Below are 144,179 nucleotides of genomic sequence, written 5' to 3' on the forward strand. Positions count from 1 at the left end.
CCACAAGGCCATTGACTGGGCCACCTTCCTCTTTGACACCCTGGCCTTCCAATGTGACCTCCTAGGAAGACAGAGCACTCGGCATAGAAGACGAGACTCCTTCGAGACACCTTATCAAAGGCTATTTTTCTAGCTAAAAATTAATGTACCAGGACCTGGTTTTCTAAACAGAAGTAACCACTGAAGGTTAAAATGATGGTGGAGTAAGCTTAAAGTCTCTGCAAGAACAAACATGATATTGGTTTTTGGAAGCTTTCTAAGAAAATGCCAGCCATGTTCCCCTTTTGCGTCTGGCACCACCTACGTATGTCAAGATGGGCAGTTACCCTGAACAGTTGGCCTAAATGTTACAAACACAATTCTTTTCTCCTTAAAGAACTCTTTTTGTGTGTGTGTGTGTGTGTATGAGAAACATTATAGCAAAGAACTTAAATACACGATTTTTCTCCCCCATTTCCACCAAATCTATTTTTAGTTAATTTTTTAAAAAATCCTTTTAGCTTCCCTTCCCTGGAAACCACTATCACCTAGTTTAACGTTTCTCCCAAATTTGGAAACCTTGAGTGGCCCTCTAGATCCCAGCCTCTTTAAGAAGCAAAATCTTTACGTCACCCTGCCCCACAGCTCTGCTGATGAGGAGCCTATTAGTTCCTGCAACTGCTTCTCTCAGCTTATAACACAATTGAGGGGAGCTGCATACTAGCAAATGGTACCAAAACAGTCATGATGCATCTGCCCTCCCACTGTGTTTATTATGAAACACTGGCTAAGTATCTTGATACACACTATTCCCCATCTGCTTCTTAAAACCCTGTTAATAACTTGCCTTCAAAACTAACATTTTTCCAAAAACAGTCCTGCAGTCGAGCCACGCTGGTCTATTTCAGTTTGCTCACTCCTGCTTACACCTCTCACAGCACACACAACATTCCCAGAGCAAGCCTGTTCCTGACACTTACACATTGGTCTTAAACTTATGAGGAGGGGGCACGGGGTTTTTGGCTCGCATTTCTAGCACTTCCATGTAATGAGGCCTCTTAGGAGTCTCACTATGGAGCCCTGGCACGTTCTCAGTGCTGGTGTTTTCTTCTGAGGGCTCACTCTGGTCTGCAATTGTGATCTTTTGCAACTTAGAGAGAAACAGACTGTCAATGCCACTGGAAATGTCTTCCGCTTGACTTGAAACAGGGCGTTGGGGGAGATGTTCGTTAACTTCAAATGAGGGTACCCTGGCTTTGCTGCCAGGAGCTGTACCCGGGTTCACTGTGCAGCCAGCCTCCAAAGTCTCTTCATTGCCTCTGGGAGTGAGATGCGCAGGTCCTTGTGTTTCTGAGGTTGTTCTGGATGATTTGTCTACAGAGGAACAGTCAGGAACTAATGATGAAGTATCAAGCATCAGGTCAGAATTCTGGGCCTTGTCTACGTCGGTATCAACTCTTGTGGCTGCTTTTTGCCTTAGCTTACAGTCTACACTAACAGGATGAAACAGTTCACTTCTCGCTCTAACCTCTTCATGTTCTGCAATGGCAGCTTTCAGTTTGGCGATGGTGTCCGAGATCTTTTTACCTTTGTCGGGCAATTTGCAAATGAATTTTCTGTCAAATGCAAAAAAAAGAAACCAACATGTACGCATTAGAGTCATGTTTTTAAACATGAAAACACAGTATTTAAAAGACAAAATGCAATCCTCGAAGAAAAGACAGAAGGGACCAAACAAATAAAATTATTCTTATGCTCCCCCAATCAAGGGAGTGCTTTGAATGGGTAATTATTTCAGAAATAAAAGTTGTATCTTCCTAAGCTAAAATCTGAAATTCTTCAAGCCCAATCATCGACTGCCCCATGGAAAGTTATACACCTGACCATATGATGAGATGCAGTCAAAACCCAAGCTATAAAGAACACAGTACAAAATTACTTGAAGGCACATAAGAAACAACTGAAATTCATCTCTGCACACGCACACATTTATTCTGAGCCCCCTAAAAATATGAAATTCTGTTCTTAAGCATTTAGGAAAACAGATAGTCAACCAGTAGAATAAAAATAAAGACCAGTGATTTAAAAAAAAAAAAAATCTCTGAATGAGGCTGCTCTTTTGGGTCAAAGGCACTGTTTGCCATTTCTGTGGGGAAAGGTGAGTACATCAGGTTTCCCAGAGGTCACATAATGGGATGACATCACTATCTTACAAAGGAAGATGGATTTGCGTGTCTTTGTGTTTGAAAGACTGCTTAGTTGTTTCTGATAAATCGGTAATGTTCTAGATTCAGTATACAAAAACAGGAGCTCTTAGGGATGCCCAGTAATTCATAAAGAATCTAAGAGTGAGCCAGCCTTTAATCCCAGCAATCCCAGAACTCAGGAGGCAGAGGCAGGCAAATCTCTGTGAGTTCAAGGCCAGGCTGGGCCAGAGTGAGTTCAAAGACAGGTTCCAAAGCTACACAGAGAAACACTGTCTCAAAAACACAAAACACACACACAAAAACAACAAACAAACAAGAAGAATTTAAAATGTCCCACGATCAGCAAGGGCAGTGGTGGCACAAGCCTTTAATCCCAGCACTCTGGAGACAGAGGCAGGCGGATCTTTGTGAGTTCGAGGTCAGCCTGGTTTATAAGAGACAGCCTCCAAAGCTACAGAGAAACCCTGTGTTGAAAAACCACACACACACACACACAGAGGTCCCATGATCAAAAGGTAAATTTATTGCTAATATTAACAACCCATCTACCTGTCTCGAATAGGAACCCATCCTGCAAAGTGATCATTGGGTCCTTGTGCTCAGTGAAATTCCCTTTCTGGTTCTTTTCTTTGGTTACGTAACAAATGGAGCCCTCTTAGGTCCTCTATTCATCGGCATACCACACACATTCATTCGGACGTTTTCAACGGTATTAATGCCTCTCGGCATCTCAGCGTCCTCTGCTTTTCCAGCCTTCTCCCCTTCGAGCCCGGCACCCATTTGTCAGGATTCCATCAATTGGCTTTTAACTAACTAAACGTCTGCCATTATTCCCCTCAACTAAATAGACCCGAAATAAAAAAAAAAAAAAAATTAACCTTGAATCCATTCCTCTCTCCCAATTTTCTCATTATCCTTTGTGGCTCCCCAGAAACTTAAGCCACCTGTTAACTATGAATACATATTTATCTCCAAATTATTCCACCAGTACTTATTCTTCCCAGTCCCTCGGCTGCCTTCATAGTTCCCTTTCCCCCTTGCTGAAAATCTCTAGAAAATTATCCTTTTGGTATCTTTTGCCTCTTATTACTTCAATTCCTTTCCTGAACAAAGCTGCCTTTCAAAAAAAAAAAAAAAAAAAAAAAAGCTATCGTCATCTACCCGTTTACAGGGGAAACTTTCCAGGCCTAACTGGCCACTCTTTACAGCTCGTTCTCCCATCTCCTTTGGTTTGGGAAAATGTGGGGCTCTAGATGCAGAAGGGGAAATCAACACGTTCTGCTCAAGAGGATTTGGTACCCAGACTCTCTCAAAGCCGTTGTGGGAACACGGAATCAAGCAGGCACTGCTGCCTAGTGAGGGCCAGGCAGCATGGAAGGCGCGCTGCGCGCAGCACGGGCCTGGCCAGGAGGCCTGAGCACGCAAGGTCACCTTCGCCCGAAAGGCCGCAGTGGGGAGCGAGGGGCTGGTCCTGGATCCCGACCCCCGAGGGCCTAGTCCTTGATCCCTATCCCGATCGCCGGCATCCGCGACCCCCCCGCCCCTCCGAGCCACCGCTTACTCGTTGCGCAAAAGTCTCTCCTGGCGCCTCAACCTCTCCCGCAGCTCCGCCGAACTCCGCTGCCCCAAGTCCTCGGGAGCTGGGGGCTCGAAGCCGCGGGGCAGCGAGAACATTGTGCACGGGCTGCGGCTGGCGCGGCGGGCAGGGTTCCGCGGCGGGGCCCACAGCGGGCGCTGGCTCCGCGGCCGGCGGCGACTCTGGTGCGGGAGCGGGAGTCGCCATTTTCCCGGAAGAGCGCGGCTTCTTCCAGCCGAACGGAGTTTTCTGGAAATGCCGGAAACGGACAGAGCCAGGAGCAGGGTCGCCCGGGGAAGCGCGCAGGGGCGGAAGTTACATCACCGCAGACGCGGGTTTGGCGGGCTTTTGCTGGGTGTGTGTCTTCTGCTTTCCTGGCTTTTCGCCTGCGCTTTGAGAAAGTATGGGACTCCCACTCTAAAGACCCACTGACTCACTTCTAGTAAGTAAAATATGGCAGAAGTAATAGAGTGTCTCATCTAAAATTAAGCAATACAATTTTTGGACGAACATTTCGCAGGGATTCCTGAATGAACAATAACCACAGTAAAAATAAATGACAGGGGGTTGTAGAGACGGCTCGGTAGTTAAGAGTGCAAAGTGTTCTTTCAGAGGACCAGAACTTGGATACCAGCACCCCTGTTGAGTAGCTCACAATTGCCTTTAACTGCTCAGCGGAGCATCTCACAACCTTCTCTGACTTCTGCAGGCACCTGGTTCGCATGCACACACATCCCCACACATGCACACACACAATCTAAACTTAATAAAATAAATCTTTAAAAAGTAGTGAATGACCAATATAACTAGCCATAATAAAGTGCATATTATAAACACAATATAGCTAGGCGTGGTGGTACACGCCTATAATCCCAGATTTAGGAGGCAGAGGCAGGGTTATCTCTGTGAGTTCAAGACCAGCCTGATCTACACAGTGAGTTCAAAGCTACATAATGAGACCCTGTTTCAAACAAAACAAGATTTGGCTATTTGACCAAGTCAGACTATCAGAAATTAGAAAGATTGACCGTGTCAACTGTTAGAAAAAAAATGAAGAACAAGTGAGATTCTTATAGACTGCTAATGTTCGGAAGGGGCTTGCAAAGAGCCTTTCTGGAAAATAGTTTGATAATTTCTGAGTCTGGATTTATTAATGTTTAGTGTAATGGTCTTGAGGTTCATCTATGCCAATGCTTTTTATATTGCTAAGTAGTACTGCACTGTGTGAGTTTGTTTATGCTGAAGGATATTTGAGTTGTTTTCAGTTATTAATGGTCATAAATCACTGTCAGTATTTTTGTATAGGTGTTCATGTCAACATAAACTTTCATTTTTCATAAGCACAGGCTTCTTAGACCATATTATCAAAGGGGACAGCATGGAAGAACAGCTCCATTCTGTTGCCCTCCACAGCCTGAGAAGTTCCTCTAATCTTTTAAGGACTTCAACTCAGGCCAAACCAGGGTTTGTAGCTTTAATGCAGAAAATATTCAGGACTAGCAGAGTAGGAGTCTAATAAAAATATTTTAATATAGGCTTAATTAGGAGTGTTAAGAGAGGTGCTCAGACAGAATGTATAACATTCCCAGATGTGGACATGGGCTTCTCGAGAGAGAGTTGCCATTTGTTGTTTTTACAGTACTTATACTTGATGGGTTTTGAAGCTATTATCTTTGTAGCATTGCTAAGAAATCTAAAAGAGACCACAAGCTGTGGTTCCTGACTGTAAGCTCTCAGGAAGTCCATATATCCAGAAATGAACTCAAAATGGACTATAGAAGGATTTCTGGTGGTTAGATAAAAGCCAGCATTTTTCAAGAACTTGTGAAAACGTTCCCAGAAGGAGTACACACACACACACACACACACACACACCTACTTGCCCTATTTATAATCTGCATGATTTATTCACCCCAGGCTTCTCTCACTATGATCTATCTGTTGCTATTTCCATTATTCTGCACCGCCCACCCCGCTACATCCCTAACCCTGGACATGTTCAGTCTGCTTTTTCTCTCCGCTCTAGACTCTCTCCCTCCCCCCAATAAAAACCTTCCCTCTAATAATGGAGCAGTAATATTGGAAGTTTCTTTACTGTGCCCCCCTCACATGCACTGACAAGATTACAATTGATTTTGTAAAAATATAGACCAGAGAGATGCAGGAAGGTAGGACACCTTCACTATAAACAGAGTTAGCAGTCTTGTTTGAGATTCGCAGAAAATGTAAGGACCTGCTCAAAGTCAAACATGTTCAGAGCTTAAGCCTGGTTCATGGCTATTTTAGCATAAAGTCTCTCCCAATGAAAGGGATATTATCTCTCTGGCACAGCCTTTGTAGCAAGTGTGCTAGAGTGCTTGCTTCTGAGCTGGCAAGAGACTTTAACAGGCTCCAGGGTGAGAGGATCCCTTCCCTTCCTGTGTCCCCATATCTTCCCCTATCTTTCTATACTGCCTCAACATGGGGTAAATGAATGTTTAGCCTCTTAAGAAGCCATGGGGTAGTGAATGTTTAACTTCTAAGAAGCCGCCAAACTGTTTCCAAAGTGTCCCTATCAGTTTTCACTCCACAGGCAATGTATATAAGCACCAGTTTTCCCACCTCTCCCTCATCAATTGGTTTTTGTTTCAGTTTGCTTTTAAGATTTTAGCCTCTAGCCCTTTGCCCAAGTGCCCTGGCTTAGATACACTTAAGAAATTGCACAGAACTTGCAGTAAACATTTTTATGGTGTTGTTTTAGTTAATATTGTCAACTTGACAGGTTTGACACAAACTTCTGAGCATGTTTGTGAGGGAGTTTCTAGACTGGGTTAAACGAAGCGGGAGGATCCATATTAACTGTGGGCAGCACCATTGCATAGGATGGGGTTTAGGGCTGAATGAAAAAGAGAAATGGAACTAGGTACCAGCAGTCATTTCTCTCTGCTTCTGGATTTCAATACAAAGCGAGTGACTGCCTCACACTCACGACACGCCTGCTACCATGACTTCTCAAAGTGTGAGCCTAAGTAAACCTTTCCTTGCAAGGGCCCGGACCTTCCTCCAGCACCCCCCCCCCCCACAGCCCTGCACCCAACCATAGCAGGCTGCAGACCCAGCAAGAGGTAGGGCCCTGATTCAGCAGGATGAGCCTATGACCTTGTCCTAATTAATTACTGGGAAGAAACTACCAGGTATCCTCCATGTGGTAAGGAACCAATCAGAAGTTAGCTGGCAGACTCTGGCCTTGCTTTACTGATAATGGTGGAATGCAGTAACCACCGCCCCCACGACCTCCAGGTATAGTAACCTATTCACAGCTGCTGCTGACCAATCACCTCAGGACAGATTTCTCCAGCTCGGAGGAGCACCAGTCCTGAGACAATACTATGCAGCTAGCAAATCCCCAGATGCCCCCCCCTCCCCCCCCCCCCCCGCCCCTTGCTTTACTTCCAATATGTGCCCTGCCCCACTGCCTCTCTTTGGTCCCTCCTACTCCACTGTGGCTGTGTCCAAAAGAGGATCTGAGTTGACTGGCAATTAAAAAAGATTCTTTGCTTTTGCATCCAATCTGGTCTCTTGGTGGGTTTTGGGGTCCAGACTCTGGGCACAACATGTGAATTTACTGTTGTCAGGTATTTTGTTACAACCAGACAAGTAATTCTCTCCAGGAACAACTGACATAATCCATGAAGACTGAGGGAATAGTGGAGGTAGAGGATGGACCCAAAGTTCCCAAAATTCCAAAATTCATTAACAAGCATGAAGCAAATTCAGGTTTTTTTTTTTTTTTTTTTTTTTTTTTGTCTGTGATTGACTTGATTCTCTCCCCTCAAAGTTTCTACTTGGAACAGAACATACTGAATTGTCAAGCAAGCCCAACCAGCAGCTGGACATAATGAATATCAACTAACAGTGTCACCACAGTGACTTTTGAACAATAATAGCTGTTGTCCATACACCACTTTAACCAGACCTCCTTTGTCAGTCGGTCCGTCCCCCAAGATGCCCCCTCCACATCTGCAGGGGCCAAGACCTTCCTGACTCCTCTGTCTATCGGCCACTCTCACCCTCTTCCCTGTCACAGCCTCACACATTTAGGTAGGAGAGAGAGAGTAAGAGAGGAAACGGGGAACTAGAATGGAGGTATGAGGAAAACAGTGGAGAAAAGGAAAAAGAATCAGAGAGAAAGATGTAAGGAAAGAAAGACAAGGGGATGAGTGAACAGGAATGTATGCTGTATTTCAGAAAAACCTCCCAGGGGCATCTCTAGTGAGAGCTCCAGAGAGGCCAGTGTCTACTTATAGGCTGGGACAGATATTGTCTCGGGACAAAAGGTAAAGAGTTTGGGGAAAAATTTGGGGTGTATATTTGAAACTTTCGTGTCTACAGTCCTACTAGTTAGGAGAGAGAAGTCCCAAGACCAGGGAAGAGAGATCCCTCCCTCAGGAATAGGCAGCTGGGGAAACTTAGCAGTACTTATCTGAGTTTGTTTGACCTACAAAAGATGGATCCAAGTTGACTTCATGGAGCTTACATGATTTTTTTAAGTTTACAGAAAGAGATAAAAATTTTAGATATATTAGTATTACCATTATTTGTAATCTGCACTGAAATCCACATTGTACAAAAAGCAGTGAACTCAAGTCTTTGAGTCATAGTAAAAGCTTGGGGACTCAAAAATGATCCTGGGTTAAAACATTAACACTCTTTCTGGAAAGTTAAATATATTATAAATTATAATATACATAATAAATTGCATACAATTATATAATACTATGGTAATATTATAGTATACCCAATTATATATATGTGTGTGTGTGTGTGTGTGTGTGTGTGTGTGTAATATAAATTTCTGTTGTTGGGCAGTTACCCTAGGCTTCTGTGGTCGCTATGGTTTCACTGGGAGCAGTGGTCATCTTTGGCTGTCATTCACGACAACACTAAATCTTTAGCTGTTGCACAGGACAGCATTGACCTTCAGCTGCCAGACTCAGAAGGTTTAAGAGACTTTCCTGTGAAGAAGCAATCAGGGGAGACTGTCCTTACGTTGACAAGGCAGAGTATGGCAGTCAACCCAACAGTGTCCACAGATTGGGCAGAGCCCTGGTGGCGGGTGAGGCATGAGGCAGTTTTTCTCAGTGGTTAGCATCATACAATCCAGGTGGAGTCTCTGTGCCCCATCATCTTCTTTGGAGACCTTAGGATTGCTGTTAGGAGCTGGCATTCCTGTTTATCATTGAAAGCTTTTTTTCATAAACAGTTTAAAGGCCATATTCAGCAGATCGCTGAAGAGTTTGAGGACCATAATCTACTAGGTGCACCTGAGTTAAATAAGCTTCGTTTTTAGTTACTTGTTTTAGACTTAACCTTGAAAACACATACAGGAGGCTAACTAAAGCTTGTCTTCAAATGAATCATGTAATAGTTTATAAGTTAGTAGTTTTTATAAGATTAGGATTTTATGGCTTTATCCCTACTGCCTTTAAAATTGTTAAGTTGAAGATTTACTTGAAGATCCTTTAGTATCAAAATCAAGCTTTAAACCATAAATTCAGTTCATAGGGAGATTAGAAACTTTACTTTTCTGATTCTAATGTTGTTTCTTATCTACAATTTCTAGAAACCTGGTGTTGAACACAGCAAAGATATAAGTAGTTAGATGTGCAGCTTTAATTTGGCTTTTGTTAATTTGAGTAGACCTTGATAACCTTAGTAATTTATAAACCTTGATTATATTTAATCCAAGATAGTTTGGAGACTTGCTGCTGTCTCCTCAGTCTAAAATGGAAATACAACAATAAGCAGAGAGCTAGCTCACTGGGACTAAGATGTTTTAGTTGCTTTATGCCATGTGGTCACCTTAATCAAGATGGTCATACAGTCACATGGCATGTACCCTTTAACCTTAGTAAATATGACTGCCAGCCACATGGTTTCTTTTATCCTGATGAAGTTATCAGGTGAGATGGAGATAAGTCACATGGTTGCTATTTTAAAGCATCTATTTTCCTAAATAAGAGTTGAATCCAAGTTACATATATAGTATATTCTAAACAGAAGTTGAATCACATATAGAGTATATTGTAGCAAATTAAAATTACCTATGGGGGCTGGAGAGATGGCTCAGAGGTTAAGAGCATTGCCTGCTCTTCCAAAGGTCCTGAGTTCAATTCCCAGCAACCACGTGGTGGCTCACAACCATCTCTAATGGGGTCTGGTGCCCTCTTCTGGCCTGCAGGCATACACACAGACCGAATATTGTATACATAATAAATAAATAAATAAATAAATAAATAAATAAATAAATAAATATTTAAAAAAAAAAAAATAAAAAAAAAAAAAATAAAATAAAATTACCTATGTATGCCAGGCGGTGGTGGCACACACCTTTAATCCCAGCACTCGGGAGGCAGAGGCAGGCAGATCTCTGTGAGTTTGAGCCCAGCCTGGTCTACAAGAGCTAGTTCCAGGATAGGTTCCAAAGCAACACAGAGAAACCCTGTCTCAAAAAACCAAAAAAAAAAAAAAAATTACCTATGTATATAAAGATCTCGAACTCACAGAGATTCACCTGCCTCTGCCTCCCGAGTGCTGGGATTAAAGGCGTGTACCACCACCGCCTGGCTGAGGTTTTTAATTATAAGCTTTTTTGTTATAAGTTTTAAGCCAATTTTCATTACAGATTTTACAGATTATTTAGCCACACCCACTGAATTTACAAATCTTATACAATAGTCATAAAAGATTTCTTGAGAGCAGAGTAGAAAGAAATCATAGATAAAAAAAAAATTTCAAGAGTGGAAAGTTGAAAACCCTTAGAGATAGGAGACTTTAGGGTCATTTGCTTGTGCGGTGACAGAAGTTGTTACAATCTGCAAGAATTTGGAACTCGAATATGGCATCTTTGGCCCGTTGAGTTTTACTTAAGCCAAGCCATTTGCAGTAAGACAGCAAGACTTTTAATAAAATCTCTGAGTCTGAAGAAGGAATTGAGTCCAAGAAGAAAGGAGGAAGGGTCGTAGAAGCAAACTCTGCCATGGAGAGAGTTCCAATAGCTCCAGAGGAGCTGAATGTCAATGAGCAGTGTGAACATGAGCGGTAAGTGAGGATAAGCAAGCATCCTGCCCAAGAGAGGCTTCCAATACTGTAGAGGCCAGGAGGGCATGGAGACGCTACAGGCTTAGTAAATAGAGAGTTGCCCAAGTGGTGAGGCCCTGGAGGGTATGGTAGGGGCTGGAAGCCAGAGAGAGAGAGAGAACCCAGTGATGGGTGCCCCAGAGGGCATAGCAGGGTCCAGGAGTCAGGGACACAGAGAGGTGCCCAGGTGATGGACATCCCAGAGGGTGTAGCAGGCTCTAGCAGCCAGAGAAAGGACACTTACCAAGTAGGCAAAGAGAGACAGATAGTTAGAGTGGGTAGAGGCAAGAAGGCACTGAAGAGGTAGACTCTAGAATTTGGAATCAAATGTGGGGGTGGCAGAAGCCAGCAGAAACAAATGATTTACACATACCTTAGAAGAGTTAAATCCGCAGCGCGGTTTGGAGAGGAAGCGCATTTATTACCCCCCCACACAACCCTGCCCCATGGTTTCAGCACCAGATAAATTTTAAAAAATGAAATAAAAGAAGGAAGACATAGCTACTCCTAAAGCCTGGAGATTTTCATTGTTGATATAAGGGAGAAACAGGCAGAAGGGAGAATCCAGGCTAAACTGACCTTGAGGGGGCCGGGGGGGGGGGGGGGGAGGAAGAACAAGAGAGATATCACTGACCAAGGGAGATAGCCAAGGCCGAGAGACCAGGAGAGCAGTGTAGGCAAAATGGCTGAGCTCTACAGACATCAGTGAAATTAATTACCTGGCTAGAGTGAGAAGGAAACAGAACACGCAACAAACCCACTTAGGAGTTTATTAAGGGTGTGTGTGTGTGTGTGTGTGTGTGCAGGCCTAGTGAGGTCAGTGGGAGGGGGAGGGGAGATGATGCAAACATGCCCCACGTGGGTCATGACTGAGGGCTTGTCCGAACGAGTTGCCCTGGAACCCGGAAGTGTGGTTGGAATCATAACAATCAGACTGAGGGAAGCAAATGCCCAGCTCCTGGGAGGGAGAGGTTTAGGGTACTGGTCAGTCAGGTGAGGAATGCTGAGGGAGACTTCTCCTGGGTTTGAGACCTAACAAGGAGAGAGAAGGAAGCAGGTTTTTTGTTTTGTTTTAGCCTGGGAGGTCACTGCTAGAAATAACTAGGGAAAGAAGGTGAACTGAAGAATGTCAGGTGACTGGTGTGAGACCCTCACCCCTTATTCTCAAAGGAACGAGAAGGAATTTTCTAGCAGGGTGTTTTAAAATCAAAAACCCAGACTAACTTCATGTTCCCAGACGAGAAACAGAGACATGGATAGGCACGCCATGCAGACTGAGGTCAGATATTTATTTAGTGTTAATGGAAGGGAAAGGGAGAAGGGGAGAAGAGCAGAGAGACAGGCAGAGAGAGAGAGAGGGAGGGAGGGAGGGAGGGAGGGAGGGAGGGAGGGAGGGAGGGAGGGAGGGAGGGAGAAAAACAGAAAGAGAAGGGGTAAGGGGAGAAGTGGGAAGACACAGAAGCTGCCTCTTCGAGAGGGAGATGGAAAAGGAAGAGACTCGGGCTACAAGCAGGAAGATCTGCCTGCCTCAGCGGACAGGGGAGGGAGAGGGTGGGGCTTGTCTCTTAAAGGGACAGGACAGATCATTCCAGAAATTGTTATTGTTTAACCAAAATAGAAGAGCTTTATAAAATGGCATGGCCATGGCTAACTGGGGACAAAGGCATAGGAAAGGAAGTAAGAACACCAAAGAGCTCTGAAACATAGAGGACCCTAGGTCGATAGGAATTAGGGTAGAGTCCTTTCTGGTGCAGCTCTAAAGTTGAGAACTTCTATAAAATGTCACATTTCCTCCCAGCTAATTTCCCTGAGATTAGGACACTGGGCTGCTTTCCTCAGCTGCCCCAGGGTTTGGGTTGTAAAGCAGAGGCGATCCAGTAGGAAAGTAAATCCTAGCATTAGTTATCCAAACCGAGATGCCGGCCTGAATGCTCGCCTCCTATCTCCCTTTTTATCAGCAAATAGTAATTTAAAGTCATTTGCTGGGTTATGGTTCCTGGGCAGCAGCCTGCAGTCTATTAAAATTAATCCTGACAGAGGTCCCTAGTTGCCTGCTTTCTCCAGGCCCATCCAGGCCCCTGTTTATGGACAAGATGAACAGCCCACCCATCCCAGAGGGTCTGGGAGAGGAAGCACATTAAAATGGCCGCCTGCATCTTTGTTTGCTCAGCTGCTTGGACAAGCTAGAACTAGGGGAAATGGGATTAATTAAGGGGCAGTTGCCCATGGGGAAAAAAAATACAAGGACTCTGGTGAGAAAAATCTCAACTAAGTAAGTTTCAAGTCAGAGGAAAGAACTCTTTTTCTCTTCAGACATTTGTATGGTTGAGTGCTGGTCAGTGAGGAATTGCTCATTCCAGGTCACCGGTGTGTTTTATGAGCTGGACAGTGTCAGGAGAGCTAGTCTGGGGTGAGGAAGGATTGCCAAATATATGGTTCTTTGAATCTTCATCTATCTTCATCTAATTTTCCTTTTTATGAGAAAGTTAAAGGATGATTCTTAGTTAAATATCATGGCCATTTACAGATACTAAGCATTGGTAAGATTTTTTTCTATGAATAAATTCATAAACCAGAAATAAAAATATCCTTGAACATGTCCAAGCCTCTTTAGTACAGATCACAGAGGCACTTAGGCTCCAACACCCTACGTCCTCTTCAGGTCAGAAAGTCTTAAGGAAGAGTTCAAATGCTTTTTCCCTCCTTTGTCCTGTTTTACTTCCCTTTGACACATGGGCTGAAATTCCATCTCTAAAAAGACAATTTGGTTAACAAAGATTTTCCTTTGAGGCCTTAAAGCCTTCTGGAAGGGCTGTGGACTGTCAGTCATCTGCAGAGGACCTTGTCTTAGTTCCAAATGATCCTGCTCATAAAAACTCAGCTGAGATAATGACCTACAGTTTAAAAAAAAAAGAGTAGAATTTAATGGGGAAGGACAGAAAATGGAGATGACTTTGAGCCCTCTGAGAAGGACAAACCAGAGAGCATCACTGAGCAGAGTTTCGGGGGTAGTAGGGATGACCCTGGGAGTTCTTACCCTAAGGACTGGGGAGCAGGCAGGTAATACTTAAGAGTTTGTTTAGAAGTCATTCAAGCTGCTTACTGGAGTGCAGAGTCCTTATACGTAAGGACTTCATTAAGTGTTGTTTTCTCATAAAATATCTAGTACATTTTGTATCATAATTCTGGCTATAAAAATTATTTTAGGACTGGAGAGATGACTCAGTATTTAAGAGCACTGGTCACTCCTCCTGATGACCCAGTTTGCTTTCCAATGCCCATATGGCAACCAGCAACAATTTATAATTCCAGTTCCAAGGGATCCAATGCCATCTTCTGGTCACTTAGTGTGCCAAGCATGCACATACACATACAAATATACATACAGGGAAAATACTCATACACATAAAATAAAAATAAATAAATCTTTAAAAATTATTTAAGTAATAAAATGGGGTCAAGTGAACTATGCTGGCAGTTCTTTTCTGCTGCAGGAAATACAGCTTGTACACACAGAAAAGGGGAAGGGTGGTAATTAACAAAGTTTCTAGGGCAAGACATTTCAGCCTTCCTCCCAGGCTCAGGGGCAGACTGTGGCCTCTGTAGCGACTGGAAACAAGTGAGTCTTCATTGTAGTCACATCTATCACTCTTTTAAACAATATTTATTTTGCTGGGGAGTGATGGCACACACCTTTAATTCCAGCACTTGCTAGGCAGAGGCAATTGGATCTCTGTGAGTTTGAGGCCAGATTGGTCTAATGAGTTCCAAGACAGCCAGAGCTGTTAAACAGAGAAACCCTGTTTTTGAATATATATATTTGAATATATATATATATATTAAAAATCAAATACCTATAGGTGTACATATATGGCATATGCATGTGTCAGGGTGTGGCTGGGGAATCTAGAAGAGGCTGTTGGATCCCCTGGAGCCAGAGTTAACCAGTTTTTGTGATTCCCCTACATGGATGCTGAGACTCAGTCCTGAGTCCTCTGCAAAGGCAGCACACATTCCTAGGCACGAAGCCACTGTTCTCGTCCACATATTATTCTTTGGAAGGCGATCAGAAGCCAGTGAGATAAAGAAAGTGGTAATCCACAGCCTAAAGCAGGGAAAGCTGACTACCCCATCCTCTCACTATCCCTGACCAGAATCCTATCTGGTCACCTTACATGAAAGAGAAAAGCTCTGAACCATACCAACCAAGAGTTGAAAAAGAGGAGGCGTATGATATGCCTACAAAGTGTACAGTCAGAACTGCTCAGGACAAAACAAAACAAAACAAAAAACCAGAAAACAGAAAATCCCCCAAATGGGAGAGACATGGCACAAGATAATCCAGATAGCATTGAACACAGTCTTGAGAAATTAGTCCATTTCAGGCCAACAAGATGGCTCAGTGGGTTAGGGCACTTGTGATGTGGAAGTGATTTCTTTCTATCTGTTGCTTTCATTGGTTAATTAATAAAGAAACTGCTTGGCCTGATAGGTCAGAACATAGGTGGGTGGAGTAGACAGAATAGAATGCTGGGAAGAAGGGAAGTGAGCCAGACGCCATGCCTCTCCTCTCTGGTCAGACGCCATGGAGCCAGCCGCCAGGTCAGACATGCTGAATCTTTCCCGGTAAGCCACCACTTCGTGGTGCTACACACATTATTAGAAATGGGTGAGTCAAGATGTGAGAATTAGCCATTAAGAGGCTAGAACTAACGGGCCTCTTAAAAAGAACGTGTTTAAAAGAATACAATTTGTGTGTTGTTATTTCGGGTGGAAAGCTAGCCATGCGGGAGCCGGGTGGAACGAAAAGCAGGCCTGCCGGCAGCTCCTCACTACACACTTGGGTACAAGCCTGGAGACTTGAGTTTAATCTGTGGGACCCATATATAGGTGTAATGAGGGAATCAATTCCACAGTAGTCCTCTGACACCCATTCTCAGACAGACAGACACATATACACACCCACACATTCACACACACACACACACACACACACAGAATACCAGGACAAAGGCAATCTGCAACTAAGCCTTCAGGGGTAAGCTCTGCATACAAGTCCATGGACTTCTCTGAGCCTCAGTTTCCTCCCATTTAAAAGGAGGATGCGGAGCTATCCTCAACAAGCCTCTCAGCGCACAAACGGCACGATTCTAAGATGGCTAATCTTACAACACATTCTTTGGCAACATCTGCATCTATTTAAGCTCATAAATGTTGAGAAGAAATACTTGGTATGTTGTAAAGCAGGAAGCAGGTATCTCCTTTAAATAAACACCCCTCCAGTGCTGATGAAGTTCCAGGCTTATCAGCTATGCCACTCTCCCATGCTCATCTGTATCGTATGGGGCTGGCTAATGTTTTCCGTCACCTAGAATTCTTGAGCGTAATTTGATTTTCATATCTAGGGGATGACAGCTTTGAGTAGTTTAAGATTATTTATAGGGTTAAAAATTCAAAATTTGTCAAAATAGTAGAAGACAAGCAAATTATAATAAATGGTGTGGGAAGGATGCCGTTTGGAATGGGCTGAAGAGAGAGGTCATTTTCAAGAAATAACCCTCTCTCCTCTCTCTCTCCAAAATCCAAAGCTTTTTTTTTTATTTAAAAAAAAAAAACAGTAAGATCAGATTCAGAGGTAGTTTTTGTAGCTGCGATGGCCCATCTGCCTCTGGCACATTTGAACTTGCGGTCCCTGGGACGAATATAAGGTTTAGTGTGGTTGGTGTGGTTGTGTGGGGTTCCCGGGGCCTTGTTAAAATGCCAGTACCTCTTGGCCTTTCTGAGGACCAGACAAGAGCATGGTGCCACCACCATTGGGAGACTCCAGGGCCAGGGTGTTGGAGGTGAGGATCTTACCCCCAGCCTTGAGGATGCGACCTCCTGCCTGGCTCACCCTCAGTGTACACACCTTTAGCTTGGGTACTTCCAGAATCTGCACATCATCTGTGACTGTCCCCACGGCCACAGTTGTTTTGATCTCTCAGCCAGGAAGCTCCATCTTTCGGATTATCCGGGACAGGGACAGAAGTGGCCGGTTAGTGCAACTCATAAATCACTTTCAGGACAACCTGATTGGAGGTAGAGTTGGTTTGTCTGGCCAGAAACCTGAACAGCTTGACTAGCAATCACGGGTGGATGTCCTGGCTCTTGGGCTCCTTGTACCAAACATTTTGGTCCTTTTGGCGAATGTCAACACCCATGATGGTGCCTCCTGTTTGGCCAGGTCCAGAAAGCAACAGTTTCTTGATAACATAAGACAGGAAACAGTTCATGTGAACTGGGGGTTATAAATTGTGGTTTTTCTGGACACATTCAGTCTCCAAATGGATGTACAGTGTTTCGAAAGTTAAGAGTAGGTGAGATTGCTTAGTGGTTATTGAGTGTGCACAGCTCTTCCAAAGGACCTGAGTTCTGTCCTCAGTACCCATATCAGCATTTGATAACTGCCTGTGTTCTAGATCCAGGGGACCTGATACCCTCATCCTGCCTACACAGGTACCTGAATTCACGTGCACACACATACACGCAGATGTGCACATAAGACACACAAAGAAAAATAAAATAAATCTTAAGGAAAAAAAAGAGTTGGATTTAGGATGAACATGTCCTTTACAATCTGGGAACTCATCCTTCCAGACTCCACCAGCCACTCACCCTATTGTCCTGCCCTTTCCTTCCTTGTGTGTGGGTCCCTGAATGAGAAGCATCTATACTGGGACATGTGTAAACTGTCTTCTGTTCTGAGAGGCTGTACCAGGATAGAAATGTCTAGAGTATCAATACAATATCTATACTTGTTACAGGAAAATGATCTTTGCCTCAAGTATCGCAACGTTTTATAAAGCTTCTGCATTTCCAGAACTATCACAGGGCCGGTAGGAGCTCAGCAGGTAAAGGCGCAAACCCAACAACCCGAATTCCATCCCAGAACCACGTAAAGGTTGAAGGAAAGAACTTACACCACACTGTTGTCTTCTGACCTCCACACATCACCGCGGCACATATCCCTCAATAAATAAATGATCTAATTTGTAAAGGAATGATGCAAATGTAGACCAGTCTCACCACTTCAAACAATCACTGTGTTTGCGACCAGCTCAACTACATATTAATACCATTTACAAATTTGCTTCCACACTCTTAGTGACAAAAGCTGTTTTTAAAACTTCAAAGAAAGGGGCTGGTGAGATTGCTCAGCAGTTAAGAGCACTGGCTGTACTTCAAGTGGTTCTGAGTTCAATTCCCAGTAACCACATGGTGGCTTACAACCATCTATAATGGAATCTGATGCCCTCTTCTGGTGTGCAGTTGTACATGCAGAACAGAGCACTCAATTAAAAAAAAAAAAAAACTTCAAAGAAAATAGAAATCTTTATGATTACTGTGAAAACAGTATCTTTAATGCCAGGTCTAATACTTCAAATTTCATATTGAGAATTTTGTAAAAAAGAAATACAAAACACAACAATAACAACAATAAATGGTCAACTTGAGACAATCCTAGTTTTTCGTCCCCAGGTCTACAAAAGTTTTAAAATAAATCTGTGGGTACTATAAAGATCTTTTATTTTAGGGTAGGGCTACAAAATGATCAGCTAAGTTGTTTTCAGCCTGAGTATGTTTTGTTTAAGAGGTGGCAAAGTTAAGAGGAAGAGAGAGCATTAATATTTGCAAGATGTCATTAATCTCCAGAAAGAGCCCAGGACAGTCCGCCCCGCCCCCACCCCAGCTCCAATTTCAGAACTAACCCAGTTTTCTGTTATTTGGCTCTGAAAAGTCTTAAATCTGTAACAAGAGACTGACTTCCTGTTCTCAAGAGTGTGCCTGCCAACAAAAACATTTACAAGAAAAGCCCCAGGGCCAAAAAATTGCCTACTAATTATTTCTCAGCACCCCCCACCCCTAATTCAGGAAGGTGAATGCTGTAAACGCTGCATCTTAAAACTCTGAAGTATGTGTTGAAAAATTAAGAGAAAGCCCACAAGAACTGTTTGCTGCTTGGTTATATTTTATTGCATTCAAATTACATCAGTTTTATGGCCCTTGGGCACAAATGATGGGTTTTTTATATAATATTTTATTTAGAATTCCACAAAGATTATACTATATAGTTAACAAAAGTGCCCACTGGACGTTGAATTCCCATTACCTTCCCAAGCGAGGAAGCAGCAGCCTTGACACCTGAAGCTGCCTTGAGCTCTTCCAGATGGCAGAGTGTGCCCTAGCTGGACTGACAAGGCTAGGGCTGGGTGTTCTTGGTGGTCCATCCATCCAGGGTGAACCCTGTAAGCATCTTGTCAGCCCCCATGTACGAATGCACAGACTTGGTAATCGGTGTGAGCATGGAGAAGACTAGAATAGGGACAATTGTGAAAAGGACTGGAGAGTAGACACCACCTGATCCCATGGCCTGTGGTGTCCTCAGGTGTCAATCCAGGCAACTGGGTCACAATAACAGGACCAAGAGCATAGAAATGAACCCAGGCCTCTTTAGCCAGTTGACATTCAAGAATTGTGCAAGGGAAAGACAATAGTAAATGAGTTATGTTCTCAACAACTGTGCTAGACAATCAGATACCTACATCCAAAAGAAGAGAGGGATGGAGGGAGGGCAGGAGGGGAAAGAGGAGAAGGAGAAAGAGGCTGCAGGAAAGAAAGAAAAGAGAATAACACCCCTTGCTTTAACACATACTTTACACCAGGTTTTAGAGAATTTGCCCCTGAATCACCCCAAGGCTTCAGCATTCATCCCTTTCGGATTCCCTTGTTTTTGACCTCTCCTTCTAGAAACACATCAGTCTCCTCTTTTCCCTAACAGGACCCACTCTTTGGGATTCTCATCCTTGGGGCTGAGGAAAAGAAGGCATGCTTTTTAATCACCTGCTTACCAGACCACATCTCTTCTCACTGGGGGTTGGATGTGGCTTGTTCCCTGAAAGTCCATTTGCTAGAATCTCGGTCCCCATGGTGGTGATGTAGAGAGAGCTGGGATACTTGGCGGAGGGAAGCCTGAGGGAAGGTGGATACATCACTAAGGATACCATCTGTAGAAGCAATTGACATAGTCTTGTAGGACCCTTTAAGTGCTAGGAGAGCAGATTGCTACAGAATGAGTGAGGCTGTCTTCAGAATCTTCCCCAACTTCCTGTTGCATCTTGCTGTATCTTCCTCTCCCACATGCCCCCACTATGAAAGACTCCAACAAAGTGCCACCTCACTGAGCAGCAGGTCCTGGATTCCAGGGGATACTGGTTCCTTCTGAGTCCCCTCTTAGTTCCCATCAGCTTCTGAGACCCTCTCTGGGCCCTGAGAGAACACAACTCACAAGTGAAGTTCTTGAACTTAGCTATCCAGGGGCAATATATCCTGCAGGAAATGTTCTTACTGCTTTCAGAAGGACGGGTCTCCCGAAAACGATAGATTCCTCATGTTCTCCATTTCTCATTGCTAATGTTGGCTGAAAGGTCAGAGAGTCACTTTCTTATAGTATTGGTGAATTTCAGTGCACACAAATGTCCACAGAACAAATGAGACTTTGCGCACTGAAAGATTTAATGCTTGTACACTGTCGGGTCTGGCAATTCTTCTTCGAGGAATTTAACCTGAGAAAACAATTAGGAGAATGTCCACAGACGTGTGCAGAAGATGGATTGCTTAAAAAAGAGTAAAGACAACCTTTGAAATACCAGTGTGACAGGCTAGGTTAATTGAATCACAGTGCTTGAATGAAATAGAATCCAATTCATTATATACTTTTATTTTTTAAGGTAGAGCTGGAGAGAGGGCTCAGCAGTTAAGAGCACTTGCTGCTCACTTGTGAGCAGCTGAGTCCAGCACCCATATCAGGTAACTCACAACTAATTTTAGGGAACCTGATGCCCTCTTGTGGCCTCTGCAGGCACCTGTGTCTGTATATGTGCATATACTAACACAGATGCACACACACACACACATCCTTTTACAAAGATGCAGTGGTGCAAGGGTTATGGATGTGGGTCAGTTGGCAGACAATTGCCTAGCAGGCACAAAGGCCTAGGCTCCATCCCTAGCATTGCATAACTGGGCATGGGCATGGAGGTGCATACCTGTAATCTCAGCACTGAGAGGCAGAAGCAGGAGAATCAGAAGTTTAAGGTCATCTGTGGCTACACAAGAGTTTAAGGCCACATTAGGATACATGGGATTTTTGTCTCAAAGAAGAATAAGAAATAAATAATGGTGCAGCTTCTATAATATGTACACATAAACTTTAACTGCATTAAGTCAAATTGCTTATGAAAGATGTAATGACACTGGGTGGCATCGAGTAAGGGCTTGCTGTGTACCAACTACTATTCTAAGACCTGCCCAAGGACTAGTTCAGCCATTCTTTACGTCAACCCCACCAGGAAAAAACTGCCACTGTCCTGTTGCAGGGGCTCTGGCAGGTCACATGACTTACATAGGCACACACAAGGGAGTACACTCAGGCAGTTGAATCCCAGAGCCTATATTCTTAAAAACCACATGATTCTACTTTTCTATGGAAGGTCATATGTCTCTTGAAAATGGAACAAATAAATGTTATATATGCTTGTGTGTTATTGACAACCCTAAGGAGGACTGAAATGTGGTGCAGGACAATTGTCTATATTTTGTCAATTATGTTTTAAATAAATGCTGATTGGCCAGTAGCCAGGAAGGAAGTATAGGCAGGATAACCAGACAGGAAGTAGAGGCGGGTCAGTGAGAACAGGAGAATTCTGGGAAGAAGGAAGCCCATTCCTCCCAAGTCCTGTCCCAACCACAAAAGAAGGAAGATGTGATTGCCCCTTTGACAAAGGTACTGAGCTATGTGGCTAACATAGATAAGAATAATGGGTTAATATAAGTTATAAGAGTTAATAAGAAGCCCAAGCTAATGGGCCAATCAGATTATCATTAATATAGACCTCTGTGTGATTTCTTTGGGGCTAAATGGTTGTGCGACCTGGTAGGAGAACAGAAACCAGGCAGGTCATAAATTCCAACAACAGAAATGAAAATATTAACTTGAAGCACCATAATAAAATTGATTCATTTTCTTTTTTTGAGATAGAGTTTCTTTGTAGCTTTGAAGCCTGCCCTGAAACTAGCTCTTGTAGACCAGGCTGTCCTCGAACTCACAGAGATCCATCTGCCTCTGACTCCTGAGTGCTGGGATTAAAGGCATGCACCACATGTTTAAAAACATGATTCATGTTTTTAAAAAAGCCCTCCTATAAATTGTGGTTCTTTACTCTGGTGAGGTAAATTCACTGTGTTAGTATTAGAATCCTGCACCCCCGTTCTACACAATACTCATGTTCCTGGTGGGAATATGGGCCCATGCCTGCCACCGTGTCTGTGGAGGTCAGAGACAACTTTCTGGAGTTAGCTCTCTCCTTCCACCTTGTTTTAAGGTACAGTCTCTTTCTCTTCCTCTTTCTGCTTACTGTATACTCCAGATTGTCTGGCCTGGAACCTTCCACATTTCTCCCATCTCTCTGCCTCACGCAAGCCACTGGGGATCAGACTCGGGTCGTCAGGTTTACGGACACAGCAAGTGCCTTTACAGACCAAGCTGTTCCACTGGGCCTCCCTGGATGTGATATCAACCAAGGATCTAAAAGACTTTTCTCAGTTTTTCAGTCTGTGCAATGCAGCAACTTTCCGTAATAGTCTTCCTGGATAGTTCAGTCATCAGAGTTCACTACATGTTATATGAAAAACACAAAGGCCCTGTCAGCAGAAAGACCCCTTAAACATATCTGTCTGTCGGTCTGCCTGCCTGCCTATCTTTGTCATGCTCGTTTTAAAAGAGGGACAAGGTTGTGCTTTTGTGGTGGTACTAGTGACTTTTTTTTTTTTTATTCTTTTTTAATTAAAATTTCCAACTGCTCCCCGTTTCCCATTTCCCTCCCCTCCTCCCACACATTGCCCCCTCCCCCCTCTCCCCTCCCCCATCCCCACTCCTCTTCTCCTCCCCCCAGTCCATTCCCCCTCCCTCTCGATACTGAAGAGCAGTCCAAATTCCCTGCCCTACAGGAAGACCAAGGTCCTCCCACTTCCATCCAGGCCCAGGAAGGTGAGCATCAAAACAGGCTAAGCTCCCACAAAGCCAGTTCATGTATTAGGATCGAAACCTAGTGCCATTGTCCTTGGCTTCTCATCAGCCTTCATTGTCCGCCATGTTCAGAGAGTCCAGTTTCAACCCATGCTTATTCAGTCCCAGTCCAGCTGGCCTTGAAGAGCTCCCAATAGATCAGTTCCACTGTCACAGTGGGTGGGTGCACGCCTCGTGGTCCTGATTTCCTTGCTCATGTCACTAGTACCACCACAAAAGCACAACCTCTTGATGTACCACTTCAGAGGTTGGAGTTTAATATATACTGTTTGGAGATATGCGATACGAAAGTTTAGTTCATAACACATGGGAATTTTCTCATAAGTGTCAGAGTTAAGCCAAGTTTCAGTATTTAGCCTATGTTGACCTGCAAAATCTTGCCTGAGTTTCTGGAACTATAGGTGTGTCAATATTTTCAGTCTAAAGTATGTTGTAAGCCTGGCGGTGGTGGCACACGCCTTTAATCCCAGCACTTGGGAGGCAGAGGCAGGCGGATCTCTGTGAGTTCGAGACCAGCCTGGTCTACAAGAGCAAGTTCCAGGACAGGCTCCAAAACCACAGAGAAACCCTGTCTCGAAAAACCAAAATAAATAAATAAATAAATAAATAAATAAATAAATAAAAATAAAGTATGTTGTATTGGAAAAAAAAAAAAAAGAGGGACAAGGGACTACGGAGTTGTTTGCAGATGATTTCCACTGCCACCTTTGGTCACATTAAAACCGCTTTCTTTGAATCATTGTCTTTCACTTTGAAATCTCTTCCAGACTAGTTTCTCCAGGGACACTGACTTCTGAGGATGGCCAGCTCCTCCCTGAGGGTGCAGCTTCCCCATCTGCTGTCGTGATGGCCTCTGCCATGGCCACTCCTTGTTGTCCAGAAGGAGGGTTCCTCGTTACCCCTGGGGACCACACAGGAGCCAACAATGCTTTAAAACAAACCTGGCTTGTGACAGCAGCTGTGAACTTCACTCCCACTTCCATCCACCTGGCAAGTTGCTGTGACCATCACATTAGAGGAGGAGCTGACCTCCACAGAGCTCTTACCACTCATCTAAGGTCCTTTAGCCAGAGTTGAAACATAAATTTGACTACAAAAAAATGCACATTTTGGGTAATATCTCAGGTGGTATTTTCTGTGCGACCGTGAGGATCTGAGGTTGATCTCCTGGAATCCATGTAAAAAACAAAAACAAATAAAACCAGTTAGGCCCAGTTTCATGCACTTGTTATTCCAGCACTGGGGCTGGGGAGAGGTGGAGAGAGGATCTCTGAGGCTCTCTGGGAGCAGGTTTGGCCTACTAGGCATGGTTCAAGCCAAGGAGAGATTCTGTCCCACAAAATAATAAAGCAGGTGGTACCTGAGGAAGAATACTTGACATTGTTCTCTGCTTTAAGTGTGTGCACCACACACACACACACACACACACACACACAAACTTGATTTATTCAATGGAACTACTTTGTTCACTTGCTTTTTCCAAACTAGATGACGTAAGCCTGTGAAGGGAGGGAGATTTCAAATTTTTATTTCTTTATTTTTATACGTATATTTGTGTGCATCAGATTCCTCAAAACTGGGATTGCAGGCAGTTGTGAGCTGTCATGCAGATGCTGGGAACCGAACCCTGATCCTCTGCAAGAATAACAGTTGCTCTTAACAGCTCTGCAGGCCTGGAGGGTTATTTTTTAAAGGAAGATTTAATTCTTTGTGATCATGAATATATCTTAGTCTTTTCAGGAAGTGTGTTAGTAAAATGTATTTCAGGATTTGAAAACAAATACAATCTTAGACCTCACCACTCTTTTGTGGATTAACTGAAGAAAGATCATTGGTATCTGACCTTGACACCATTCCAGAGCCTGGTCTGCTAAGTATCTATTCCTCCTACATAGTCACGGACGAAACAGAACAGAGACAATGTTAGAACAAAATAGAAGGCATTTATTAAATATATGTGATGTGGGTTTTAATATCAAAGTAGAGCGTGCGTGAATAGACTCCTTGTCCACTTAACAAAAATATCAATTGTTACTTAAACACAAAATGACTAAATGCCACAACATACAAAATTCTTCTTTAAGTGAAAAGGAAAGAATCACAGCTTGCATAAATACAGTGATCTCAGGTGGTCCAATCATGGCATAAGGCACACATTAAAACAGGAATCAGTGAATCAGAATGCAGTTACTCTGGCACACCCAAGTCTCTAAACGCGGCACCCACAACCAGGCCCACATCCTCCCGACCAGAGGAGAGGGCACTGGATGCCAGGAATCTTCCCCTCCAGGTTCAAGTTTTTCCAAGTGCCCATGCTCCTTGGGCACAGGCTTCTCCATGCGGGAGAAATACTGCTGCTAATACTTTATGGGTAAACAAAGCCTTTATGCTGTAACAAACACGAAATTTTTAATTAATGCCCCTTTCTCTCCAAACCGAGTAAAACAACATAGACTGTAAAGCCAGGACTTCAACATCCACGTGGAAAGCAAATGAGGATTCTGTATAGCAGGGTTGGGCGGGTGTCCGAAAGAAGACCTCATGTCTACATCCTGGCTTGTTCTCTCTGCCTCCACTGGCCTGAGATTCCCATTCTGGCTTACACCGTGTCTATGGGGAAGCAATCACCACCCTCTCCAGACCTTTAAGTCGCAGGGTTGCAGGGCTTTTCAACGCCTGCAAGAAGCACGTGTCTCTGAGTGCCTAAGTCAGCGTTTTCTTTGAGGTTAACTCCAGGACTCGCGTGTATGGGGTGTAACTCCTGGAAGGCATCGTGAATTCGCGGGTCCTGCCTGTTGGGCTGAGAAATGAGAAAAGAAAGAAGAGGAAAATGAGACAAAACCCTCTATGTGCTTCACGTAGTAAGAACTCAACACTGAAAGATAAAAATGTGATGATTTAATAATGCAACTGAGTATTGCACAGAAACGCTATAAAAGGGATTGGTCATGGACTGAACATCATTTCCCTGCAAATTCAGAGCTAAAATCCTAACCCTGGGAAGGATGGCAGCAACAGGTGAAAAGGCCATGAGGGTGGTGCCCTCCTGAGTAGGATTAGGTCTCAGGGAGCTTCAAGTGAAGACATGGGAAAAGCATTGTGAACCAGAAAGCATATTCTAACCAGATACTGGGTCTGTTGGTGCATTGGTCTTGGACTTCCTGACCTCTGGGATAAGAAGTAAATTTGCCTGCCCTTTAGCTTCTAGTTCATTTTGACCAAATATGAAACTACATTTCCCAGCCTCCTTTGCAATTAGGTGGACCATGTTACTGAATGGGTCCTCTCACTTGAGGTTGAAATGGTCCATCCCTATGCATTATCTTGCATGTTCACCTTCTTTTCTCTTTTATGTAGAGGTTTGGGTCGGGGAGTGAAGGGACATTAGCCCACTTGAGCACGTAGCTCTGGTGGACTTTACCCTTCTCCCCATGCCCTCTGCCTTGCTCAAAACCATTAGATGACATTCCTAAAGCTAACCACCAAGGTCTATTCCCTTATTTGGTTACCTCCTCTTCCCCAGGCTGACTTTCAAAGTCCAGCAATCAAAAGCTTCCTTTCACCTAATTAACATGTCCAATAAAAATTAAACACCTCACCCTATCACAAGGTTTCCCATTTTATCTCTATAAACCGCCATTTTCCCATGTGTCTTGTCTATCTCCTTTCTATCCCTTGGGGACAAATACCTTTTCCCTCTTTCCCTTGTTCCCTTCCCCTTCTTCTTACACCCCCTCTCCTGTACCACCACATCCTAGCCCATGCTAACACAGACCTCCCCTTTCCTTCCTCTTAAAAATTACACCCGCAAGGTCATTTGCTGCTGTTTTCCTTCCTGAGTCAGAAAGCAGCCACTTTATCTTCTCTTCCCCACTTAATAAAGGATCTCTCTGTGAAACAGGTGTTTAGGTGTGGATTGTGCCTAACCCAGGGTCTAGGAGGGAGTCCTCAACGTTAGGGTGTTCCCTTTATGGAGGGTGGGTCCAAGGAAGTCATTGGTGGAAGAATCCTAGAACCCTGGATGACATTTCTACCTGCCTTGATCTGTGACATGGAGGTGACAGTTACATCCTTGACCCCAATAGCACAATAACCAAATGCACAGGAAGCATAGCAGTTAACGTCCTCGTCACTAACTTTCCATGTCCAGTCATTCACAGTGGGACAGGCTGTATCAGGAGTATGAGGGGCAGGGATGTCAGAGCTTACACATTTCATGTCTCCCTAGGACATAGTTGTGTAGTAGTTTATTTCAAAATTAAAACTTTCCTTCTTGGAGGGAAACTCATTAAGACATAGGATGTTAGGAAGGAGGTCAAACAACATGATGTGAGATTCCCCTCTGTATGTTGTGAATACATTTTATTACCATTGGTTAATAAAGAAGCTGCTTTGGCCTATGTCGGGGCAGAATATAGTTAGGCTGGAAGATATATATATATATATATATATATATATATATATATATATATAGAGAGAGAGAGAGAGAGAGAGAGAGAGAGAGAGAGAGGGAGGGAGGGAGGGAGAGAGAGAGAGTAGACAGAGTCTGGGAGATGCCAATTAACTGCTTAAGGAGAAGGACACTAGAACCTTACTGGTCTGAGCAGCCGGTATACCAATGAGCAATCTCCTTTTACAAATGGCACCAATGTGGGCCAACTACATCCACATAAAACCTGAGAGAGCTTGGGAAGGAATTCTAGTCACAAAAGAACAGAGTTAAGCATGGTTTCTTGTAGCAGCATTTTCTTGGTAGGGCTCTGTTTGTTAGGTGTAAGCAGAGGTGTGAATCCTTTAAGAGAAGGCTCCAGGACTCAGCATTAGCAGCAAAAACTGTGTGGCTCCTTTAAGAGTTGGCTTCCTGCTTCATGCTGGTCCTGTTATGGAGCACTTCAATGGGGTCTGTGAGCAGTGTGTTACAGATTGATTAATGGCAACATAGACCTGCTGTGTCCCTGGAGCTGGGGCAGTGAGCATGACTCACAGAAGCAGCGAATATACCTCTGCCATGTTGGACTGGGCAGAGCCAAAAGGCAAAACTGCAGCAATTAGTCCTGGCCATGATGTTTAGCATTTAAAAAAGCGCTCCTGGTCAGAAAAGCATTACAGATGCACAGTAAAGGCAGATTCAGACAAAAGAAAAAAAGACCTCTAAGTGGGTCACAATGTTAGATAAATGTACATGGGCTTCAGAGAGAGAAGAAAGTACAGACAGTCATAGATTAAAGGAGTAAAGATAATAAAATAAATATTAAAAAGTAATGAGTAAAAAAAGCCATGTAAAGATGGAATATACATAGAGAGTCTGGATTATGTATATTATTGTGTTTTCTTTGAATTTTTTGACTGTTAATGAAATAACTGCAGAGAGACATTTGATTGTGGGAGCTGCTAAGCTAAATTAACATAAAGGTATCTTGACTTCAGGATTTGAGTCTAAGGTTATGTTGCTTTGGACAAGAAGTTCTGCTTTTGTTTCCACAGAAAATGAGAACCTGTAGATTCCTTCCAGGCTAGCGTGGTCTGATGGAACAAGACCTCCTGAAAGGTCTTCATGAACCCTAAGAATACTTTGCCCAACAAACAGCAGAAAGCAGTCTAGAGAAAACAACACCCAAATTTCCAAAATGAATGCTTAAAAATGTTTGTTTTCATTTAAAGGAGATGAATATTTTGCATTGGTCTGGATCTTAGTCTATTAATAAAAATTTAAGGTCAATTTTGTTACATTGTGTATATGTATTTCTGCTCTTGTTTAAGGTATTGTGTTTGTGCAGCTGATTTTAAAATGTAATGTGTAGTTAAAAAAAGAAATATAGATTAATAGATAATCCTTTATAATAGTCAAACTTGTGGTCACGTTAGTTAGGTTTTCTAGATATATAGAGATATATTTCAGTTAGATCTTCAACACTTTAAAGACCTACAGAATATAGTATCTAAAATGTTTTAAGAACTTAGACTTTTCTCGACAGTGAGACATGTCTGCTTCTGGCAGAACCAATTACTTTAGAGAGGCTGATGGGCATTGAAGAAACTCATTATGAAATTTGCCTTCAATTTGACAAGGCTAGTCATTTGGGCAACAAACTGCTCTTGCCTGGACTGCTTGGTGGTATGCTGTATAAACTGGATATGCAGGACCCACAGAAAAATGACTGTTGAACTTGCCTAAAGAAGGTGAGATAATCCTTCAGCGTTCCTGATTTATAGAAGAAACTGCTAGACATTCTGCAGAACACAGAAGAAAGTTACTGAACAGTTTTCCAAATTTCCTGTTTCATGGAAAAGTCTGCCAGATACTATGGGCCTGTAGGCTGAAGATGGATGTCCCAATGTTACAGAAGAACTTTGGGTGACTGTCCAGGCAATTAGACATCTCTGTCAATTCTAGAGTTTTGAAAGTTGCTTGCAATTCACTTCCTGTTTACTTGTGTAATATTATAACCTTCTGGGGTCTTTGAAGAAGTTGAAGACACATAGTTATAGTTTTCCTTAGTTATGATAAAAGACAAATTAGATATGAAACTTTAGATTCATAAAAAATACTGTAATTCTTGCTTGATACCTATTTTGTTATATGTAATTTTACTATGTTAAAGTTAAAAAAAAACTTTTTTTATTTAGACAGAAAAGAGGAGATTATGTAGGATTCCCCTCTGTATGCTGTGAATGTTTTATTACCATTGGCTAATAAAGAAGGTACTTTGGCCTATGGCAGGGCAGAATATAGCCAGGCTGGAAGAGATATAGAGAGAGTAGGCAGAGTCAGGGAGACACCATATAACTGCTGAAGGAAAAGGATCCCAGAACCTTACCAGTCTGGGCAGCCAGGAAAGGAACAACCAGTCTCCTTTTACAACAACAGGATGTTCTAAGGATAGTGAAACATTCCATCCTGCAGGGTAGCTCCTTAATCTTAGGAAGTGAACACTGCCAAGGCTTCAGGAAGTTCCTGAAACTGACCAGATCCAGGCCTTCCCCAAGCATATGCAGACAAAGAGTAAAAATTACTGAGAGATCCTTGCAGATCAGTTGGACTTCCTTTGAGAAGCAGAGAGTAAAGGCAGGAGTGGTGGTGCATATCTTTAATCTCAGCAGATCTCTGCAAGTTCAAGGCCAGTCTAGTCTACATAGCAAGTTCCAGGTCAGCCAGAGATATACAATAAGATCCTGTTTCAAAATTAATTAAATAAAATAAACAAAAACAAAAATGGAGGAGGTAGTGGAGGAGGAGGAAGAGGAGACATGAAAAAGGCTCAAGAAACTGAGCTACCTGGAAAGGACACTCTTCAACCTGCTGAGCTACCTGCAGACTGTGCAGTGTGCTCCAACTACTTGGAGGCTGTGCAGTGTGCTCCAGCTACTTGGAGGCTGTGCAGTGTGCTCCAGCTACCCGCAGGCTGTGCAGTGTGCTCCAGCTACCCGCAGGCTGTGCAGTGTGCTCCAGCTACCCGCAGGCTGTGCAGTGTGCTCCAGCTACTTGGAGGCTGTGCAGTGTGTTCCAGCTACCTGCAGGCTGTTCAGTGTGCTCCAGCTACTTGGAGGCTGTGCAGTGTGCTCCAGCTACCTGCAGGCTGTGCAGTGTGCTCCAGTTTTCCAGCTGGCATGAGCTGTCACCCGTACTGGAGTGGGTTTTTGGTGACATAGCTGTCCTCAAATCATTTCTGGTCCGGTAAGTAACCCCAATAAAACTCTTCGGCTCACCATGTTTAAGTTTGATGGTATCCTTACTTTGTCTGGCATTGTGTCCCTATCTGGGTAAGCAGACACTTGTTCACATCTCCCCAGGGCCACACAACAGAGATCCGATATGTCTTTTCCATGCATTCCATTCCCCAGACACACTGAAAATGACTTTTGCCTGGGCTGTGACACACCAGTGGCGGCGTCCCCTATCACACTGATTCGCATCTGGGTCCATTGCTAGGCCTGATTTCTCTGAGAGTGAAAACCATGTCTCACTCATCTCTGTGACCTCCGCCCGTCAGGCTGAGCATGGAACTTTCAGCCCACACAGACATGAGGACGGAAACCAGAGGGAGTTTATGGAGGGGGCAGTCACAGTGTCACTGCCCACAGACAGGAATCTCTGGGGTGTGGCACTTCAAGAAGACCCTGGTGACCCGGCAAGGCAGATTAGAGGGACAGCAGGGGCGGAAACCAGATGGGCCTTGTGTGCCAGCTCCTGTGAAAATTCCATGCAACAGAAACAGTCTCCTGTGACAATACCCTAAAAGCTCATAAAACCCAGAAATATTTATAAAGGTGAACCTCCTGCGTTTCAAAAACAGGCACTCACATCCCAACCTTTCAAAAATGTAAAGTGGCAGGCGGGGGGTGGGGGGGCTCTTTATGAAGCTGATCACTAGGAAACAATAGGACTTCAAGAGCATAAGCCATTTCAATCACAGAACTGAAATTTGCTTGTTTGAGAGCAGATTCCCTGGAGGCAGGCAGCACTTGCAGAACCAAAAAAATTGTATTTTGACCTCTACAACAAAAACATAAAAATAAAAACCTTTAAAGCACTTATTACGTGCAGGGCACCAGTGGCCATGGGGAATATCTGCCCCAAACTGCACCAACTCAGATATAACTGAGGAGCTTGGAGAGATGGCTCAGCAGTTAAGAGCACTTGCTGCTTTATAGAAGGTCCAGGCTCAGTTCACAGTTCCTACACGGTGACTTACAGCTAGTAAGTCCAGTTCTGGGGGATCCGATGCCCTCCTCTGGCCTCCACAGACACCAAGCATGCACGTGGTACACATACATGCAGGCAAAACACTCAAACACATGAAATAAATTAAATATATCCAAAAAATTAAAAGTAAAATCTAATTTTTTAAAAAGTAACTAAGTTTACTGGAAACTATGTTTCAATACATTAAGGAACCGAAGAAAGAAAAGTCTCATTGTTCATTCTTCTTTTTTCTCTGTATTCAGAGGCCAGATGACCTTAAGTAATTCTCAGTGACTAATTAATATGTATCATGCTTTTCAAACTGAATTCATTCTTAAAAACCAAAACTGGGTGTTTAAGACTCTTGAACTCACAGTGAGTCACGCTTCATATTTTCATTCCACGATGAGATCCTCACCCACTAGAAATAAATGCAACCCAAGGATGAGACAGAGGAGGAGCAGCAGGCCAGGAAACTAGAGACAAGGAGGAAAGATGGCTGTCAGGCAGGCTGGAGAGAGGAAGGAAAGGGTCTTTCTGAGGTCATCCAGAAGGAAAGTGATGGCACAGGCAAGTAAGTGAGCCCACGGGCAAGGCAATCACGGCTGAGATACAGCTCAACTGTGGATCACTGGAAAACGGTGGAACCATCCGCAGATGATGGACATGCAAGTGCTTGGGCTGGCTGCCCTGAGTTTCTTAGCTGTCCACTTGGAAGCCAGCTTTCGGGGTGCTGCACAGGAATGCTCTCAGCCGAACAGCCACCATCTGTGGGGGTTCCGCTGTGCCTGTCAGCACCTGACCATCACAACTGGGCTGGCTGACTACTGGTCTTCCTTACAGGAGGGGATGGCAGAAGGGTCACAGCCCTTCTCCTGAGTATCCAAACATTTTCCTAACCAGCTGTATTCGGCTTTTCCTAGTTGATAGTGTCCTCAGGGTCTTGGGGTGGGGCTGGAGTACACAGGCTCGGGAGAACTAGGAGAAGGTGACTCCATCTGTGTGGCTATGGGGAACCCTCACACATGCTAGGTGAGGACTTTCTACTGTTGCTACCTGCGGTCACCCATGTTCCTATGAGAAATACTTCCCCATCTCTGTAAAGAGGCCCAATAGACTCACTGGTTCCTTGGGGGAAACTCTGGAGGGTCAGAGCTTTGGATTGTCATTGGGACCTTATGAAGAGGGACCTAGTGCTCCACCCCAGCAGAGAAAATTCTCGACACAGCACCACCACCAAATCTCCCCTTCTTCCTTTCTTTACTTTTGTTTTTGGTTTTAAAAACAGGTTTTACTATGTGGCCTTACTATAATCCTCCTGCCTCAGCCTCCCTCATCAAATTTCCCTTCCAAGGCAAGGAAACAGAAACTCAAAGAATTAAGAATTTTCCTCAAAGTCACACAAAAGGCAAGTGGCAAATCCGAGATACAGATCCAGGTCTAACACACAGGCAGGCATCTTAACCACTTGTAAGAACTGACTTTGGAGAAAAGGCCGATACACTTAGCTTGGAAACGGTCTGTAGAGGACCAGCCACCAGCTGGAGGATTCCAGGAGCTGTACAGATTAAGGGCTTGTGTTCCAGAAAGGCTCAGCCACAGGGAGGGAAGGCAACACTATGGCCTGGTGCAGTCTTGGCAGAAATGGCTGAAACCAAGGCAGAATCATGAGGTGCGCTGAGGAGAATGAGGCACACGCCGTGGAGGAAGATGGAGGACAGGCGGGGAGGGCAGGGAGAGCTGCTTTTCTCCTGTTGAGTGAGAGGCCAGCATCGTTCTGACTAGGAACAGTGTTGAAGCTGTTCAAACAAATGTTCAGAGCTGTTGAACGCTCTAGGGAGACGGTGCTGCATGAGGATGGACTGAATGGCTATTCCACGGGACCGTTCTGAGCATGTCTCAGGGAGACCATGACTAGGAAAAGGAACAAACCTTCCGCTCGCACACCTGATGACAAATACAAGCAGCAAAGCATGAGCCGGAGCTGCTGCTTCTAAGCCCAATACTAAATAAACAAACCAACCACATTTTAACACCACGAGCTGCCTAAATCCCCACTTGGTGCAGACTTCACTTATTCATCCCCAAGATGTTTACTGAACTCAAACTAAATACACGATCCTACCATCTGAATGCTTGCTTTCCAAAGACGTCCAGGAATCAAAAGCCCAGGCCCTGTTGGGGAACTACTAGAAGGTGACAGGACCCATAGGAGGGTGGCCTCACAGGAAAGTCCTGGGTAACAGGGGTGTATCTTTCAAGGGGGTTGTGGACCCCTAGTCTCAGCTCTTTTATTTCTGTCTCCTGGATCATGGTGTAAAGAGCTTTGCTCCACCATGCATGCCTTCACAGAAAGACTCTGGAATAAACTGAGTCAACACAGCTCTCTTTCTAATTTGCCTCAGGTATTTCACCACAGCAGCCGTCAGGTGACTAATACCCCAGACCGGGGAGTGGCACGCTGGATCCCCATTCCTAGGCATTCACCATGCTGGCAGGAAAGGGGGCAGCGCGAAGGGGTGCTTCAGAAAGGGGTTAGTGCTGCTATGAGGTCATCGCAATTTTGTTCTTCAGTGTGACAAAATTCCAGAAGAGTCCTAGTTGTGAGCTATGCTCTGAGAGCAGTAGCAAGCATCCCGGCACCTACAGGTGTGAGCAGAGAGTGAGCGAGGGAGCGGAAGGCTCCTGCTCCCCACAGGGAGCGCCTGCAGTGCCCGGAACACACAGGGACCACTTTTGTGTCTCAGCTGGCATAGTGTTTATTATCCCAGGCCCTTCGCCCTTTGACACAGTGTCTAGAGGGTTTACTGAAGAGGCCCATGCATACTAAAGCTCTGTATCCTTGACTAGGCTTCTGACCAATGATAGCTACCTATAAAATTAACAAAATCGCTTTAGCAAACCCAAATTCACTTACGTAGGATACAGTGTTTTACATCTCAAAATCAGAATTTTGGTTTAGTTAATAGTAGCAGTAACTACTTAAAGCACTGTGTGTGTATGTGTGTCTGTGTGTCTCTGTGTATCTCTTTCTGTGTTTGTACACATGAGTACAGTACTTGCAGAAGCCAGATGAGGGCATTGGAACCCCTGGAGCTGGAGTTAGAGGTGGCTGTGAGTCACCCAACATGGGTGCGAGGAACTCAAACTGCGGCTCTAACTGGCCGCACACAGCCTCAGAAGCCTCTTCACTCTGGCTGTGCAGCTTCTGGTGAGCTGCTTTTTTTCTCTAGACTTCCAATTTGTTTCCTTTGAAATGTAGGGATCCATCTAGACTATGGGGTTCAGATCTATTTTCACCCATAGGCCTCTATTTAAGACAGTCTTCCTGAGAATCTAACATTTAGAAATAAGAGCTGGGTGTAGTTCATTGGTGCTAAGAAGGTTGTGGGGAGTGAAGATGTTCCCCAGCTAGCACCTCAATAATCCTTGTCACCCACCATCCCCAAGGTCTCCTAAGAAGCCCCAGCAACAGGGCAAATCCTTTCTAAGCCAGGTGGAAACCCTGCCTCGGGACAGCTCAGAAGCTCTTGTCCTCACCCCTGTGACCTGGGGGCAGGAAACCCTACCTCGGGATAGCTCAGAAGCTCTTGTCCTCACCCCTGTGACCTGGGGGCAGAAAACCCTGCCTTGGGACAGCTCAAAAGCTCTGTCTCCTCACACCTATGATCTGGGGGGAACCCTGTCTTGAGATAGCACAAAATCTCTGTCTCCTCACCCCTATAATCTGGGGGGAACCCTGCCTAGGGACAGCTCAGAAGCTCTGTCTCCTCACCCCTGTGACCTGGGGTCAGGAAACCCTGCCTTGAGATATCTCAGAAGCTATGTCTCCTCATCCCTGTGACCTGGGCGTGCTTTTCACATAGTAGGCACTTCATAAATATTTGAGAGGAAACGGGTGAAATATTATTCTGCCCTTTCGGAAATGTGGTTATGTCGTTTTCATTTCCTCCGCTGACTGACCTAAGCAGTTAAACCGCAGCAATGGATCCTGAGGGAAACCCAAATGTTACATTTATGGAAAAGCTGCCTTTCTATGCTGACGTGCCTTCCAGGTTCACCGTGGCCATAAGTTAAGGGTCTGTCAGCACTTCCATTATGAAAACTGTTTTGTGGTTTCATAACGTAGCCATAAAAGTGCGCCTCCGGCCATCCTTGGGTGTACAAATTGAAAAGCTTGTTTTAAGCCAAAATGTGGGGAATCAGAAAACAAACAATTTATTGGTTTCAGACATGGTTTTGTGCCCGTCTCGGCCAAACAAGATTTATGATGTGGGGAATTAGAGTGATCTGAGACACTTGGTCTCTGAAAAGCCTGAGAAAGAGGGAAATGGCCAAATTACTCATATTTCAAAAAGAGTCCCTGAGTGTTATCACTCATTCTTTCGGTTATATTTTCATCAAATAAATTGTGTCATGTGTTGGTGAGATGCCGAGCCTACTTTATGTACCCTTATCTTTTTAGAAAGGCATTTTCTGTTAATTACATTAGAATAGTAAAACTGCCTTGTTTACCTGGAAACCAGGAAATTGGCAAAGAAGGTTCAGCGGTGCTGCTCCTAAGTTCTTTGGCAATGGCAAAAGGCAGGATTTAATCAACAAGAGCCCGTCAGTCACAGTTGGGGAAATGAGGTCTCACTGTGCCACATTGGTGATGCTGGAGACTTGGTCAAGCCACTTGCTGACTTTACAGACTTGGAGGCCAAGGCCTCATCCAAGAAAGAACTCCTCAATGCCAGGTTACAGATGGGCAACAGGACCAGACCTGGGCATCCCACATCCCAGATAGGCAATCGGCTGACCACTCTTCCCATCAGATGTCACTATTAAAGGTCCTAAATTCTGATGTATTTTCTGGATCACTGTTTTTTAGCATAGCACATGCCCACACTTGAGTCCTTTCTTTCTCTCATGACACCAGAACTTGCCACTTCATGATCTTGATGACCTAAATTATTAGCCACAGGGCATTAATAACCATGTTATATACACAGTCACATCCTCTCGGCTGAGCACAATTGAACACCCAGCCATGGTAAGTTTGTGTCAGTCAAGCGGGCCTCTAAATCAACTGTGACTAAGTAGAACACAGACCTGGCGGAGGAAAAGGGTTTATTTGGATTATACTTCCACATCACTGTTCATCATTAAAAGAAGTCAGGACAGGAACTCAAACTACATAGTAATGTAGGGGTAGGAGCTGGGGCAGAAGCCACAGAGCAGTGCTGCTTACTGGCTTGCTCAGCCTGTTTCCTTAAAGAACTCAGGACCACCAGCCCTGAGGTGGCTCCATCCACAATGGGCTGGGCCTGTCCCCCTCAATCACTAATTAAGAAAATGTCTTACAGGCTTGCCTAAGCCAGATCTTCTGGAGGCTTTTTCTCAGTTGAGGCTCTTTCCTCTCAGATGACCCTAGCTTGAGTCAAGTTGAAGTAAAACTAGCCAGCACACAGTCTAAGATCATTATGTTGAAGCAGATTCAAACCAGACGTCTGGATATATCAGCTATGGTACTAAAGGATGGGTGAATTTTGGTTCTCATTTGGATGCTCCCTCTGAAGGTACCCAGCACATCCCTCTAACATGGTAATTAAGGCCTTCCTATAGCCTGTCCCTTCTCCATCTGCTACTCTGGGGCAGAAACCAATCTCATTTCTCTCTGCAACCTGTTTGCTACAGTTTGCTGAATGAAGAATGAAAGAGAGAGAGAGAGAGAGAGAGAGAGAGAGTGCAAAGGCCAGCGGTAACTGATGGTCATGGCTTCCTCAGTCTCTCCTTCACTTTCTCCTCCACCCCACAATTCCTCTGCCTACTCAGAAGTCACCACTTAGCTCTAGAGCTGTGTTTTTCAGAGGAAGAATTCAACGCTCTTCATCACAGCGCAGTGAAATAGTTTTCTTAAGTCAAAGACAGAAGAACAGGAAATTCCCAGCTACCTGGGTAGAAGATCGCAGCCCACTCCAACTTCCCTGGTCTCCACTTCAGTCTTGGGCTGAGTTTCTGTCAAATAGTCCAACCGGCTTTGTAGTTCATTATTCTAGAAATGAGAGGAAGGCAGCTTTAGTCAATCAAGCATACAGCACTGACATGCATCTCAAAGCGTGACTTCCAGAGTCGGTGCCGAAGAGCGACACCGATTCCATCATTGTACAAACCACGTGTGCACACACGCACGTCAGCTGTGCATACATGAGCATAACACGTGCTGGTCTAGAGAAGAATCTGCTTTTTTCATTGTCAGGATGGTGAGATGGCTCAGTGGGTAAAGGTGATGGCCGCCAAGGCTGGTGACCTGAGTTTGAACCCCAGGGCCCGCACGGTAGAAGAGAACAGACCCCTCCATGCTGTCTTCTGACCTCTACACAAGCTCTATTGCATGTGTGTGGACACCCCCCCCCCGATGTGTTGTAGCTCTCTCTCCCAAATTCACTAGTTTTCTGTTTGTGTCAACAAACTACATAAACCGAGTCACAGTCTCCTAGTGGAGGGATGTGCAGCATTTATTTAACTGGTTGCACACAGTGGGCAGTTACCGGCACTTAGCACATTTTTGGCATCATAAGTACAGTGCAACTCAACTTTTTAACACTCCCTTACTAAGCTGTAAAATGAGTAAGTCTATTAATTTAATTTAGTGGGAAAAGCCTCTATAACTGGATAATTAGTATTTCATAGGTGTAGAAAAATTCAGAATCTCAAACATATAAACTAGAACGAGCTCCTTGGGATTAAAATTAGCATTCTGTATGCTTTTCATGGCTTTTTTTTTTTTAAAAAAAAAAAAAAAAGATGGAGCCAAACATTGCATAAACTGATGATTAGATGCCCAGGAATTGGAAATGTGCCCCATGGGGAAAATGAAGGACAGAGGGCAACAAAGGTGAGGATGGGGCTAGCTCAGCTCATTCCAGATCCAGGGGACCCAGCATCCTCTTCTGGCTGCACTGGAGCCAAAGGTGAGGATGGGGCTAGCTCAGCTCATTCCAGATCCAGGGGACCCAGCATCCTCTTCTGGCTGCCCTGGAGCCAAAGGTGAGGATGGGGCTAGCTCAGTTCATTCCAGATCCAGGGGACCCAGTATCCTCTTCTGGCTACCCTGGAGCTGAAGGTGAGGATGGGGCTAGCTCAGTTCATTCCAGATCCAGGGGACCCAGCACCCTCTTCTGGCCACCCTGGAGCTGACGTTACAGGCAGTGGTGAACTGTCTGACATAGGTGCTAGGAACTGAACCTGAGCCCTCTGCAAGAGCAGCAAGTGTTCTTAACTGCGGAGCTGTCTCTCCAGCTCCTTAACTGATTTTTAACAAGTTTGTTTTGCATTGTTTTAACTATTTTAGTGGGAGGTAATGACAGATTCAATTTTAAAACCATAACGGACCTATTTTCTTGGCTGGAGTCTTTAAACTTGATGTGTAACACATACAAGATAAAACTTACTGAATAAATGTATAAATCACTTATACACATAAAAACAAATACTTTTTTTTAAAGGAAAGGGTTAAAAAAAAGTCCCAGGAAACAGAAGCTGCCTTCAGTTTGAAGAGATGTGGGCTGTCACTCAGCAGCTCCCCTCTGAATGAGCAATGCCAAGGGGCTGTTGTGTAAAACCTTGTTCTGCACACGGTCCTGAAACACGGACATGGTATAAAGAAAGAGAATGCGCTCATGCTGCCCTGGAAACTGATGAGCTATGACAGACCTCCAGTCACACTCTGTCACCCAATCTTCAGAATGAAAGAAAGGTGCTGGCTTACGGGGGGCAGGGCATACTCTCCTGGGTTTTCCTATTTATACGAAAAAAGAAAAGCCAAAGAGGTCTTTCTTGCTGGCAACTCCAGCCCCCATAGCGTGTTCCTCTCCAGTGCAGACTTAAATCCTGAAGGTGAGGATATGCCATCAGGAGGCATAAGAGATGGAGCTAGCAAATTTGCCTAGACTGGTATACAGGGAAGAGTGAACAGGTGGCCCCAAAATATTTTGTTTAATTTCATAGGGATTCTGTGTATATTGTCAAATACCCTCAGAAATACAGAAACTAAAAATTAATACTTATGAAATTGGATGAAATTGGTAAAAAAAAAAATAAATAATGTGTATTTTCTGTATATCAGACAGCCTAAAGGAAGCCAGTGATCAGTTAAATACAGCACAGTGTGCGTTCCTGTGGATCTTGGTCTTGCTGGGGAACAGATACCTGAGCAGAACAGAACAATGTGATAGCATTACAAAAACATCCATGAAGTGATTAGAGTGAACCCAGAGGGGATGTATCAGAGTGGCGAGAGGGAATGAAGTCACTAGAGGGCTGGGAAAAGCTAAAGAGGTGAGCACCCATGCTGGGCAGCTCACAACCACCTGTAGGTTCATCTCCAGGATACCTGGCGCCCTCTTCTGGCCCAGAAAGGGAGCCTTAGCTCACCAAGACTGTGAGACAGAAGGGAGGTGAGAATCAGAGTAGCAGGAAGCCCACTCTGTTCTGGCTTCAGCGAGAGCGCTAGCAGACCTTGAGCTAAAAGAAGTTTGAATCTGAGTGGTAAAGAAGTGAACTGAGCCATTACCCATGACAGGCACAGCAGGAAGTAGCTGGGTCTAAACACACTCATTTGCTTTGAAGGGGAAAATCTTCACTGCTCTTTAAAACAAGGAGACAGAAGCTAAAGCAGTGGCTCTCAACCTGTGGGTCACAGCCCCTGGGTCACACAACCCTCTCACAGAGGTCATCTAAGACCATTGGAAAACACAGATATTTGCACTATAATTCATAACAGTAGCAAAATTACAGGTATGAAGAAACAAGGAAAATCATTTTATGATTGGGGGTCACCACAACATGAGGAACTGTATTAAGGGGCGCAGCATTAGGTTGAGAACAACTAATCTAAAGTCTCTACATTAAAGGGTTCACAATGCCTGTCTTAGAATCCAAAGTCACATGACCTATGAAAAGTCAGGAAGATGTGACCTGTTGTTGGGGAAACGGATGGACAGACAACGGTCCTGATGTGACTGTGATACTAGACTTTGCAGGTGAGGATTTGATGTATCCATCGAACCATAATAACCAAGGGATAACGGAAAATATGTTCATAGACATGAACTAGTAAAGACAAAATAAGAAGAGAGCCATGAAAGATTCAACTGGGAATTTTAAAATAGAGAAGTACAACATTTACAATTATTGTTGTTTTCTTTCTTAGGGAAAGCAGGGAGACGGTAAAGGAAAGAACCCATACATTTAAAGGTACATTAATAGAAAGCATCCAGTTAGAAGAAGTTAGAGCTGGGAGATGGCTCAGTGGGTGAAGTGCTTGCCTTATAAGCAAGAAGACCTGAGTTTGGTTCCCAGAACCCACATTAAAAAGGTCAGTGCCAGGAAGAAGAAAAGGGAGAAGCTTGGGGACTCAGCAGCCAGATACTCTCATCAAAGCAGTGAGATCCAGGGTCAATGAAAATCCCTGCCTTAAAAAGTAAAATAAGGTGGAGGGAGCTGAAGAAAAACATCCAACATAGGCATCTGGCCTTTACATCCACGTAGGCATGTGTGTGCATGTGCATGCATGCATACACACACTCACGCACGCATGCATGCACACACATATGCATACAAGAATTAAAGACAGATCAGTTAGCAGAGCTTCATGGAACTGTGCTGCAGTTTAAAGGCCTAATGGTGCTGCTTCTGGAACCACAGAAAAGAAGGCGGGGGGGGGGAGGCAACAAAATTAAAACCCAGCAAGGCAGAACAAACTTCCAATCCCAGCACATGGGGGCAGAGACAGGGCATCAGTAGTTCAAGATCACCCTTAGCTATGAGTTTGAAGCCATCCTGGGCTACATGAGACCCTGCCTCGAAGAGAAAAGAGTAGGAAATAGCCCCCAATCATCTTATAATAGAAAAGTAGAATTCTGTAAGCTCCGCTAACATTGTATTGATTATGAAGCGAGGAAGCATTTATAAGGCTGTGTAGCTTATTGTGTATGAACTGCACACGGTTTGGAACATTGCTGGACTAAGTTGGAAAGACTAATAAAAAGAAGTAAGCCAGCTGAAGTGAAACGACTGGGCTCTGCAGAAGCGTCTAGGGCTGAGGGACCATGGACTGGCTTTCCCGCTTTCCAACACCACCACCTTGTGTTTGCATGTGTAATGAGTACCTTTGTATGCACAGGGAGGTTCACATGCACTCCAGGAAGAGAAGAAGCTGGTTGGTCCCTCTAGGCATATGGGGAAAATACCACACACACATACACCACACATACACACCACACCACACACACATACCACATACACACACATCACACACCACACACACATACACACCACACACACACACCATACACACACCACATAACACACACACACACACACACACACACACGCAGCAGTCACCTCCCCTCCCAGCTCCCTTCAGGCCAGTGGTCAGGAGCCACTCAGACACCTAGACAAGAACACGTCCAATAACATGCATGTGGGGAACAAGGTGCTGGGTGCCGCAGCTACAGTGCCACCCAGGAAACTTCCTGAGAGTCCTAGTAGAGTTCCCCAGACCCACAGGGAGGCATGTGCCCTGCACTGTGTATGTTAAGGATGGGTGGACACAAGCTAGACTTTGGAATCATTTCCTGTGGCTCATCAATGTCACCACAAGTTCAAGATTTTCAGAAAAAAAACAAAAAAACAAAAAACCCAGTCCAGAAGGAATAGACACTCTGAAGACCAGGGCGCTGATGTTACTTTAGAGCGTTCTTTATGAGATTTGTTCTCTTTCATTTTATGTGTGTGAGTGTTTTCCTGCATGTCTGTGCATTCATGGAGTGTGTGCCTGGTGCCCAAGGAGGCCAGAAAAAGCATCAAATGCCCTGGAATCAGAGTTATGGACCATTGTAGCCACCATGTAGGTTCAAGGAATTGAACCTGTGTCCTCTGCAAGAGCAGTGACTGCTCTTAACCACTACAGCCCCATTATTTTGAGACTATTTTTTTAAACTGTGGGTTTATTTTCATTACATTTCTCTCTCTTTACCTATTGAGCCTTCTTGCTGATTCAGAACATTTAAATTTTTTAAATTTTTATTTATGAACATTGTATGTGTCTACACACACACACACTCACACACACATGCATGTACATGTGGGTGGCCCAAGAAGACATCAGATCCCCTGGAGCTGGAGTTACTGATACCTGTGAGTCACCTGATACAGGTGCTGGGAACTGAACTCCAGTCCTCTGCAAGTGTAGCAAGTTTTCTGAACCACTGAGCCATCTATCCAGCCCCAAAACATTTTCTTAAATGTCAGAAATAGGGAATGGAATATCTCTTCTCCAGAAGATGGGTAAACAAAAAATTGTTTGGGGAGGAAAAAAAGAACATGCTAAAGCCAGGCAAAAAGGAAATTTGAGAATCTGGTATGTATTTTTGAGGTATGTGTGCACATAAAAGCTAATAACTTTAAACTTCAATTAAGAGTGAATGATAAAAGCAAGGAGTAACTGATATTCTCTATTTGGAAGGGAAAGAAGACTTCAGACCACCACACACGAGGCACCGAATGCTGCTCTGGGCTACTTGTCTGTTGTCTTGCAGGGGTAGGAGAGGGACAACATTGAAAATCAAAGCAGTCTCAGAGGTGACATGGGTTCGCTCTCCCTCCTCTTGCCTTTTAAAAGATGGAGTCACTGAGCCTAGGCATGGATGGAACGATCTACCCATGCTCGTGCACAGACAGTGATGAAACATGGATCAGAATCTAGCCTCCCATCAGATACACGCAACTTAAGACTGCAACCCAACACTGTCATCTGCAAAGTTCAAGCTAGAGAACCATGCCGTTGAGTGAAAAAATCACAAAACCTCAATCTTGTATATTTGTGTATGTACAGTTGCGCGTGTGTAGACACAGAGGTGAGAGGTCAACAACTTCAACTATCATTCCCCAGGCACTATCAACCTTGTTTTAGGAGATACAGTCTCTCACGGGCCTGGAGCTCACTGAGGAACATAAGCTGGCTGCACAGAAAGCCTTAGGAATCACCTGCCTCGGAGTGTGTCATCACTCCCTGCCTACTATGTGGGTTCTGGGGATTGAGTCAGGTCCTCCTGCTCACAAGGCAACTACTTTCCCAAGTGAGCTTTCTCCCCCAGAATGCTTTAAGGAAACATCTGATCATTCATAGGGCTCCTTGGCTCCGCACAACAGCAGGTTGAGCCTGCCCTGGTCCTGAGCCTGCCCGAGACCTATGTGGTACCACGGTGTGAAGAACTAAGATGTATGTGGGTGCATACAGCTAACTTTTGTGAGTCAGCTCTGGTTCATGAGTATACCCTCCCCACAGACCTCAGGACATTTGTGGGACTAAGCAAAGGCACATGTAAGAACCAAGGCTCTTCAGCCATTTCCCTACCTTAGGCATTTTCTTATAGCAACAGAAAACTGCTTGAAAGTAGAGGATGTAAAATCATTATGATATGGTGGCAAGCTGAATCTGAGAAATGGCTTTTGTTCATCATGTCAAAGGCAAAATTAATATACAATGTATAAGGAAAATTACTAGATGTTGTCTTTATATCAGCATCTAAGTTAATTTTACAATAGAAAATTGAGGTGATTATAAGCTATGTAAGAAATGTAATAGATATTTTTTAACCTAGGAAGGTTTTCTAAAGCCATGTAGTTTATTGTGTGATACTTATATGCCTGTCTGTAACCCTCTGTGCAAAGAATAATAGAGTGAAGTGAGAGTCAGGTACCCAGGCCACAGCCCACAGAAGAACAGCTTAGAATCACTAACAGGTTAGATACGGGGTTCTCACTGGTGTCAGTAATCACACAGAGCCACCAAGAAACAGATCAGTAGAATACACACACATACACACACACACACGCACACACACACATATACATACACACACACGCACACACACACACATATATATATACACACACACACACTCACACACATGTATTTCAAAATAGTGACTCATGGGCAATTGCGTTTGCCCAGTTTCAAGGTCAGATTAATAATCTTTTCCCAGCTGACCAGTTACTGCGGTTTACACAACAGCATTCATTCATTTTTCCTAAAATAGTAGCAAAGAATCCCTTAAAGGATGCTTTGTTGATTTTCACTGATGGCTCATCTAATGGAAAAGCTGCTTATGTTGTCAATGGCAAAGGACACGTGGTACAGACAGAACCAGCTTCAGCTCAAATAGTTGAACTGCGGGCTGTAGCTCTGGTATTCAAGAATTTTGATAATAAGGCTTTTAATTTATATACTGATAGCTGGTATATTTATGAAGCGTTAAAGATCCTGGAAACAGTGTCATATATAGGAACTAGCAATGAACAAGTTAAAATATTGTGTCAGCAGATTCAGAAAGCCATACAATGTAGAAAGTTACCATGTTTTGTGGGACATATCAGAGCGCATTCAAGTCTTCCTGGTCCATTAGCTGAAGGCAATGCTCTAGCTGACGAACTTACAAAAATAATTGCTATATCTCAGGTTGAACTTGCACATTAATCACATGCTTTGCATCATCAAAACAGCTTAAGTTTAAGAAAACAATTTAAGCTGACCAGAGAAGCTGCTCGACAAATTGTTAAACAATGTGAAAGATGCCCACAATATCTACCTGTGCCTCATTTGGGAGTAAATCCCCAAGGACTTCTTCCCAACCATATATGGCAAATGGATGTAACTCACATTACTGAGTTTGGAAAATTGAGATATGTGCATGTGACAATTGATACCTACTCAGGATTTATAATGGCCACAGCACAAACTGGGGAAGCTGCCAAGCATGTAATAACTCATTGCTTAAAATGCTTTTCATGCATGGGAACCCCAAAGGTAATAAAGACGGACAATGGATCCAGATATGTCAACAAAGCTTTTCAAAGATTTTGTACTCAATGGAAAATCATTCATAAGACTGGTATTCCATATAATCCTCAAGGACAAGGAATTGTGGAGCGTGCACATAGCTCCTTGAAAACACAACTCCAAAAAATAAAGACAGGGGAGTTGTATCCTCAGACGCCACACAACGCCTTAAATCATGCTTTGTTAACGCTAAACTTTCTAAATACAGATGTCCATGAGCGATCAGCCACGGACAGATTGTGGCATAGCGGTACAAAAACCACAATTGCTAAAGTCAAATGGAAAGATCCGTGCACCCACTGGGATTTGGAAGGGACCCGACCCCATCCTAATATGGGGTCCAGGGCATGTCTGTGTTTTCTCACAGGACGAAAACCAAGCAAGATGGCTTCCAGAGCAGCTAATTTGATGCACTCAGCAGAAGGACAACGGACCTGAGGACAGCGTGACTGACAACCGCACCACAGAAGGAACAGAAAGAAAACGGCCCCAGGAGGAATCCAGTAACCCAGCCCACAGAGAGGAGCCTGATCCAGACCCGCAATTCGCAGCGCTGCCAGGAGACTTCGGACAGAGAGATCCTGCTGAGAGGAGCCGACTGCGGTGTCTGCTGCTGGCTGTGGTGTGAAACCTGTTGCTTCAGAACTAAGACACAAACTGAACATTTGAGTGTTCTCAGTTTATGGGACAGCACTCATTTTGAACAAAATATTAAACCTAAGAACTAAGACCTAAGCTTTCCCCTCAAGGAAAGAAAGATGCAAAATAAAGTATGACTAAAATCCCTCTTCACTTAACAAGGGGGCAGACTAAGGGTTTAACAGCTACACAGAGACTGAAAATGAGATTTAATAACAACAAATGGTATTATATTCTTAACAGTAATGACCTGATATTTACAGCTGCATATAAGGTGATGAGAGAAATCTGGTAATGACCAATGGTGCTAAATACATCGGTAATGACCGAAAAGAATATGAAATTATGGTAAAGAAAGAATATGAGAGAGTTGGTAATGACCAACTAGATAGGAAATTATTAATAATTGAAGAGTTGGTACTGACCAACTAAATATGAAGTAATGAATAATCGAAGAGCTGGTTTTGACCTGCTAAATATAAAATAAATAATTTGGAGAGCTGGTACTGACCGGCTAAATATGAAATTATGAAGAATTGGAGAGCTGGTTTTGACCGGCTAAACATGAGATTATGAATAATTTGGAGAGCTGGTACTGACCGGCTAAATATGAAATTATGAAGAATTGGAGAGCTGGTTTTGACCGGCTAAACATGAGATTATGAATAATTTGGAGAGCTGGTACTGACCAGCTAAATATGAAATTATGAAGAATTGGAGAGCTGGTTTTGATCGGCTAAACACAAAATTACGGTATTAGAAATTTAAAGATCGGTATTGACCGATGATGTGGAAAAATCATGATTGTGAATTGCTGCGATTGACAGTTGGCTGAAAGAGAGGTTGTGACGATGAATGTTGAGAGTTGATACGTATGCTGAGAAAGTAAACTCTGAATGATGTTCTGTACCAGCGGAAGAAACATCTTCAACTCAGGTGATTCTACTCTCCTTTAAGATAGGAGAATATAGTCTTCGGGGGCATAATTATTCATAAAGCATTGTGATACATCCTGACAAGATATGGCTGATACACAGGGCCTGAAAAGTATATTTCTCTCCACTAATCTCTTCTCTTTACAGAGGTCGGCAGTCAATGACGGGTTTGAAGCTTCTTCTCCCCAGATGCCTAAGACAGGGGCTTGCATAAATGATGCCTGTTCCAATGACGGGAAAATTTGGGTAAATGAAGAGGACTTTGCCCAAATCAGGCACAACTTATCTGTCCTGTTGCAGAAGCACAGGGGTTATTAAAATTAAATTAATAAGAGAGAGTGGATTGTAGGCCCACATTTTCAGTTTGGCACAAGAGCCATTAGCCCGGTCTGGACTGATCACATAACTCTGCAGACAAACTGTCTCTGTTTAACTATAGCCAGGATGTGCTGCTCCTAGTTTCTTTTGTTAGAATATGGATTACCTGAGAAGAGATGTTGGCTAATGCTGATGACTTAAGAGTTTAGAGGTCCGGTGCTTCCCTTCCTTTGTAATTTGGAGGATGTCTTATAGAGATGCTAATTAATGGCCTACCTGACTGCTAGATGCGGATGTGATTTGACCCGAGGCACCTGGTTGCCTAGGTAACAGCCTTTGTGTGTTCCCACTCAATTGGTGTGGATATATAAGATGTTTGGAGAATAAAGGGTGAGCTGGCTTTTTCCATGATGACCGTGTAAGCTGTGTCAGTTTTATTCCTCGCGACTCCTTTCCAGCCGGGTTAGGGAATCTGTGTTGGACCCACATGGGCTCCGACAAGGTGGAGACAGAAAAGCATGTGCCAAGGTCACCCTTGGCTACATACAGTGTTTGGGGCCAGTCTAGGCTACTGGAGATACTGTCTTTAAAAAATAAAAAAATAAAAGTTGATGCTGGAACCAGTGACCAAGGAAGAGAAGACATGAGCAGAAACAGAAAAAATATCCATTTACTCAGCTCTAAGACACTGAGACTTGATGTAGATGGGTCTGTTTTGTGTTGATTTCATTGGTTAATAAAGAAACTGCCTTGACCCTTTGATAGGCCAGCCCTTAGGTGGGTGGAGTAGACAGAACAGAATGCTGGGAGGAAGAGGAAAGTGAGGCAATCGCCAAGCCTCTCCTCTCTGGGACAGACGTGATGGAGCCAGTCACCAGGTCAAACATGCTGAATCTTTCCCGGTAAGCCACTACCTCGTGGTGCTATACAGATTATTAGAAATGGGTTAATCAAGATGTGAGAATTAGCCAATAAGAGGCTATAACCGATGGGTCAGGCAGTGTTTAAAAGAATACAATTTGTGTGTTGTTATTTCAGGTGTAATGCTAGTCATGCGGGAGCCAGGCAGGACAAAAAGCAGGTCTGCCCGCAGCTCCTTCTACAGAGACTTATGAATCTCCAGGTCCCTAGAGGCCATTGAGACTCCTGGTTACGGCAGCCATAGGCAGTCCCGCCATCAAAATAAATGATAACCTGGCTCACCATGCGTGCAAACATGCAGCAAGGAGCTAAGTTCTAGATTCAGACACACAATCTCTATTGTAAATGTTGGCAGAAAAAGATTTTCCTGAAACTCGGTTCCTTATCTTTAAAACAGGGGATATATAATTTATCCAGAGGACAGCTTTCAATAATCTAAGAGCAGACTTCTCACTCAGTATGCCAGCCATTTCCGTATAGTTTTGGTTGTGATCCTAGCCTTTAACTGCTGATCCATTTCTTCAGGCATTTTCTACATTCTCTTGTGGGACTGTCCCACACTGTCCCACACAGGCACAGTTATGATTCCTTCGTGGAGATAAGCTACCTTCCTGGTCACTCAGTCAATAAGCAGTCGAGTGCTTCACCAGGATAGATTTGATTCCATTCTTTGTGCCTATGTGGAAAGGAACCAGCAAACACCCAGCACACACTAGGCACCCAAGAAATGCCTACTTTTCTTCTGGCTTCACTGTTGTGTCCTGGACTGTCTCGTGGGGGAAGGGCCACAGAGAGGGGCAGTGACAAGGACGGGTGCTTGGCAAACCAGCTCTTCATGGAGTCGAAGGAGACAAGGCTCAATGCCAAGTTCTTAATAAAGAGCCTACAGAGAAAATGGATTTCGGCTCCTTCTATTAATACCCAGCCTCCTAAGATTCTTCCAGCTCATAATTTCTTTCCCTGGAACTGCCACAAAATCCCCCAAATGCCTTTCAAAAGGCCAGAAGCAAGACTATGAAGCAACTTCAAGTTGCAGGTGGAGCTAAGTCACTCTAAAACATGTTCACGCGAAGTAACAGAAGACGAGTGTTGGATTGGGAGTCTGTTCTCCACCCGGGTTTCCATAGGCTGGGTGATGCTGCCTTCCTTTCTGCTGCTTTTTTTTTTTTTTTTTTTTTTTTTTTTTTTTTTTTTTTTTTTTTTTTTTTTTACATTTCACATAGAAATCACAATCCTTCTCTAGATGTTTTAAAAGTTGCCAAGAAAATCGTGGGAGGGACGTTGTGTGTAGATCATTCACAAATTATAAAAACCCTATACCCTCGTCAGTACTGACAGCTTATCTGACTTGGCTAGAGAATTCTTAAAGAAGATACACTATTTGAAAACGCAGCCACAAGTAGCAGGTTGAGGCGTGGGGAGGGCAAGGGTAGAGAAAAAAGAGCTGTCAGAGCTCCTTCGCAGAGCTGGCAGTTAACCTTCAATCCATTTTATAAGGCCAGGAAGTAGCCATATTTTTAATTAAGTGTCCACAGCAGGATCAGCAACATAAAATTTAATGGCAGGGAAGACACCAATTTGAAAGAGCCGCAGCCTCTTACCTCGCCTTCCAGGAAAGAGATTTTTTCTAGAAGCTGCAGTATGAGGAGCTGCTTCTGCTGCACCTTTTTCTTTAATGATTCAATCTAGAAAGAGACAAGAGGAAAACTGTCAGATGAGGCTGCAGAACCGTACGACTGCAAGGCAGAAATACTTCGCTTGCTCACATAGAACCTATGTGCAGATTCCTTTTAGATTTATTTATTTTTCATTTTGAGGCAGGGTGGGTCTCACATATCTCAGGCTGGTCTCTAATTGCTATATAGCTGGACATGACCTTGAACCTCTGATCTTCTTACCTCCACCTCCTGGGTGCTGGGATTTTAGGTGTGTACCACCACATCTGTTTTATGGGGTGCTGGGATTGAACTTGGGGCTTTGTGCACATTCAGGTAAGCATTCTACCCACTGAGCTATATCCTGGCCCTTCTATATGGATTCTCTGTTTCCTGGGTCACAGCTGACCTGAGAATCTCTGGCAACAGGGGATTCTGAGACCCAGGGATGTCCCGTTAGGTTTGTGTAGCCAACCCCTCCACACAGACTGTGTTGTTTGGATAACACCCCCGTACAGTTCAGGGAGTCTTCTTCAGGACGGACACAAACAAGTCAACAGAGATGATCTAGGTTAGACTGATGAAGCACCTGAATTTCAAACATTTGGTTACTTCTCTTAATACGTTTGTACCTGACCAACCAGGTGTCAAATGTTTGTTCAGGGCTACGGACAACTAAAGTTATTCTGGAATTCAGAGGGCTAAGGACTCATGAGGACTACAGTAGACAGGACCGGCTCCATGAGCAGACCTGGGCTGCCCTGTCACCTTTATAACACATATTGCACCTATAACATCATGTGACACACCATGGACTCCTCTTGGCTTTTCATTTGGGCATCTTATTTCCTGGGACAGAGCAGAGGGTCTCCAAAAGCAAGAAACGGGGTACTCTGTGCCAGGTCGTGTCTTGAACAAAAATGAGAGTGGTATGCAGACTCAACAAGCTTCCAACAAGCTTATGTGTTTGGGCATTCGGACATTCATTTACTAAAATCCCAGTGCAAAGTGATAGGGCTCCCGTGGAAGGGAACCAAAGGACACCTGAAAGAGCGTAAGCATGCTGATCGCTCGACTCAGAAAGACTGTCTCTAGGCATAGCTCCCAAAGACACATGGGACAATAAATGACTTGGATGTATGACTTTTGATTTTCGAAAACACAAAACCAACTCCATCAATAGGTGACTGGTTGAACAATCTACCCTATACCCTGCCAGTGAAGGTCTAGGCAACCTTCAAAAATAAGGATCTCTTATACACTGATATGAGAAACTTATTTTACTTAGTTAATTTTATGTTGTATGGGTGTTTTGCCTGAAATGTATGTATGTGCACCATATCTGTGGATTCTCTAAAGAAGCCAGAAGAGGGTGTCAGATCTTCTGGGGCTCGAGTTACAAAGGTCACATGGAAGCTGAGACTCAAACCTGGGTCCTCTACAAGAAAAGCCAGTGCTCCTAACTGCTGAGCCGTCTGTCCAGCCCCAACTTTAGAAGTGTAAGACTGTGTGTGGTAGCTGGAATAAAACAGCAGGAAAAAGACTCTGGAAAACTGTATCGCACCCTGTCACTGTGTTCGGCGTGGTGGCAGCGTTATGACTATCTTAGAACAAGTGCACACTTTAGACATGCACTGCGCATCGTGCAGGGAACTTACATACATGAGCTAGGATTTGCTTTAACATGGGAGACAGGAGAATGAAAAAAGAGGAGTAAAGAAAACCAATGTGGCCAAATGGGTCATGTGTTGAACCTGGAATGAGCCCAGTGGGCTTCACTGATACTCTCTTTGTGCTGGGTGAACTGAACGCTATTTTCTTCATTTTGAGACTGGGCCTCTAACCAGGCTGGCCTCAAACTCTCTATGCAGCTTATAACCTCAAACACTTGACCCTCCTGCTAGACTTACGGGTTGCACCATCACACTTAGTTTTATGTTGTGCTGGGGATCAAACCCAGGCTCACCTGCATACCAGGTGGTCATTCTGTCAACTGACATTTTTATTGTAAGTTATTTTCAATCTCATGTGATATCAAGATGCACCACCCTATGGAAAGAAAAGTTGGCCATAGAAAATAGAACCAGATAAACACACTTAAGGTTTTTAATTACTAAAGAAACTAAAGAGAGTAGCAAGTTGCCTTAATACCTCTGAAATCTGCCCCCAAGGAAGTGCCTGAAGAGGTTGGCAAGCCTGGGAGGGACAGACACTCGTGTGTTGCAGGTGGCACTGCAAATTAGAACGACCCTTCGGGCAATTTAGCAATAAATATTAAGAGCCATAAAGCTGCTCAGACCCTTTGACCCACTAATCCCACTCCTGGGAATTTGTCCTAAGGATATAACTCACACACAGGAAAAAAGCTGCACGCAGAAAGATGTTCTTGCTTCCATTATTTATAATAGAGAGAAAATGGAAATAACCCTAATGCCTCGCACTAAAGGAACTGGCCATAAATTACGAGATACCAGCATGATGGAGTGTATTACACAAACACTAGAAACAAACACAGTGCACAGTGGGAAAGTGTTCATAAAAAGCCTCAAGGGATGAAAACAAAAGTTTACCCAAGTGAAAAGGAAAGCGGTCGAAGGGATGAGGGAAGAGAAACAGTTCTGGTGTTGGTGTAAGACTATGGGCTAAAAAAACAATCATGTAATTTTCTCCATTTTGCATAGGAATGGCTTACAGAAATCACCCCCATAATGCTCGTTTTCCTTTCCTTCCCACAGTATTGAGATTTTGTGTTGATATACAAATGTATGTGTTTTGTGTGTTGATATACAAATGTATGTGTTTGCACACGTATGTGTGCACATGCGTGTGGAGGCCTGAGGGCGACACCGTGCATCTGCCTCTGCTACCTTCCACCATCCGTTTTGAGACGAGCTCTCTCACTGACCTGGAGCTTACTTGGTGCACTAGGTGGGCTGCTCAGGAGTCCTGCCATTCCCATCTCATCATCGCTGGAATGACAGGCACAGTCCACCATGATCAGCTAGGAATTCAAACTCAGGTCCTCAGCTTTCAGGGCAAGTGCTTTGCCAGCTCAATCATTTTCCCAGCCCTTGAGATTTCTTAAATTAACTTTTAGTTGTTTTTTTTTTCTTTTGCTTTGTTTTTCACTTTTGGTAGCACTGGGTATTGAACCCAGAGCCTTGTACATGCTAAGCAAGCACTCTACCACTAAGCTATGCCACCTCCAGTCCTATAATGACTTAAGTCTTTAGGTGACAGCCAAAATGAGACCAGAAATTCACTGTAGGGCCTAAGATGGTAAGGAGAAAAATTCTATCAAATAATGATTTCAAATACCCTAGCCTTCTGCCGCTGAAGGACTCTTGAATGGCTTGGATATCAAGAACACAAGTGTGTGGTTCTTTTTTTTTTCTGTTTTTTTTTTTATTGAAAAAAAAATTTTTCCGCTTCCTCCCCGCCTCCCATTTCCCTCCCCCTCCTCCCGCCTCTCTCCCCTCCCCCCACTCTTCTCCTCCCTCTCCAGTCCCAAGAGCAGTCAGGGTTCCCTGCCCTGTGGAAGGTCCAAGGTCCTCCCGCCTCCATCCAGGTCTAGGAAGGTGAACATCCAAACTGTCTAGGCTCCCACAAAGCCAGAACATGAAGTAGGATCAAAACCCCGTACCATTGTCCTTGGCCTCTCGTCAGCTCTCATTGTCTGCCATGTTCAGAGAGTCCGGTTTTATCCCATGCTTTTTCAGTCCCAGTGTCCAGCTGGCCTTGGTGAGCTCCCAATAGATTGGCCCCACTGTCTCAGTGGGTGGGTGCACCCCTCGTGGTCCTGACTTCCTTGTTCATGTTCTCCCTCCTTCTGCTCCTCATTAGGACCTTGGGAGCTCAGTCCGGTGCTCCAGTGTGGGTCTCTGTCTCTATCTCCACCCATTAAACACTAAAATCAGGCCAGGAGAGCAGCAGGACCTAGGGACATCTATATCATGGGGAGACGGAGGCCATCCTGCTGACCACCACCCTTAGATTCCAGTTTTAAAATGACATCAGCTTTCCACATCTGTGGGTTCTGCATTCTCAGATTCAAACTGTAGGCCAGAAATAGTCTTTAAGTGTGACATGCACAGATTGTTCTCTTGCTAAGATTCCTTGTAGATATGGTATAAAAACTATTCACACAGTGTTGGTATTTTATTAGTTCCTATCAGTAATCTAGAGATGCTTAAGGAAAGAAGTATACAGACTCTGCACAATTTCCTGAAAGAATTTCGAGATTCTCAGATTGTTGGTCTTTATGGGGGATTCTAGAACCAGACAATAACAGATACCGAGCAATGGCTATAAATCAAGCCACGGCAAAGGCATCATCAAGAAGCAAGACAGAGAATGTTCTGGGAGTATTTTTTCTTTTTTGAAAGGAGAGAAAGAGTGTTGTCACGCTGAGGAGGCATTTAGTTGGGAGGAGGAAGAGAGGATGTGGTGGGGACTCAGGGATTTTAGAAAACATTCCTGACAGGATGGTGTAGCTGTTAAATGAACATTCATATGCAGCCAAACCGGGTTTATACGGTGCTGGAGATCGAACCTAGGGCTCTTTGTATGCTGGGTAAGCACTCTCCCAACTGAGCTCTTTTCTGTCACTCAGTCCTCTTTTCTGTCACTATTTATATTCTGAAGTGGGGCCTCACGTAGCCAGGACTGGCTAGGAATTCACTCTGTTGCTGAAGACCTTGAACTCATCCTGATCCTCCTCACCCAACCCTGAGTGCTGAGATTGCGGGCCTGCTCTGCCACCCAGGCCTTTTGTGACTTCTTCAGGCATTCCAAATTTGTAACTTGACCCTCAGGAAGTTCAGTTATTCTTCAGAAAATATGCATTTAGGTCTCTTACCAGGTGGTGGTAAATGATCCAGAATACTGGGCTTATGTCAGGATGTTAGGAAGTAGGAAGTCAGACTTTCCAGACTTTCCTAGGTGACTTCTACAAGGCCTAACCTTGTTATGCTGGCTGAGCACTTACACACACTGAATGGCTCACAACTGCCTGGAATTCTGGCTTATCTCTATGTGCACAACTATGTGCAGTACCAACAGAGACCAGAAGAGGGCGTCGGATCCCCAGAGCTGGAAACCCAACAACAACTTTAAGTTAATTTTTTAAAGAGAAGGGAAATAACAGTAGAGTTTGTTATAACTGGTCATTGCTTTTCTCCTTTGTAGCAGTTGAGACGCCTGCATCTGTGGTTTGAGCTAAGCAATCACCCTTAAGCATGGCCACACACGCATTGCCTGGGGAGGTAGGGGGCTCACAACCTGGGATTTTGTTGTTGGTGGTGGTGTTTGTTTGTTTGTTTTTATGCTTTGAAAACATTACTGTAGCAAAAGGATTCCCTCCAATTTGCCTCAAAAAGAGTCACCAACTAGGCCAAGAAGAAATCATACAAAAATTTAGGAACAGAGTTGGGGAGACTATGTAACTGACATACTATGTCAGCTCAGTCAGTCAGGTGGTTACAGTGCTGAACTGGATCCTCAGAGCATGCATTTAAAATGTTAGGCATGGTGGTGAGCCCTGTGTTGGGAAGCAGGAACTAGCAGATTCCTGAGGCTCAGTGACCTGACTAGTATGGCCAGCCTAATCAACAGCTTGAAGCCTGTCTCAATAAACAAACAAACAACAACAAACAAACAAGTGGATGGCTCTTGAGGAATGTCGCTGACACTCGAGGTTGTACTCCGGCCTCGTGAGCATGCACACAGAGATATGCCCCCAAATAATACCGCACCCCACCTCCCCACTACACACAGATTAGGACAGATTCTATGCAGCCAGAAGCTGTGAGACTTGCAACTTCCTGGACTTGCCTCCCTCCCTCCCTCCCTCCCTCCCTCCCTCCCTCCCTCCCTCCCTCCTTCCCTCCCTCTCTCCCTTCCTCCCTCCCTTCTTCTCTCCTTCCCTTTCTTTCCTCCTCCTCCTCCTTCTTTCTTGATTTTTCAAGACAGGGTTACAGGATTTCTCTGTGTAGCTTTGGTGCCTGTCTTGGAACTAGCTCTTGTAGACCAGGCTGGCCTCGAACTCACAGAGATCCGCCTGCCTCTGCCAAGTGCTGGGATTAAAGGCATGCGCCACCACCGCCCAGCTTGGGCTTTTTCTTTCTAAGAGTAACATATAGGGTACAGGTCATTTTCTGTTAGAGGATGGAAAATGACACCCTCTGTAGGTGAGTTTATGTGACCAACACCCAGTTGTGCAAGGCTCAGGAAACAGCTTGAGAACTGCGAGAAGAAATTGGTGAAGAAATACAGCTGTATGTAAGTACGAGCTGTTAGACAGGATTGACACAGGCTGCTAAGAAAAAAACATTTTCTTATTCCAGCTGGGAAATGATTATATATGTGAAAAATGCCTCATAAAAGAGGAAGTCCACAAAAGCAGAGTCCATACAAGATTCCTACCAGCTAGGTGACACACCCCAGGGCCAAGTGTGCAATCAGATTCCCTCCTGCCCCAAATCTGTACTGAAAGTCGTGCTAAAAACTGGTGGGAGAGATGGGTGGTGGTGGTGCACACCTTTAATCCTAGCACTCGTGAAGCACAGCCTGGTAGAGCTGAGTCTGAGGCCAGCCTGGTTTATAGAGTGAGTTCCAGGGACAGACAGGGTTACACAGTAAAATCCTGTCTTAAACCACCCTCTATCAAAACAAAAACAAAAACCCAGCTGGTGGCCAGGAGCTGGGAATGTGCCTTACTTGGCAGAGCATTTTCCTAGCATGCTGAAGCCGGTTTCTAGCACCAGCAACCTGATTAAACTGGGGTGGCGGTGCACACCTGTAATCCCTATACTCAGGTACTGACCAGTAGGAGGAGAGGAAGTTACATAGATGTCTGAGGCTGCTCTGAACTACGTGAGTCTGCCTCAGACAGCCACCAGAGTCAAGAGTGAATACAGGAACTCACACTTGTAATTCCAGCACTCAGGAGGCCAAGACAGGGGAACTGTCACAGATTCCAGGCCAGCAGAGGCCACATAGTGAACACCAGACCAGCCTAGGCTACAGTATAAGGTTCCATTATAAACAAAAAGCAAACACGTTGATCACAATCAGAAGTCTTACACTGGAGAAAGAAACCAGCCATGATGGAGACAGACAGGTTTGGGTGAAAATCTTCTAAATAAGAGGCTGCAAACCGGGGAAGTGTTGAAATAGGGCTCAATGCCTCGGATTCTGACCCAAGCAAATAGAACCTCTTGGGGAGTTACTGATCAATAGCTGGCTTAGAAAACGAAACTCAGATTTAATTAATTAAATTTATTAATTTAATTATCCTATAATTAGGAGCATCACCAATCAGAAGCAAGTCCCAGACCAGAATCCATCAACGAACCTAGCTAGGAGCTTCAGAGATCAGAAACTGCCAACTAACTTCTAACTAGGCACTTTCTAATTTAAATGCACACACGCACATGTGCACACACACACGCACATGTGCACACACACGCACATGTGCACATGCACACACATACATAGACTTTATTTTTTAATTTACTTGAAGGTCTCATGGATTCCAGGCTGGCCTTGGCCTCCCAAGTAACTGAGAATGGCTTTGAACTTGATCCCTGCCTCTACTTAAAAAGTGTACACCATGCCTGGTTCATTCTGAGGATTAAACCCAGGGCTTCAGGGAACTAGGCAGACAGCCTAGGAACTACACTACACCCCCAGTCCTCAATATTTCTTTGTCTTGTTTCAGACAACACCTTGTGAGAGTTTCTCCCTTGTAAAGTCCTGGATTGAAAGACTTTGCATGGTGCTGTCTGCTTCATGAACGGACTGAAACACTTCCGTGTGGTGCTCATGAATGTGCTCTCAGAGTTAAAAACAAGACAAAACAAAAAATATCGATAGTCACATTGATCCACTGCTTAAGCGTCTTGGAAAGAAGCTAGGTTAAGTCTGTGGCATATCTACCTATTTCCTTTAAAATTTGTTTTACTGTGTCTTTGTTTTCATCTTGGGAATAGCCACAAGACCTGCAGGTGTATGTATTCAAGATCAGGGCTGAAAGGCTGTGGGAGTATTAAGGTTAATGAAGAATCCACACCTGCCGTCACCAGCACACGGCTGTGTTATTGCTTCCTTCCTGAGGACCCCTTCATCCCCACCAGGGCCATCTACTTGAAACTTTGTTCACTCTGTCATTGAAACACTTGCCAAAGATGTGTATCCCGTGTTTCTGAATACTGAGAAACTGAATTTTAGTTCGAAATAAAGTGACATGAAACTTTACCATGAGTCCCTACAGCCTTCCTAGGGGATACATGTTGTCATAGTATGTGAAAACTTAAAATTTCCACAAGGAACTAGCTCAGATCCTCAATACCGTTTTCAGAGTGCATTTATTTTTTATGTATATGTGCCTGCGTGAGTTTTATATACACTGCATGCATGCAGGTACCCTTTGAGCCCAGAAAGCGTAGGACCCCTTGGAACTGGAGTTATAGGCAGTTATAAGTGCTGGGAACTAAATTCTGATTCTAGGCAAGAGCAACAAGTGTTCTTCGCTGAGCCATCTCTCCAATTAACTCCCCTCCCTACACCAGTACTGTTTTCAAAACCACTAGGGATCTATTGAGTCAAGTATGGGACAGGACAGCAAGAACCTTCTAGAATTCATTCAGACTTCCACCTCTTGTTTTTGCTTCCTCTTGTCCTTAGAGGGCCTTCTGTATTTTCAATCCAATCTCTTGCTCCACAATCTGGCAGTCATAACCTATACCCTCAGCAAAGCAGGGATCATGTTTGCTCTCCATATCACACCGTAAAAACATGAATGTAAATAGCATTTTACACCCTTCTTCCAAAGGGTTTGGCTTGGCACAACTTCCCATGAATCTAGTTCAGAAGTTTGTGGGGGTGGGGTGGAGGGTGGTGGTTGGTTCTTTTCAAGCAGGGTTTCTCTGTGAGACAGCCATAGCTAATGTCCTGGAACTAGCTCTTGTAGACCAGGCTGGCCTTGAACTCACAGAGATCCGCCCTCCTCTGCCAGTGCTGGGATTAAAGGCTGGCGCCACCACCGCCTGGCCCTAGTTTAGAAGTTTTGTGGTATTGTCATACCGTCATATTTTCAAGTTTGGTTTAGGTTGGTTATTTGCAAAGCTGAGGATTGAACCCAGGGCCTTGAGTACCAAGTCATTCTGCCACTAAGGTACATCGCTACCCTTTTAAGTTACAAATTTAAACTTCATTCTCCTTGATAAAGGAAAAGTCATCATAAAAACGCAAAAAAAAAAAAAAACCCAATAAACCTTTGCCTCCTTTTCGATATAATAGCGCACAGAGCAGTTTGACAAGCGTCCTGCACTAACACAGCCCAGAAAAATGGCTTCACAAGGATGAAGAGGGGGGTGCATCACCCCATGGGAGGGGATGAATCAAGGCCCCAACCAAATGAAACTGAAAATTGCTAAATGAAGCTCTGAGTGGAGAAAATGAAAAATCAATGGCAGCCGAGAGGAGAAAGGCACATCCTTCATCTCCATGGGGCTTGAGGAGGCAGTGGAAATCTTGCAATTAATGTGTCTTGTGGCATGCAGCCAGGCTGGGTGCGAACAGGGCGCGTGCTTTAATCAATTTTTTCTATTAAGTTTGAAGTAATATATAACAATAGAACTATGCTAGTCAAAAGGATCAGATGAAATGGGCTTCTGAGCTAAGATAATCTTATTTGGTTTGATTTCCACCTTAGATTGATGAGAACTCAACTTCTCAGAGTAGAACAGCATGCAGATACTCCTGGGTACCTAAGGATGACTTCGATGTCAGGGAAGAATGAATACATCGGCTTCCTGATGCCAGTGCATCTACTGGGGAGAAAGGAAGACTTGTTCTGGGTATCAGGCCTCGGAGGGCTTAGTTTGAGATGCTCACAATCAACTCTAAGTGGGTATCACCCCAAGCAAGGAACCAGGTTCAAGATGCTGGCAAGAGCTGAGATCTCAGTCGCAGCCTTTTTGATGCTGAGACATGGGTTCTTTTTATCCACATCCTGCTGTTCTGGGGTTCATCTGCCACCATCCACCTGACAACCGTACCTTACCATTGTGGCAGTGACCTGGGGGTAAATGGTGTTGTGGAACTTGCCCTTACAAAGGACCTGTTGGGGCTGCCCAGTGCCTACATATGAGTGCGTGTGCTGCCCATGTTGTATGTATTTATGTGTGTCAGTACACATGCACATATGTGTTTATGAAGAGGTTGATGCCAGGAGTCTTCCTCACTGATCCTGGATCTCACCAATTAAGCTAGACCGGCTGGCCAGCAAGTTCAAGGGACCTTCCTGTGTCTGCCTGGTGCTGCCACACCCAGTTTTTCGTCAGTGCTGGGGATCTGAACTTGGGTCCTCATTCTTTCATGGCAAGCACTTGCCAACTGAGCCATCCCCCGTCGTCCCCACCCATTTTATTTTCTGAGACAGGGTCTCATTGGTCCAGGCTAGCTAGGATGACCTTGAACTTCAGATTCTCCTGTCTCCATGTACTATGTTCTGGGACTGCAGGCCACATTATGTGCCACCATACCCAGAAGGGGGCCCCGATTCTTTAAACCACCCCTTTTAGCACCCTAGGGAGGTGAGTGGGATGGAGAAAGAAAGCGATGACCTGCGTGTGTGTCTCTGAGCATCCAGAGGGACAACCCCAGATGCTGATGGGACTATCTGGAAGAAGGCGGACTCAGAGCTAGGCCATACCCATCTCTTCACAGCTGCCACCAAACTGACGCTAAAACTGGTCCTTTCGTATTGCGACTATGAACCCTACCCACCCCAGCCAAGCTCTCCTCCCAGCCTTCTTTCTTCCTTCGTCCCTGCTATTAGCCTGGCATCCTAGACACTACTCTGAGGCTCATGCCCAATCAAGCAGTAGGAGCCACTGGGCAATCTTGAGTAGTAATAGCCTTGTTCTTGGCTCAGTGCCCACCACCCACCACAATGGGTCTCAACCCACATTTTCCCTCCTCTTCATTTGCCACTCCCTCATCTAATTCAGTCAAGCTAGATCCATGCCTCGACTCACCCCATACTTTCTGGTCTTCATATTTTTGGTTTCATTTATTTTATATCTTATCTGGCGTGACCTCTTCCACCCATTCAATTACTGCCTAGAAGAATCTGACCCATCCTGTGAGACGCTGCCAGACACTGCCTCCTCCCTGCAGACTGTCCACCCACGGGAGAATTGGTTCCTATTTGGAGGCAATGTGGTAATGAAGCACTTGGCATGCATGCCACCATCAGTCCACACCTGAGACGGGCACTGTCATGACTGGCCTTATTTTGCTGAAAAGGAACCAGAATCTTGGAAAGGATAAGGACTTTGTGGATTTGTAAAGACAAAGCCTTGTCAGAAGCAGAGGTAGGGGCAAGGCCAGATTTCATTTCCTCAGAGTATAGGATATGGCTCTCCAGCTTCTGTGCTCCCAGAAACGATCCTTTCAAGATACATTCACAACACCTCAACTTTAGGGCTACTTTGACCATTTCAAAGGACCATGGCTTAGAACCGGGAATGTCACTCAGCACACCCTTCCTCACCCTCTGAAGAGTTTAAAGGTCATCCAGAGAGTCCCTCGAGAGCAGGAGCTCACATCCATGTTTGCACCTGCTTATGTAGGAGGCCGTTCTTACATGCTCACTGATGATCTCTGCAGAAAGAGCTACCAGTAGGTTGCACCTGGCTCTCCTCCCTCCCCATGCCAACTGCTAAGTCTAAAGACTGGGCTTCCCTACAGACTCTGGTGGAGGGGCAGGGCAAGAATGTTCAAAGACAATAACACAGGGGGAAGGAACTCCAGCTTGACAAACGTGACATGAAAAATAAGATCAGTAGAGAATGATATTGAAAAACAAGCTTCTCATAAGCCAGAAAGAGACAAGAGTGAGCCCTGGCCACACCAGAGACACAAAAAATAAATTCCAGATGGCTTAGTCTTTATTTGTCAAAAAATAACATTTATTGAGCACCTACTGGATACCAGTAACCATTCTGATAGGAATACAGTCAAGAATGAAATAGGCCAAAGCCCCTGCCCTCAGAGAGCTTCCATTCTATGAGGGAGAGAGTCAAAAACAAAACAACAACAACGACAGATGAGCTGAGGGAAGACACACCAGATACAGTGTAAGTGCCATAGACAAAAAGACGGGGGGGACAGACATGTGGGTTTCAGATAAAGATGACAAACCAAACTTTAATACTGTTACAGAAAAATGACAAACAAGACATACAATATAGTGGGAAAACTGATAACTGTAACCCTCAGAAAAAACTCAATATTTGTACAAGAGATGCCACAAACAAATACCACTGACTGGTAGATGAGACCATCACAAGTATTTTTCAATAAGTTATCCATGCCAGCAACACAGAGAATTCATACAAACTCTCAGGAGGGAAGATAAATGAATTGATTTAAAAACTCAATGAAGGACATGTGCATGACTTCAAAGGCCAGCCATATTGCCTCCCGTTCCAGTGAGCGTTCACCAGGCCAACAAAGATGATGTATTAAATACACTGTGGCCTGCTTATGCTCTTGGAAAGGTTTTTCTAGAATATACAGGGAAGAAAAGCTACCTCAACTGTGTTCTTTGGAATACCTCTAAAAATTTCATATTTTAGACAAAGTGTTAAGATTTTAATTAAAATAAAGAAGTGACTACACTATGCTAACCACTAGAATACAAAACGACAATGTTTTCACTGGCTATAAAGAAATCCTGCCTCAAGGTGAGTAGTAGCACCTCCTTTGGATAGGGTGGAGAGTGGGCAGGAGACAAGATAAGCCTTAGGAGACCAGGTAGAGTCCAAATAAGAGCCAGGGGATATGGGGTGACCAAAGGTTTGAACACGAGTTGGGTTTGGTAGCAATTTAAGCCAAGTTGACATCACACCAATCTAGGTAGGAAGACAGAGCAGTAAGACACAGGATTGTAAGTTGAAGCAAAGGACCCAGATCAAAGAAGATTAGTCTACAACCAGGGTCAGGACAGGAGGAGGGAGCAGCATTCAGGATGCCTCACCATCTGCTCCACAGAACAAGACATCTCTGGCTTCCAGGCACCGACCAGAACCCAAGAGGAGAGAAACCTCAGACAGACAAAAGTATTCCCCATCACACTGGAAGAGAGATTAACCCGGCAAACACCTTCTCTGAAGGTCCCTCCCTTAGAGCCAGTGATTCCACCTTCTGAGACTGGGTAATGACTCGTTCCGGAAGAAATGCCGGAGACTGGATTCCATGCCCTAGGAATGGCGCAGGTAAGTGACCACCTAAGGTCACCAGGGGATGAGTGGCTTTTGACTCTGACTCCAGCTCTCCACAAACCCCTACAGGGTACGTGGGGCCCAGCTTTAAACAGGTCCCCACCCCCAGGTTCATGTTACTGAGAGCTCATCTAAGGTGTGGAATTGTCTTGTCTGCTCCCTTCCCTTCCATGCCACCCTAAGCTGGGACTGACAAGGGCACCAATACGAAAGGACAAGGGCAACCCTCCCCCAACACACTTGCCTACAAAAAGCTCCTAGAAATGCCAAGGTCAGAGGGATACCCACCCCATCACCACAGTCTACCGGTTTACGTAGGCTAACTAAAACTGCCATCATAGCATCCACTAGCTCCCAGCAACCCTTGCTGTGTTGACGAAATAACAGCACACCGGCTATGAACAACGGCCTCTATGGAGATAACCCGCGAAGGCTGCGTCACTCATTTCATTCCCACACATCTTAGCTAGGCACGTTTCTCTTTTCACTGGCATAGCCCCACCTTTCCTGACGTTGGTTGAACCAGGTCTGTTCAGGAAAGACGGCCAGAAGGGTAGAAGCAAACAGAACTTTCCTTAAACGAGAAGAGACATTAACTGACAATGGCTGTAGACAGTAATTCAGAAAGGACACCCAGAGGGCCCCCTCCAAATATGAGGGTAGCCATATACAAATATGATCAAACTACCATGACATCTGGCCGAGTCTGTGTTTTCAGGAGTGTGATCCAGTGAGGCGCGCCTCCTTCCCAGAGCTCTGACATGTTTTACCTCGCTTCCCTTCTCCTTAGCGGGCGTCTTCTGCGGCTCCTCCACCTGGCCCTTTCTGAATTATTTTTAATAGTCTTTTTCAGCGCAGTTCTTGCTTTGATGTCTAGAAACCCAAGTTTCTAAAAAAAAAATATCCTGTGGATCTCTGAGGTCTCTTTGATCTGTAGTTTGAGGTTGTATGTGTTGAGGCTACTGCCTGAGAGTGTTTTCACAAAGGAGGATCCCACAGGGTCAAGGTTTCCTCTGCATAGCATATCTTCCCTGCTTGCTCCGGGACTCAGCACAGACAAACACCACCTCTTCCCCGCAGAGTCCGCAATATCTTCTAATCACACCCAGTAAGACGCGATCACCTCTGCTTCTACCCAGAGCAGGCTAGCATCTTATCATCTTCCAAAAAGCCGGAGACTAAATGTGGAGAAGAGCTCGTGCGACATGATCTGGGGACAGTTCAATTGAGTGGGTTAGGGTCGAGGGTTCAGGGCCATGGCTCCTTCCCTGACCCCCAAGGATCTAATTCCCAGCTATGGGAAGTACTGGGGATACAAGGTACTTCCCCAAAGCACATCTCAACCCATAGCTGAACCATGTAAAACAGAAGATCTTTGAGATAGAGAAAATTTAACTGTTCTACTCAAGCACCTGATGAGGGACATGGCTCAGTTGGCAGAGTGCTTGCCTAGGGTGCATGGGACCCCGGGTTCAATCCCTACCAATCCATAAACTAGGCATGGTGACACACATGTAATCCCAGAACTTGGGAGGTGAAGACAGGAGGATCTGAATAGTAGAGTCATCCTTGGCTACATGGTGAGTTCGAGGCTAGCCTGGACAACATGAAACCCTACCCCACCTCAAAGAAATGAAGAAATAGTTTGATGCTAAGCTAGAGAGTAGCAAACAGCACAGAAAAGAAAAGCATGCTCAAAGATTCGATGTGGTTCCCAAGACTCCCACGGAGAAGAAGGCCAGCTCTGAGTATGTGGGAAACCATAAACCAGAGACTTTGGTCACTTACCTCCACTGTGGGTGTGCATCACAAGAAACCACTTACTAAGAGCAGTAATATTAGTGGTAGCTAGCAGTCATTAGATATTTTCTGTGATGTTCCAATGAATAAGTGATATACATATATAATCTCAATTAACTTGCACCCACAAAACCCTCTCAGGCAGACATTCCAATTAATTCTATTTTACAGAAAGGGAAATGAATAAATTTTCAAAGCCCCACAACTGGTACAAAAGGTCCACCCAACTCTAAAGTGTGCGTCTATGGGTATCTTCCGGGCCACTATTCCCACTATTTCCATCAAGATCTCTGGCTGAGGGAGGCGTATGTGTACTCAGGGCCTCAGGGGTTTGGTTCAGAAGCTTATACGGACAGAAAGGAAACTGCTCTGCCAACTGATGGAAGAGCCAGGAACTCAACGCTTCAATCTCAGAGAAGTTATTCCCTAGCTGCTCCCCCGAGGGACTTGCGTCCCCAAGGCCATGGCGCTGTCACTCTGCAAATGTCCGAGGTGAAGAGTGGCAACTGTAAACACGTCTGCAAATGTCCGAGGTGAAGAGTGGCAACTGCAAACACCTCCTGCCCTGGCTTTCGTGTGAAAGGCGGGCCCGGCTAATAAAGCCACGGCATTTGGTTATTCACTGAAGGGCTGAAGTAAAAGACAGAAAGCCAATCTCTAAACCAACGTGGGGACAGTCCATGAATACAGATCGGGAGAAAACACACAGACACACACTCAGGGAAAGCCCACACGTACCCATATTCTCTACTTTCTGCTCCACAATTGACCTCACCCTCCACTGGCAAAGCCTTCCAGGCAGGTTCACACACAACCCACGGGCCTCAGGAATGTGGACAACGGCTATGAATATGGCTCAAACAAAAACCATAAATGTACTTAATATAGGATAAGATTTTCGGTTGTCCTTCCTCCCTCCCTGTCTCCTTTCTTCCTGGTTCTTGAGCATCCGCTTTGTAGATGGCAATGCTGTGCTGTGCTGTCAAAATGTGGGACACACCTGTGAGTCTGGACGGATTTTGGGCACCCCTGGGCATTCCTACACTGTGGGGGACAACAGCCACTACCACACATCAGCATGGTACTACAGGATTCTTCCAGGACCCAGAACCTAGGGCTAGCAGGCAAAGATGGCCCACGTTTTAAATTCCCTGCCCTTGTCCCTGGTTGTTATTCCCCAGGCTTTTCTTCTATGACTGCCCTTCTGTAGGTTCACGGCCAGCTTCCCACCTTGAGTACAGAGCTTCGAAGGTAGCCTGGCCAGACAGTGTGACAACATGAAGCTCTACAAGGAAATAAGTCTGCTGTGTACTAGACACACCACACACACTCAAAAGACCCCAACACCCAACCTGTTCCCACCAACATCTGCCAACTTTGGAGGTCGAAGGTTCCCCAGGTGATTCTAGCTAAGTGGAGAAGCAGAAAAGGGAACATCATTTCTATCTTCACATGTTAACCAAACAGCTATGTTAGGGGGTAGGAAGGTGGCTCAGTGGATAGGGTGCTTGCTGCACAAGTGTAAAGACCTGAGTTCGAATCCCCAGCCTCCCCATAAAAAGTAAGGTGGGTGTGGTGGCCTCCCATAATCCTAATGACTGGGAAGTGGAGACAGGGGCTGCCTGGGGCAAGCTGACTAGCTAGACTAGCTGTATCAGTGAGTTCCGGGGTCAGTGGCAGACCTAGCCTCAGTAAATACAGCGAAGGGTGATCCAGAAAGACACGTGACATCAACCTCTGGCCTCCATATGCACACATGTGTTCATATGCATGCAAGCCCACGTATATACACAGACCAAAAGAAAGTCATCATGAAAAAGGGTGAGTAGGCCGGGCGGTGGTGGCGCACGCCTTTAATCCCAGCACTCGGGAGGCAGAGGCAGGCGGATCTCTGTGAGTTCGAGACCAGCCTGGTCTACAAGAGCTAGTTCCAGGACAGGCTCCAAAGCCACAGAGAAACCCTGTCTCGAAAAACCAAAAAAAAAAAGAAAAAAAAGAAAAAGGGTGAGTAATAAAATGAAAAGATGCTTAAGAGTCAACCTGGAAAGCGTTAGGGAGCAGACAATTGGCCTTACACAGTGCAAGACCTTACTGCTCCATACAGTGGAAGCCAAAAGACAGCAGCAGAAGCTGGGACAATCACTTTTATCTTAATCACTGCTCTGAAAAGTGATATTCATGTCAGGAAGGGGTGGTGCACGCCTTTAATCCCAGCACTTGGGAGGCAGAGTCTGGCGGATTTCAAGTTCGAGGGCCAGCCTGCTCTATGCAGTGAGTTCCAGGACAACAGAGGAATTCTGTCTCAAACAACAACACAAACAAACAAAAAGATATTCTACTGAGGTAGGGAAAATATATTGCTTAACACAAAAAGGTCTTTAAGAAACTCGGGAGTGAGAACTGAATATTTGGGGCTGATAAACAAGCCCACACTGAAGCTTTGTTTAAAGCTGTAGTTGCCAAAGTAGGACCAAAAATGACAGGAGACATCACCAAGGAGTCCCAGTCTGTGCTCAGACAAGCTTTGGGACGTCAAGGGAAAGAGGGAAAGCATCCCTGGCAGCAGCTGCACCACCAGGCTGCCTCTTCCTCTGGGTACCAGGTGTTGACAGATAAAAATACACTTCTCCACTGGAGTGGGAACTCAGCATTCCACAGTGGCTAAATCAGCACATAGTTTTTCTAAATGAAGCCCCAGTGACCTGGGGTGACTGAGTTGTGACTTTGTTGATTTTGTGACCGTGAAACTGGAGTCCTCAGTAAAAGCCACACCTATGCCAAAGGTTGTACAAGGCTGGATGACTGACGAAGGTTTGCTGGTTGTGGGGAGTAGGAATGTTGCAGATCCAGAGCCAAATTATCTTAGGCTGTTATTAATTGCCCAGCTTGGTCTGACCTAATACCCCTGTGACGACCAGGTAGGATCTTCTGAGATATATTAACCTAACCGATCATTAGTTTTCAACAACCCCACAGCTAAGGGTGTCAACAAACACCACCCGAGACCTGCCTGCCCGAGGATCCTAACAATGTACTTAAAAAGTGCCTTGATTTACGATTTCTTTCTCTTCTGTAACTATAAAGACTTTACAAAACAGCTAACCACATTGGAACATGGCATTTGGGGTAGCCTGAACATATGCATCCAGGTAGGGTCATTCAAAGCTGGTTCCAGAGTGAACTATCTCTTATTCCGTTTGAGGTGAGAGGTGTGTGTGTGTGTGTGTGTGTGTGTGTGTGTGTGTGTGTGTGTGGACTCTCTTTACATAACGACAAAGCCAAGATCACAGTAACAGATAATGTAAGAGAGAGAGTCTTTTATCTAAAGAACGTGGCAGGGCTAGTGAGATGGCTCTGTGGATAAATGCACTCGCTATACAAGCCTCGTGACCTGGGTTTGAGCCCTGGAACTCATTTAAAAGTGGAAGGAGGTACTGACTCCATACAGTTACCCTCTGACCTCTACATGTGCCTACTCACACACACGCACGCACATATGCATACACACAATCGAGAAAAAATAAAGAACATTATCAAACTCTGCAGATTTCCATCAACTGTCCCTGACGATCACACGGGGCCCAGGAGCAACACTAGCAAGCTCCTGGCTCGCTTTCTCACTTTGGAAGGGGTGCACCTGTGATCTGGGCTATTTCCTCTGAGCAGCCAGTATCTTAAATGTTGCCAGTGTTCTGAAAGACTCTACGCTTCCCTCAATGAGAGCGCCACCCAGTGGCTCTGGCCTGGCCTTGCACCAGAGTAACACCCCACCCCTTTTTCTAAGACCCCAGTCAGCCCAGCACCTTGACCATGTCCTCCTCAGACTCTCCACCCCCACCCCCAACTCCTGTCTCCTTTCCAGCCTGGTGGCTCCTCTGAACACGCTCATTTGTCCATGACACTCTTCCACACTTTTAACTTTAAACAACATAAGTGCCCACAATAATTAAGATTTCTTTTAAAAAACTATTCTTTTTCTGTAGGCGTGACCACTGTGCGCTGACAAACTTGGTTATTTTTGCTTCCTCATTTAAAGATCTTAAATTCAGAATACAGACTTTTAAAAAAAATCTCTGCTTTCGCTGTTAAAGCCCAGGCAGCTGGTAGGTGGCATCAGTGCCACTCACCGAGCTCTCCTGACGGTGCGTGCTGGTTCATGGCATAGACCGATCTCCCACAACTTAATGCAAGAAGTTTGCATGGGAAATGTGAAATAAAAGGCATGGCTATCAATCTTTGCACACGTCCCTGTTTAAACACACACTCGCATATGCAGGCCCAGCCTTCTGTATCCATGGGATTCATACCACGGATTCAACCACCTTCAGATTAAAAATAGTTGAAAAAATGAAATTTCCTCTGTGCTGAACATATACAGATTTTTCTCCTCATCATTATCCTCTAAAAAAATACAGAGAGAAGCAGCAATTTATACTGTATTCAGTACTGTAAGTAATCTAGAATGATTTCAAACACACAGAAGGGAGACTGTGGAGGTGGCTCAGCAGTCAAAGAGCACTTGCTGCTGCTCACAACCGCTGTAACTCCAGCTCCAGGGGATCTGACGCCCTCTGCTGGATGAAACAAGCAGTGAACTCATACAACACAAACACACAAACACACACAAAGACACACACACAAATACACACACATACACACAATCACACTCACACAATACACACACATCACAAGTAATCTTTTTAAAAAATACATAGGAGCTACAGAGAAACCCTGTCTTGAAAAACCAAAAAAAAAAAAAAATACATAGGAGGATTGCAGCTGTAGTATATATATGAGTATATATATATATATGAGACTTGAGTATGCAAAAATGCTGGGATCCTTGAAATATTCTGGAACAAAATTCCTCAGAACTGAGATACTGAGAGCCAAACTGTGTGTGTGTTTATGTTTCTTCACAACCCAGATTCTGAACTTATCTGAAAGTGCCTTTAAAAAAACTCTCGGACTTTGGTGTCAGTCGCAATGCCTGATAGACAACTGACCCAAAAGCCAATCAACCCGAGGCTAACTCAGAGCCTCTCTAGTACACACACGAACAATACACACCCCTGGTGTGAGGAAAGAGAAATGGTAGCCCCAGAGAGAACCACGCAAATTAAGACACCACCCTGCATCCAACTTTAAATGCGGGAAACTCAGAGGTGGAGAAGATGCGCTCTGATAGCCAAGGTCCATCAAGATGACAGACGCCTTCCCTTGGCAAACACACTTCTGCCCGTGCTGGGGTGGGGTGGCATGGGTTCTCGTCCGTCACTGTTCTGATGGTCCCACACGAGTGCATGAGTTCGAGAAGGTGCAGTTTGGCTCCTCCCCTCTTCTGCTGCCCTGCGCACTCTTGCGTGCGAGCCATACAAGACTCCACTCGGTATGACTGACTTCTCATTTGGAGACAAAATTTTATCTACTGTGGATGTTTATTCTAGACCTAATAAAACAGACTGTCCCTCCCACCCTCATAATTCCCTGACTTTACCTCTACCACAGGAACACCTGGCATCTTCTAGACTGCCAAAGTAGGTATGCTTTTAATTTTATCTGTCATGTATAAATTTATTGAAAAGAGATACACTTTAAATATTAATGATTCATTCAAAACTTGTCATAGAGCTGGGGAGACCTCAGTTGGTCATGTGCTTTCTTACAAGTATGAGGATCAGAATCCAACCCCAGAACCTATGGAAAGGCTAGGTGTGGTGATCCAGACTAGCTATGGTGGTACAGGCTTGGTGTGGTTGTACAGACTAGATGTGGTGATACAGGCTAGCTACGGTGGTACAGGCTAGGTGTGGTGATACAGGCTAGGTATGGTGGTACAGGTTAGGTGTGGGGATACAGGCTAGGTATGGTGGTACAGGCTAGGTGTGGTGGTACAGGCTAGATGTGGTTCTACACACTTGCAACCCCAGCCCTGAGGAAGTGGAGACAGGAGGATGCCTGAGGCTTACTGGCCAGCCAGAATGGCCTAATTGGCAAGTTTCAGGCCAGTAAGAGACCCTGTCTCCAGAAATATGGTGAATGGTGCCTGAGGCAAAACAGCAAGGTTGTCTCCTGATCTTCACACACCTGCACACACATGGAACATGCATGTACATGAGCACATGCATACACAGGCATACATGCAATGGACACATATTTTAAAGTAGTGATTATTGTAAGTAAAAGAGCTTTTCCTGTTTTCTTCTGTCAACCAAACATTTTATTCATTTGACTTTATTCTTCAAGTTAAAGGATTAGACCCTAGATATTCTTAGAACCCTTACTTATATATTCTTATGACAGTTACTCTTATTTTTCTATCAGATTTTTCTATCCAATTTTTTTCTACCAATTTTTTTAAATTAAGGAAGAAACATCTACAATGACAGTGTGGCCAGCTTTAACCACACGCAGATTTTCGTTTACCAAGTATCACAAGAAAGGGAGGCAGAGCACCATAAGCCAAGGCAAAATCATTTCCTTTTTTTCTTAGAGAACTACGTGTTCAACCTACCTGCTTTTCTTCTCATTTAGAAAACACAGAGAGTGATAAACTTCCCCAGCAGATTAAACATCTAACTTTTTATATTCCACAGGAGAGAAAGGATTCAGAATAGAAAAGATGGAGAAGAAACAAGAGTGAGGACTGAGCGAGGACACAGGGAGCATCAGGAGAACAGAACAAAAGGGGCAGAACCACAGGAGGACTCCCAGGAGCAGAGACAGGACACAGCAGCTGGTGCAGAAGATGAGGGTGGGTTTGGGAGATGCACAGAAACCTGAGCTGAGGTCACTTCTGTCACCTTTCGTCCCCTAAACTATAGGCCTCTCCTGTGGTACCACCAGCTTTGGAGACTGTATGCACTGTGAACTGCACTTGGCCAACACTTCCGTCTAGAGAAAAGCCTCCTTAGAAAGAATAATCATTGGTCCACACGACACACAAGGGAAGCTGTCCCTTTGGGCTGTGATGACAGTGGCCTGGGCAGTCACGTGTGAGCTGGAGTGGTATCTTTTCCCCGCCACAGGAAGCTGTCCTGGGTCCCAGGCTTCCGTGAGAGCTTACCTCCTCCACCATCTGCTTGACTTTCTTCTGCTGGCAATGCACCATGTCATCCAGGTGCCTGATCCGCTCTCGGAGGCTGGCGGATGCCTCCTCCAGCTGCTGGTACCTAAGGGGAAAAAGAAGTTCTGAGCCCTGACCCAGAACAGTCATGGAAAGAGACTGCCACTGCATTATAGAAGCATTGCAAGAACAAAAACTCAAACTCAAGCCACGCCCTCCTCCCCGTGGACTCTAGGGATCAACTTAGAATCAATATCACCCCAGAAAGAGCACAGACATCCTTCAGGTCCCCTCCTCAAGTTTCACTTTGTATAATGACATTCCTGGGGCAGATGAGTTTTTTCTCTACTGACAGGCATGAAAGGATTTCTGCTTGGGGTTAGTACACACTGGGATATGCAATTACTGACCTTAATTAGGGGAGTCTAAAAACCCAGTGAAGCCCCTGAAATCAAAGGTGGAGTCCAGGAAAGCCTGCAGCCAGTACTGCTGTGCCCATCACTTACTGAACAAACAAGGCCCACGTGGAAAGCCCTTTGCTGCAACACTGTCCTGCACCACAGAACATTTCTGAGCTTTTTTAGAGACATTATTCTGCCTTTGCTTGGCTCAAACCAACCAAAAGGAGCTGGCAGATGACTGTGTTCTGTGTGTCATGAGAGCAGAACCCTGGAAGAATGTTCTGGGTCTCGGCCCCATTTCCCAGCAACACCAGGTCCTTCATTAGCACCAAAGTAAAAATTAGTAAGGACCCCTACAACTTTGGAAACTCTCGAGTTACAGGAGAAGGGTGAGCGAGCCGGTGCAGCAGCTAGAGGTGCTTGCGGCTAAGCCTGGTGATCTGAGATTGATTCCCCACACGACCCATGTGACAAAGGAAAGAATTCCTGAGAGTTGTCTTCTGACCTCCACACCCATGTCATGGAACAACTGCAAAATATACACACACCTGCACAATAAATAAATAAACATAATTTTTTTAACTGAGGAAAACATTTTTTCCCAGCACATACTATGCCAATGTGATAGCAGAGACACCTGATCCACATTCCACACTGAGAAGAAGAGTTTCCATGCGACAGTTAGGCTGAGAGCCTCCGGGTAACTTGCCCAAGTGCTCCAATCATCCCAGCTTTGCTTTCCTTCCTCTCAGTCTTTTGATTTCTAGAAAAGACCACGTACGGCTCCTGTATTTTCCATCCAGGGTTTCACAAAGGGCAATGCAAGGCTTGAGGACAAGCACCACTTTAAAGTTAACTGCCAGGACGAATGGTGTCACAGCTGACGAGTTATCTCATTAACAGGTGTATCCTGTGAGCTCAGGGTCATGAGCGCACAGAGACCGAACGTCTGTGTTTGTGGCCATCTTTGATGCATCCCGCTGAACTAACAGCCAGCCTTGGTCAATGAGATGTGACTGTAAGCTTCTGAAGGAACTGGATCCACACTGGGTGTTCTCAGTCAATGTCATACTTATATAGGTCGGTACTAAGGGAGGACCACGTGAATGAAAACACAAGAGTCAAGTGAGCTAGCCAAAGCAGGGCACATGGTGTTGGGGACATGGCTCAGTGGGTAGGGGAGGACTCGTTGGGCAAGCATGAAGACCTGAGTTCAAATCCCCAGTACTCCTGTAAAACGCTGAGCACAGCTATGGGGTAGAGTGTTGTAGGAGGGGGGACAGAAGGATAAGCAGGGTTTTCTGGCTTCTAGCCTAGCTCCAGGTTCATGGAGAGACCCGAGATCAAGAAAATAAGGTAGAAAGTGGTGGGAACAGGACACCAGACATCTTCCTCTGGCCTCTGTATGCATGAACACACACACGTGCATACAACACACACAGAAAACACCCACAACACCAATGTGTGTGTCTACCACCTCACCTGTCCTTGTCAGAATCTGCAATCTCCCCCGACATTTCTGTTTCATGTTCAAGGAGCTGCAGCTGGAGTTGATGCCGTTCCTAAAACAGACATTATAAAATGGAGTCAGATAGAGCCAAATGGAGCCAGACAGAAGCTGAACCCCAAAATGCCCAGCTCTGGTGTGTCCGAGTCTGCACATCACCCCCTGCATGTCACACATCTACTAGCCCAGTGCTCAAAACTCAAAGGGGCCAATGCATAGACATACTTATGGATTAGACAAAACACTCCAATCAAATCACATGAGCACCAGCGCAGGCTCTCTCTCTCTCTCTCTCTCTCTCTCTCTCTCTCTCGAGAGAGAGAGAGAGAGAGAGAGAGAGAGAGAGAGAGAGAGAGAGAGAGAGAGAGAGTCTCTTTGTGTAACCCTAGCTGTTCTAAAACACACTGTAGACCAGGTTGGCCTCACACTCAGAGATCCGCCTGCCTCTGCCTTCTGACTGCTGAGATTAAAGGTGTGCACTACCACCACCCAGTTTGAAAATGTATATTTCAAACTAATGATAAAAGTGTCATAAATCAGTGGCCTGTGGCATTGTACAATTCTTGATTGTTTTCAAAGTCTTCCAGCAAAGAAGCTCTGAAAATCTGGCAATGTCCTCTGGACCAATCCAGTCACGTTTACACAGGGGTAGTCACAAATAAAACAGATACTTATAGCCATTATGGCCAGAACAATGGTCCCTCCCCCCACATAAAGAAGTTCAGAGTTAATCCCTTGTAAACACATCATCTCACACAGAAGGGGAACTTTGCCAGCATGGTTAATGATCGGGAGAGTCTCTTACTAGGGGAGACAGCAGAGTTCAAATCAGGGGGCTAGGAAGATGTTCCGTGGCTGACTCTGATGCCAGGGTATAGGCACAAGCTGAGTAGTACAGGTAGTGCCCAGGAGTTATAAAGGGCAAGGAAATCGACTTTGTCTTAGAACTTCCAAACACCTGCCAACATCGTCGTTCTGGGACGTCTCACCTCCGGAACAGAAGCTGACTTTTCGGCAATTTATTTCAGTGGCAAAAGAAACACAGGTGTATCAAGCTATGCGCTTCATGCACTTTGCTGAATACATAGACATACATGTGTAAATTTCAGTTTACCCCAAACAGTAAGAATATGTGCAATTACTTCTTTGAAAAGAAAAAGCAGGAAAATGTTAATAAAAGTACAGTGGCTGTCATCGTTGGCATGATAGTACAGATATTATAGATATTAATATAGCCCGGTCCCTTAAAACACATTTGCTGGTTAATGGCGAGGTGTTGCTTTGAGCGCTCCTCTGAGAAGGCTGTGCCTCACTTCTACTCACAGTAATTCCTACCCAAACAACTGTACGAGTTACATAGGCTCCAAACTAAATGGTGAGATTCTGTTTTCAGAGTGGGAGAGGGAAAAGAACCTATAATCATGCCCATCAGAGGTGTGAAGGCCTGGGTGGCAAGCCAGTAAGGAGAAGTCAGAGACCCATCCTCATATCTATCTGAAGCCGAGACAGGGCCTTGCTCCATCATTAGGTTGGGGGTCCCAGCTTGCAGAGTCTGGCACTTGGTGCTAATGACATCATGTCCATGATGGGTCAGTGCTATCAGCACCTTCCAGAAACTAGACCCAGCTTTGGCCCTCAACTCCAAAAGTTCACCCAGAAGTCAGCTGTCAGCTGCTCACTGTCACCATGCCTTCTCCTCCTCTCCTTCCTTCCTGTCTTTCCTCTTCCACTTCCTGCCTCATTTCTGCAGCCCAGCCCAAGACTAGCTTGTCAATGCTGTAAGCCCCCACCCCGTTGTCAGCCTGTTTACCACACACAGATGAGTTTACTACCCTATCTCATTCAGGTCCCAGGCGTGTCATGGAAAAGTCAACCTGTCCCAGACACATGCCCCAGAAACAAGAGGGGTGGGGTGCTGATGGAGCCTCCAAATACATTGCCTCATCAGGTTAAATGACAAGTATGTCTTGAGATCCCACACAGCTAGCTGCTGCAATATTAATCTGTAGAAAGAATTTTACAGGTGACTTTTTTTTTAATGTATCAAAATAATTTTGATAGGCTAAGCTGGCATTTGCCTAATACACACACAAGGCCGTGGGTTCGATTGCCAACACTACAGAAACAAACAACAATAAGAACAGTTACCAGAGAGGAGGACAAGAAAGTTGTTCAGCTCCCTTCTGTGTTAATTAGGCTGTATTGTACTGAAAACTGGAGGTTGAGAGGAGATAGTACTGAGGCTTCTGACTCTAGGCAGGTCTTGAAGAAGGTGTGGGGCCAGGGGGACTGGACAGATGGGTAGCAGGCCAAGGGGGACTGGACAGTGGTGGGGGGCAGCAGGTTCAGGCTGCATCATTTACCTTCTCCATTCGCTCAATCAACCTGTCCAGCTCCCCAATCCTCTGGTCTTTCTCCTCCAGGCTGAGCTCAGCTGCCTCCATCTTTTTATTGGCCTCTTCGATCGCTTTCAGGAAGCTATTGGTTTCCTCCTGCAATAGGCACACACTCTCCTCAGCAAGGCCCCGATACCCGGGTGACTCACCTACGTGCAGACAGTGCCTCACTGGGTCATCATCTCCCTGTGAAAGCATTATCCTGGGGTCCACGTTTATCACAGGGAGTGAACTCTACTGTTAAGAGTCTGATTTCACCTCTGAACAAAGCACATCGTGTAGCTATTCTTCTTCAACTTTATTTAAGATTTTATACTGATTTTATTTTGTGTATGGGGGGTACGGGTTCCAGGGTACGTGTGTGGAGGTCAGAAGTGTGGAGAGGATAGCCTTCAATGCTCCCTCCTTCCACCATGGGGGCTTCAGGATGAGCTCAGCTTATCACCTTGGCAGTGGGCATCTTTACCTGCTGAGCACTCTCATTGGCCCCTCGTGTGGCTTTTCAATGGACCCAGTAACTCTCTAAAAGCTTACGTTCCAAAGGTATGAAAAATAAACAAAACAAAATAGCCTATGAAGGCTTAAATAATATTGTACACATGCTCAGAGCGTCGCTGTGTGGGCCATCATGCTACTGGAACAGAATGAGGAAATCCCAGATCTTTCTCCCACCATGCAATGTGTCAAGTTACTCTTATGGAAAAACCCAAACATCTGGTGCACTGATTAAACCTCCAAGGACACCGATAAACCAGACACAGAGAGACTCCTCCAAAGACTGTGGGCCCTCCAAGAGAGGCTGAGATGTGAGTCTGCGTCTAGTCAGAGGCACAGTCCAATCCCACAGGAGGAGGAAGGGAGAATGAACGGCTTTCTGAGGACAAGAGTCACTTCTAGCTGTGGGAATGGCAGACCTCAGGATGGGGAGGGTGGAGCTTCCAAGGGTGGGGCAATGGAATAATCCAGGATGGGAACATGGGAGGAACAAACAGAGTAAACCCACAAACCCAGGATCTACTTGGATGTGGGTTAATGGTTCTATTAGCTGGAAAAATGTGTATTTCGAGACAGAGACTGTGGAGATTTTACTCCAGGAGGAAGAAAAATGGGGGTGAATAAACAATCAAATAAATCCCCTGGGCTGGGGCGTTAGCTCAGTGAGTGAAGAGCCTGGTGTGTGAGCATGAGGACCTGAGTTTAGATTCCTAGCATGAGGTAAAAGCTGGGCACGGCAGTGCATGCCTGTGACCCCAGCACTGTGGAGGCTAACACAGGGCTACGGGGGTGGGTAGTCTGGGCCAAGACTAAATGGCAAGCTCCAAGCTTGGGTCAAATGGCAGAGGCACACTACCAGCATCTATCTGTCGCCTCTACAAGTGCACACATGAGCAAGAACACCTGTATATACAGTGCACACATGCATATAACACACACATGAAATAGACAGTGAACGAGTGAATGAATGAATGAATGAATCCCGACTCCTCTCCACATCCAACCTCATGACTCCATTTGAGGACTAAACTTTTCTGTTAAACCTGCGAGCCACATCCCACATATTCTGTTCAGAGAGGCACACACGCACCAGGAGCACCTCCTTCTCGGCAGTGTGCTTGCGCTGCGCCTCCTGCAGTTTCTCCTCATACTGGCTGTACAGCTTCCTCGTCATCTCCCGCATCACCTCAGCGTTGGCTTCTTGAGACGACTCCACCTGCAAAGAGTCTCATTGCAGAACTGCAGCCTGGACCTTGCCCCTCTCATGTCTCTACACACAGAGGTCAGAACATGACTCCCAGGGTCTGTAGTTGACCAGAGCAGCAGGCGGGAGGGCAGGGGGAGAGAGAGAGCAGCGCACAGCACACACCAGTCCAAGATGGCGCTGTACACTGAGCTATTTAGGGTGACAGGGACAAAGTGTTTCAGAGAACAAATCTTTCCGGAGGTCACTTCTTGGGGCTGGGGAGATGGGCTAAGTAAAGTTTTTCTAGAACCCAAGCAGAGATAAAGAGAGAGAAGCAGCCAGGCGTGGTGGCTTACACAGGCAGACGATTCCTGGGGCTCACTGACCAGACAGCTATAAACAGCCAGCCTCAGGTCCAGTGAGCGACTGAAAGAGAAGATGGACAGCTCCTGAGCAATTGAAGTTAACCTCTGACCTACACCCAGACAGACAGACATGTGCATCCACACACATGCACATATGTACACACGTATGCTCAGATTATTTTAAAGATAACTTGTCTAATCATTCCCATTCATTGCCTGACCAGCCCATCTGTAAGTCAGGCCTCTTTAAGAACAAATGAGAAATCCGCACTCATCTTTCCCACACCGTGTGCTTTCCGAGCTGTTGTCTTTGGGAGAATCTTGGCCTGGTGGGGCCACGGGGCTGGGAGCCTTTAGTAGCCAGTCAGGGCAGGCACGGCTGCAGAGAGTCTTTGGAGCTGGGGTGGCTGGGGTGGGACTCCAGGAATGGTGTCTCCTTTCTGGCCTTCAGTAAAGATATCACACCACTGACCCAAGGCTGCTGTGGGTGGGCACTTGCCCCTCCTATCAGGCTTCTGCTTGTCCAAGATGCCTGAGCACGTGAGCGCCTCATCTCTGGGAAAGGGAGGTGTCCTTTGGCCTTAATAACTTGCCTAGTGTTTACTCCAAAGCCGTGACAAGTCCCTCTTGACGCCCTTGAATACTCATCTCTGGGAAAGTGTCAGCACTGAGAAGCCACAGGATGGAAATTCACGAGCAAAAGTTATTAGCTTAGAACGCAGGTCCAACCCCACACTCCTTTCTACTGCACAAGGGCCATGGAAAAGGGCTCTGCTTGAGACCTATTCAAGCTGCATTCCAGTCACGTGAGGCACCTAGAGTCCCTGCAACCTCTTTCATTCTTAGTTTGAAGGATAAAGTTTGAAGGAAGAGTGGAGAAAAACCTTTTGAGCTCCAGTGTTCAGGAGCAAATTCAGCATCGGTCTCTAAAACAGGTCACTGTAGGCTGGACACAAGGGACCTGGACTGTCAGGCTGCCTAGCCATGCCTGGTGACCTACCACCTCAGAGCAGACAGCAAGAGAGTGGACAGACCCAAAGGTAGGTGCTCAGTAAGTGCTTGTGGACTGAACAGGCACGCGAAGATTCCATTCAGGAACTGCTGACTTCCTTCACAACAATCTTTTTTAATTTTCAAAGTAACTCCTAGAGAGAAATAGAATGTATAAAACTGTCCAACAGAAAGACTGGCCTGGGGCTGGAGAGATGGCTCAGCAGTTAAGAGCACTTTCTGGTCTTCCAGAGGCCCCGAGTTCCCTTCTCGGTTCCCACATAAGGGACTCACAATTGCCTGTAACTCCAGCTCAGAGGGATCTGTGGGCACGGCACTCAGGTTTATAAACCACACTCAGATACATACATAGATACATAATCTAAAAACTGAAAGAGTTGCCTTATTTGAAGGGAAAGCAAAGAGGGGCTGAAGTATTCTGCCCAAGCCTGACCCCACTGTCGCTGTAATAGCAGGACCCCAGAGGCAAATGACAGAGTCTGCCGTGCAGCATGGCAGACGCAGGGAAGGACGCACTGCCAGACGGTTTTCCTGAGTTATCAGCAGCTCCACCCTTCACTAGCACACGCTGGCTTAGGCAATAAGTTATACATGATCCGCAGAACAGCTTAAGGCTGCACAAAACACAGCTTGAAAACCACAGTATTGGAGGAGGGGCTTGTGAGTCCACACCCTTTCTTGACACTGTAGGCTAAGAAAGGCATGCCTCCGATATCTGTGCAGCACCCCAACTCTTAGGCAACACCCCAAGGAGGCAGACACCTCCTTGCCACCTTCAGACCATGGCTGTGGGTAAGGAAGTCTAACGAGAAAGAGAATGGAGAAACAGAGACGGAAAGTTAAAGAGAGGAGCGAGAGGTCAGTGGGAACAAGGCCAGTTGCTGTACCTTCATTTTCAGCAGCTGGTTTTCCATTTGCGCAGCCTCCAACTGCCTCTGCTTCTCCCGCAGCTTGTCCATGGACGCTTCATAAGTCTGCTGCAGATGTCTGATCTGATCCTTGATGTTGCTGTTTTCCAAGGTCACATCCACAAGGGTTTTCTATTTGGGTGAAAATTAAAAGCCCAGATAGAGTGGTATGAGAACCCACAGGCGCGTCATCCCACTCTGGGTGATGCTGCAGCAGCTCCCGGGTCGGGGACCTATCCCACTGTGGTTTAGTGGACCACAGCTTCTCGACCATCCCCAACAGCTGTGGGCCATTAGCTTGCCACTGCTTAGGATGGGAAGATGGATTAATTAGAATCTTTCTCAGGGAAAGTGCTCATAATAGTATCATTTCCCACGGGGTGAGCGTGTGTAAAGTAATAAACACAGGCCAATCCCACTCATAAATCCAAACCATGATACCTTTTACTACATAACAGAATTGAGATTTATTTCTATTTTGTTGTGTCCCTGTCTTTTCTATATTTCCACGATAAAATAAGCAAAAACCAAAGTGTTTTATAGACTAGAGATAAAGTCAACAACTTTGCCTGACAAGTGTCAAGTCAAGAGCCTGTGAAGGGGGCCGCAGATGTGGTTCAGATGATCGTGTGCTGCTAAGTCAGCTCGACACAAGCCAGGGTCATCTAGGAAAGGGGAATCTTGATTGAGAAAATGCCTCCTTCAGACTGGCTTGTGGGCAAGCCTGTGGTATATTTTCTTGATTGATCATCAATGTGAGGATGCACAGCGCACTGTGGGCTGTGCTGCCCCTGGGCAGGAGGTTCTGGATTACCTAAGGAAACAGGCGAAGCAGAGCTCCGCCACACTCTGCTTCAGCCCCTGCCTCCAGGTCTGAATAAACCCAGCCCGCACACAGTCCAGGGTCCACTCCCAGCACTGCATACATGACGCGTGATGGCTCAGGCCTGTAATCATACCACTTAACAAGTACAGTCAGGAAGGTCAAATTTAAGGTCACCCTGGGCTACATAGTGAGTTTGAAGCCAGCCTGAGCTACATGAGACCACGTCTTGGGGGGAAAATGCTGTTGACTGTCTGCTGCTGCAGGACACTCGTGTGGTCAGAACTTATTAAACTAATAATGCTGCTCTTTGTTGCTTCTGTTTCTATTTAATAGGAGAGAAATGATTCCCATAGTCCTGTACTCTCCACATTGGACACAGGGTGTGGGCTTTACCTGCAACTTTGGGAGGCAAGACTCAGAACCTGGTGCGGATGGTGCCGTGAAATAAGTTTTTTGCCTGCTGTGAAGATGTGTCTTTGCCAAGGCACCTTCTGATTGGTTTAATAAAAGAGCTGACCGGCCAATAACTAGGCAGGTTGAAATTAGTCAGGATTTGTTGTGTGTGTCAGGGGAGAGGATGGGGAAGGAAGGGAGTCACCAGCCAGATGCAGAGGAAACAGGAGATGAACATGCCATGATGAAAAAAGGTACCTCCACATGGCAGAATGTAGATAAGAAATATGAGTTAATTTAAGTTGTAAAACCTAGTTAGCAACAAGCCTAAGCTATTGGCTGAGTATTTATAACTGATAAATTTCTGTGTGGTTATTTGAGATGTGACTGGTGAGACAGAGCCTAACAGAACAGAGGAAGTCCACCTACAAGGTGGCAGGCCTATCTCCTCTGTCCTCTGACGGATGGCTGGTCTCTGAAGATTCTCCACCACTCCTCGTTGGACAGCAACATACCTAAACCCACTTGAATCACTTTAGAAATTGTCATGAGACGCGAAAAGTTACCAAAGGAAACACTGAAGTCATTGGAAGATTCCAGGGCTGCAGAAGACGTCTAGTCTAACGTGCAAGTCCTTCTGGGAGAAAATGGATGCACAAACACTTAGCCTTGACCAAGAGACCAGATTTGTCTAATCCTGTCTCTACCACTAACTAGACACTTCATGCCGTTGATCTCTGCTGGCCTCAGTGTATCCACAGGAGTCAGGGTTTGGAGCCCTTTACCGTCTGCCCAGCTCTGCCTTTCTAAGAACTGAAGCCAAGAGTCTGGTCTCTGTCAATAACGACAAACACAGGTAGAAGGGACAAGTGGAAGAGGCTGGGATCTTGCACAAGTGAGAAGCCAGTGACCTTCAGATATGACCGATGGTGTAACCTTCTAGTTGCATGGCTCTGTTGGCAGCCCAGGATTAAGAGACTAAGGGTCCTTGGGTTAGAGATAATCTTGTTCTAATAAGTAACCAATGAGGTAAATGCCTAGATTGTCAACTAAACAACATGAGAAGAATTTGCCTAGAAATATATTGTTTTTCTGGAGAGAAAACCCCAGAGACAGTGTGGATAGAAGCAGGCCTAAGCTCAGGTGGGGCAAGGTCCTCTCTGGTAGGCGGGGGAATGAAAATGTTTCCAAAAGGGAAAGAAAGAGGGCCTTGGCAATCCCCCTTCAAGATAGGAGGAAGGGAACAAAGGGCTCCTGAGTAAATCAGGGGCTTGGCCTGAGGCCAGGTGGAAGCTGGCATACACAAAAGGGAGCCAGGAAAAGCCTGGGACTGCAGCCCAACCAGAAATGGGCATCCCAGACCAACCCAAACACAGCCCTGCCCCACCCACTGCTGGAAGCTGGCCGAGCTTTGTTGCCGCTGGGGCTCTATCAGCTAAGGCTGGTGAATACCAAGATCTGTGGGAAATGAAGGAGCCCAGTATGGTGGTCTGTTTGCTTATCCACAAAACTATTTACACAGTACCAGAAAGGATTAGAAAGAAGTGGGCTGACCATTTAAAAGATGACAAAAAAGATAAGCCAAATAAACTCGGGGGATGACAGAAACGATTGTGTATTTGGAAAGCAAGACCAAGGGCTTGCTCTGAACATCTTCAGACGAACTTGCATGCTAGGCAGAAAACCCCTTGGTTGGAAGAGCAAAGACTGGAAATCCCTTAATGGTTAGCTCAGAGCCAAATTCTGGTAATAGGTCTTAATTAAGAATGTCTATCTTTTAAGAATGTCTTCATTCTCTGGAACACACAGTACTCTTTCCAACATAAAATCATTTCTAAGTCAAGAAAGATTGCTTCCTGTGAGAACTACTTCCCATAAGAAGTTGCATTTTGTCATTGGATAAATATGTCTTTTCTGCAACCAAGTGGGACTTCTTGAAGCACCCAAGCTACAAGGAGAAGGTAGCTGATGTGTTGCGTAAATACAGAGGACCATTTAGGTACCTACAGAGAAAGAGGCATCTCCATCCCAGAGCTGAGCCTAAAACCCCGTTGACACGGCACCTTAAAGAGCCTCAGCATTTCTGCTGGAAGCATTTTCTCCAACTTCCTCCCCACCTTACAAAAACTGCCATGCCTGTGGTTAAAGGACCATGACTGACCATGGGACAGTCTGTGACATTTCTACCCACAGGCCCCACTCCTGTTTAAGCTCGCTGTCCTCTAAAGAGAAGGTTCCCAACCAAGGGGAAGCAGAGGGATACCTGCAGACCAACAGAGTCCAACGCCAAGGCCGAGTTCATGGCATTGAAGTTATCCAGGGCTGATGACTGCGCTTGGATGTGACTGTCTAGGTAGTCCTGCCGAGCGTGGGAAACCTGGAGAGAGGAAGACAGCCACTCAAGACCAACCCACACCCCACAGACTCCAGGGAGGGGGGAAGTTTCTGAGAGCAGCATTACGTGCTTCAGTAATATTTACGGTAAAACAACAGATTACAAACCAACATCCGGGGCCAAGGAGTTAGCTTAGATGGTAAAGAGCTGGCCAGGAAAGAGAGAACACACTTCCTTTTTCTTGGTGTGTATTTTTTATCTATTACAAATGATGCTTTAAAAATAATTAATTCATCTACATGTCATTTTATATGGGGGCGTTTATCCTTAGAGTAAATTCTTAAAGATGGAATTTGAGGGCTAGGACTGTGGCTTGGTTGGTAGAGCACGCACAATGATGGGGTTTGATCCTCATCACCCTGGAAACCAGGCATGGTGGTGCACACCTATAATCCCTTCACTAGGGAGTTCAAGTTCATGCGCAGTTGAAACCACCCTGGACTACACAAGATTTCATCTTTCAAAAAAGTAGGTCATTAACTAGAACCCATCTGGACTGGAGAGATGGCTCAGCAGTTAAGAGTGTGCACCGCTCTTGTAATGAAACTAAAAGGAAGATTATTAGACATTCTCCATTGAAGAATAAAGTTCAGTCTACAGCTCGAGAAAATGTCCTCTCAGTTAGTTTAAAGTATAACTTCTCCATTCCTAAGGAACATGTACTATTTAAACATCCCCAGGCCACTGGGCACCGGTGCCAAGCCCTGCCATCCTCTCACCACCACGGTACCACCGAGGCCCGGTCTTACCGACAGGTCCTGGGTGAGCTGGCGTATCTTCTGCCTCATCTCGTCATAGTCTCCGTACATCCGCTTCCTCACTTTCTCCAAAGTGGCCCTTACCTGCAGTCACAAGACCACTAGTGAGACATCAAGTTACAATAGTTTCATAAAAGATACTGGAGACTTTCTTAATAAGAGAAAGACCCACAAAAAATTTTAAGAATAAGACCTGCAGCAAATTAAGTGCAAGGACACTTTCAACATCTGGTTAGAAACCGTGGAAATAATACAGGTGATAATGTGTATATTAATGAGGAAAAGGACTAATAAACACTAAGTTATCCACATAATGTGTATATCAATGAAGATAAGAACTCATAAGCATTAAGTTATTCAAGCAATAAACTGAAGAAAACTACTTTGTTAAAACTTACCCATCACCCCCAATCACTGTTTGAACCAAGTTTACCCCTTCCAATCCCATGTTTTTACAAGCAGGAAGTTTTTAACTAATTGACTGTAAACACATAGCTACAAGGATGAAAACACTCCAAAGCAAGCAGCAACCTCTCATTTTCTCTGTGTTCAAAATGCCAAAAAGCAATTAAATGTCTAGAATGCAAGGTAGAAAAACGTGAGGCCTGAAGGGGCCAGAAATTCAGATGTCAGTTTCTCAGTAATTATCAACAGACCACACACGGGGTAACAGAGAGGAAAGTGGTCGCACTCATACAAACACTATGCAAGTCTGGACTGGGGTGACTACCAGAGGAGTGTTAAGTGGGAAGCTGATACACTACCCTGTTTCCCTATCCTATGGTGTCTTTAGATGTTTGGAAACGTTCTCAGAGTTCCCAACAGATAAGGCATGGAGGCAGCTTCATCCAAGCTGTCTAACTTACAAATGGCTGAAGAGAAGCCATTTTGTTTCAGTGCTAATATTTAAGAATGGTACTGGAAGACTTGCTACTGAAGGTATATTTGTGTAAGAAACACCTTGTTTTGCTTTGAAGGTTTTGTTTTCTCTTTCTTATACTAGGAATTTGAACTCAAGGCCTCAAGCATGCTAGGCAAGAACTCTAACACTGAGCTACATTTTGGTTTAGAATGGATATTGATGGAAAGTTAGAAGAGAGGAGTCAAGACTTCAAGCATTCTCTAAATGAGATTTTTTTAAAAAGATTTAATTTATTTTTTAAGTGTGTGTGTGTGTGTGTGTGTGAGAGAGAGAGAGAGAGAGAGAAATAGAGAGAGAGAGAACTAGTGAGAGAAATAGAGAGAGAGAAATCGAGAGAGAGAGAGAGAGAGACAGAGACAGAGACAGAGACAGAGACAGAGTCCGTGCTGGTTCCAGAGGAAGCCAGAAGGTGTAGGTCTCTCCTAGAACTGGTGTTACAGACATTTGTGAGCTGCCTGACATGGGTGGGTTCTGGGAATCAAATCTGGATCCTCAGCAGTAGGAACTCTTAACCCCTAAGCTGCCTCTCCAGACCCTACACAGTGGAGTTTTAATAGTCTACTTTCTTGTCATTGACCACAAACAACTGGAAAATTGAGGCTCAAAGCATGACCCTTCATTCTAGGGGGTCAATAACTGATGTGGGATATTATTCTGTGTATCTGTTGCTTTTATTGGTCAATGAATAAAACTGTTTGGGTCAATGGCTTAGCAGAGTAAAGCCAGGTGGAAAATCAGAACAGAGAGAGAGAGTAGGCAGAGTCAGTGAGATGCCATGTAGCTGATGAAAGAAGTCAGATATTGGAACCTTACCAGTAGGTCACAGCATCATGGTGACACATGGATTAATAGAATAGTAGAAATAGGTTAATCTAAGATGTAAGAGTTAGTCAATAAGAAGCCTGAGCTAATAAGCCAAACAGTGTTGTAATTAATATAGTTTTGTATGATTATTCAGGTCTGGGCAGCCAGAAACAAATGAGCAGTCTCCATTTACAAATAACCCTAGCTGGCTCTTATGCTGTCACTAGAGGTGAATGGGCAGAATCTCGAGCTGGGTGTTGCTCCCACTGAACAGTGTAGGAAGCCAATAAGGCCAGGGTGTCTCCCATCAGGAGCAACAAACTCATAAACACACTGAGGAATGAGGAGGCTGGGATGGACCTAAAATCAGTGGGACCTAGAAATTAACTTTGTATTGCAGATCACAGTGGAGCGTGGGAATTTGGGGTCAGAACCAGCTCTGTGATTTCAGCATATGTCATTTATAGCTGAGAACTAGCCTGGACCTGCTGTCTTCAACAATTTGGGAGCCTGGGTTCTACTTAGAAGTTCTACCTCTAAAGCAATCCCAAACTCTAAGGAGCATAAAGATGAAGAAGGTCTAAATAGTTCCTTGAGAAAGTCTGCATTGTTTAAAAGCAGTCTGGGTGCTGGAGAGATGGTTCAGCAGTTAAGAGCAACTGGCTACCCTTCCAGAGGACCTGGGTTTATTTCCACATCACAGCTCATACCTGTCTATAACACCAGTTCTAGGGCTTCTGTCACCCTCCCACAGATATAAATGCAGGTAAAATACCAATGCACATAAAAAATAAGTTATATTTAAAAATAACAATCTGGAATCCAACATTCTGCATGATTAAAGAAATGATCTTTGGGAGGTCAGATAACTGGGTGTTCAAGACTGGTGGCTGTAATACTGTGTGTGTGTGTGTGTGTTTATGTGCAAATGTACATATATGTATGTGTGTTTGTACCTGTTCTTGTGAGGGATGCATGTATGTGTATGAGTGTGTATACATATATATGTGTATACATGTATGGAGGCCAGAAGTTAACATTAGGTATCTTCCTTGGTCATTCTCCACCTTATTTTTCGAGGTAGGGTCTCTCACTGAACTTGGAGGTCATCTATTCAGCTACACGGGCTAGACAGTGAGCTCCAGGGATCATCATATGTCTAACCAGTGCCAGAGTTACAGATGCTATCGACCACACACTTTTTCATGGATACTAGGGGGCTGACGTCTCAGGTCCTCATGCGTGTGCAGTAGGCACTTTATGGACTGTATCATCTCCCAGCCCATGAGTTTGTTATAAAAAACAAAAACAACTCATACAATATCTAAGGCAATGTGGCTTTGTACATCATCTGTCACAAATCAAATGAGACTCACAAAGCCAGTGGTTTTGACCTCAGGGATAAGAGCCATCTATAGATGCGTAAACGGAGGCCTAGAGAAGACAGAAGGTCACACTAAGAAGAACCTGGATCTGATACAGAAGCAATGAGCTCACAGGTCTGGGGAACTTCTCCAGCCCCGTGTAGACATTTGCTTCCCCTGGCACTGAGCTATTGGTCCGTGTTTGGAGCCCATGGGCACCAGAGCAGTGTATTTCTTCTCTCCTCTAACTAACAGCATCAGTCAGACTCGTTTGGACAGAGGGGACACTGGGTAACACAAAAAGAAACAGTCAAACAGCCATCAAAGTATTCGAAGAAAATGACGCAAAATGTTAACATCCAGGACAAGCTGAATGGTGACATGATAGCCAATTGTTTTCTTCTTCATATACTTCTCCCAAACTTTCTCAACTTAAAAGACACAAGACAATACATTGATGTGGGATTACCCTCTGTATGTTATGACTACCATCAGTAAATAAAGAAACTGTCTTGGGCCTGCACAGAAAAGAATAGAGGTAGAGCAGAATAGAGGTAGGTGGGGAAAACTAAACTGAATGCTGGGAGAAGGAAGGCAGTGTCAGAGAGAAGCCATGGAGCCACCGCTGGAGAAAGACACGTCGGAACCTTGCTGGTAAGCCATGAGCCTCATGGTAAAATATAAAACAATAGAGATTGGTTAATTCTAGATGTAAGAGCCAGCTAGCAATATGCTTAAGTAATTGGCCAAAAAGTGATTTAATTAATACAGTTTTTGTGTGATATTTCAGGAGTCTGGGCAGTCGGGAAATGAACAAACAGCCTCCCTACTACAATACATTAAATACAAATAAATTTCAGTGATTCACATAGACTGTACTTTGTCTATTGTAGTTGACTTCCCAACATTCATTTTAACCCAAATCGTCGATGTGAACCTTCCAAGTCTGTCTATGCTCCCTGTAAGTGTAGGAGGGGTATGTGACCAACCATGGTCAAGAAGCCATGTAAGGCAAAGTCTAATGGGAGCAGGGCAACTTCAAAAAATTTCCAGATGTGGGAAATTTTTATATATATTTTATATATATTTATATGTACATATATGTGAGACATAAAAATAATTTCACATATATGTGTGTATATATGTGTACATACATATATATGAGACAATATTAAGGCTAAAGAAAGAAAACATACAAAGAAATACAAAAAACTAGATCCAGAGCCCAGTTGTTCCCTGCCCAGAACCCCCCACCTCTACACTTCATCTCCAGAGAAGATGTATTTCTTTCTGAGTTGGCAGTCTCTTATGAGTAGCCAGTAACACCCACACTTATACAGTTGCCCAAACACATATATTATATGTATCTGGTATCGTATGCAAAACCACCCAAGAGCCTCCAGACCACACCCAGCAGGAGCCCTGGCTCTCATGACCTGTAAGTAACAGCCACCCAAGAGAAGCTTGTTGAAGAATTATACCCATTCCTTTAGCATCACCACAAAGAAACAGAGAAACATTTCCAATCCAAATAAGACTTTCAAAATGCCTACTTAACATTCCCATCCACACTTCCGGCCCCACCCTCCTAGCTGCTTCAAAGGACAAAAAAACAAAGCATCCCCGAGTAGCTCACATCTTTGATGTAATTCATCTCTTCTTTCAGCTGATTGGTGGACCAGCCATACACGACCATTTCCTTCTGTTGGTTGGGATCTGATCTGCGTACCACACCGTAGACAACACCCTGAGGAAGCTTCCTTGTAGGTTCCCCATGGCTTGGTTCTGGAGGCTAGGAAAAGGCAGGAAATGAGAAAAAGAATGTAAGTCTCACAAACACAGCACTAATAATGGTTACCCACTTACGATTAAGCAGCCCTGAGCAGCAGAAGCAAGACGGTAGAAGGCCAGCTTGGCATCTCCTGGTCATACTGGACCTGGCATGGACTGGGGCTGCTTGCCCCCTGGAGAAAACATCGATTGCCCACTTCTATCGATAGAAGTCCTGGTCCACCATCCTCATTAGGAAGAACGTTCATAAACCATTTTTCCCAATGGGACATCCATTTCTAATTCTCACAAAGATGCCAGAGGAAGTTTGTCATGAAACCCTACACTGAGGTGACACTGCCTCACTAACCTCATGGCCTGAAATGTGGGAAGTTGAGATTGAATGTCATCTAGTAGTGAAACTGTCCTATGACAGCAGAGCTGACCATGCAGCCAAGCTCTGAGGGAAAGAGGTGGGGTTGACACATGATCTGTTGTGTCCATTTATGAAATATTTCTGGAAAGCCAAGCAGGGTTGGTATGACTCCAGCCCCAAAGAATCTCCACACTCTGCTTAGCTGGCCTTTAATCCAGCAGTTAAATCCTGAATCATCAGTAAGCTGCAACTCAAAAGGACCATGTCCAAATCTAACACAGTAGGATGAATGAAGGCTTCAGGAAGCAGGAAAAGAAAAAAAAAGTGTTTTTTTTTCTTTTTTGATCACCAAGAAAATTCCTTCAAATGTGTAATGTTTACAGGCATTCACCAACACAGAGTTCTTTCCTGTCTTCTTCATAGCTGAGGGCGTTGAAGTTCAAAAGGGCTAAACTGGTGTGTGACCGCACATTCACACCGGAGGTAATCCTGTTGGTGCTAAGATAGTTCCTCATACTGAGGGTCTGTTAGATGTAAGGAGACGGGGTACAGACCTCCTCAAACATGAAAGGGACAAAGACAAGAAAGAAAAAACGGGGGAGAGTGACAGAGTTAGAAACAGAGAATAGGGACAAGGGTTGGTGAAATGGCTCAACCAATAAAGTTTTGTCACCAAGCCCAATGACCTAAGTTTGATCCTCAGGGTCTACATGGTGGAAGGAAAGAACTAACTCCTATAAGTTTTCTGACCTCCACATGGGCACTGTGGTTCACTAGCTGGCATATAGGTGCTGTGCACACACACACACACACTTTGGAGCCTGTCCTGGAACTAGCTCTTGTAGACCAGGCTGGCCTTGAACTCAAAGAGATCCACCTGCCTCTGCCTCTGGAGTGCTGAGATTAAAGGCATGCACCATCACCACCCAACAAAAGAAGTAACTTTTAAAATAGAAAGAAAACAAGACCCAGGCTGAGACGTCATAGACAAGTGGCTTCTGCAGAGCCCTCCCTGGAGTTGACCCAGTATTCAGTCTACACCACACAACTACACCATCAGTCAACTCCCCTCCACCACCGGCCTTCCTTCCTTCCTTCCTTCCTTCCTTCCTTTCTTCCTCCCTTCCTTCCTTCCTTCCTTCCTTCCTTCCTTCCTTCCTTCCTTCCTTCCTTCCTTCCTTTCTTCGTTTTTGAGGCAAGGTCTCACTACATAGTCTTAGCTGGACTGGAACTCACTCTGTAGACCAGGTGAACTCACAGAAAACCACCTGATCCTGCCTCCACAGTGCTGGGATTAAAGGTGTACGCCACCACACTGGACTCTGTACCAACTTTTCCAATTACCTTTTTGTAGACTTTTACCAGGTTTTCAGAAAACTTTTTTGAAATACAAAACTTTAATTTGCATTTTAAATTACTTATTGTCACAAAATAATGACTACTGAAAACACTAAAAGTTTGTAAAACAAAAAATAAAAACCAGTAAGGTTCATGACAAATTGTTAATCCCTTTGGAAGAGCGAACAGTGAAACGCATTAGAGGTGTTGGAGAATGAAAGGGAGGCTTCCTTTCCTTGGTTCTCTGCACTATTTGTGAGCACTTTTACCACAAGGGCTTTTAAAGAAGGGAGGGGACACGTCCAATGCCTTCTACTATGTGGTACAAACTGGGCCGTGATGTAGCGTGAGGATCCGGGACACTGGCATTCGGCTTCTGGCAAAAGCTTGGATATGTGATGTGCCCTAGGCACCGGATCTCATGGGTGCTGCTGCTACCCTCGAAATTGGTTGTCATTCAGTGACTAAGGCTGCTAAATGGCTTGTGGTGGAGCGACATGCTGACATTCAGATACCCCCAGTTTGCGAGGAGAAGGAAAAGCTCCAATGAAACTCCCCACAGACCAGGAAACACAAGCTGTTCTTCCAGCCCTGGACCCCACCCAGTTCCTGAAAAACAGGTTGCTGAGGACACTGGGCTCTGATGAGACACACAGCGCAGCAAGGTGCCCAGAGGACTGGTGGCCAGACAGAGGAGCTCACCACCTGGGAGATGAGGACAATGCAGGACAGGGTCAGGTCTACTATCCCAGCACTGAGAAGTCTGAGGCAGGGGGATTTCCCTGAGTTTGAGACGAATTGGGATTGCACAGTGAGTTCAGGTCTATTTGGGCTGCACAGTGAACCACTATCTCAACAAAGAGCAGGATCTGTGTACATCCAAAGATGCCTAAGATACACTGAATGAAAAAGAGAAAATTTTACATTCCGGTTTTTTATCTTAAGATGGTGAGTGAAAAATTTCTGTGCCGAGTGGTGGTGACATACACCTTTAATGCCAGCACTCAGAAGACAGAGGGAGGCGGATCTCTGTGAGTTCGAGGTCAACCTGGTCTACAGAGCAAGTTCTAGGGCAGTCAGGGCTACACAGAGAAATCCTGTCTCCAAAAGCAAAAACAAACAAACAAACAAAAAAGAAAATTTCTAAAAAGATACAATCCCGACCTTTGGTGACAATCTCCTCACTGGGAACAGAATACCATCTTTTCTTCAGCGTCCTTTAGTTCTATGACCTCTTGTTGTTGTTGAATCATTTTTATGTAAACTTTTTTTTTAAAAAAGATGATTTATTTTGGGGGTGGATATGAAGTCCCGCCCCTAGCTGGAGCTATTGGCATCTGATAACTGCTGAGAGGGCCCGTTTTCTTTAAGGGTGTGACAGCTGGAAGGTCGGCCACACTCCAGGGGACAGCCCCACACCCAAAAATATCTGGGCAGCACAAGCTGGACTGGATTGTTTTTATAAATAAAGGAGGACATGAAGTTGGGAGATAGTGAAATGGGGGTGGTAAGGGAGGAGTTGGGGGAGGGGTGAATATGAATGCAAACATATAGCATGAAAGTCTCAAAAAAGTTAATAAAATATTAGTTTTAAGAGACGTATTTGTAGTTATCTGTATATGTGTGTATCTGTGTAGGGGTACACATATAGGTAAGCGCAGGTATGCACAGAACCTAAAAGAGGGTGCCAGATGCCCTGAAGCCAGAATTGCAGGCAGTTGTGAACCACCCAATACGGATGCTGGAAACTGAGCTCGGGTCCTCTGCAAAAGCAGAGCACCTTCTTAACCTTAAGCCATCGCCCCAGCCCCCCTTTATTTCAATTTTCAAAGGAAACAAAAAGTAAAAAATATTAGAATGTCATCTAAATAAAAGACATCCAAAAAAGGGCCTGGTCACAGGGCTCTACTGTAGGGCTGGGGGCATGATGTTCCTTAGGCGCTAACGCTGGACCATGCAGGGAAAGACTGGAAGGGCGCATGAAGAAAGAAAAGGAGGATAACGTTTGCCGCACAGTGATTTTTATGATGCTAAAGGAAACTCTTATTTCCTTTAGCCCTCACATCCCTACTGTGTAAATGTTACTGGTTCATCTGCGGTGAGCACTGAGGTTCCTGCCTCTGTCTTTCGGCATCCCAGAGTTTAAAGAGGCAGGGAAGCCAGGAGCCAGCCCTCAAGGGCCAGAACCATTTGGAAGAGGAAGGCCAGAGTTGGGGGCTCCTCTCCATTTCCCCATCCTCACCTACCCCATTCTTCTACCAACTCCTTTTGCCTCATGCCGCTCCCAAGGCTCTTCCCTCTGCCACACTGCTAGACAGACATGTCTCTTCCTCCAGAATGACTTCCTTAACCCTCCAGAAGTTAAGCTCCTCATGCCCATTCTCCCCATGACCACAGCCATGCCTAGGTGACTCTGAATGTCCTTCGGATCAGAGGCCTGCTCCCCAGGCAGCCACGGGTCTAGGCCTCATCTGTCTTCTTTCCCACACTAACTGCAGCAGCCGACAGTGACGGACACATTGTGACTCTCGGCAAGTATTTGCTGATTGAATAGGAGCTTTAAAAGCCAGAAGGGCCTCTGGGGAATCACCTCGAACATGCAAATAGAGTCCAGCTGATGGCAGCACCCTTGGTCCCTCTTAGAGCAAGGGACAGACAGCTATCCAGAGCCTCAGCCACAACATGCAACACTGAGTAGTCCCAACAACATCATGTCTGGAAAATACCAACATGCTTGAGGTCAAATGCTAGAGAACACACAAGGACCTAAGAGCTAACATGTTTGCAAATATTTAAAGGCCATTTCTTTTCTCCTCCTAAAACAGCCCTAAAATGAATATTACTTTTAAGCATGATGAGAATTATTGTGCTAATACTAAAAAGTAATGTTTACCTTTGAGAGAAGCATGCTAAAATATTTATGACATATTTATTTATACAGGTGAAGGAAGTGGACAGGATGTAGATGAGGGAGGACTGGCCATGGGTGGAGGGCTACTGAGGCTGAGCCCAAGGCTAGCAGCTTCTTCCACATCTCAGCTTCCTCTGGTATAAGTTTCAATTGCTCCGTAGTTAAAAGATCTTTTTAAAGCTTTAGAATGATGCTTTATATATTTAAAAAAAAAAAGTTTTAAATTACATACAGAGGCTGGCAAGATGGTTCGGCTGGGAAAGGTGCGTGCTACCTCACCTGAAACCCCAAGTTCTATCCCTGGAATCCCCATGGCAGAAGGAAATAACTGATTCCTGCAACTTGTCCTCTGACCTCTGCACGTGCGTCACCTCACACAGAGGGAGAAAGAGAGAGGGCGAAATACAGACAGACAGAGAGACAGAGAAAGACAAACAGAATAAAATAGATATAGAAAACAAAAACATGTCTAAAATATTTTAAGGGCTGGAGAGATGGCTTGGTGGTTAAGAGCATGTGATGCTCTTTCAGAGGACCCTAGTTTGGTTACCAGCATCCACCCTTGTTGGGCAGTTCACAACTACCTGTAACTCCAGCTCCAGGAAATCTGATGCCCTCTTCTGATTCCAAAAGAACCTGCATCCACATGAACACACACACACTAAAAATAACAAATCTTTAAAAAAATATATGTATATGTCAGACCTATTGTGAATATGCTAGGTCTGAGACAAAGCCAGACAAAAGCGCCTTGAAAACTAAAGCCCTTTAAGTGTTGGGATGAAAAGAAAGTTCCTGCCATAGAAAGGAGCAGAGACAATTCACCAAATTGGCTTTCCATAAACCCCACATAAAACACCAGAATTAAGAGCAGGTGCACACAGTAACACACAAAGAGACTGCGATCGGTGATTTCCCATGAGCACTCACAGCTCAGAATTTACCCCGGGCACTAGCTGCAGCTGTTTTCCCTGGGCTGGAAAAGGAAGAGGAGACACAGACAGTAACCCAGTCTAAAATTCTACATGATGCCCCCAGGGACTCAGTGGCCATTTGATTAGTGAGGCTAGTTATGAGGGTCTACGCTTTTCACATCTTAAACATGTGATCCAACAGCACAATAAACTCCACGAAGGCAGGGAGCGTATCTATTACTCTCACAGCTGTAACTCCACACCCAGAATAGACGTTCAATAAATACGGGAGGAGTGAATGTGTGTTCATGTGTGTGTTCCAAGTTGGTAGGTGTGCGTGTGGGTGCATGCCAGTATGCATATGAAAGTATATATATGTGTGTGCACATGTAGAGGTCACAGGTTGACCTCAGGTGTCAACCTCAGCAATACCGTTCACCTCCTTTGAGACACTGCTCTGGCATTGTGTTGTATGAGTGTATACAGAGTTCCACAGCTGAAGAAGTTTTGGAGAGGGGCGAACTCTCTTGCATTCTAGAAGAGGAACCAGGGTCCCCTTGTGAGGGCTTGAGACAGGAGCACTGCAGAGGTTGGTGAAGGTCCAGGAGCAGAACCTCAGGCCTCTTCTTGAGAGGCAGAGACAGGCCCTGCGCACTGTCACAGAGACAGCCCAGCCCCAGCTGCAGCCATGAATCATGGCCGCACACCCGCTCGCCTGGCAACAGTCAGGATGTTGTATAAACAGGTTCTCCAAGGACAAGAACCAGCAGGCTTGTTCATCTAAGCTTTTGAAGGAAAGGGGCTATAAAATCTGCCGGTGGGGGTTTCCTCCTCTGACACACTGCTGGCTCCAGGACTCTTGGACTCTGTACCCGTACGCACACAGCCAGTCTCCCTCACTTAGCTTCTCCGAGTCTCAAAACAGAGTAATTAAAGGTCACTGAAGGACACATAATGTCCTTCCTGCTGTGCGTTAGTAGCTTCTCATAGCAGAGTCTCTTCTAGCTGCTCTATTAATATGCACATAATGAAGATTTTGCTCATGATGAAGATCACAGAGCCAGCGCCAACCAGATCCAAGACTATGCAGCCACATTCTGGTTCAGTGTGATGCATCTGTCATAGCTAATATTGGTCTCCTCTCTCACACACACACTCTCTCCCCCTCCATCCCCTCTCTCTCCTTTCTTTCCCTCTCCTTTTCTATTTGTGCACATGTGTGCATGCATGCGTGTGTGTGTGTATACGTGTGTGTGTGTGTATACGTGTGTGTGTACTCACAGGATTATAGGGCATACAGATTTGGGCAAGAAAATGGATACAGACCTTCAGAGAGTGACAGAGTTTTTTGAAAATGAAAGGATAGCAGTATCTAATTTCAAAATGATCTATCAATTTTATTCCTAAAGTTTAACCCTCTTTATAGGCATCCCACATTTCCAGTTCTTCTCCATGAAATCTGTGATGATAAGAAATCATTGCTCCTTCTTCCATTATTATGTTTAATAAAAAAATTTAAAAAGCCAGGGGCAGGGCAGACACCTGTAATCCCAGTCCTTGGGAGGTAGAGGCAAGAGGATCAGTAGTTCAAAGACAGCCTCAGCTACATGAGACAAACAAACAAAAAGTAAAAAGAAAACAAAAAGCTAATTTATCTGAGTTGCTCAAACGATTTAAAGAACTTTCTATGATGAACCGTGTCACTCCCCAATAAAAAATATGCTGGAGTCTTAACTGCTAGTCACTTAAAATCTGACCTTACTTAGAGACAGGATCAACTTAAAATAGGGTTGTTAAGAGTGGAGTGGGATCTATTCCATGGTCACCAGCATCCTTACAAAAGGAGGGCATTTGACAGACATGAACACAGGGACCGCTCCATCTGTGGACAGCAATTACACAGCCACAAGACAAGGACTAACAAGAGCCTCAGTATCTCCAGAGGAAATGTGGCCCTGCATCCATTCCAGGCTTCTAGTCCTCAGAAGTATGCAATAATAAAATTCTATTTTTCAGCCCATGTAGTCTACAGTGTTGTTATGGCAACTTATGAAACTGATCATCACAGTCACTAAACATCTACTGTGTGCAGAGAGCAAGGCCCTGTAGAGACGGAATAGAGTCAATGCCTTTGTGCTCTGTGTGTTTCTATGCTAACTCAATGTCATTTTCACATTCAAATGTTTACAGAAATGTGTATCCGTTCTTATGGACATTTCTTTGTTAAGAACACTACAGGTAAAGCAATAAAGCCAGTCTGGAACCTGGAGCTTGAAGGAGGGGCGATCATGGATGCACAGGATAGACAGACAGGGTCTCAATGGAAAAGCAAGCCATTGTTGAGCCTGGAGGGGCAGGTCGTTTACTCTTTTTAGAATGTTTATTTTATTTTTAATTATGCACATGTCTGTGTGTGGGTATAAACATGAATGTACAAAGGATGCCAGAGGTGTTGGGCATCCCCAGCTGTAATTGCAGGCAGTTATGAGCTGTCCGTCTCAGGTGTTGGGAACTTCAAGAAAGGTTTGTGTTCTTAACCACTGACCATCTCTCCAGCCCTGGCTCATTTACTTTACAATAAGGCTGGGACTGAATATCTCAGTAGCTATTTGAGGAAGAAGGTTCTAGGGAAAAACTGATCTCAGAGTCTAAAAGAAAGGGGATTGTTCTCTGGAGAAATTGAGGGGAGAGGGACAGAGGGAATCTGTTAAAGATAGGAAAAGTTCAACCCCAGGGAAGGATGGGGCTCTCTCCCAACCCCTCCCCTCCTCCACTAACCATTCTATTTATTCCCTATAATAGCCTTATGTCTATTTCCTATAATATCCCCAGATCCAGGCCCAAGACTGACCCTACCAGGTTCCCGCGAAGTGCATGAGCCAGACTGGCTCTGGAGGAAATATACTCAGTGAATGAGCCTAAGAAAAAAACCCATTCTCACCAGGAATCAGGGTATGGAAATGTCATGTGCATAGGTCACAGCCAGAATGTCTTCTAAATGTGTGTGCCCATGTCCCATTCAAGGTTCCAATGTTGCCTAAAACTTTTTAAAATGCTGAAATAGTAATAATAGTAATAGTAGCAACATACCAATCAACTCTCAGAAAAAAATTCACAAACCAGCATGGCTTTCATCAGGAGAGGATGCAGAAACCACAGCTGGTTACGCCATCTCCAAACCAGGCAAGGGTGAATTCTCTACGGTTGGGTCTTTGCAGACCGGGGAGGTGGAGGGAGGGAGGTCTTTGCAAAGAGGGAAGGTGGGGGTCAGAGGACTCTGAAGAGAGAAACGTGGACCAGGTAATGGTAGAGTGATGCTCAGATTGATGAGAAGAGTAGAATGACATCAGCAAGGATGCAGAAGGAAAAGCCCAAGACGAAAAAGAAAGACAAGACAGTGCTCCGTGGATGGGAATGATTCCACAACAGCTAAAGGGAGAGATGCTGAGGCCAAGGCTAAGGCCATTGGGTTTGACCTTCAAAAGACAAAGGTGGTATTAATTCACTCCACTTTATAGGCCAGACATAGTGGGGGACACCTTTCCCATACTAGTTTGCTTTTTAAATGTGTATATATGGGGGATGGAGGGGCATGTGCCTATGTGTACAGAGGCCAAAGAATGACCTCATGTGCCACCCTCAAGAACATTGTCTACTACCTTTGAGAAGTTTTCTCATTGACCTGGAGCTCACCAACTAGGCTAGACTGGCTGGCCAGCAAGCTCCAGGGACCCACACATCTCTGTCTCCCCAGAGCTGTGATTGCAAGTGCCCATCTCCAAGCAGAGCACTTTTCATTGAGTGCTGAGCTTTAAGCTCAGGTTCTCATGTGTGCGACACAAGAGCTTTACAGCCTGAGGCTTCTCCCCAGCTCTGCTCAGCTCATTTGCTCTTTGTGACTGTACATCACCACACTTGCTTACAGAACAAACTAGTGTGTGTTTTCCAGACCTGGCGACCAGCAGAAAAATTCTCAAGAGAAAGACTGAGTCTCAAGCAGGTGAGCATCTGCTTTAGAGTTAGGAAAATTCCACAATACACCCCATGATTCCGTCTCTAGGCACAGTGCTGACTACTGAACTTGCCTTGAGCATCCTCCCAACACATCCCCATGAAACAGGACAAAATGTGCCCTCTTCAAGCCTTCTGAGCTGTGAAGCATTCCTCTCTGTGATGAACAGAGAACAGCTAGAAGAGTAGCCAGCAGGCAGCGGGTTTATGTAGAGTTATGCCCCCTGGCAGCATCTGCTATGGCAGTACAGTGACTAAGGCCCAGCTACCCTCAGCCAGCTGCAGCTCTAATGCCCTGGAAATCCTCTGGGAAGTTTCACTTGATCAAAAGTCAATCAGGCCATTTGACATCCTCAGACTTCCATGTCCCATCCAGCCGCAATCCCTGGTTTAGGAAAACCATGGATTCCCCTTCAAAGGAACCAAAGTCATTAAGCATGGGAAGATCACCCAGAATGTTGGATACCTTGCAATTTTGTGGCTTCCAGGTAGGAGCAGACACACTGCAGCCACATCAGAAGAAGTGGCTCCTCCAGGGAACCCTTGTTGGTATGTGAACCCTGTTCCCAGTGAGTCAAGTCCAGGAATCCAGCCAGGACATGGTGTCAAAGTCACTGTCTGCCCAGTGAGCACTGGGATATCTGAGTTCTGCCACCACCCAAGTCCTGGGGAACTAGCCAGCCTCACCCTCCCCTCTACTCCAGTTCTCCTGCAGTGAGTCACCAGATTGTTACAGATGAATACTTCAGATATCATACCTGGTGCCCCAGTGGACCAGAGGCATCAGGGTGCAAGCTCCCAAGTTCCTCAGAGTCTGACTATTCCTAAGTACCTGCAGTGGGCTATTTGAGGGCATAAGGAGAAAGGTGACCCTGCTTTGCCATAAATATATGAAGGCTCAGTGTTGTGTGTGTGTGTGTGTCTGTCTGTCTGTGTTGATTTGAAGAAGGAATTAAGAAAGTCACAAATTATATTCTTAGAAAGGTTCATGCTGAGGTTTTTGAACCATTCCATCTTCTTAACTTTCTCCTTAACTTTGTCTGTCCCATTTGTCAAGTGAGCAGTCACTGCTCCTAACAGTGAGGTTTGTGAAGGCTGGGACTCTTCCGACCCTTTCAGTGCTGTCACAGAAGAGTAGCCACTTGGCCTGGGGGAATCTGAGTAAGTATCTCCCAGAAAAAAAGGGAAAAAAAGGCAAATAAATCCAAAAGCCTGTACTTAGCCTCAGGGTGGATGACAGAGATTAGTTTGGGGACTAGAGTTAGATTTTCACTCTGATTACTAAGGCAGTTGGAAATGACACCACTGAAGGAGTGATGTGCCCTTTCCCGGTCCAACAACTTCTATCACTTTTATGTGACTTAATTTGGAAGCAGGATTCCTTTGTATGTCTTCCACCTTTACTGATAAAATCTTCCAGCAAGGGTCCTTTCTCTTCAAGTCTAGAACTATTCTGTGGTTTCTCAATGGTGTAGGATCTGGCTTCTTTTTGTCATTTATCACTTCCTTTAAATTTTAAAATATTTATTTATTTATTGTATTGTGGGTTTGCATACATTCTAGCTTAGATGTGGAAGGAAAAGGACAGCTTGGAAGAATCAGATGTCTCTTTCTACCATGTATGACCGAGGGATAAAACTCAGGTTGTCAGGCTTAGTGACAGATGTCTTTAGTAGCTGAGTCATCTCACCAACCCCCTCTACTCCCCACCCCCACGTGCCTCTTGGAAAAGAGAGCTCTCTGCTGACTGCTCTGAGTATAAATGTCATTTTCATCTAATTGTAATCATTATGGAGTTGCAATTATCATGGTGAAATACAGAGTGGATATATTCTGCCATGGCCTTTTTCTCCCCAAATAGATGGTTTCCCATTGAATGAGTATCTGTCATAAAAAATATTCCTTTGAGTTCTAGTGCAAGTTATAGCAATCTGCACACGCGCTCAGAGAAAATGACACCATCAATGTCTTTAGCAACTTGCATAAAGCTATTTTTAATTTTCATTTTAACTTTTGATACTTTTCCCCCTCTATAAATAAAAGTAATACCTGATGCCTACTAATCTGAAAAGCACTCTTCAAGACAAAAGATGGGCAGGCATACAACTTGAGTACAAACTCCACAGCTAAGCATTCAAACTCTTTCCTGGGGAGCGTTTGGTTCTTCTGTGAGAACAACCGCTCCGGGGCACCTTCCCTGATTGTAGCTTCCAGAAACATCTCATTCCCTCTGACTCTACCACGTACATGGACACAGCCACCATGGCCCTAGTCCCATCACCCACTCTGAACCGGCCTTCTTCCTCAAACTTTCCCAGATGCCGTCAGCTCTAAAAGGGACAGAGAGAGTAAGGACAAAAAGGGGAAAAGGAGATGCTCCCCAACAAGTGGGCCCCTTTCAATCCTGTTAATCATAAGGGTCTAGTAGCTAAAGCCTCACTGCCCTGTTCTTAAACTGTTATGAGCTTCAGCACTGTGATGGCTAACACCGATTATCAACTTGACAGGATCTAGAACCGCCTAGGACATCAAGTACTAGGAACGTCTGTGAGGGAGTCACTATACTGGGTAAACTGAGGTAGGAATTCCCATTCTGACTGTGTGGGCACTGTCCCATGGGCTAAATTAAAAGGGAGGAGCAAACTGAGGGCCACTTCCATCTCTCCCTGCTTCCTGACTGCAGATGCACTGTGGGTGACCAGATGCCTCAGGTCTCTGCCACCATGGCCTCCACACTGTGATGGCCTGTACCCTTGAACCCTTAGCCCAGTGTAAACGCTTCCTTCCTCAAGCTGTATCTGTCACAGTTCGCCACAGCAATGAAAGAAACGCAATAAATACAGCTACCAAGCATTTCCTTTGCTGAGTGTTCATAGCCTTGGGGAAGCCGAAAGAACTCTTCAATCACATTTCATATGCAGAAAAATGAAACCCATTCACTCACTAATATAGGGCTCATATTCCAAATTCAGCAAGTATATCGACATGTTTGCTACAAGGTTTTTGGCCCAGGATCTAACCAAGGTCCGCTCTGTCTAACTTACCAACAACTAAAGCTCATCTTGTTTTTAATACCATCAAATTCATGGAGAGACATTCAGGCCAGTCATTCTATAGAAGGGCCTGCATTTTGGACCCTTCTGTTTCCTTATTATTAATTCAGTTACACAATTCAGCTTGGAGATTACACAGGTCTTGTGTGTACTTCTTAACCACATTACTTTGGAAGTCCTCTGAGGGTTGTCATCTGCTGGCAGTGCTGGGTTGGGTCCCCCGGTTGAAATTTTACTCAACTTTAAGGTCCACGGCTCCTTTACAGGCCATACTTTACATGTGACTCTCCTACTCAGTGACAATGTGCAACTAACTAGTTTCTGAACCATTGATGAGCATATCTGGAAATTCTAAAACAGATTTTCTAAATTAGTGTTCTAGAACAAGCTCCCCTTCCCTACCCTCTATGCCTCTCGGGTTATCACTAATGTTGTGAAGTTTTGTTATTATTCAATATATCATAATCCATGGTAAGCGGAGAGTCCTTTCTCTCAAAATTCTTAGGACCAGAAGAGCCTCAGATGTTGAAGTTGTTTACACTTGGTTGGGGACATTTGTACAGATGTTACCAGTTAGGCATGTCTATCCACCAAAATTCAAATCCAAAATGTTCCAAAATCCAATTCATTATGAGGCTCATTGTTGGGGCTATTTAGCTGGCACACACCTTTAATCCTAGCACTTGGGAGGCAGAAGCAGATGGATCTCTGTGAGTTTGTAGCCAGCCTGGTCTACAGAGTAAGTTTGAGAATAGTCAGGGCTGTTAGACAGAGAAACCCAGTCTCAAAGAAAAAGAAAAACAGGAAAAAATAGGGCTATTTAATTTGTACTGATCTTAATCTTTTTGGTGTTGAACACCAAACAATTTAACCAGAAAGAGTTATCAGGGTTGGAGAGAAGGCTCAGGGGTTAAAAGCAACTTTTGCTCTTCCAGATGACCAGGTTAGATTCCCAATACCTACGTGGCAACTCACAAAAGGGGGAAAAGGAGATGCTCCCCAACAAGTGGGCCCCTTTCAATCCTGTTAATCATAAGGGTCTAGTAGCTAAAGCCTCACTGCCCTGTTCTTAAACTGTTATGAGCTTCAGCACTGTGATGGCTAACACCGATTATCAACTTGACAGGGATCTAATGCCTTCTTCTGGCCTCCATGGATACTAAATGCAAGTGGTACACAGATACACATAGAGGCAAAACACACAAGACAAAAATAAACAAATCTTTAATAAAAAAATAAAATAAACCCATCTCCTAGGGCCTTGGCCAGTACCTCACTGGTGCTGCCTGAAGTTCCAGAACCAGGTCTACCTTGCCCTTTCCCTGTCCCCACTCCACCTGCTGAAACCAACATTCTTCCCGGTGCTGTTGGTGAGACACTTCCTCTCCTTTGAAGCAGGTCAAAGTTTACATTCTCTCATGGCTTTCCGGCCATAACTTCACCTTTCCCTACTTCCTCTGCCTCTCTGCTCTTTGCATCATCACTGATAACTTGTTGACTTCAGTAGAAAGTGAGAAGAGGGAGCTGCGAAGATGTCTCAGTTAGCAACGGGCTTGCTGTGCAATCATGAGGATCTCAGATCAGCAGCCACATTAAAAGAGAGGCAAATCCCCAGAGCTCCATGGCAAACTGGTAAGCTCCACTTTCAGAGAGAGACCCCATCTCAAGAGATAAGGCCAGGCACAGTAATGCACACCTGGAATCCATACTCAGGAGCCAGAGGCAGGCAGATCTCTGTAAGTTTGGGGTTGGGCTGTTCTACACTGAGTTCCAGGACAGTCGGGAATACTTAGAGAGACCCTATCTGAAAAAACAAACAAGTAGGCTAGAAAAAAACGGCTCCATGGTTTAGGTGCACTTGTTCTTGCAGAGGACCTGGATGTAGTTCCCAACACCCACATGGCGGCTCACAACCATCCATAACTTCAGTTCCAAGGAATCCAACATCCTCTTCTGACTTCTGAGGGCATCAGGCACACATGTGTTGCCCACACACATGCAGACAAAATACTCATACATGTAAAATAAAATTTGAAAATTTTGAGAGAGAGAGAGAGAAGAAATAAGATGGAAAGCAACTGAGGTAGACACCCAATGTCTGCCTCTGATCACCACAGGCACATGCAGACATACATGAACACACACACATACACACAAAGTTAGGAGAAGAGCGCAACAGGACAGGAAAGACGGATGCACACAACAAACTCTGGGACACTAGCAGCCTTCTACTAGTCTACAGGAGGCTCCCTGATTCATGGTTCACTACGGTATTGGTTACCTCGAAAGTGAAGCTTGCATTTCAAGAAGTTATAATCTCATAATTCTACCCATGAAATTTATAACCTATTATTTCATTTTATGTTCATATAAAACGCCCACCAGAAGAAGGACTGCCTAGTGTCTGGCGTGCCTATCCCTTTCTCTGACGCTGTCTCTCCAGAAACTACATCATTATTTTGTTTGCTTTCATTCCCAGCCAACTAGAATACCAGCTCCGTGAGTGACAGCCATTGCCTTGTTTACTGGTATGTTCACCACTGGAGTCCTAGTGGTTGAAATTTAGCAGGTGCCAGTCACAGCTTAGGAATGAGAAAATGGCATCACCCGGAACACAGGTGGAGAGCTAAGCAGGCCCTCCATTTATTTGTTAAGTCTACACTTCTGCCACCTGCCAGAGTCACTTAGCGCCACCTCTATGTTCCCAGATAGGAACACATGGGACACAATATGACCATTGTTTGTGTATATACCTGTCCCACCTGAAAAACTGCAAGTCCTTCTAAAGCAAAGGTAGGGCCATGATTATCTGCATGGTACCAGCACTCACTTCAGAAGTGACACAGAAGTGTTTGTAGGTTTCCTCTTGTATCCAGCCAAGACCATGCTCAGCTGCTTGCTGGGCTCTTCCTGCCAGCCAGAGCCAGCCTTCCAGCCTGGTGCTCCTGTTCCAGCAACTTACAAAAGGCCCTTTGACTCCACCGCACTGGCCATTCCAGGAAATACCATCTTCCCTGCCACAGCACCTGACACTAAGTCCAGTGTGCCCACAGCTGGGAGGTTACCCAGAGCCACAGTGTTTCCCAGGAAACAAGGGCTGGGCACAAGCTGCAGAGGCAGCTGGGAAAGCAGGGTGGAAGGCTGAGGGCCTTTTCTTCAGCAGCGGCCAATGCATAGCTCGGGGAACAGCTTTGGTGAGCGGGGAGACACATTAACATAGACCAGCAGACCAGCCACAGGCCCTGGCCTCCGAGAAGACTCACCTGATCTTTCCTCTCAATCTTCTTTTCTGTTTGCTGGGGTGCTGAACTCTCAGGAGGCACGGTCAGCCGTAGTCGGCAGACGTTTGCCTAAAAGGTGGAGGACAGTCCAGTTAGGATGAGCCGGGGTCAGAAGGAGCCAGAGGCCCTGGATTCTCTCTCTCTGCCTATTCCCCAGCGATGGGCACATCGTATCACACTGACCACACTGGAAGGTGGCTAGGAGTGAGACCAGCATGGCCTGGCACAGGTGCCCACCAACAGCGTCCACTAGCAGCCCGTCACTCAAACAAGGAGCTAATAAATACCTTCAGGGATTTCAAACATTTTTAAATGGCTCGGGTTTCATAACAATATGCCTAAAATGATCTCATTTCACAGATAAAAGCCAAAATCTACTAGGGAGATAGAAGCTAAATTATATAATGCGGTTACTTCTTGTCTAAAGTCTGAGATTCCTTGTGATGGGGTTGGATGTATTTTCTACTTTTCTAGCCTATGCATTTAACTTTTCTATAACAGATATGGAAATGTTAATCACAGGTTTTTATTTTACATGTTGTGTGTGCATGGGTGTGTGCATGGGTGTGTATGCCACAACACACAGGTGGCAGGGCAAAGGACAACTCTGTGGGATAGGTGCTCTTCTTTCTCCTTTCTGTGGGTCCTGGAGATCACACTCAGGCCAGGCTTGCATGGCGAGGAGCCTTTCCTTGCTGAGCCATCTCACCGGCCCGATCACAACTTTCATAAAGTTTCTTTAATCACATTCATATTCAATATGCACAGTAGGCAGACGTGACTTAAATGTCCACTGTCAGATGGCGGAGCCAAATATATATACACAACAGAATACTACTCAGCTTTAAAAGGGAAGGTAGTTCTGATACAGCGCAGCGTGGGTGAACCGTGACAACACCCTGCCCGAGATAAGCCTAATACATCAGAGCAAAACAACCTTCTACGTGACGTACCTAGACCAGTCACACCCATCGAGAGTGGGCGTGGAAGGTGCTGCCAGGAGTTAAGGAGATGGAGAGCGGGGAGGTAGCATTTAGCGGGTATAGAACTTCAGTATGAGACAATGGGAGAACTGGCAGTGCCAGGGGGCCACAGTAATGTAAATGCACGCAAAGCCATGAACCTGTACACCTAAGAAGAGTTAAGGTGACAAATGTAATGTCTAAGGTACTTTAGACAGGAGGAGGAGGAGGAGGAGGAAGAGAAGGAGGAGGAGGAGGAGGAGGAGGAGGAGGAGGAGGAGGAGGAGATGACGACGACGAAGAAAGCCAAAACTGCTCATGTTTGCTGAAAGTTCGAGGGGATTTTAACAGAAAAGGCTGGGAAGCAAGAGCATAATTGACGAGGTGTGAATATCTGACAGCTTCTTTAGCAATACCATGAGCACCTGTCACTGACCTCTGAAGCTCTGTCAGGTTATCAGAGGCTGTCGATAAAGCTCACTGAAATTTTGGAATAAAGGACAGGAATAGTGGTATACATCTTTGATCTCAGCACTCAGAAGGCAGAGGCAGGTGGGTCTTTGTGAGTTCGAGGCCAGCCTGGTCTACATAGCAAGTTCCCAGGACAGTCAGACTGACATAGTGGAACCCTACCTCAAAAACAAACAAAATATAATACACACACACACACACACACACATATATATATACATACATACATACACACACATACATATGCACATACATACATGAATAAAGGTTTCCAAGAGGCCAGCACTGGGGGTGTGGCTCAATGGGAAAACTCTGGTCTAACAGGCAGAAACTCTGGGTTCAATCTCTGTACTGCAAAGCCAAGCCAACCCAATGAGAGAGAAAGTCTAAATTATACTATTTCTCTTCAGTGTAAGCACAAAAGAAGCATTTAAGCATCCCCTGAGGAGAGCTACAGCTTGTGAGATTTTCCAAGAGGCTGGTGACAGCGAGGGATCCTGAGCAGTCATTTTCCTGACTAAAAATAGACCCGTGTACTAGTAACAAGACCGTGACAACATCCATGGGACATGCATTCACAGGGCTTGCAGTGTGCCAGGTACCAGCTAAGAGACCCTAAGTCCATCTAATATTGAACACAATCCTCCGGAACAGGTCCTCTTACCTACCAGGCCTACTGAGTGATTAGGAAGTCACTTCCGACAAGGCTGTATGGAGGTCTCACACTAGGAGACAGCGGAGCTAAGCTTTTAACCTGGCCAGTCTGCAGGGCCTGTGTTCTTCATCTTCACAGTCTGCCACCACAATCCTGAAATACCATATGGGCCTGACCCACGGGAGGCTGCTTGGCACCTATTATACATTAAGCTGTGCCCCACTATAATTCAATGTATGCCCTCACCCCTAGTACCTCCGAGGATGGCCTTATGAAACTATATGGCAGTGCTTCTCTGCCTTCCTAACGCTGTGACCTTTTGACAGTTCCTCATGCTGTGGTGGCCTCCAACCATAAAATTGTTTTTTACTGTACTTCATAACTGTAATTTGGCTACTGCTATGAATCTCATGTAAATACTTTTGGAGATAGAGGTTCGCCAAAGAGGTCACGAGCCACAAGTTGAGAACCACGGATATAGAGTATTTTGCTTTGCTTTTTCTGAGACAGGGTCTCACGTATCCTAGATAGGTCTGGAACTTGTTATGTAGCTAAGGGTAATCTTGACCTTCAGATCTTCCTACCTCCACCTATCAAGTGCAGGTCTGACGGGGCATGCACCACCATGGCTGGTTTATGTGCTGGGAATGGAACCCAGGGTCTTGTGTATGCTATAAGCAAGCTCTGTCCACTGAGCCACATCATGTCCTTACAGAGTCAATCGGGTAAAAATGAAATCACAGGGATTATCCTTATCCATATTATTGGTAAACTTACAAAAGTGGAAAGTTCAGAGGCAGATGCACAAGGAGAAGCCTCATGGCCATTAAAATGCTTATCTAATTCAGGCCCGGCAGTGCTGGTCCCTATCCTCAGCTACGTGGGAGGTGGAGGCAAGAGTATAGAAGCTGCTTGGTGACAAAATGAGTTCAAAGCCAGCCTGAACAACTTAGTGAGGTCCTGTCTCAAAAAACTACCATGCTGGGCATGGTGGCATATGCCTTCAATCCCAGCACCCAGAGGATTGGGACAGGGAGATCTTTGTGAGTTCAAGACCAGCCTGGTCTACATAGCAAATTGAAGGCCACCCAGGATTACACAGTGAGTCTTAAAAAACAAACCCCAAAAGTCATTGCCTAGCATGTACAAAGCCCTGGGTTTTGTTAACTACTGTCTTCCCTGATAAAACACATGACAAAGTTTCAAGGAACCTTTCCATCCTTACTTTCTTTTGGGAAAGCTTCATCTCCCAGTGACCTCAGGATGGAGCTGGCCTGACATCCAGGGCTACCTTTGTCATCTTTCCAACCAGCTTTCAAGGCTCATAGCCAGACATGTTGGCCAAGAGGACAGCAAGCCATTCTACCAGGTAGCTCTTTCCGGATGGGCAACAGCATTAATGGAAAACCGGGTGTCGCCTGTGGAGGGAAAACAACCTTCTGACTGCAGGCCACTCCTCCAGGCTAAAACCAGACTGGCATTTACAAACATTAAGTGTAAGCCACACCAGGTGGACCATACACATCTGTGGTTCTCCATGATCATTTCTGCCAGGCTGAATCTGACCCAGAGCATATCTGTTGACAGAAGAAAGGAGGCATGTTTCTACTGCACTGCGTTCCATACACACACGGGGATACACACACATGTATATGCACTCACATGTACAAATGCATACATGCACACAGGCTTCAACATCCATTAGCTAAGTGGCTTGGGAAATTCTCTGAATTTCAAGAGTAAGATGAGATTAAATCTGTGTGTGTGTGTATCTATGTGTGTGTGCATCCACATATACACACACATTTATGTTTGAAAGTATGAACACGCACATGCCACTGTAAGAACCTCGGAGTCAGCCCTGGCTACCACGTTTGAGGGAGAGCATCTTGGCTGTTTGCTGCTGCACACAGTGGACTAGCAGGCCCATGAGTTTCCGGGGATTCTCCTGCCTCTACCCGCATCTCTTTGCAGGCGTGTGGACAGATTACAGTTCTTAAGTGGGCTCTAAGGATCCAGACTCAGGTCCTCACATGTGCTCAGCAAGCGCTTTACTGGCTGAGTCACCTCCCCAGCCCTGTTAAAGTATTTTTATTACTATCTAGATAGTATCACTGTGCCCTTAACCTACGCACTCCAAAACAAAACAGGCCCACTTGGCTTCCTGACCCTCATTTCCATGGAAACTATTTGGGCAATAGCATTTGGGATAGGAGATGGTAAACAATGCCTTTCACTGGCCAATGGATCCTAAAGGGCGTTCCCTAATGGCCACAATTTTCAGGAAAAAGATCTTATGTATTAATTCATCCAAAAGTGTGATGGACCTTCTCCATTGTTGAACCATTCCCCACCAGCCCTCCCTGAACTCTGACATTCCTCCACATACTTCCCACAGTGGGCAGCTACACCATGTCCATCAGACTGGGCTGTGAGCCATGCCCACCCTGAGGGTCACAAAGCCAACAGTAAACTCAATACCTAAAAATGAAATGAGCCTGCAAAATAAAGCTCCAAAGCTCCTGAGAAGTTGCAGGTGCCTGGGGCTACCCCTCTGGTCCTATCTGAAGCATCTGCTCTCATCAGTAGAGGACTTGATGGGAACATTAAAGAGCACAGCTATTATTAATAGATGCTGACTGACCAATGGCCCACTGTCAACGATACATAAGCAACTTAACCCAAGCTTGGATCACACAGCTCCCTAAAAGACTTATAATCCCACTGAGAAAAAGAAAGTTACAGAACAAAATGTTAAAACTAATCCCATTTTTGCTTTTAAACACACTCTTACAATTAATGTAGATTTAAATTGGGGGGGGATTATTATTGTATAACAGCGCAACTGTTAATGCTGTTTATCTCCCCATGAAAAAGGGGGTCTGTGTTGCTTGCAAATATTTCAAGTAGTTTTTAAGTTAAAATAATAAGAGGGGCCTGGAGTAGTGGCTCAATGATTAAAAGCATTTTTTTCCCAATCATGATGACCAAAGTTCAGTTCCCAGAAGCCACATATCAAGCTAAGCATCCCATCCACACTCGTAACCCTGATTTTGAGGGGAATGGAGACAGGAGGATTGCTTGCAACATATCTGAAAAAGTAAGAGTGCCAGGTGTGGGGAGAGATTCTATCTCAAAGGATTAGGTGGAGGGCAACAGAGGACACCAGATGCACGCACTCTTCTGGCCTCTCCTTTATGTACAGCACACACACACACACACACACACAAATAATTATAGTAGTTACAACAATAGTAAAAACTAAAAGAGAATATGTATGGAGGGGTGCTAACTCTTTCTAAATTGGATAGCTTCAGGAGCGGCAAATGAAGTATACGAGAGGCCTGGAGGTATTCTGAATTCCTAATACAAGCTCTAATAAGGAACTGACCCCTGAACCCTGCCCACTAGAGTAACTGGGCATAGTCCACCTCCCTTTACCCATCTTCCCTGCGGCAAATCTCCAAAGAGCCCAATGTGGCTTATCTCAGTATTTTACGATGCTAATCACTGTGGCTTCCTGAACTCATATACAACTCCCAGGCTTTCCCAGGCTCAACAGTGCTCAAGAGGTAGTTAGGACAGTTTATACCCAGGGGTGCCCTCAGCAGCCAGCTCAGTCCTTGAGTTCTGAACACTGGAGAGCAGCAGTTTACATCCACCCCTGGAAGCAACCTTCTATTGCAAGCGGGTCAAAGAAAGGAGCTGCAAACAGCATGCCCCATTCTTTGATCACTGAGCTCCTACAACTTGTAAACAACTTTTTAAGGGCTAGAAAGGGACCGCGATGACAAAGAAGCTGCTGTGCCCCCAGGAGCTCATAAGTTATTCATATTCTCAAATAGGCTACTAAGAACCATGGTTAGCACAGCCGATGCATGGCAGTGAGATGCAGAGTAGCTTAGGAGGAGAGCATTGGGGTCTAAACTTCTTCAGTTATACTACTGGTTTTGGCACTGGCTATGAAACTCAGAAAGTGGCCTCACCCTCAGTGTTCCAGATACCTTAGTTGTGAAATATAGCTAAGAACACTGAATTCTCTTTCAAGTGTGAAGGTTAAATTAGCTGGCACATGTTAAGAGTATTGAGCAGTCTCTGGCACATGTTAGGATTCTGCAAGTGTTCTTATTCTAGAGATAAGTGAAGGAGAACTTTAATCTTAACTGGAAATGGAACTCTATGGGAAAGGTAGCACCTAGAAGCATCATGTGAGCTGGGTATAAAAGGACAGAGAGGACTTGTCAGGTCACTGAGGTCTGGGAAATCCATCATCACCGAACAACAGACATCTTCCAGGCAAGATGTTCCAAGACAGCCCAGGTCCCGCTCAAACCTGACATGTCCAGACAGTGGCAAGTCAACCTGAGCTATTTGGTTCGCAGGTGAGATGAATGCAGGGCCCAAGAGCTAGAGCCTCGCATTGAAATATGAGTTCATTTCAACTATTAAGCTGAATAAGGTGACTCCTAGTACTCCCTGCCCTACAGAATGGATGGAAGGAAAGACACAGGTTGAGACAAGGCAAGTGTTTAACCAGGATGAGTTTGTAGCCTTTCCAGAGCCTAGCAGGGTATCAATGTGGTTCGGTTGGATAGTTTGAGGGGTGGACTCAAACAAAGGAAACCATACCTGAAACTCCCTAGAGATTCTCACTGTCTTCAGAGTCACCCTCTTGGGAGGGAAGGCAAGAGAAGAGCAACCAGCATTCAGGTCACCCTCACAAAAAAAGGTATAATCCAGCCTTTGTTTGTAGCTCAGGGCACCTGGGGAGCTCAGGGCAGCCTCTGGGGCCCTGTGTGACCCCTTTTGTGAAGGCAGAGGTCCTCCTCCAGAGACACACTGGGGTTTTGCCTACCTTTTTACTCTCAGCTTCTTGATATTGGGGTTCACAGGGGTAGGGGGTCTTATCTCAAGGGGAGAAGATGACCCAGGGCCGTGACAAGAGTTTGCTAATCAGTTTGCAAATTGGATTTCTATAAAGAAATGAACCAAATGCATTTATGTTTCCCTTGGGTCTGCTCCACTCCTATTGTGGGTCCCAGCCAAGCTACCCTTAACAACAGCAGGTGTGGCCTTAGTGGGTGTGGCTGGAGGACGGACCTTCACTCCCTGTTTAACACAAGTGTCCAACCTCTGGAACCTGCACGTCAGGCTGTGTGGGAACAGGCACCATCTAGATAAGGTCTGCTGTGACCCTGAACTTGTAGCTTCATTATCTATGGCAAGGTGGGGTCAGCTTTCTATATAAAGGGCTAGATAAGAACCATTCAGATTTTGTAGGCCACGGTGAAATCCACTCTTAGCTAACAAAGCAGGCCAGCCTGCCTGAGGAGCAGCATCCAGCCTCCCCTCTCACCATGAGAAAGGGCCCTTCTTTCTCATGTCAGGCCTGCTGACACACAGAAGTCACGGAGAGGGAGGCAGGGGGGCGTCCTTGCTCTCTCAAAGCTCTCTGGATCGCTTCTGTCCTGGCCACAGAATGCACCCGAAGTGCTAAGATCCGAGAAGAAAGTGTAAGTCCATGAATGCACACAAAAATTCCAGTACATAGCCGGGCGGTGGTGGCGCACGCCTTTAATCCCAGCACTCGGGAGGCAGAGGCAGGCGGATCTCTGTGAGTTCGAGGCCAGCCTGGTCTACAAGAGCTAGTTCCAGGACAGGCTCCAAAGCTACAGAGAAACCCTGTCTCGAAAAATTAAAAAAAAAAAAAAATTCCTGTACATCTAGCAGTGTTTTGACCCCGTGGCCCTGCCTAATCCATAACCCTGATGGCTATCCACAGGCTCAAGGGGCCTTACTGGCTGCCCCAAATATCTGCCTTTCTAAGAATCCATAAGGGGAAGAAAAGCTTTGAGAGACACTTATCCTCAACGGAACTCACGGTTGTATGGGCTGCTTCTCAATAAAGATGGGGCTAGGCCTTCCTTTCAGCCCATGTTTCGTACAGTTCAAAGCCTGAGTTGGTTCTGAGGGAGACCCAGACATAACTGTTTCAAGTTGCCTAGTAAGTCTATGTGGAACCAAGGTTGAGAGTCACCAAATTAAGCCAATAAATGAAATCCCAACCGTGGCAGAGGAAGAGGCAAGGAGGACACTTGGGTGACCTGGCCAGAACTGTCTATCACCCTTCTCATTCCTACCCATTTGTCACGGGCTTCCTTCCAGGTAGGACAAAAGCATCAGGCTGTCTTCATCCCAGGACGTCTCTTCCTACATTCTCCTTTCCAAAATGTATGCAAAGTAGGGTTTTTTTGGGGACCCTGGCTGTCATTATACCTTGTGCCGCCCACCTTGGTTTTTACTGAAACTCGGTTTCTCAGTAGCCTGGAAGTCACCAAGTAAGAGGCAATCCCCAGGGATCTACTTGTGTCTGCCTCCACATTGCTGAGCCCACGTAGCCACTTACATGGATTCGGGCTTGAACTCGGGGTCTGCACTTGTGTGGGGAGCCCCACATTAACATAGTGATGCTCTAGAACTTCTTCTCAAGTGGTCACTCAGATCCACACAAGTGTGGGTTGCACAAGCTGAGGAAATGAGGGTTCAGGGCAGATTCAGAGTCTCAACAGCAGAGAGGCAAGAAGAAAAGAGGAAAAACTGCATTGGAAGCTCAGGAGTGGGAGGTGGGAGCTTGACCACCTGGGAATTGCAGAGATACAGGACAAGAAAGGCCAGAGTCAGGTCAGGGGCCTGGACATCACACCAGGAGTTCAGCTTTGCAGAGGCTCCTGAGGCAGAACCAGGTGGCTGGGTTTTGCATGGTGGAAAAGATCATTCTCTTCCATAAAGAGTGGATATGAGTCAGCCATATGATTGATATTTGGGACACACAGCTCATCGGAAGAGGGAAAGAGGCAAATACCACTGTGTTATTCTCCTACACGCTGGAAAAGTACTGGGGTCATTTTAAGCCATAAAGCTGGTAATGGATGAAGTACTTCAGGCTGAACCTCAGGTCCAACTCTAGCAAAGTTAGCTCTTGAACTCAATCAGGTAGGCAACTGAGGCTCACTGACTTGGAAGGGGGTGGCAACCACCAAGAAGCTTGGTGGGGACACAGAGCTCCAGGTCCCTTTGCTGGGATGTGGGGGCACAGCACAGAAAAACACCAACAGGGACACATTTAGGCCTCTACAGTGGCCTAGGAAAGCCTAGGCTTTCATTCTATATACCACAGAATAAATGTGGAACTCTCCATAAGGCAAGTGTCCTTCAGATCCCTAAGTCGGACCACCCTACACTAAAAGATAGAAAAACAAAATAAAATGGGGGGGGGGTTGGTGTTTTTCTGAGCCTGTAACTGTCAGATGCTAGTGCCAGAGGTGTTTGGGTTAAGTTCTAGTGATGCCACATAAGACCACAGCCTGGCCTGTCAGGAACTGGCTCAAAGGATCCCAAGCAGGACCCAGGCAGTTTTCTGAACACAATGAAAGTCTCCTCCCTCCCCGCAGCCAATACTGCAATCGGCTTGCTTCCATCTGAGGCTGAATTCCCCCCAAACCCCATGTCCCTTCCCCAGATCCTACAGAACAGTAGAATTGTGTACCATGCCTTCCCTGGACTCCCCCAGAGTACAGGATACAGAGCTACGTAGACTGTTTCCTCCATTGAGAGGAGGAAGCTGGGCAAACACCTGCCAGCCCCTTTCACATGCCAGTCAAGGGGAATTCCTTGTTTTGGAACCAACAAGGCAGGAAGGAGGCTCTGGTGAGCACAGCACCAGCAGCAGGGAGTGATGATGGACAGGCCTGGGCTGGGTCTTAAGCGAGAAGGCCTTTGCCAAGGGAAGGGCTGGCTAGGAAACACTCTTACCCCAGGGCCTTGTTTGGGTTTGCTTTAGTTGGGCTTTTTCACCCCACCAAGGAGTCACAATACCCAGCTCTAAGCAGCCCAGTGTCATCTCCTTGACAGAATCCAGTGCGGGAGAGCCCCGCGACAGGTGGTAGACCTCACAGCCCAGAGGACGAGCTGCCTTCCACTCCCGGCACACAACCTGGCCACACAACCGACTTCACTTCAAAAACCTAGGCTGTGAGGCTAACTTTCAATTACAAAATCCCTTTCCAAATCAATGAAGCCCTTCATGTAGGCTATTTTTTTTTTAATTCCGCCCCCACATTCCCCCAAGGTCATCTTTCTAGCTGTACTCATTCTCCAAACACTTTATCTTCCCACTGTTGCCATAGATAAAGCTATTTTTAGTGCACAACTGGTTTGAAGGTAGAGCTTTTTCCTTTTTCATTTCCCACTGGTTAGCGTGTATGAATGTTTCTTGGTGTTTTGTTTATCCACTAACAGAAATCATCCTCCCCACCAGGCTCCCCCCTCCCCCGGGGATGATTTCAGATAAGAGGGAAGTAAGTACATTTGCAGGTGGCAGCTGCTGGACAAAGGGTGACCTGTGACAGCCTGGTTGGCTGCACTGCCCTCGCAGCTGACTCAGGGCAGCTCCTGCACGGCGTCACCGGCCACCACTACTTCTGGTTGGCTTGACGTCTGTGACAGCAAGGCCTGCTTTTCACTTTGATAAGCCCTTTGGATAAAGCTGGTCTATTTTAATAGCTAGCAGACCTTTTGACTTTGAGGCTCGGCATTGTCCTACACAAAGTTCACACGCACGAACCATGCAGTTGAATTTCCAAACAAACAAAAGCATCTCACAGTGTTTTAAGAACGTTCATGATTTGGTGTTGGACTACATTCATAACTACCCTAGACCACTACGAGCAGCCCAAGAGTAACAGGTTAAACACGCCCCCAAAGTATTCCTGTTTGAGATCATCTTGTGTCCAATCCCAGGGAAGAGATGAGAGGATACAGGATTTCTTGAAAACTTTTCAATTTCAGAAGCATTTCTCATGGTTACTTATTTCGTGTATAATTTATTTTCTTGTGTTTCTAAAAAGGTTTTTTTAAATAGGTGTTTTGTTCCAAAGCAGGTCTGACACACATTACCATACAGTCTATGTCAAGCATCCACTGAGAGGGATGAAAAGTCTCTTTTCACAATCAGTCGTGTTAATTGGCTTCAAACGCCTGCTCCTGCTGGAAGACCATCAGCTCACCTTAAGGGAGAGGCTTGCCTCACACACCTCAGAAAGAGACTTCCTTCTAATGTCACTGAACCCTGGAAACACCCTGCTCACAACAAAAATCACCAATGTCTGCCTCAAGGAACGGAGTGGAGCCAAGCACCCAGCCTTACAGCACACAGAAATAGATCTATAAATATTCAATGAGTCAGTTAGTCAATCAACACACCTTAGCTTCCCAACACATAGCTTCCCTGCCAGCGCCAACACACACACATGCACACACAGCACCTGGAGCCTTTAGAGGTGACAGGATGCTCCAGTCAGAAGCCTGAGTTCTTCAGCCTAAAGTTTTGGTATAATCTTACTCAACAGTGTGTCCAGACACCAAAGTACCATTCAAGGGCAAAATTCTCAAAGATGCTCTGAATGCATAGTCACATCTGTATTCACCCACATGTGTATTCACCCACATGTGTATTCGCCCACATCTGTATTCGCCCACATCTGTATTCGCCCACATCTGTATTCGCCCACATCTGTATTCGCCCACATCTGTATTCGCCCACATCTGTATTCGCCCACATCTGTATTCGCCCACATCTGTATTCACCCACAGGATCCCACTATCTACCTCACCCAGCATCCCCCAGGGGAGAGGGAGTGCTGTACACAGCTCAGGGCTATCTATTCAATGATTTCATGTATTGTCAACCAAAATTTTGTTCTAATTAACAAAGCTTTCCATGGGAAAGGTCAAACACCCTTTTTGCAGTAAGGCAGGACTATGGTTGGACTAACCAAATGTGATGCTTACTTTATGAAGTTAATGATTAAACAACCAGAGTTCTGTCAGCCTTGGGTGTCTACCATGCACACACATACACACACACACATCACTTGACCCACACCCAAAAGCAACACATGCCTTTTGTGTATTTTGAAGAAAGACAGCCGCCAACAAGAGCGTCTACAGGCCAAGCTACGGAAGGGATTTTTGGTCTAGACTTAACCTGTTCAAATGAACCGTGGGAAACACGATTAGAGAGTAGGTGAGAACTCAGTATCATAACACCCAAACTAGAAAGCTACAGCCCAGGCTCTAACAGTGTTCTCTGAGGCCCTGGTCTTAGAAAGGGCATGGAATGTGAACCTGACTAGTTCGGTCGTTCTTTCATGAAGGAAGCATGAGGAGATTGAGGAGGTGAGAGCAGACTGTGCAGAGACAGTGGCTAACCAGATTTCCATAGGGAAACCTCCCTGGAGAGGATGCCCAGGACTTTAGGACTGGCCCCAATGCCACAAAGAAGAAACTGCCTGCCTGCATAAACCAGAGTCCTGTCCAACTGAGGGTGGTCAGCTACTCAGCTCTGGCCTGCAGACAGGCTACCCTCGACAAGCGGCTCCTGAACCAGAGGCACTCTATCACTGGTGGATGGACAGACGGACGATGCTCCGAACCAAGAGATGGAGGAAAGTTGGCATTTTAAATACATTCATTACTTGTGCTTCTCATGATAAGGACCTCAGAAACCTCTTCCTTGCCATATTTTAACTAGTACCACGTTTAATCTTGGCTTGACAGTGGAGACAAGAGAGGGAAGTTCTGGGAATTCCAGAAAGTCCCCTAAGCCCTCTCTTCCAGTCGCTGGGGTATCCAGAGAGAGGGTCACTGTGCAGTCTGGAACAGGCCAGGAAACTTGAGCCAAGTTGAGATGTCGGCGGCCTGCAGCTGACCCCTAAGTATCCTCCTCCCCACATCTCTACAGAGGGGTCAACAGGGATGGGTGCAGGAGAACCCGACAGCTCCTTCTCCAGCTAGCTACTCACCCTCCTACTGGGCGTCCCAGGAGACTTGGCGCTGCCGCCTGAGAGCAGGGTGACGGTGGACGTGGAGCGCAGCATCTCGCAGCGGCTGTGGAACGAGGGCTGGGTGCTCGCGCTGCTCCGGGGCAGGATAAAGCGTGCGGGGCGCACCCTGCGCGGGGGAGGCTCAGACACTTGAGGCGGTAGCTTCCGCAGGGCTGGAGCCAGGGGGGCGGGGTCTGGGAGCAGCCTGGAAGGAGGCGGAGCCAAAGAGTGCTAGCTAGACCCGTCTGGCCTCATTCTCTCCCCAAAATTGAGCGTTCTCCTCTCCGAATCTCCCCTTCCAGTCTTCCTGCACACACTGTAGGTTCAGCTCTCTGACGCCTGTCCATTCGACCTCACGACCCCAGTGTTTTCCGTCAAACCCAGAGGACCACTGGGACCCTTGCTCTGTGTCATTTATTCAGTAACTACTGAGCGCCTATTATTTGTGCCTCCTAGTAAATAACCGACCCCTGTCTTCACATAATTTCACCCTGATAGGGACCCTGAGAGGCGACAGTTGTCGTTGCTATGGTAGAAGATGGACAGGTGTTCTGGGAGCGTGCAACCGTCGTTAAGTCCTCAGCATGAGGCTCCCAGAGGAAGTGACTAAGTTGAAGACCAGAAATGCAAGTAGCAGGAAGCCAGACACAGGCTGTCCATCACGTTTATTCAGTGATTACTGTGTGTCCACCTGGGAGGGCTGAGCACCCATTACGTCAACCAATCTTCACGACCACGCTTTGGGGTAGGTGTCATTATTATCCTGCACCCCATTTTGCAGATGAGGACATTGACTCATCAAGGGTTGAGCAAGGCAGCAGGAGCCCCAGGGACTGCTGGGTGGTCAAGCTAAGAGGTGACCTACTCTGGTCAACCTCTAGGGGCTTGCCGGAGCACTCTGCTGCCCCCTAGCAAAGACAAGAGCGAGGTGAAGGCAGGCCTGCCACTTTAGGAAACCTGTCACGGTGCTAGGAGCTAAAGGTGGAGAGGAGCTTAAGAGCTGGAACCTAGTCAGTAAGAACATGGTGAGCACGCTTTGACTTTACCAGCAGGCCAAAGTGCTTCAGGGAAAGGGAAGACACTGTCTGTATCTCCATTCACCTTTCAATGTACGGGCAAAGCTGTCTCCTCACCAACTTCCTAACTGTTCAGAGAGAGAAACAGAGACAGAGGAGAGAGAGACTGAGAGAGAGAGTCAGACGGAGGAGAGAGAGAGAGACTGAGAGAGAAAGAGAGAGACACAGAGAGAGACAGAGACAAAGAGACAGAGGAGAGAGACAGAGGAGAAAAAGAGACAGAGAGAGACAAAGGAGAGAGAGACAGACAGACAGACAGACAGACAGACAGACAGAAAGAGAGAGAGAGAGATCATGTGCGCACACACTCCCAAAATAGCACCAGCAGAAAAGATGGTCAAAGAAGGCTGCCGACCAGAATTCCTCGCAGTCCTGAGAAACTCGGTCACTTATAGATGAGGAACAATAGCCTCGTGTTCTGCAAGTCTGAGTGAAGTGACTTTTCCAAGTCCAGGTACTCCTCTGTGCCAACCCTTCCTGACGCTCTCTCCCAACTTCACCACCAATGTGTGTGTGCTTTTTGTTTTGTTTTTTAAGATTTCCTTTTTATTTTTAATTATGTGTTTGTCTAGGTGAGTGCAGGTATCCCCAGAGGCCAGAGGCATCCAATCCCTTGAAGCTGGTTACCTCAGTTGTGAGCCACCCAACGTGGGTGCTTGGAGCTGAACTCTGTCCTCTGCAGGGGCAGTAAGCTCTCTGGGTGCTGAGCCATCTCCAGCCTGGTGTCTGCTCTCTGGGCTCTAAATTCACTTTCTCCTCAGGCCGCACCTCGACCCCACCAGGAGCACCCTGTTAACATCGTTGTTTTGCAAAGGAGAAAACTAAAGCCAGACACACGAATCAGCTGGTCAATAGCCGTACCAACTGCTTTTTACTCTACCTTTTCCATCTTCCGTGTACCTATCTCTTTCAGAACGCAAATTCATGAGGCTTCCTTCTATTCTCCACACAGCCCTCTGTTCCTAGTATTGACATTTGTAAATCTAAACTCTAAGTCTACCCTTCAATAAGTAGTGGTCAAAGTGTGGCTTTTGGGGCTGGAGAGCTGGCTCAGCAGCTAAGAGTACCTGCAGAGGACCATGGGACTTGATTCCCAGGACTTGCATGGTGGTGGCTAGCAGCAGTCTGTGACTCCCGTTCCAGGTGATCTGACACCCTCTTTTGGCCTCCAGGGGCAGCAGGTGCACACGTGGTACTCATACCTACATGTAGGCAATATATTCATACACATAAAAAATTAAATAAACAAATCTTTTAAAGGTAGTTGTTCAAAGCCCCTAGGAGTTAGTCTGCATCTTCCTGGTAACCTCCGTGGGAGAAGCTAATGGTTAATGTCGTTTTGTAATTTTTGCCCCAAGGAGATAGGAAATGGGCTATTTTTGCAGACACAGTCAAAACAACCTGGCATCAGTAATGTTTACTTTTATCATGGCAACCACCCAAGTGACCATCCAAACTAGGCTCAGCACGGAAAGAGAGGGAATTTGCATGTCTACAGTTTGTACATTGTGCTGGTTAGGTTGTTTCTTGTTTGTTTCGTCAACTTGACATAGCTAGAGTCCTCTGGTAAGAGGGACCCTCACCTGAAAACATGCTTCCTTCATATTGGCCCGTATGCAAGTACACAGGGCATTTTGTTATCTTGATATGCAAGTGGCGAGCTCACTGTGGGTGTAGCCAGCCCTGGGCAGGTGTATAAGAAAGCCCTACAGAACAAGCCAATAAGTAGCATTCTTCCGTGGTGTGTGCTTCAGTTCCTGCCTCCAGGTTCCTGTTCTGTTCTCCCTCAGTGAACAGTAAGTGGTATGCTTCAACAACCCATTTCATCCCCCAGGTTGCTTTTGGTTATGGTGTCTTATCACCATGACAGAGCCCTAACCAAGTCACTGGTCCATTTAGGTCTTTTCCACTGTGATATAATGGTTCGCTTAGTAACAAAGCAGCAAATTGCTCACCAATTTGTGACTCGGGTTACAAACTCGATCCTGTTCACATCCCTGCCCCACAGCCAAAATACATCACTGGAATGCGCTAAGTGCTCGGTGATTTTAAATGGGTGGGGAAACATTACAGAGCAACATGGCAGTTTATTTGTGATCAATCCAAACAAACGAGATCCTTGCCAGCCCAACTTCAAAGGTGGCCCAGGGCTTCCCAGCAAGTTGTCACTGTAAGTAGCCAAAGCCCCAGGATGGTCCCAGGCAGGGTGATTGCCAGCATCACAGAGTGGTGTGGGTGGTGATAAGGCAGGCAGAGGCTGACCCACATGAGAAAGATGAGAGCACAGGAGATGAGTGGATCCCCAGAAAGAGAGAAAGAGGAGGAAAGTGGGGAGGTGATCTAAATCATTGGAAAGGTGGGTACAGGCTGGTGGGGGGATAAAAATCAAAGCCAGGTTTCTGTAAATAGTTCTGGAAGATGTACAGATAAAGATTGACTCCTTTCACATGAGGAACTGGGGCTCGAGAGACAGCTCAGCCGCTAAGAGCACAGACTGCGCTTGTAGAGGACACACGGTTAGGTCTGAGCACCCTAGTAGGACAGCTCACAACCACCTGTGACTCCAGCTCCAGGGGATCCAACGCCCTCTTCTTGGCTCCACAGGCACCTGCTATCACGCACACACACACACACACACACATTGCACACTTAAAAATAAAATAAATCTTTTAAAATAAAAAGAGGAACCAAAGGCTGAGGACTCTAAGGTCTACAGAAGGGATAGTAGGAAAGAGAATAAAAGGGACAGGGCTCTCTCTGGTGCAGGAGCCATCAAGCAATCTTCCAGCATGCTGGGGCCTCTCTATCCCCTCCTTGTGCATTGATGGTGAGTGGATGTCATTATCTGTACTGGGAGGGAGCCGGAGTTCTTACAATACTGTCTTAGCGGCCGTTGTTTTCCATCCATGGTAGTAGCCATATGTGCCTAAGTCCTGCTCTAACTGCCTCTGCTGATGCATGGGTGTGCAGAAAATTCTAGATGCTTGCATAAATGACTTTCCTTTTCTTGGGATCAGTTTCTTAACTGAATCGCCTTCTCTCATAACCTCCAGGCCTCTGCTTGGTGAAGCCTTAGGGTGGGATCTGTTTCTCTATCAAAGTTTTAAGAAGAAAAGATTGTCTTTGTAAAGACCAAGAACCGAATCACTCACCAGACACCAGAGCACACAACAGGGCAGTCCAGGGCATGCGAGGCCTGCTGGTATTTGTGCCTCTTCACTTTTGAGTCCCTGAAGAATCCCTTTCTTCCTTTTATTGGACTGTGACAACATCCCAAAGTCCTGGCACATTCTCCTCTTCTGAATGCCACAGAGACCAAATGTTCACAATGGGAAAGGACACATTTCCAGCCCTAGGCAAGAGTGCTGAATTACAAAGCCCCTTTACATAAGTAGAATAAGTAACAGCCATATTGACCGGCCTCTGAGAGGCAGGGAGCAGGGCCCAGAGATAAGGAAGGCAGACCGAGAGGAACCCAATCCCCAGACAACTGGCTCCCTCAGATCCTCAGGCTTTATAAGCCTGTCTAGACATGGGCTGGACCTGCTGCTGACCCACTCTAGGGGACAGAAACTCATTGAAGCAATGCTGTGACCTCACAGCTAGCCTCGTAAACAAACAGTGCATTCATCAAGCTAATCTGCACTGTTTGGGTTTGAGTGTGCCATGTTCTGCATGGGCCGCAGTGTCTGCATCTTGGTCCCTAGACAGTGGCTTTGTTTTTATGAGACTGTGTAACCTTTAGGAAGTGGGGTCTGGCTGAAGGAAGGGATCATGACAGGCAGGCCTTTGAGCATTATAGTCTGACCAGACTTCTGGTCCCATTCTTTTGCTTCCTTTTTGGCCAAGCTATGAACAGCTGCTCTGCCACATGCTCCTTCCAACCTAGACTAAGCCACTCCTGTCGCCATGCTTTCTGTGCCTTGATGGACAGAAATCCCCTGAAACTGTGAACCAAAGTGAGTTCCTTCTCCCTTAAGTTGCTTCTGTCACAGGAACGAGAGACGTTACTGATCAAATAGTAGTTACTGGGCCCTGAACATACAGAGACAGAAGAGCAGCCCCTGCTTTCTAGGGTTTCCTTAAATAATGGGGAGAGAACACTTAGGAAAGAAATGTTGGCTAGGACTCACACAGTACTACATGAAGAGAAACATGTTGATGCGTTGGGTACTATTGAACATGGCAGGGTAAGGAAGATGCTACTGTGTGTCCCTTCTCTGCAGACGAAGAAATGGAATGGCAGCTGGCAGAGTGACTTGACAGCTGGCAGAGTGACTTGCCCGTGGTACCAATACTAGGAAGTGGTGCAACCCAACTTCGACCTGCGGCTAAGATGGCTCCAAAGTCTGTGATGTTGGCAACTTGCCTTCTGCTCCAGGATAAAGGGCAGATTTGAGGCATGCTTGGGTCCAGAGAAGCAGGGAAAAGATGCCCTGGGAGGTGGCCCATGGACCGGCCCTGAAGAGTGAGAAGGTACAGAAAAGAGCACGCTGGAGGAGAGGGGAAAGAAGGCTAGAGGGGCTGGGAAGTGCATGGTTCTCGGGAACACAGAAAGCCCTGAGGGAGTGACTTTGTTGGGACCATTTGGAGTCCTGGCCTCCAGCTGCTCTTCCCTGCTAGAGATCTTTACTTTCCTTCTGATTTGAGTCACTGAAAGCTGTGTTAAAGTTGTTTACCAGCTCTGCTTCACTAGCTCGTGTTGCCTTGGCCTTGAGGATCAGAGGATAAGGTTTTCACCTGTTGGCCCACCTGACTGTTGGGTATATAAGCCTCCATGGGCTTCTTACCAGTGACTAGAGGTCTGTGTCTCCGTCTGTGTGTATTTGTGTGTTTCAATCTCTAGCCTCTTGCCCGAAGTTCGCAACTGTATGGTAGCGCATAGAGCTCAGACAAGCCTTGTGTGCTGCAGACTTCCTGAGTGAATGTGTTTTTAACATAGGCACAAACATGTCAAGGACCACAGAGCCTCAGACTTGGAAGGATGGCAAAACCTTCCTTTGGAGACAGTGTGAGTGTTAACAGTGTGTGCAGAAAACTCTTCCCTAGTTTTCTCCTCCCTGGATATTTAGTCTGAAGACTGCTCCTCCACAGAGCCTGTGCTACCAAGATTAGCTCAGCCTGTCCCTTTGATCCAGCTGCACACCATAAACCTGGCCTCCTTGTTTATCTGTGTGCAATAGACCTGCCTCTCTGTTCAGCTCTATAAAACCATTGTGTGGCCTTCTTTCCAGGGTGCTGTGCTTTCTCCAGCAAAGAACCCACAGCATCTGATCCTAGCTTTCTGTGTCCTTATGTCCGTCATTACTTCCCTTATTGCTCCTACTCAGGTCAAGTCCCTGAGTCTGTGCATGGGCATGGCTTAGGGTTGTCAATTTAACTATAACTGTAGGGCAGAGGGACTATCCAGAGAGGAAATAGAATAGAAAAGTCCCCAGAGGGAGTCTCGAACTTCTGAGCAGGGCAGTGATAGGATCACACTTGCACTGAGAAAGATGCTGATGGGTAGAAAGCAAAGGCTGCTGGAGCATAGAGAAAAGGTGCAGGGTGTTGGGACCATTTGGAGTCCTAGCCTCCAGCTGCTCTTCCCTGCTAGAGATCTTTACTTTCCTTCTGATTTGAGTTACTAAAGGCTGTGTCAAAGTTGTTTACCAGCTCTGCTTCACGAGCCAGCGTTGCCTTGGCCTTGAGGATCAGAGGATAAGGTTTTCACCTGTTGGCCCACCTGACTTGGGTAAATAAGCCTCCGTGGTGCTACTGAATAAAGGGCTTCTTACCAGTGACTAGAGGTCCATGTCTCTGTCTTTGTGTGTTTCAACCTCCAGCCCCTTGCCCGAAGCTCGTGAACTGTATGGTAGCGCATGGAGTGCAGACAGGCGCTGTGCGCTGCAGCAGAGGCTGCAGGGAGCATCGTGAAGTGATGCAGAGATGTTTTGAGCTGCGAGGCCTGTAGCAGTCAAAACTCAAAAAGTTCACAGAATTTAGCAGTCAAAAGCCGAGGTTTTGTTAATTGTAGGTCACCCTAGTGGATAGCAACTACTACATCATGGGGGAAAAAGAAACCAGTTGAAATGAGGGCCCGGGGTGCAGCTCAGTTGGTAGAAAAGTGTTTGTCTAGCATGCATGGAGCCCTACATTTAGTCCCAGCCCTGAATAAGCCGGATGCAATGACTCACACCTAGTCTCGGCACTTGGGAGAGGCAGGAACGTCAGTAGTTCGAGGTCATCCTCTGTACATACTGAATTAGAAGTCAACCTGGGCTACATGAGACTGTCTCAATATAATAACCCTCAGATTCTAGAAGAAGGTGTTAGTCCGACCTTTTTCAGTAGCTCCTACTATGGGATTGTAACAAACCCTCTGGATGCAGAGGGAGAGAAAGGCATCCTGGTGAGTGTCTTTAAAGGAAACAGGCTCAGGCCGGACAGTGATAGCCCATGCCTTTAATCCTGGCACTCGGGAGGCAGAGGCAAGCGGGTCTCTGGGCTTGAGGCCAGCCTGCTCTACAAAGTGAGCTCCAGGACAGTTTGTTACACAAAGAAATCCTATCTTGAAAAAAAAAAAGACTCCACCCAGTCAGTGTCACAGATAATAAAGGCAGCAAGAGGCAGACAGGTGAGAAATGCTGGGATTAGGGCTTTACCGAGCCCTGTGGCACAAAGCCCACACGTGTCCTTAAGCTATGGGAGAGATCTGCCTTAAAGCTGCTCAGCTGGTGACTATTTGGATGAATTAATATGTGAGTCATTCCTGTAATTCAACCTATACCAGCACTGAAATGGTTAATCTAGTAAGGAAGTGAGCTCTCCGCCTTGCTTTTGAAATCGGGTTTTCCCATGACCCTGGAGCGTGCTGATTCAGCTAGTTCCAGAGATCCTCCTGTCCCCACCTCCGCAACCCTGGAATTGCAGGCATGCACCAGACTTTTTTTTATATGGGTTCTGGGGCATTGAACTAGGGTCTTCGTGGCTATGCGATAAACTTTACATACTGAGCCATCCCCCAGCCCAGGAATTTTTCCCCCTGCAAATATTTTCATGAAGAACATCTGCTGTGTCTGCGTGTGCTGCAGCCATGATCTCAGGCCTGCTAATTAAGAAGCCCATGTCAGGAGAACCCAGGAGGGAGTGGAAGGTGGAGGAGGAGAGGGGAGTGGAGGATGGAGGAGGGGAGGGGAGGGTAGGGGGATGATGAAGTGTGGGGAGAGATGCAAGTGAAGATGCAGTCTTGGGTGACAATCTACATTCAACCCAACCCCATGGGTAGCCCTGGAGTAAATGACACCTCAGAACTGGTCCTTCCTCAATACTGGGTATTCCCATACTGACCCACTATTGACTCGGGCTCCTAGAGACGGGAGAGCATGGAGGAGATGCATGAATTCACAGAAGAACCCTCTGGGGGTCCCAAGAGCAGAGAGTTACCATCAAAGGACACAAAAGCTGGGAACCAAACACCCAGAACCAGTTAGAAAGGAATGGTGAGCTCTGAGTGGGATCGTGCCTTCTGCATCTGTATTAGCACTATCTATAAACCCAGTGGGATTGTGCCTTCTGTATCTGTATTAGCACTATCTATAAACCCAGTGGGATCGTGCCTTCTGCATCTGTATTAGCACTATCTATAAACCCAGTGGGATAGTGCCTTCTGTATCTGTATTAGCGCTATCTATAAACCCAGTGAACAATATGAAAGAGTAGGGGAGAGAACGTTTAACTCAGAAGAAGCAAGATTGAAAAGTTAAAGAGGCTACAGCAAAGTAAAAAATTCTATGAAACAAAACCTTGGGTCCCAGGCTTGAGACCACAGTCAACAACAACACAGGTGGGACCTAGGAGAGCCAGCTGCACAGTATTGCGGGCTAAGACCCCTGCGAGACCCGGCATGATGGCAAACACCTGTAATCTCAGCACTTTGGAGTGGAGGCAGGTGGGTCAGGGTTTGACGTCATCCTCCACTACACAGCAACTTAGAGTTTGTCTCAAAACAAAGCCAAACAAAGGTACAGTAAATTCAGTTTGCCGCACAGTTTCGGAGTAGCTTGTCCCTCTGTAGTCCAGAAAACCTGATAAACTAGAAAGGCAAGAGTCCCCGGTGTGTGGCGCTGACCCAGCCATGCCTGGAACTCGGCCTTCAGGTTCTGATGCTGTGGTTCAAAGGCACATAGAACCCCAGAGTGATTTTAGAAGAACATGGACCGCATGTAATAGGATGTGTGAGTGAAGAAACTGGTAATTTTGTCCGGAGAAGAAAAAGGGTTAAACACCCTCCACAGTCAGGGTAAGAGGAGAAAAGAGAGGTTGGGAAGGTGGGGGTGGGAGGCATGGTTAGTCCCAGGATGGGACTGGGACTTTAACAGTGGTCCCCAAGCCAACTGAATAGCAAAGCCACCTGGCATCTTGCTAATAGAACATGTGTGCTCCTTGACTACAGACATCCTGACTCTGTCAGCACACAGAAATCAATGCCTAAAAAGCCCCCTGAGTTTTTCCTTAGGCACTCCATCATTTGTAGAGTATTGCCAGGATCTAGATGGCTGGAGACATTGCATCAAGAACCAGAAAGGGCTCAGCCTCAGGGGGACAACGAGACAGAGACTGGATACAGTCACTCTTTTCAAATTCTCAACACCCATCATCCCAAAGCTGCGGGACTCTAGGGCTCAGGTCAGAGCAACATCAGCTTGTTTATCTACTTTTTCCTTTGGGTTTGTTGTTTGTTTGCTTTAACCTGTGTTTATTTAGTGTGCAGGTCAGAGGACAACCAAAGGACTCCGTGTGGGTCCCAATGATCAAACTCAGTTCATCAGTTTTGATGCCCAAGTGCCTTTAGCAGTTGAGCCATGTCCTGGCCCCTGTTGATTCATTTATTCACTGTGGGAGGTGGGGTATGTGTGCATTTGTGCACAGGTGTTAAGGCCAGTGGTCGACCTTAGGTCATTTTCTACCTTGTTTGAGACAAGGTCTCTCACTGAACCTGGAATTTGCCAGTTTAGCTGGCCTGGCTGGCCAGGGTTCCTGCCTCAGAGGCCTTCCCTGCATGGCACCATCTGGCTGGTCTACTTGTTCAAGAAGCCCTTCACTGGCTGAGCATCTCCCTGGCCTCAGAGCACCACCAAACAGGAAGCTTCCCTCAGTCCAGAGCCAAACTGACGCAGGGTTCTGTTTTTGTCGTTGTTTGCTCTGTTTGGGGGATAGGGTCTTACGCAGCCAAGGCTGGCTTTGAATTCCTGGTCTTCCTCCCTCTGCCTGCCAAGTGCTGGGTTCACAGGTGTGTGGACCACCGTGTTTGACTGATGCAGGTTTCTCTCAGCTCCACCACTCATTAACTGGAGTCCGGATCGTCACCACCACTCTCCAAGTCTTAATCTTCTCCTCTGTGAAATGACAGTCCTCTTGATGCGCCACTGAACTGATACCATCTAATATAAGCTATGTGAGTAGACTGTGCCGCAGCCCTGTGAAGTCCTTGTGAGGAAACTATGAGAGCCAGCTCATTTCGTGGGTAGCACTGAGCGTGAAGGAGAACAGAATGACTCTTTAGATTTGGAGTGATTTTTTTTTTTTTTTTGAAGCAAAAATACTGAGTGTTCCATGCCGGTGCCAATGGACAGCACTTGGGAAAGACTATTATAGGCACTTTTCCAGTCTGCTTTGCTGTGGTAAAGAGCTCTCTATGCAGAATGTATTTGCTCTCAGCCTGTGAGAAGAGAACCAAATAACTTCAAAACACAGAGGCATTCATCTTTCTATCCGAAGAAGACCACCAATAGTCCTTAGTGTCATTTTTTCTGCTTTTCAGTTCTTTATGAATTTACATAGGCAGACTTGTATTAAAGCTGTGAGGCAGGTATAAAATCCACTACAGAGCGTGGCGTATGAACAGACGTTTCCTGTTTGATTTCTTCTGCCTTGGATACCCACCAAGCAGCTCCCTTTTCTACCTGCAGGGCTTTCTGAGGTGCCAGTTGTCACTTCTGGTAGGGCCTCTGTGTGTGTCATGAGGGCTCTTCACAGAACAGGAGCTATGAGCTGGCAAGGGATTACACCCTGACATGCTGTACCCTAATGTGGGGCTGTGTCCACCAAGGGAAAGGATGCCATTTCTACCCACAAAAGCCCTGTGAGCTGGTGGGTGCTCTACCCTGAATGTTGAGGGTCTCTTATTTGTTTAGCATGATCCTCCTCTCAAAAATACTGTTGCTGTCAAAGCTTTCCCGTCTTGATTGACAAGGATACCTGTTCTCTGTTCACCAATCATGATGCCAGGGGCCATTCTCGCTCCCTCCATGCACTCTCTCACACCCAATATTTGATGTCTGTCTCCACCTTCAGTAGAATCTAAGCACTTTCCATCACCAGGTCTTAAGCTACTATCACTTTGCCTCTTGATCCTCCAAGGATCCTCTTGAAAGGTCCCTTCTGTCCTTAGCAGTGGTGTGTTCACAGCATAGGTCTCAGCTGCCCTTTTTATCCACACTACTCTTCTTAGCTCTGTAACGGCTTCCCAGGTCTTCAGACGGAGGCCCAAGTCTTGTACATTTGACCAACAACTTAAAGACCCTATCAGAGGAAGTGGGGCCCACAATAGTACCTGGTACAGAATCACACCCAGAAGTCATTCCTGAATGAGTGGTCCTTCGTCATATTCCTGGGGTTGTGAGCATGTCCAAGTCGGCCCTTCAAGATGTTAACTGCTTGGTGGCGCACGCCTTTAATCCCAGCACTCGGGAGGCAGAGGCAGGCGGATCTCTATGAGTTCGAGACCAGCCTGGTCTACAAGAGCTAGTTCCAGGACAGGCTCCAAAGCCACAGAGAAACCCTGTCTCAAAAAACCAAAAAAAAAAAAAAAGATGTTAACTGCTCTGGGCAGCTCTGTACAGGCCTTGGAAGAAATCTACCTCTGGCCCCACTCTCCCTCCGACCTGGCCATTCGGCCTCCCACATTCTACAGCAGGTCGCTTCGTCCCCTCCTCTTCACAGACAAATGTTGCCTGCCCTAGGAATTTATAAAACCAAAGGAAAGCTAGACATGGTAATCCCAGTGGCTGAGGCAGCAGCCCTAAGAGTTCAAGGCCAGCCTAGTCTCCATAATGAGTTCCAGGTCAGTAGGGCCACATAGTGAGATCCTGTCTTGAAAAAGAAAAAAAAAAAAAACAGTTGAATTATAAGTCTATGAAAAGTCCTGAAGTACAGGAACAGAAAGTCCTGGAAAAAGAGGAGGGGTAGAGAAAATCTGAAAAGGCCACCCCACTTGTGCGGGGACTGTCCCGACACTCTGGCACATCTATGCCTTCCTGTATCTCCACGACTCTCTTCACCGTGAGTGTACGCCTTTGATGTCAGGCACTAATCCCACATCAGTGCAGACATCTGTGTGGTCCTGAGTCTCCGGCATCAGTCACAGGTGTCAGTCCCAAAAGCCCTGCTTATCTGCAACCTTGGGGCACGGATGGGAGGGAAGAGGGGAGGCTGCGTGCTGTTGCTAAACCAACAAACACAGGCGTCTGGTCCTATCAGCACCCATCAGCTGGGGTCATATCACCAGGATCTCGGTGACTACTCGGCTTCCTGACGCAGCTAAGAGAGCAGGAAGACACCCCGCGCAGTGGTTACTGAGGTCCACTGGGGTAGATTGGGGATGGATCCGTGCCTCTCAGTGGTGGTGGGAAACGTTCGTGGCAGTATACCTCAGCTGCCTGGATTTAGAGAAGATGGAGTCCAGCTGAAATGGGAGGGACCAGCATGTAAGCCGTGTCCCATGACAGCCTACTCCATCAAGCCGAAATGGGGAGTCTGAGATTAAACAGCTGCGAGCTGACAGGTGGCTGAGTCCAGCCACGAGGAGTCCCGAAGAGAGGTCACCCAGGCACAGGGTGAGCTGCCAGCGTGCCTTGGCCATCCCGAGAAGGGGCTCTATCCAGATGGCCTTTACAAGGAGCCGAGCATCTGTCCCTCCTTGGTGACAGGTTCCTGAATTCAAGATTGCCCTGGAGAAAGGACCTGATACTGGGTGAGGCAGTTCCCTCCAGGCCAGGGTAGCTCGTGGGAGCCCCTGACATCCTCCACTCCTTGCGGCTAAGAATGAAGGGGACCAAGACAGTGCTCTGTGGCCTCTGCCACTGAACCCTCACACAGTCCCTCCCTCTATGGCTGTGATGGTCTTAGCTAAAGGGCCCCTTCCTCTCCCCCATCACTGCTGCCGAAGTGCATCTCCCAGCATGTCATTGCTTTTATTTGTCTATCTCCTTTAGGACAGGAATACCTTATGCTTCTGTTACACGAAACAAATAACAAGAAATGAACACAATGTGCTAAATAAGAGGTCTCCCTGCATCAGACTATGGGTTCAAATACTGTGACTACTCATTCTAAGAGTAATCAATCACTTTTCTTCCTTGAGCCTCAGTTTTTCAATCTGTAAAATGGGAGGTGGTCATTCTTGCCTTTTAGGGTTATTAGGGTAGAGGAAACGGTGCTGAAAAGATGCCCAGTCGGTACTGGGTAAGGTGAGAGGTTGTTGCCTGTGCCCTTTACTCAACCGTAATCAACAAAGGTCTGATTGTTCCGTAACCGGAGAGAATGTAGGGAGAGAGAGTCAATGAGGAGGAAGCAATGGAGGCATTCTGGGAAAGCCTTGTCCCTGAGAGGTGAAGGGGCATTGGAGGTAAATGAGACCAGAAACTCTGGAGCCTGAGATGGGAGGGAGGAAGTTGAGGGGAAGACCAAGACCGAGCTTAAGCGTGTCTCAGGGCCTGTGCCCTATTTCAGAGCTGCTCAGCTTTAGTCTGCCCTCTGTGACTTAGTGTCTTGTCACAAACATCTCTGCACACGCTGTCTTGGCTGTGTTTATCTCCCCCAGCAACATTCTCCATGGACAAGCAGCAGGGCATATCATAAATACCAGGCGTTTCCTCCCTCTCGGTTAGATCTCAGGACAATGTATTTATCGCTGGCTCATCATATGGGCCACCACACATGCTACAGAAAATAGGAAACAGTCTGTATTAACAGGGAACTGTGGAGCCTGGCTCTCTGGCATCCTGTCTCCCATGGGCTGGGCCAGGCCGGATACCCCACCGCAAGCCCACTTCCGGTTGCCTCCATTCCCCTCCCTCAGCAAAATTGTTCAGTGCTTTCCTGTCCTGGCTAGAGAGGGACCTTTGTCCTGTGTGCATCTGCATCGGGGTGAAAGGGGAAGGTGTGTCGGACTGAGGGTTCATCCTCCGCTACTGTTCTCCCAATTTCAGCACCGCCTCCCTAGCAGGACTGTGAGTCAGAGAGTCCATATTCAGACAGTGGGTTTTATGTTAGGTTATTTTGTTTAAAACCCAAAGGAATCAAGCAGTTGCAAATGTGCCCTGAGTTAAAACTTAAAAGGCTAGTAGCGTTTGTTTTGAATACTTGACTAAGATAATCTCAGCTGACTCAGTACACTGTGGTGACTGGGCGGTTTGAAATGGGCATCAGAACACAGCCTCACTTTGACCAACTAACCTAACTTACATCACCTTGTAGAGCTATACAGTCTTGCATTCATTCATTTCATTAGCCACCCTCTCACCTGCTAGCTCAGCGTGCATCCTTTTATTGTGACTTTTAACTGGCCAAGTGTTCTAGGGCTGTAGGAAATGCAGGATTATCAAGAGTCATCCCCTGCCTTGGAGAAGCATGAGAGGGTAGTAAGAAAGAGAGGTGGGGCGGCCTGAAAGGGTTGGTGACTTGGAGACCTCACACTGCAGTAGGGACAGAGACGGAGCTGGCCTAATACTCATATATACACATGGTGTTCACAGTTGTCCTGAATTTTACCATTAAATTTTATCCTGAAGGCCCTGGGAAGTTCCTGATGCCTTTCAAGGAGAATAGTTCTACAAGAACAGACAATGAATAGCTTCTCTAGACTGTTACACAAATAAGGGGGCAAAGGATAAAGGCTATGGCTTTCCTTACTTAGGTGTCTGCTTCGGATGAATGCATAGGCTACCTGAAAGAAGTTCAACAAGTCATCCTTCACGACTAAATGTGGGAAGATGTTTCAGAATAGCAGAGATAAGTGGGGGCAGGGGGAGAGAATTGGGACCTTTCGAAGTCTAGAAAAAGTTTGGGAAACCCACAATGGGAATCCAAGCAAAAAGGAAGCAAGGGATGGAGAAATGATTGACAACATCCTGTCATTGAGGTTGTGCAATTTCAAACCACAGGGAGATATAGCTTCATACATATGACAGGATAAAGGAAACTCTTCACTTTGCCTGTGCTGCCAGCAGGGAGCAGAGTATAAAGTGGCGCAGCTGCTTTGGGGAATATTAGTTCCTCAGATGGATAAATATAGGCAGAGCACTGGTCCAACATATCACTCCCAAGCATACATACAAGAGAAATAAAAGTGCAGGTCCACTCAAAAGTCCAGCCACCGGCACCCACAGCATTATTCATAGTAGTTAAAAAGTAAAGACAGGGCTGAGCGGGTACCTCAGCCCTTAAATGTGCTTGCTTTACAAGCACGAGGACCTGAGTTCAATCCCCAGAACCCATGTGAAAAAGCCAGGCATTATGGTGTGAGTTTGTCGTCCTGGCACTGGGGAGACTGAGACAAGCAAGTCTCCAGGGTTCCCTGGCCCGTCAGCCAAGCCTACTTGGTGAGGGCCAGACTAGTAAGAGACCTTGTCCCATGACCCACCACCCCCAATTCACCAGAGACACAATGGGCGAGGTTGTCTTCTGGCCTCCACACACATGGGTTTACTCATTTCCCAACCCCATGTAAGTAAAGGCAACCCAGATGTCCATCAGCTAATAAATGAGTGAACTGTGGCCAACAGCCCAGGCGATCGATCTGACTGATGTCTTCTGAGCACCCCAATAACAAAGGCAAGAAGGCAGAAGAAGGAAAGAACCCATATAAATAGCAGGGGTTGTGTTGCTCAGGGCATCTGTGGGTCCCCTATAGAAAGCTTCCCATATTATCTCATTATGTGCTATATATGTTTATGTGCATATTGACATATAACAATACATAGATTGTGCTGCATCCTCCCAATGAAGGCGACGCTCTCATAAACTTCAGCTTACAGGTGGGAAAACTGGCTTCTAGAAAGATTACATAATTAGCCTATGGTCTGACAATCAAAAAGGATGGAGTAGAGATATAAACCAGGCTTCTGAGCATACACTTAACTCCGTGGAGGTGATGCTGCCTCCCTGAGAGTCAGGACTGGAGACAGGTGCAGGTGGAGGTCATGAGCTGTTGCTGCCTTGGGAGGGGCCCTAGTGGCTGTGGTCTTAGCGAGGGAGAACTGGTTCTATGAGTGTGGCAATGGCATGCAGAACTGCGCATGGATGGAGGAATCTGTGGTTATGACTCAGGGCTTTTGGACATGGGCTCATTTACACCTTGGCTCGTTTACAGCTTGATGCATTCCGAGGTGTGGAGGAAATGAGGCTGGACAAAGAGTATGGTGGTTGCCTGTGGGGCTTTGACAACCAAGGCGGGTTGTATATAATCATGGGTGGCGGAATGTCTGGAAATCCTATGAATTTCAGAGAGATGAGCATGCCAAACACATGTCTCTGGGGAATTCCTGCCACCTACCAGCCCAACGTGGCAAGAAGCAGACTCCTGAGGAGCAAAATAGTTTGTCAGTGGTTTCCAAACTTTCTGTTATGGATAGTGCCTCTCAGCAACACTACGAACAGTGTTTAATATACAATTGTATGTTAAAGAGTAATTAACCTATTTTCAACATTTCCATTAATCAAGGAGATTTACAACAGGCAATCAGAGCCTCTGCTGGGTGGAGTACCGGTTCTCCCTGGCTGGAATGCTGTGAGCCGTGAACTAAGAAACAGCCACCTCACTGGCCAACGCAGCTCCCTGTGGGAGCCATGTGGTCTCTTCCTGTGAGTTTTCAGAGTAATAGAATGTCTTCGGGTCCCTGTGGACACATCTCCAGGCCCTGAGGAGTGCCTGGGTCCTGTGCCGGGAGTCACCGTCCTCATTCTGTCCTTTGCGGTAAGGGACGGCACGGTGGGAAGCAGAGCATAGTGCAAGCGGCTGAGGCTGGGGCTGAGGCCGAGGCCAGCGCTTGGGCCACTGGAGGATGAAATGGCAATAGCAGAGGAGGAGACAGTGCTGAGATTGTGCACACTTCTCTCTCTGGCTTTCTCAAAAGTTCTTCAGCATGTGGGGTTTTGTTTTTTTCAAAAGCAATCCAACAGGTGTGGAGCCTACTCTACAATAAGTATAACGTGAACCAGTTTTGTGTTTTTGACTTTTCTAATAGCCATTTTTCCCTTTTCTTTTATTCCATTGAAACTAGGACCTCATTCATGCTAGGTGCAAGCGCTCTACCACTGAGGTGTACCCACTCCCCTTTTAGCCACAGTTAAGAGAGTCAGAGAGAGATTGAGCCAGGTGCGGTGTTTAATGCCTTTAACCCCTGCACTTGGGAGGCATATTTCTGTGTTCAAGGCCAGCCTGGTCTACTGTGCTTGGACTTTTTCTGTCCTGCCTGCCAGCTCCCAAATAACCACACAGAGACTTCTTATTGATTATGAAACCTTGGCCAAGAGCTCAGGTTTGTTTTTAACTAGTACCTATAACTTAACCCATATCTTTTAATTTACACTCCTTACACGGCTCAATTACTTTACTTTGTAAAGCCCGTGCTGCTTGCTCTGCCTCCCTGACATCGTCTCACAACTTGGCCCTTCTTCTTCCCAGCATCCTCTGTGCCCAGAAATCCTGCCTAGCACCTGGCCATTCTGCTCTTTATTAAACCAAAGTGAATGACACATTTTCACAGGGTAAAAAAAGATTATTCCACAATAGTCTACATAGTGAATTCCAGGATTACATAGAGAGATCCTGTTTTAAACATTTCATTTCACTTTTAAAATGTATTACTTAGGGAGCTGGAGAGCTGGCTCAGTGTTCAAGAGCACTGACTATTTTGGCAGATAACCTAGGTTCAGATATTAGCAAGTATAGAGGCCACAAGTAGACAACAGTCTACAACCCCTGTTCCAGGAAACCTCTCCATGGCTGCTCCATGCACACGGTGCACATGCCTATACATATACTCAGGCAAGCACACAGACACATATAGTAACTAAATATTTAATAAAATAAAATTCTCATTTGCATATGTGGAGGGATACGCGCATGTGAGTGTAAAAAAGCTGGAGTTGTGAGCTGCTCAACACGGGTGTTTGGAACTGAACTCAGCTCTGCAAGAGCCATAAGCATTCTTAACAAGCCCTCTACCACTGAGCTGTTCTCCCAACAGCCCTTTTAGCCCATTTTGGAGAAAAACAAAACAAGCAAAAATGAATTATACTGGTATATTTTATTTAATCTGTACACCCAAACAGTATAATTTCATCACTGACATCCATGTCACAGTTAACGCTGCAATAGTAAAGACTAAGGTTTGGAGGTCCACTTTGGACTTGTGAGCCCACCATCTGTTGTGACTAGCTCTACCCAAAGTGCTCAGGAGTCATGGTGAGTAGTGGCTCTACACAGCTAGTCAGAGCAGGGTCTTCAATTGAGGGCATCTTGGGACTTTCTCTAGACTCCAAGCCAGTGCTGGCCCTGCTGTAGTACAAACCGTGTTTTGTTTCAACCCAAAGATACCCTTAAAAGGTCTTCCAGTGCCGGGCAGTGGTAGCATGCACCTTTAATCTCAGCACTCGGGAGGCAGAGACAGGCAGATTTCTGTAAGTTCGAGGCCAGCCCGACTGCAGAGTGAGTTCCAGGGCAGGCTCCAAAGCTACACGGAGAAACCCTGTCTTGAGAAAAACAAACAAAAACAACAATAAAAGGCTTCCCAGCCCGTGACCTATTTCCCAGCACAGTTGCCTGGGACTGGACCCTACAGAGTCTACAAGGTCTCAGGGACCTAAACTCCATTTAGTTAGATGGGTTCCCAGCTTTCTTGACCTTTGACCTTTCTCTTACCACATCTCCCTCCTTTCCAGTTCAGTGGCTATTTTCTGGTTATGCTGACTGGGATTTAGAACAAGGCTAATGGCAGGAGAAGCTGAGAAGCCATGAGAGAAAGGCCTCCCAGAGCAAGCTCCCTACAATGCCCCAGTCTCTGGTTCAAGTCCTCTGCCCGTGGGCTCTGGGAGAGACCCCTCAAACTGCAGAGCAAGCTCCCCTTGGCACTCACTGCAACCTCTGTTTTCAGGTGTTTGCAGCCAACTGATCCTGACAGCCCCAGCTCACCTTGAGGCCTGGGCCACCTCTCTGGGTTCAGATTGGGCTGGAGCCTGTGCCTTATCTCTGTGGTTGCTTCTAGATGGCAGTGCCACCATTTTGTCGCAAAGACCCATCAGCATTTTAAGACAAATGGTCTAGGGACAAGGGCCAACAATAGATGCAGTCACATGCTCTGGGCTTTGTCGTCCTCCTGTGTCCTCTGTCTAGCAGAGAGGACTGGTGGCCCCTGTGACCCTGTGTCCTGTCCATCTCATGTCCTGTTTCTCTTGCTGGAAGCTCCAAGCTGCACATAAATTTCTCCCAATGCCCAGGTGACATTGGATGGTTCCTTCCTGTCCAGCTCACACCAATTGTCAGGCTTGTGTGTAGCTGTTCGGTTCTTCTCTCTGCTTAGTTCTTTCATGGAATATTGTTTTAAGATGTGTTACATTTGTTTATGCTCTGGAGCATTTGTTTTAATGGTGCAAAGATGTGTTGCATTCTTTTATGTTGCATTTGTTTAACTCTGTGAAGCTGGGTTACTTTGCCTGTCCAAAACACCTGATGGTCTACTAAAGCGCTGAACAGCCAATAGCGAGGCAGGAGAAAGGATAGGCAGGGCTGGCAGCCAGAGAGAATAAATAGAAGGAGAGAAGGAGAGAAAAAGAGGAGGAGCACAGTCATCCAGCTACACAGTGAGCCTTGGAGTAAGAGAGAAAGTAAGATTACAGAAGTAAGAAAAAGAAAAAGCCCAGAGACAAAGGTAGATGGGATATTTTAAGATAAGAAAAGCTGGCTAGAAACGAGCCAAGCTAAGCCCAGATGTTTAGAAGTAAGAAAAGTCTTATTATGAAATTATTTAGGAGCTGGGTGGCAGGCCCCCCAAAGAGCAAAGAACAAAGAGCCATAGTGCTACGAATAAAAACAACAACATTTTGACGTTCCAACATGGGGCTAGGGTAAAAGAAAATCCAACAATAGGGAATCTGACACCTAGCTCCCTTCCTGGATGGTCGGCCTCTTGGCAGCAGGGATAGGGTTCATTGCCAATTCTCTACTCTGGTTTCTTCTCATCTATTTTCTTCCTGTGTCTAGAAAGTAAGGGGTGGGGTGTGTCAGGAGAATGAGGCATAAGAGGGGGCATCTTATAAGAGCAGGCAAGTTGGTGGGAGGACTGGAGACCCCTCCCCACCAGGGTCACATGAAAGGGACAGAGCATGGATCTCCAAATGCAGAGAAGGCAGGTGCTATGCTAGTGACCCGTCATTCTCTTCTCCATGACTGCCCCTGGAGCATCTAGCCTTCCCCAGATCCCTGACCCATCTCCCTGCTCTGGAATGTTCTCTTTTTTAATCAACTGCCTCTAATTCTATCACATGTGCCCCTACCAGTCCTTCATTCCCAGGACCCAAGAACCTGGGAATCTCAGTAGGTGCCCTCCAGACTCCAACCTACACCTACATAGCAAGGCAGGAGGGAAGCAAAAAGGGGATAAGAAAGAAGAAAATAGGGAATATTGTGCCAGATATTGATAGCAAAGAATAATATGTAGTTTCTGGGGAAGAAATGGCTTACAGTTAAGACCTCTCAGTGCTTGAATTCCATTCCCAGCACCCACACAGCAGTTCACAGCCATTTGTAACACCAGCTCCAAGGGATCTGATGCCCTCTTCTGGCCTCCCTAGGGAACTGCACCTCAGACACACACACACACACACACACACACACACACACACACTAAAAACTAAATAAGAAAGGTAATATACAGTCAAATTAAACTCTAGGCCAGACATGACCTCCCTCCCCAAGGACAGCCCACCAGCAACTGAGTTTTAGCATGGTGCTGCCAGGGCAGGGCAGGAATGGTATCTTCTGGGGAGAAAGTAGAGAGAGTTTGTGTTAATCACTTCTTTTACTGTTATTGAAAAGTACCTTACAACAGCAACTTAAGAAAGATAAGGTTCATTTTGGCTCACAGTTTAAGGGCATACAGCTCATCGTGGTGGCAAAAGTCTGAGCTGGCTCGTCACACGAGTCCAGTGTCATGAAGGACAGCAATAAATGCTGTGCCCAGCTCTGTCTCCTTTTTGTTCAGTCTGGTTCTGCACCCATAGAATGGTGTCCTCTGTCTTCAAGATGTGTCTTTCAACTCAGTCCTTCCTGGAAGCATTTTCACAGACATGCACAGGAGTCTGTTTCTAGGGTGACTGGAAAACACAGTCAGCAATGAAGAGGAGTCATCACAGAAAGTGAGCGGTCCAGCATCCTTCTCCCGAACTCCTCAGGGGAATCAGAGATACAGGTTCCTCTGCATGTGCACCTGCTCGCACATCTGTGAGCCTGCTTGCACTTCTGTGCACTGGAGCATCCTTAGGAGGGACAAAGGTCTCCAGGAATTAAAACCAACTCATGGAGATTTTGAAAAACGAATCTAAGAACAAACAAATGTTTCTTGTGGCCCTATGTGTTTCAGAAACTTCTCTCAACTCTGGGAAATTATATCTCGAGTCAGACACGCATGGTTTGTGATTGTTAATTAATCTGATTCTAAGAGAAATAAACATTGAGGCACACTGTTCTGAGTGCTACCCAGCCCACTGCACCCTATGGTGCACTAATCAACTATTCTTCCTAAAACTAAATAAACGACTATTGGATATTTATTTAAGAGACCAAACTTTAGATAAAAAGAAAGTCTGACTTCAGACCAGAAACATGTTCAAATACCAATTATGCAATTCTAGGTGTTAAATTTATGTAAGTGGGTCAGTATAATAGCACATGCCTATAATTCAAGCTAGTTAAATCCTGAGACAGGAGGATCACAAGTTTGAGTACTGCCTAACTATATAGCAAGTTGAAGGCCAAACTAGACAAGTTACCAAGCTCGTCCTCAAAATATAAAATTATAAAAATAAAGAGTCGAGGCTACACCTCAGTAGTAGAGTTAGCACCAGCCCCACCTCCACCCTCAGGCTCCACAAATAATCATCTCATGAATTAAATAATAAAAGGAATAGAAGTTGGCTCAGTGGTTAGGAGCACTCGTTGCTCTTGCAGAAGAGGTGGGATTTGGTTCCTAGCACCCACATGGCAGCTCACAATCTTTAGTAACTCCAGTTCCAGAGATTCAAGCCCCTTTCTGGCCTCTGCTGGCATTGCTCACACGTGGTGCACACAAATAGATGCATGTAAAATACTAACAGAAAAATCTAAAAGATGGTTTTAAAAGTTCCCCTCCTTCCCCCTTCTCTTTCCTCCTCCTCTCCTGCTGGCCCTCCTCCTTTCCTCATCACCTCCTCCTCTCTGCTTCTCCCCTTCTTTCTTTCTTTCTTTCTTTCTTTTTTTTTTTTTTTTTTTTTTTTTTGAGACAGGGTTTCTCTGTAGCTTTGGTTCCTGTCCTGGAACTAGCTCTTGTAGACCAGGCTGGCCTCGAACTCACAGAGATCCACCTGCCTCTGCCTCCCGAGTGCTGGGATTAAAGGTGTGTGCTGCCACCACCACCTGGCTTTCTTCCCTCTTCCTCCCGTGTCTTTCCTTTGAGATAAGCTCTCAGTACACAGCCCAGGCTGGCCTTGAACTCAAGGGTCTGCCTTAACCTTCTGAGTACTGTGCCACCTTATCCAGCTCATAGAGGTCTTCTTCAATAAAGAGCCTCCACGAGGGAGGGAGAAGGTTTGATAATGCCACCCACCCAGGGGGCAGGGTACAGTCACAGGTAATATGTGCAGCTCAGAAACACACTGGGGACTTTTCAAAGGGAGCTTGGGCTGAAACCAAAAGTCAACCCGACCCAAAGAAACAGATTAACCCAGGGAGCTGGAGGAAGAGGACTGGCCTAGAGAAGCATGGGCCGTGACTCTGCTCACTGTGGGTCAATTAGCAAACACAGGAGGGCAGATGTCCACACCTTACCATGATAGCCTTGGACAGAGGGCAGGGTGAGTCCTGGGCACTAGACTGGGCACTGCAGATGCCTGATGAATGTGGCAGGATATTATTTCACACAGGATGACACCTGGCTGAAGGGGAAAGTCCTTCCGTATTTGTGTTGCTTTTATTGGTTGATGAATAAAGCTGTTTCGCCCAATGGCTTAGCAGAGCAAAACCAGATGGGTAAGGCAAGAGAAATACAGAGAGAGTAGGCGGAGCCATGGAGATGCCATGGAGATGCCGAATGAGAAGGACACCAGAACCTTGCCAATATGCTACAGCCTTGTGGCAATACACAGATGAATAGAAATGCGTTAATTTAAGATGTAAGAGTTAGTTAATAAGAGGCCTGAGCTAATAGGCCAAACAGTGTTGTAATTAATACACTCTGTGTGTGATTATTCAGGCCTGGGCAACTGGGAAATAAGCGCAGTCTCCTTTACACCTGGCTAACTATGGTACTGTCACCTTGAGAACTGGTCTCTGCTGAGATATGGTTGCCCCCACCCCAAAAGTCCTCATGACCCCAGCCTAGCCTGTCCCTTTTGGACCCCCATTCCCAAACTCTAACTCTCCTCACTGCATCAGTATTTAGGGTTTTGAACCTCCACCCCATTGCCCCACGTGAGTCTTTTTTTTTTAATCCCAAAATAATCACCCAGATTCAGCTTCCTCTTTTTTTGCTAGGGAAATTTGCCTGTCGCTTCCTAGTTGTCCTGATCAATCCTGATCAATCCTGATCAATCTGTCAGTAGTATGGTTTCCTGCCATCTTTATAGCCCTGACCGTTCTCCGATGGAAACCTCCGATGGAAACCTTTTCCTATGTGGCCTTGGAAGTTGTCAGATCTGCCATCTTCCTACAGGAGGGGCTTGTAGAAAGTTCGGGGGCTTGGCACAGGGTGTTTGGATTGGGAATGAGAGTGAACAGCCTGACACATTCATCAGTCATCTTTAGTGCCCAGTCTGTCACCCAGGACTCACCCTGCCCTCTGTCCAAGGCCATCGCGGTAAGGTGTGGACGTCTGCCCTCCTATCCGTGTTTGCTAGTTAACCCGTGGTGAGCAGAGTCACGGCCCATGCTTCTCTAGGCCAGTCCTCTTCCTCCAGCTTCCGGGGTTAATCTGGAGAAAATACAAGAGACAAACCACCAATAGCTCTGTCCACACTGCCCTTTGGATTCTGGGAAGCCTGATATTGTGGTTTGACTGGCCTTGATTGGGATGAAAGATCTGAAACAGAAAACAGCCTTATTCTCTGCCTTTGGGTTGTACACCCGGATACCTGCTGTGCTCTCTGCTGCCACCCAGTGGCTATTTTGACAAAGGTCAGCTGAGAAATTTAATCCAGGGGCTCTTAATAGTTGTCCATGGGACCAGCAGACTGTCTTTTTTTTTTTTTTTTTTTTTGGTTTTTTGAGACAGGGTTTCTCTGTGGTTTTGGAGCCTGTCCTGGAACTAGCTCTTGTAGACCAGGCTGGTCTGGAACTCACAGAGATCCGCCTGCCTCTGCCTCCCAAGTGCTGGGATTAAAGGCGTGCGCCACCACCGCCCGGCGAGCAGACTGTCTTAAATCCTCGAGATTATTCTGATGCACATTCAGAGTTTAGGAGAAGGCAAAGGGCTTGCTGACAAGTCTCATGACCTGAGTTCAAGCCCGGACCCACATAGTGGAAGGATAGAGCGCCTTCCCACAAGTGGTCCTCAGACCTCCACATAAGAACTCTGTCATGTATGGATCCTCACACATGCCATGAATAAGTGTAATTAAAAAAAATTATGAAAAGAACTAAAACTCTTCAGTGGTTGTATAAAAGTATTCATCTCCTTTCCAGGGAAGACAAAACCTGAGAACGGTATTTAAGCCTCTAAAACAGTATAGCACCAGGAGCTGGGGAGATGGCTCCGTCCATGAGTACCTTGGGGAGAAGCATACAGACCAGAGTTCTGATCCAGAGCCCATATCAAAAGCTAGACACTGCAGCACATATGTGTACCTCTGGCCTCCGCAGGCATGCACACCCACTCACACACAAGTGCACGCACAGGCATGGCTTCCAATCTGTTTTCTAACTATCTTCAATCATCCTTCATTTACCCTATGCTCTAAGGCAACTCAAAATGCCTGGGGTCCACCCTTCATCCCTGTGTTCACTTTTCCTAAAGTGAACTCATTGGAATGATGGTTATTTCAAAATAAAAGCCTCCAAGCCCTCACCTATTGTCAGGCCCTCTCAGACACAGCGTCCTCCAGGAAGCCTTCTCTGATTGCCCTAGCAGACAATGGTCATTCCTGTTTTGAACCTCGCACTTCGTTTTTCAGTGCTTCAAATTTTAATTCTTCCTTAATGAGTTCTTAGTGGACTTTTCTGACCCAACGGAGCCTGAGGTCTGAGCCTTCCTCGT

General features: G+C 45.7%; 2 protein-coding genes, 1 non-coding gene and 1 pseudogene across 4 annotated transcripts in view; all 4 read right to left on the reverse strand.

The window, feature by feature from the left end:
* The window catches only part of Polr2m (RNA polymerase II subunit M), a 7,949-nt gene extending 3,921 nt beyond the window's left edge, over positions 1 to 4,028 (reverse strand). The window contains exons 1-2 of the mRNA XM_057766999.1: positions 3,748 to 4,028; positions 960 to 1,595 (exon numbers count right to left, since the gene is read on the reverse strand). Of these exons, the coding sequence (XP_057622982.1) occupies positions 960 to 1,595; positions 3,748 to 3,860 (749 nt within the window). The 5' untranslated portion in view covers positions 3,861 to 4,028. The remainder of the gene's footprint in view (positions 1 to 959; positions 1,596 to 3,747) is intronic.
* A 12,454-nt stretch (positions 4,029 to 16,482) lies between these two features.
* LOC130873530 (60S ribosomal protein L18-like) lies at positions 16,483 to 17,081 on the reverse strand (annotated as a pseudogene).
* A 7,857-nt stretch (positions 17,082 to 24,938) lies between these two features.
* Myzap (myocardial zonula adherens protein) lies at positions 24,939 to 118,690 on the reverse strand. Of its 2 annotated transcripts, XM_057766997.1 has the most exons (13): positions 118,538 to 118,690; positions 105,570 to 105,656; positions 89,570 to 89,725; positions 84,835 to 84,927; positions 83,954 to 84,067; positions 80,451 to 80,603; positions 78,092 to 78,217; positions 76,474 to 76,602; positions 74,086 to 74,165; positions 72,203 to 72,308; positions 49,991 to 50,074; positions 37,625 to 37,725; positions 24,939 to 25,805 (listed from the first exon to the last, which is right to left on the reverse strand). In XM_057766997.1, exons 1-13 carry the CDS (start codon positions 118,610 to 118,612, stop codon positions 25,709 to 25,711), a joined length of 1,401 nt encoding a protein of 466 aa, XP_057622980.1. In that variant the 5' UTR covers positions 118,613 to 118,690; the 3' UTR covers positions 24,939 to 25,708. The 2 variants fall into 2 exon arrangements, with proteins under 2 accessions (XP_057622980.1, XP_057622981.1); XM_057766998.1 differs by lacking the exons at positions 24,939 to 25,805; positions 37,625 to 37,725; positions 49,991 to 50,074 and adding an exon at positions 63,185 to 64,546.
* Positions 53,177 to 53,248, reverse strand: Trnaa-agc (transfer RNA alanine (anticodon AGC)). Its single transcript has one exon. It is a non-coding gene; the product is annotated as a tRNA-Ala (tRNA).
* Positions 118,691 to 144,179: the final 25,489 nt, after the last annotated feature.

The sequence above is a fragment of the Chionomys nivalis genome, chromosome 4 (assembly GCF_950005125.1).
Source record: "Chionomys nivalis chromosome 4, mChiNiv1.1, whole genome shotgun sequence".
NCBI classification, from domain to species: domain Eukaryota; kingdom Metazoa; phylum Chordata; class Mammalia; order Rodentia; family Cricetidae; genus Chionomys; species Chionomys nivalis.

What these genes read in the sequence shown, in the direction of transcription:
- Myzap (XM_057766997.1), bottom strand. Translation starts at nt 118,612, where the DNA reads ATGCTGCGCTCCACGTCCACCGTCACCCTGCTCTCAGGCGGCAGCGCC. An exon ending in CTGGGACGCCCAGTAGGAGG is followed by an intron (nt 105,657 to 118,537) that starts GTGAGTAGCTAG and finishes TCCACCTTTTAG; the next exon opens with GCAAACGTCTGCCGACTACG. An exon ending in GGCTGCGATCTTCTACCCAG is followed by an intron (nt 25,806 to 37,624) that starts GTAGCTGGGAAT and finishes CTCATTTCTCAG; the next exon opens with CCCAACAGGCAGGACCCGCG.